Source organism: Hydra viridissima, unplaced genomic scaffold, assembly GCF_058129835.1.
Source record: "Hydra viridissima isolate aposymbiotic clone 2 unplaced genomic scaffold, HvirCarnegie_v1 scaffold_1, whole genome shotgun sequence".
Classification (NCBI taxonomy): Eukaryota; Metazoa; Cnidaria; class Hydrozoa; order Anthoathecata; family Hydridae; genus Hydra; species Hydra viridissima.
The window spans coordinates 6,188,329-6,332,507 of record NW_028324300.1 but is presented as its reverse complement, the minus strand read 5'-3'; the positions used below and the strand labels follow the sequence as shown (position 1 = coordinate 6,332,507).

Here is a 144,179-nt window from a genome sequence, read left to right as displayed (position 1 = left end):
TTTTGCTCAGCCTGACAGGATACAACAAAATATGGCCAAGGGATCCAAGAGGAGTCGGTGAAAGCCTCGAATTTGGCCACATTTGGCCCAAATTTCGACGTTTTGTATGGAAATTGAGCCAAAAACGGGGTTTTGTCGCAAAATTCGGTACTTACCACTGAATTGCTTGATGCCCTTGGGCATTTTTTTGCTCAGCCTGACAGGATACAACAAAATATGGCCAAGGGATCCAAGAGGAGTCGGTGAAAGCCTCGAATTTGGCCACATTTGGCCCAAATTTCGACGTTTTGTATGGAAATTGAGCCAAAAACGGGGTTTTGTCGCCAAATCCGGTACTTGCCAGCCTCTCTGTTGATTGTCTTTGTCATTTTCGTGCTCAGCCTGATAGGTTACAACAGAATATGTCCAAAGGCTCCAAGAAATCTCGGTGAAAGGCTCCAATTTGACGAAATAATCACAGAATTGACATTACAAGCAAATTCTAAGCATTTCTGTGCATTTTTCGCAAAATTCGGTACTTACCACTGAATTGCTTGATGCCCTTGGGCATTTTTTTGCTCAGCCTGACAGGATACAACAAAATATGGCCAAGGGATCCAAGAGGAGTCGGTGAAAGCCTCGAATTTGGCCACATTTGGCCCAAATTTCGACGTTTTGTATGGAAATTGAGCCAAAAACGGGGTTATGTCGCAAAATTCGGTACTTACCACTGAATTGCTTGATGCCCTTGGGCATTTTTTTGCTCAGCCTGACAGGATACAACAAAATATGGCCAAGGGATCCAAGAGGAGTCGGTGAAAGCCTCGAATTTGGCCACATTTGGCCCAAATTTCGACGTTTTGTATGGAAATTGAGCCAAAAACGGGGTTTTGTCGCCAAATCCGGTACTTGCCAGCCTCTCTGTTGATTGTCTTTGTCATTTTCGTGCTCAGCCTGATAGGTTACAACAGAATATGTCCAAAGGCTCCAAGAAATCTCGGTGAAAGGCTCCAATTTGACGAAATAATCACAGAATTGACATTACAAGCAAATTCTAAGCATTTCTGTGCATTTTTCGCAAAATTCGGTACTTACCACTGAATTGCTTGATGCCCTTGGGCATTTTTTTGCTCAGCCTGACAGGATACAACAAAATATGGCCAAGGGATCCAAGAGGAGTCGGTGAAAGCCTCGAATTTGGCCACATTTGGCCCAAATTTCGACGTTTTGTATGGAAATTGAGCCAAAAACGGGGTTTTGTCGCAAAATTCGGTACTTACCACTGAATTGCTTGATGCCCTTGGGCATTTTTTTGCTCAGCCTGACAGGATACAACAAAATATGGCCAAGGGATCCAAGAGGAGTCGGTGAAAGCCTCGAATTTGGCCACATTTGGCCCAAATTTCGACGTTTTGTATGGAAATTGAGCCAAAAACGGGGTTTTGTCGCCAAATCCGGTACTTGCCAGCCTCTCTGTTGATTGTCTTTGTCATTTTCGTGCTCAGCCTGATAGGTTACAACAGAATATGTCCAAAGGCTCCAAGAAATCTCGGTGAAAGGCTCCAATTTGACGAAATAATCACAGAATTGACATTACAAGCAAATTCTAAGCATTTCTGTGCATTTTTCGCAAAATTCGGTACTTACCACTGAATTGCTTGATGCCCTTGGGCATTTTTTTGCTCAGCCTGACAGGATACAACAAAATATGGCCAAGGGATCCAAGAGGAGTCGGTGAAAGCCTCGAATTTGGCCACATTTGGCCCAAATTTCGACGTTTTGTATGGAAATTGAGCCAAAAACGGGGTTTTGTCGCAAAATTCGGTACTTACCACTGAATTGCTTGATGCCCTTGGGCATTTTTTTGCTCAGCCTGACAGGATACAACAAAATATGGCCAAGGGATCCAAGAGGAGTCGGTGAAAGCCTCGAATTTGGCCACATTTGGCCCAAATTTCGACGTTTTGTATGGAAATTGAGCCAAAAACGGGGTTTTGTCGCCAAATCCGGTACTTGCCAGCCTCTCTGTTGATTGTCTTTGTCATTTTCGTGCTCAGCCTGATAGGTTACAACAGAATATGTCCAAAGGCTCCAAGAAATCTCGGTGAAAGGCTCCAATTTGACGAAATAATCACAGAATTGACATTACAAGCAAATTCTAAGCATTTCTGTGCATTTTTCGCAAAATTCGGTACTTACCACTGAATTGCTTGATGCCCTTGGGCATTTTTTTGCTCAGCCTGACAGGATACAACAAAATATGGCCAAGGGATCCAAGAGGAGTCGGTGAAAGCCTCGAATTTGGCCACATTTGGCCCAAATTTCGACGTTTTGTATGGAAATTGAGCCAAAAACGGGGTTTTGTCGCAAAATTCGGTACTTACCACTGAATTGCTTGATGCCCTTGGGCATTTTTTTGCTCAGCCTGACAGGATACAACAAAATATGGCCAAGGGATCCAAGAGGAGTCGGTGAAAGCCTCGAATTTGGCCACATTTGGCCCAAATTTCGACGTTTTGTATGGAAATTGAGCCAAAAACGGGGTTTTGTCGCCAAATCCGGTACTTGCCAGCCTCTCTGTTGATTGTCTTTGTCATTTTCGTGCTCAGCCTGATAGGTTACAACAGAATATGTCCAAAGGCTCCAAGAAATCTCGGTGAAAGGCTCCAATTTGACGAAATAATCACAGAATTGACATTACAAGCAAATTCTAAGCATTTCTGTGCATTTTTCGCAAAATTCGGTACTTACCACTGAATTGCTTGATGCCCTTGGGCATTTTTTTGCTCAGCCTGACAGGATACAACAAAATATGGCCAAGGGATCCAAGAGGAGTCGGTGAAAGCCTCGAATTTGGCCACATTTGGCCCAAATTTCGACGTTTTGTATGGAAATTGAGCCAAAAACGGGGTTTTGTCGCAAAATTCGGTACTTACCACTGAATTGCTTGATGCCCTTGGGCATTTTTTTGCTCAGCCTGACAGGATACAACAAAATATGGCCAAGGGATCCAAGAGGAGTCGGTGAAAGCCTCGAATTTGGCCACATTTGGCCCAAATTTCGACGTTTTGTATGGAAATTGAGCCAAAAACGGGGTTTTGTCGCCAAATCCGGTACTTGCCAGCCTCTCTGTTGATTGTCTTTGTCATTTTCGTGCTCAGCCTGATAGGTTACAACAGAATATGTCCAAAGGCTCCAAGAAATCTCGGTGAAAGGCTCCAATTTGACGAAATAATCACAGAATTGACATTACAAGCAAATTCTAAGCATTTCTGTGCATTTTTCGCAAAATTCGGTACTTACCACTGAATTGCTTGATGCCCTTGGGCATTTTTTTGCTCAGCCTGACAGGATACAACAAAATATGGCCAAGGGATCCAAGAGGAGTCGGTGAAAGCCTCGAATTTGGCCACATTTGGCCCAAATTTCGACGTTTTGTATGGAAATTGAGCCAAAAACGGGGTTTTGTCGCAAAATTCGGTACTTACCACTGAATTGCTTGATGCCCTTGGGCATTTTTTTGCTCAGCCTGACAGGATACAACAAAATATGGCCAAGGGATCCAAGAGGAGTCGGTGAAAGCCTCGAATTTGGCCACATTTGGCCCAAATTTCGACGTTTTGTATGGAAATTGAGCCAAAAACGGGGTTTTGTCGCCAAATCCGGTACTTGCCAGCCTCTCTGTTGATTGTCTTTGTCATTTTCGTGCTCAGCCTGATAGGTTACAACAGAATATGTCCAAAGGCTCCAAGAAATCTCGGTGAAAGGCTCCAATTTGACGAAATAATCACAGAATTGACATTACAAGCAAATTCTAAGCATTTCTGTGCATTTTTCGCAAAATTCGGTACTTACCACTGAATTGCTTGATGCCCTTGGGCATTTTTTTGCTCAGCCTGACAGGATACAACAAAATATGGCCAAGGGATCCAAGAGGAGTCGGTGAAAGCCTCGAATTTGGCCACATTTGGCCCAAATTTCGACGTTTTGTATGGAAATTGAGCCAAAAACGGGGTTTTGTCGCAAAATTCGGTACTTACCACTGAATTGCTTGATGCCCTTGGGCATTTTTTTGCTCAGCCTGACAGGATACAACAAAATATGGCCAAGGGATCCAAGAGGAGTCGGTGAAAGCCTCGAATTTGGCCACATTTGGCCCAAATTTCGACGTTTTGTATGGAAATTGAGCCAAAAACGGGGTTTTGTCGCCAAATCCGGTACTTGCCAGCCTCTCTGTTGATTGTCTTTGTCATTTTCGTGCTCAGCCTGATAGGTTACAACAGAATATGTCCAAAGGCTCCAAGAAATCTCGGTGAAAGGCTCCAATTTGACGAAATAATCACAGAATTGACATTACAAGCAAATTCTAAGCATTTCTGTGCATTTTTCGCAAAATTCGGTACTTACCACTGAATTGCTTGATGCCCTTGGGCATTTTTTTGCTCAGCCTGACAGGATACAACAAAATATGGCCAAGGGATCCAAGAGGAGTCGGTGAAAGCCTCGAATTTGGCCACATTTGGCCCAAATTTCGACGTTTTGTATGGAAATTGAGCCAAAAACGGGGTTATGTCGCAAAATTCGGTACTTACCACTGAATTGCTTGATGCCCTTGGGCATTTTTTTGCTCAGCCTGACAGGATACAACAAAATATGGCCAAGGGATCCAAGAGGAGTCGGTGAAAGCCTCGAATTTGGCCACATTTGGCCCAAATTTCGACGTTTTGTATGGAAATTGAGCCAAAAACGGGGTTTTGTCGCCAAATCCGGTACTTGCCAGCCTCTCTGTTGATTGTCTTTGTCATTTTCGTGCTCAGCCTGATAGGTTACAACAGAATATGTCCAAAGGCTCCAAGAAATCTCGGTGAAAGGCTCCAATTTGACGAAATAATCACAGAATTGACATTACAAGCAAATTCTAAGCATTTCTGTGCATTTTTCGCAAAATTCGGTACTTACCACTGAATTGCTTGATGCCCTTGGGCATTTTTTTGCTCAGCCTGACAGGATACAACAAAATATGGCCAAGGGATCCAAGAGGAGTCGGTGAAAGCCTCGAATTTGGCCACATTTGGCCCAAATTTCGACGTTTTGTATGGAAATTGAGCCAAAAACGGGGTTATGTCGCAAAATTCGGTACTTACCACTGAATTGCTTGATGCCCTTGGGCATTTTTTTGCTCAGCCTGACAGGATACAACAAAATATGGCCAAGGGATCCAAGAGGAGTCGGTGAAAGCCTCGAATTTGGCCACATTTGGCCCAAATTTCGACGTTTTGTATGGAAATTGAGCCAAAAACGGGGTTTTGTCGCCAAATCCGGTACTTGCCAGCCTCTCTGTTGATTGTCTTTGTCATTTTCGTGCTCAGCCTGATAGGTTACAACAGAATATGTCCAAAGGCTCCAAGAAATCTCGGTGAAAGGCTCCAATTTGACGAAATAATCACAGAATTGACATTACAAGCAAATTCTAAGCATTTCTGTGCATTTTTCGCAAAATTCGGTACTTACCACTGAATTGCTTGATGCCCTTGGGCATTTTTTTGCTCAGCCTGACAGGATACAACAAAATATGGCCAAGGGATCCAAGAGGAGTCGGTGAAAGCCTCGAATTTGGCCACATTTGGCCCAAATTTCGACGTTTTGTATGGAAATTGAGCCAAAAACGGGGTTTTGTCGCAAAATTCGGTACTTACCACTGAATTGCTTGATGCCCTTGGGCATTTTTTTGCTCAGCCTGACAGGATACAACAAAATATGGCCAAGGGATCCAAGAGGAGTCGGTGAAAGCCTCGAATTTGGCCACATTTGGCCCAAATTTCGACGTTTTGTATGGAAATTGAGCCAAAAACGGGGTTTTGTCGCCAAATCCGGTACTTGCCAGCCTCTCTGTTGATTGTCTTTGTCATTTTCGTGCTCAGCCTGATAGGTTACAACAGAATATGTCCAAAGGCTCCAAGAAATCTCGGTGAAAGGCTCCAATTTGACGAAATAATCACAGAATTGACATTACAAGCAAATTCTAAGCATTTCTGTGCATTTTTCGCAAAATTCGGTACTTACCACTGAATTGCTTGATGCCCTTGGGCATTTTTTTGCTCAGCCTGACAGGATACAACAAAATATGGCCAAGGGATCCAAGAGGAGTCGGTGAAAGCCTCGAATTTGGCCACATTTGGCCCAAATTTCGACGTTTTGTATGGAAATTGAGCCAAAAACGGGGTTTTGTCGCAAAATTCGGTACTTACCACTGAATTGCTTGATGCCCTTGGGCATTTTTTTGCTCAGCCTGACAGGATACAACAAAATATGGCCAAGGGATCCAAGAGGAGTCGGTGAAAGCCTCGAATTTGGCCACATTTGGCCCAAATTTCGACGTTTTGTATGGAAATTGAGCCAAAAACGGGGTTTTGTCGCCAAATCCGGTACTTGCCAGCCTCTCTGTTGATTGTCTTTGTCATTTTCGTGCTCAGCCTGATAGGTTACAACAGAATATGTCCAAAGGCTCCAAGAAATCTCGGTGAAAGGCTCCAATTTGACGAAATAATCACAGAATTGACATTACAAGCAAATTCTAAGCATTTCTGTGCATTTTTCGCAAAATTCGGTACTTACCACTGAATTGCTTGATGCCCTTGGGCATTTTTTTGCTCAGCCTGACAGGATACAACAAAATATGGCCAAGGGATCCAAGAGGAGTCGGTGAAAGCCTCGAATTTGGCCACATTTGGCCCAAATTTCGACGTTTTGTATGGAAATTGAGCCAAAAACGGGGTTTTGTTGCAAAATTCGGTACTTACCACTGAATTGCTTGATGCCCTTGGGCATTTTTTTGCTCAGCCTGACAGGATACAACAAAATATGGCCAAGGGATCCAAGAGGAGTCGGTGAAAGCCTCGAATTTGGCCACATTTGGCCCAAATTTCGACGTTTTGTATGGAAATTGAGCCAAAAACGGGGTTTTGTCGCCAAATCCGGTACTTGCCAGCCTCTCTGTTGATTGTCTTTGTCATTTTCGTGCTCAGCCTGATAGGTTACAACAGAATATGTCCAAAGGCTCCAAGAAATCTCGGTGAAAGGCTCCAATTTGACGAAATAATCACAGAATTGACATTACAAGCAAATTCTAAGCATTTCTGTGCATTTTTCGCAAAATTCGGTACTTACCACTGAATTGCTTGATGCCCTTGGGCATTTTTTTGCTCAGCCTGACAGGATACAACAAAATATGGCCAAGGGATCCAAGAGGAGTCGGTGAAAGCCTCGAATTTGGCCACATTTGGCCCAAATTTCGACGTTTTGTATGGAAATTGAGCCAAAAACGGGGTTTTGTTGCAAAATTCGGTACTTACCACTGAATTGCTTGATGCCCTTGGGCATTTTTTTGCTCAGCCTGACAGGATACAACAAAATATGGCCAAGGGATCCAAGAGGAGTCGGTGAAAGCCTCGAATTTGGCCACATTTGGCCCAAATTTCGACGTTTTGTATGGAAATTGAGCCAAAAACGGGGTTTTGTCGCCAAATCCGGTACTTGCCAGCCTCTCTGTTGATTGTCTTTGTCATTTTCGTGCTCAGCCTGATAGGTTACAACAGAATATGTCCAAAGGCTCCAAGAAATCTCGGTGAAAGGCTCCAATTTGACGAAATAATCACAGAATTGACATTACAAGCAAATTCTAAGCATTTCTGTGCATTTTTCGCAAAATTCGGTACTTACCACTGAATTGCTTGATGCCCTTGGGCATTTTTTTGCTCAGCCTGACAGGATACAACAAAATATGGCCAAGGGATCCAAGAGGAGTCGGTGAAAGCCTCGAATTTGGCCACATTTGGCCCAAATTTCGACGTTTTGTATGGAAATTGAGCCAAAAACGGGGTTTTGTCGCAAAATTCGGTACTTACCACTGAATTGCTTGATGCCCTTGGGCATTTTTTTGCTCAGCCTGACAGGATACAACAAAATATGGCCAAGGGATCCAAGAGGAGTCGGTGAAAGCCTCGAATTTGGCCACATTTGGCCCAAATTTCGACGTTTTGTATGGAAATTGAGCCAAAAACGGGGTTTTGTCGCCAAATCCGGTACTTGCCAGCCTCTCTGTTGATTGTCTTTGTCATTTTCGTGCTCAGCCTGATAGGTTACAACAGAATATGTCCAAAGGCTCCAAGAAATCTCGGTGAAAGGCTCCAATTTGACGAAATAATCACAGAATTGACATTACAAGCAAATTCTAAGCATTTCTGTGCATTTTTCGCAAAATTCGGTACTTACCACTGAATTGCTTGATGCCCTTGGGCATTTTTTTGCTCAGCCTGACAGGATACAACAAAATATGGCCAAGGGATCCAAGAGGAGTCGGTGAAAGCCTCGAATTTGGCCACATTTGGCCCAAATTTCGACGTTTTGTATGGAAATTGAGCCAAAAACGGGGTTTTGTCGCAAAATTCGGTACTTACCACTGAATTGCTTGATGCCCTTGGGCATTTTTTTGCTCAGCCTGACAGGATACAACAAAATATGGCCAAGGGATCCAAGAGGAGTCGGTGAAAGCCTCGAATTTGGCCACATTTGGCCCAAATTTCGACGTTTTGTATGGAAATTGAGCCAAAAACGGGGTTTTGTCGCCAAATCCGGTACTTGCCAGCCTCTCTGTTGATTGTCTTTGTCATTTTCGTGCTCAGCCTGATAGGTTACAACAGAATATGTCCAAAGGCTCCAAGAAATCTCGGTGAAAGGCTCCAATTTGACGAAATAATCACAGAATTGACATTACAAGCAAATTCTAAGCATTTCTGTGCATTTTTCGCAAAATTCGGTACTTACCACTGAATTGCTTGATGCCCTTGGGCATTTTTTTGCTCAGCCTGACAGGATACAACAAAATATGGCCAAGGGATCCAAGAGGAGTCGGTGAAAGCCTCGAATTTGGCCACATTTGGCCCAAATTTCGACGTTTTGTATGGAAATTGAGCCAAAAACGGGGTTTTGTCGCAAAATTCGGTACTTACCACTGAATTGCTTGATGCCCTTGGGCATTTTTTTGCTCAGCCTGACAGGATACAACAAAATATGGCCAAGGGATCCAAGAGGAGTCGGTGAAAGCCTCGAATTTGGCCACATTTGGCCCAAATTTCGACGTTTTGTATGGAAATTGAGCCAAAAACGGGGTTTTGTCGCCAAATCCGGTACTTGCCAGCCTCTCTGTTGATTGTCTTTGTCATTTTCGTGCTCAGCCTGATAGGTTACAACAGAATATGTCCAAAGGCTCCAAGAAATCTCGGTGAAAGGCTCCAATTTGACGAAATAATCACAGAATTGACATTACAAGCAAATTCTAAGCATTTCTGTGCATTTTTCGCAAAATTCGGTACTTACCACTGAATTGCTTGATGCCCTTGGGCATTTTTTTGCTCAGCCTGACAGGATACAACAAAATATGGCCAAGGGATCCAAGAGGAGTCGGTGAAAGCCTCGAATTTGGCCACATTTGGCCCAAATTTCGACGTTTTGTATGGAAATTGAGCCAAAAACGGGGTTTTGTCGCAAAATTCGGTACTTACCACTGAATTGCTTGATGCCCTTGGGCATTTTTTTGCTCAGCCTGACAGGATACAACAAAATATGGCCAAGGGATCCAAGAGGAGTCGGTGAAAGCCTCGAATTTGGCCACATTTGGCCCAAATTTCGACGTTTTGTATGGAAATTGAGCCAAAAACGGGGTTTTGTCGCCAAATCCGGTACTTGCCAGCCTCTCTGTTGATTGTCTTTGTCATTTTCGTGCTCAGCCTGATAGGTTACAACAGAATATGTCCAAAGGCTCCAAGAAATCTCGGTGAAAGGCTCCAATTTGACGAAATAATCACAGAATTGACATTACAAGCAAATTCTAAGCATTTCTGTGCATTTTTCGCAAAATTCGGTACTTACCACTGAATTGCTTGATGCCCTTGGGCATTTTTTTGCTCAGCCTGACAGGATACAACAAAATATGGCCAAGGGATCCAAGAGGAGTCGGTGAAAGCCTCGAATTTGGCCACATTTGGCCCAAATTTCGACGTTTTGTATGGAAATTGAGCCAAAAACGGGGTTTTGTCGCAAAATTCGGTACTTACCACTGAATTGCTTGATGCCCTTGGGCATTTTTTTGCTCAGCCTGACAGGATACAACAAAATATGGCCAAGGGATCCAAGAGGAGTCGGTGAAAGCCTCGAATTTGGCCACATTTGGCCCAAATTTCGACGTTTTGTATGGAAATTGAGCCAAAAACGGGGTTTTGTCGCCAAATCCGGTACTTGCCAGCCTCTCTGTTGATTGTCTTTGTCATTTTCGTGCTCAGCCTGATAGGTTACAACAGAATATGTCCAAAGGCTCCAAGAAATCTCGGTGAAAGGCTCCAATTTGACGAAATAATCACAGAATTGACATTACAAGCAAATTCTAAGCATTTCTGTGCATTTTTCGCAAAATTCGGTACTTACCACTGAATTGCTTGATGCCCTTGGGCATTTTTTTGCTCAGCCTGACAGGATACAACAAAATATGGCCAAGGGATCCAAGAGGAGTCGGTGAAAGCCTCGAATTTGGCCACATTTGGCCCAAATTTCGACGTTTTGTATGGAAATTGAGCCAAAAACGGGGTTTTGTCGCAAAATTCGGTACTTACCACTGAATTGCTTGATGCCCTTGGGCATTTTTTTGCTCAGCCTGACAGGATACAACAAAATATGGCCAAGGGATCCAAGAGGAGTCGGTGAAAGCCTCGAATTTGGCCACATTTGGCCCAAATTTCGACGTTTTGTATGGAAATTGAGCCAAAAACGGGGTTTTGTCGCCAAATCCGGTACTTGCCAGCCTCTCTGTTGATTGTCTTTGTCATTTTCGTGCTCAGCCTGATAGGTTACAACAGAATATGTCCAAAGGCTCCAAGAAATCTCGGTGAAAGGCTCCAATTTGACGAAATAATCACAGAATTGACATTACAAGCAAATTCTAAGCATTTCTGTGCATTTTTCGCAAAATTCGGTACTTACCACTGAATTGCTTGATGCCCTTGGGCATTTTTTTGCTCAGCCTGACAGGATACAACAAAATATGGCCAAGGGATCCAAGAGGAGTCGGTGAAAGCCTCGAATTTGGCCACATTTGGCCCAAATTTCGACGTTTTGTATGGAAATTGAGCCAAAAACGGGGTTTTGTCGCAAAATTCGGTACTTACCACTGAATTGCTTGATGCCCTTGGGCATTTTTTTGCTCAGCCTGACAGGATACAACAAAATATGGCCAAGGGATCCAAGAGGAGTCGGTGAAAGCCTCGAATTTGGCCACATTTGGCCCAAATTTCGACGTTTTGTATGGAAATTGAGCCAAAAACGGGGTTTTGTCGCCAAATCCGGTACTTGCCAGCCTCTCTGTTGATTGTCTTTGTCATTTTCGTGCTCAGCCTGATAGGTTACAACAGAATATGTCCAAAGGCTCCAAGAAATCTCGGTGAAAGGCTCCAATTTGACGAAATAATCACAGAATTGACATTACAAGCAAATTCTAAGCATTTCTGTGCATTTTTCGCAAAATTCGGTACTTACCACTGAATTGCTTGATGCCCTTGGGCATTTTTTTGCTCAGCCTGACAGGATACAACAAAATATGGCCAAGGGATCCAAGAGGAGTCGGTGAAAGCCTCGAATTTGGCCACATTTGGCCCAAATTTCGACGTTTTGTATGGAAATTGAGCCAAAAACGGGGTTTTGTCGCAAAATTCGGTACTTACCACTGAATTGCTTGATGCCCTTGGGCATTTTTTTGCTCAGCCTGACAGGATACAACAAAATATGGCCAAGGGATCCAAGAGGAGTCGGTGAAAGCCTCGAATTTGGCCACATTTGGCCCAAATTTCGACGTTTTGTATGGAAATTGAGCCAAAAACGGGGTTTTGTCGCCAAATCCGGTACTTGCCAGCCTCTCTGTTGATTGTCTTTGTCATTTTCGTGCTCAGCCTGATAGGTTACAACAGAATATGTCCAAAGGCTCCAAGAAATCTCGGTGAAAGGCTCCAATTTGACGAAATAATCACAGAATTGACATTACAAGCAAATTCTAAGCATTTCTGTGCATTTTTCGCAAAATTCGGTACTTACCACTGAATTGCTTGATGCCCTTGGGCATTTTTTTGCTCAGCCTGACAGGATACAACAAAATATGGCCAAGGGATCCAAGAGGAGTCGGTGAAAGCCTCGAATTTGGCCACATTTGGCCCAAATTTCGACGTTTTGTATGGAAATTGAGCCAAAAACGGGGTTTTGTCGCAAAATTCGGTACTTACCACTGAATTGCTTGATGCCCTTGGGCATTTTTTTGCTCAGCCTGACAGGATACAACAAAATATGGCCAAGGGATCCAAGAGGAGTCGGTGAAAGCCTCGAATTTGGCCACATTTGGCCCAAATTTCGACGTTTTGTATGGAAATTGAGCCAAAAACGGGGTTTTGTCGCCAAATCCGGTACTTGCCAGCCTCTCTGTTGATTGTCTTTGTCATTTTCGTGCTCAGCCTGATAGGTTACAACAGAATATGTCCAAAGGCTCCAAGAAATCTCGGTGAAAGGCTCCAATTTGACGAAATAATCACAGAATTGACATTACAAGCAAATTCTAAGCATTTCTGTGCATTTTTCGCAAAATTCGGTACTTACCACTGAATTGCTTGATGCCCTTGGGCATTTTTTTGCTCAGCCTGACAGGATACAACAAAATATGGCCAAGGGATCCAAGAGGAGTCGGTGAAAGCCTCGAATTTGGCCACATTTGGCCCAAATTTCGACGTTTTGTATGGAAATTGAGCCAAAAACGGGGTTTTGTCGCAAAATTCGGTACTTACCACTGAATTGCTTGATGCCCTTGGGCATTTTTTTGCTCAGCCTGACAGGATACAACAAAATATGGCCAAGGGATCCAAGAGGAGTCGGTGAAAGCCTCGAATTTGGCCACATTTGGCCCAAATTTCGACGTTTTGTATGGAAATTGAGCCAAAAACGGGGTTTTGTCGCCAAATCCGGTACTTGCCAGCCTCTCTGTTGATTGTCTTTGTCATTTTCGTGCTCAGCCTGATAGGTTACAACAGAATATGTCCAAAGGCTCCAAGAAATCTCGGTGAAAGGCTCCAATTTGACGAAATAATCACAGAATTGACATTACAAGCAAATTCTAAGCATTTCTGTGCATTTTTCGCAAAATTCGGTACTTACCACTGAATTGCTTGATGCCCTTGGGCATTTTTTTGCTCAGCCTGACAGGATACAACAAAATATGGCCAAGGGATCCAAGAGGAGTCGGTGAAAGCCTCGAATTTGGCCACATTTGGCCCAAATTTCGACGTTTTGTATGGAAATTGAGCCAAAAACGGGGTTTTGTCGCAAAATTCGGTACTTACCACTGAATTGCTTGATGCCCTTGGGCATTTTTTTGCTCAGCCTGACAGGATACAACAAAATATGGCCAAGGGATCCAAGAGGAGTCGGTGAAAGCCTCGAATTTGGCCACATTTGGCCCAAATTTCGACGTTTTGTATGGAAATTGAGCCAAAAACGGGGTTTTGTCGCCAAATCCGGTACTTGCCAGCCTCTCTGTTGATTGTCTTTGTCATTTTCGTGCTCAGCCTGATAGGTTACAACAGAATATGTCCAAAGGCTCCAAGAAATCTCGGTGAAAGGCTCCAATTTGACGAAATAATCACAGAATTGACATTACAAGCAAATTCTAAGCATTTCTGTGCATTTTTCGCAAAATTCGGTACTTACCACTGAATTGCTTGATGCCCTTGGGCATTTTTTTGCTCAGCCTGACAGGATACAACAAAATATGGCCAAGGGATCCAAGAGGAGTCGGTGAAAGCCTCGAATTTGGCCACATTTGGCCCAAATTTCGACGTTTTGTATGGAAATTGAGCCAAAAACGGGGTTTTGTCGCAAAATTCGGTACTTACCACTGAATTGCTTGATGCCCTTGGGCATTTTTTTGCTCAGCCTGACAGGATACAACAAAATATGGCCAAGGGATCCAAGAGGAGTCGGTGAAAGCCTCGAATTTGGCCACATTTGGCCCAAATTTCGACGTTTTGTATGGAAATTGAGCCAAAAACGGGGTTTTGTCGCCAAATCCGGTACTTGCCAGCCTCTCTGTTGATTGTCTTTGTCATTTTCGTGCTCAGCCTGATAGGTTACAACAGAATATGTCCAAAGGCTCCAAGAAATCTCGGTGAAAGGCTCCAATTTGACGAAATAATCACAGAATTGACATTACAAGCAAATTCTAAGCATTTCTGTGCATTTTTCGCAAAATTCGGTACTTACCACTGAATTGCTTGATGCCCTTGGGCATTTTTTTGCTCAGCCTGACAGGATACAACAAAATATGGCCAAGGGATCCAAGAGGAGTCGGTGAAAGCCTCGAATTTGGCCACATTTGGCCCAAATTTCGACGTTTTGTATGGAAATTGAGCCAAAAACGGGGTTTTGTCGCAAAATTCGGTACTTACCACTGAATTGCTTGATGCCCTTGGGCATTTTTTTGCTCAGCCTGACAGGATACAACAAAATATGGCCAAGGGATCCAAGAGGAGTCGGTGAAAGCCTCGAATTTGGCCACATTTGGCCCAAATTTCGACGTTTTGTATGGAAATTGAGCCAAAAACGGGGTTTTGTCGCCAAATCCGGTACTTGCCAGCCTCTCTGTTGATTGTCTTTGTCATTTTCGTGCTCAGCCTGATAGGTTACAACAGAATATGTCCAAAGGCTCCAAGAAATCTCGGTGAAAGGCTCCAATTTGACGAAATAATCACAGAATTGACATTACAAGCAAATTCTAAGCATTTCTGTGCATTTTTCGCAAAATTCGGTACTTACCACTGAATTGCTTGATGCCCTTGGGCATTTTTTTGCTCAGCCTGACAGGATACAACAAAATATGGCCAAGGGATCCAAGAGGAGTCGGTGAAAGCCTCGAATTTGGCCACATTTGGCCCAAATTTCGACGTTTTGTATGGAAATTGAGCCAAAAACGGGGTTTTGTCGCAAAATTCGGTACTTACCACTGAATTGCTTGATGCCCTTGGGCATTTTTTTGCTCAGCCTGACAGGATACAACAAAATATGGCCAAGGGATCCAAGAGGAGTCGGTGAAAGCCTCGAATTTGGCCACATTTGGCCCAAATTTCGACGTTTTGTATGGAAATTGAGCCAAAAACGGGGTTTTGTCGCCAAATCCGGTACTTGCCAGCCTCTCTGTTGATTGTCTTTGTCATTTTCGTGCTCAGCCTGATAGGTTACAACAGAATATGTCCAAAGGCTCCAAGAAATCTCGGTGAAAGGCTCCAATTTGACGAAATAATCACAGAATTGACATTACAAGCAAATTCTAAGCATTTCTGTGCATTTTTCGCAAAATTCGGTACTTACCACTGAATTGCTTGATGCCCTTGGGCATTTTTTTGCTCAGCCTGACAGGATACAACAAAATATGGCCAAGGGATCCAAGAGGAGTCGGTGAAAGCCTCGAATTTGGCCACATTTGGCCCAAATTTCGACGTTTTGTATGAAACTTCATTTTTCAATTGTAACTTAATTTTTCGTATTTAACTTATGCAGCCACTGTTAATTGTGTTAGATTTATATGGTTGACTCTCTCTTGGCTATAAAACTCTCTCTCTAGTCCTTTAAAACTTGAGACTGTTGGTCGGTTTTTTTAAGGTATTTTATAGATGTCTGTTTTATTCCTCCTTTGTGCTTTTCTTTCAATTCTTAAGTTAACCGATTTTATTTATGATATTATTTTATAACTATGACCAGCTCAATTTTAGGGAAAGAAATTTGATAAAAAACTTATTTATTATTTATCCTTCAATAATATGTGGCTAATTATAGTACTTTCATTGGATAGTATTATACGAACTGTTTGTTTTGATTTTTGTAAGATTAAAATATGCAGTTATACTGTCATATATTTGGGTGATAATAGTAAAACACATATTTATTCGTGTCATATATATATATATATATATATATATATATATATATATATATATATATATATATATATATATATATATATATATATATATATATATATATATATATATATATATATATATATATATATGTGAAATAGAAATAGTGTACACCCGCAATACATATATTATTGAAAGAGAAATTTACTATTATAACTATTCATTATTTGTTGATAATAGGTTTGACACGGAACAGTCTGTATATGTGGCTAAAATGTTAGGAGTGTCTACTAATTCAAACCACATTCGTATTAAACTCCTCAACGTCATGCATTCAACTATAGTTCATGTTCACACATTTTTTTTGAAGTCGAGTATTCTTTAGCTGAACTAATGCTCGAAATGCAATAACAACTCTTTTGATCATGGAGATCTTTACAGCATCTGCGAAAATACATGAGCACTTTTAGTAAGTAAGAAAAATTCAAACGTATAATAAGAAAAACAAAAAAGGAGCAACAACAGTTTAAAGATAATCAATGATAGCAACATTGAATAACATTAAAGTATTCTAAAACACAATAAAAACAACTAATAACAACAACTTTAATACTAAGAATTTAAAAAGTGTAAGGAAAGTGTAACAATAAAATATAATAATCAATTACAAAAATGAAATGTGATCAAAGGAATTTAATGATACAACCACATTAACTTTAAAGTATAACAAAGATAATAAACAACAACAATTACAAATACTGCAAAATATATAAGAAATCTTAACTAACATTAGCAACAACAACAAAAACCCTGCCTGAGAAACAGAATAGAAAGACAACATAGAAACATAGAAAACATTACAAAAAAAAAAACTTAAAAAAAACTTAAATAAAACTATTTTGTCTAAATGCCGGGGAGGAAGATGGTGAAAGCTCTAGACTTGCAGAAGGCATCCTTAATTATTACTTTTAAAAATTCTCTTTTATTAAATAGGCTGCACAGCATTACCGAATCAATTTCATAAAGTAAACACAAACACCGTGAGAAAATCGATAAACCATAAACAACATAAACATTGTAAAGAAATACTAGCATGTCTAAGACAGATTTTGTACCCCGGTCATTCAAGCTAGCTAAAGCAACTCTGTAAAACAGCCAAACAAAAACTCAAAGAATCAAAAACAAAACTTACTCAGTTTACTCCTGGTATTTGCAGATTTTGAAACTTGTATCACAGAAGCCCTTTTTATGTGTATTTTCAAAGCCTGCTAACGTAGGTGTATTTCCCATAAGTAGCTCATTAGGGCAGAACTATTGTTGGAGAATAGGCATTTGTGGCAGAGGCGAACTTCTAAGCTTATTGTTTGCCTTAACCAATAATACACTAGGAAACGGCCCACGTGAATGTACCAATTTCATTCTATGCACGCTGGATCCGCACAAACCTAGGAATTTTTGACATTCACGTGACCAAAGGGGGAGGGGGTTTTATCATGGAATTATTAAACCACCTCTCTCTACCCCTCTCGCTCCCTCTCACCCCTCTTACTACAGGTCTATTCGTCGTGCAACCGGAATTTTTAGTGCAGGCCTATTTTTTTACGGTTGTAGAGAATTATTTGTTTAGATTTGTTTTTAAAAGAAAATCCAATGTTGTTTATGATATATTGTGAATTATTCTTACATGATGTAATGAAAACAAACTTGCATAATTTAAGCGTGGAGTTTTAGAATTCATTTAAAGCAAATAATAGATATTTTTTAATTTTAGATAAAGTTTTTATACCGTGCCAAAAAAATGAATATATATATATATGAATGAATATATATATATATATATATATATATATATATATATATATATATATATATATATATATATATATATATATATATATATATATATATATATATATATCAATGAATATATATATATATATATATATATCAATGAACATATATATATATATATATATATATATATATATATATATATATATATATATATATATATATATATATATATATATATATATATATATATATCGGGTGAAGCTAGTAAATTATCAGTGCATCAATTTCCAAGTGATAATGTTGAGCGTGAAAGATGGATAAAAGCCATTCCAATCTCTAATTTAGTTGTTACCAATAATACTGTTATCTGTGAGTTACACTGGCCTCCATGTTTTGAAACATTTACAGTACGTGGAGGAAAGCGTTGATCAAAAAATTGCTCCATCTGTTTGACTGGGAGTACCCTTGTCTCAAATTCCAACTGCTGTTCCAACTCAAAGAACTACCATAATATCTTTAAGTGGCATTAGAAATACATTATATGATGAGTTTATAAAAATCTTAGCTTAGAAACATTTCATAATGGAATTAAGCGTAATGTTTCTATTTTAACAATCAATCTATTGATAACTGTTGACACCTGGTCTAAGTTTGATAAGATACTTGACTTTTAAGTTCCTTTAAGGTTGTTAGTTAAGGTTTCTATTTTACTTTGTAATATTTTAAATTATTGTTGTTATTTATTATCTTTGTTATACTTTTAAGCTAATGTGGTTATGTTATTAAATTCCTCTTATCACTTATCATTTTTGTAATTTATTATTACATTTCTTGTTTATTGCTTTTGTAAACTTTTTAAATTCTTTGTATTAGTGTTACTGTTATTTGTTTTTTTTATTGTGTTTTAGAATCTTTTTTTGTTATTCAATGTTGTAATTATTAATTATCTTTAAATATAGTTGTTGTTGTTGTTTTGTTTTTTTTGTTTGGATTGTGGTGCAGTAAAAAATTCCAACAGATATTTCTTGCCAATAGACATTTTAAAGTTACTTTGTTAGCATTTTTAAATTGAGCTTTCTTTTTTTTTGTAAATTTTTTTATTCAAGTTTGAGTGTTTTTCATCATAATTATAACTATCATAATAAAATCTACTTTATTGCTATTGCTTAACATTCTAAAATAATAATGTATTATTTTAATAATAGTATGCTACCATTTAACAGTTTAATTTTATTTTTTAATTTATTGATAATCTATTATGAAAAATTTTTATAATTGTTATGAGTGAATGAGGTATCAGATGGTACGAATTATATGATGCATCATGTGGTCATTTTTTTTTTTTAAAAAAAAGAAAAGTTTAGCATGTAAATAATATTTATGTTGTGACAAAGTTGCTTATAATTATTATCAAATAATATTTGTGTGCACTTTTTTCATCTTATCAAGCAATTCATGTGTATATGTTTGAAACAGAAACAAGTAAGTGAATTATTTTTTAAAAAAAGGAAATTAAAGCAAACAACATTCTCTTATAAATTTTTAAATTCATTTTAAAAAATAATTGCATTTAGCGTTTTGAGGTATCATGGGGCCCAAAAGAATATCTGTGTGTTTTGTGGTGCAGTAAAAAAATATCTAGCATCAAACTTTACATTGCCTTCACAAATATACATAGACTATAGAAATGGACATATACTGTTTATATTCATTAGCAATGATGAATCACACAACTCAATAAGCTTTATGGCTTCAAGATTTATAAAAATCATATTAAACTTCTTGTTAGAGAATCAAAATATGGGCTTGCAATTTTTTAAGAGGTTCTAAACATTTTATTGACTTTTACAATGAGCCTTTCTTGTGTCAAATAACAGTATTGTCAGCAACGCATTCATTTCAGTCAACCACAAATTCAAGTAACACTATTTCATCTTTGTCAGTTAACGCATCTCCTAAACATATAAGTGTTTTATCTTTATCTGATTCAAGACCACTATTAAGACTAAGAGCTGACCAGCTGTCTCCTAGAACAAAAGTCGTAAAATGACAGTTTAGTATTTTGGCAAATGATATTACTACCAAAATATGAAAGCATAGAGAGGATGTGAAGGTGTTAAGGGAAAATGTTAAACTAAGAGCAAGATTTAAACATCTCAATGAGGCTATTGCTCACAAAAACAAGATAATTAAAAGTTTGAGAAATAAATAAAAACTCTAACATTTAAAGTTCGTTGTAAAAACACAGTATGCTGACAATTATTTTTCTTATTTTTATTGTTGTAATGTTTTTGTATTTCCTTGTTATAATATTATTGTTATTTGTATAACTTTTGTTATAATTGTTACTCTTTTTTTATTATTATTGTTACTTTTTTATACATGATGTATATTTTTATTATTGTTTTTTGTTATTCTTATTATTATTCTTATATTTGTTCTTATTCTTATTTTTGTTAATGTTATACTTGTTTTTATTGTTATTTCTATTCTTATTGTTATTATCATTCTGTTTTTCTATTTTTAAAATTTTTCTCATTATTTGTTGTTATAATTAATTTTATTTTATTTTATTTTATTACTTATATTTGTATTTTCATTTAAAATATTCCTATTATTACTATTATTTTTCTTCTTATCATTTTTGTTAATATTCATGTTTTTACAGTTGTAATTTTTATTATTTTTGTTATTGTATTGTTATTTGTGATACTATTCCTTTTATTATTATTGTTATTTTTATTAATAGTGATTTTATATTGTCTTTATTCTTCATTTTTTAAAAATTGTAATTATAGTTAAATTTTCTTTTTGTTTTTGTTATTATTGCACTTATAATTATCACTTTTATTGTTGCTTTTTTTTTTCTTCATATCATTTTTTTTTTTTTAACTAAATTTGCTCTTCATATTGTTATTCTTTTTTATTGTTCTTCTTCTTATAATTCTCATTATTGTTATTATACTTATTATTATTCTTTTTTGGTCATATTTTGTAACTGTTATATTTTCTTTTTGTTGTTATTATGATTATTATTGTTATGATTATGTTTCTTTTTTGTTACAATTATTTTTAATTTTATTTTGTTTTTATTAAATATGTTCTTACTGTTATTCTTTTTATTTGTCCTTTTGTTTATATTCCTCTTGCTGTTAATATACTTATTGTTATTTTTGTTCCTCTTTTTTTTGTTGTATATTTTTTAATTGTTTTTTTTCTTTTTATGGTTATTATAATAATTATTGTTATAGTTGTTATTTTATATATCATCATTATTTGCGTTATCACTAATCCTGTTATTTTTGTTTTTCTTATTTTCATTATTACAATTACTATTTATATTTTCATCATTGTTTTTGTTAATATTCATTTCATTATTTTCTATTTTTCATTATCATTATTATTCTTATTGCTACTATCCTTGTTATCATTTTTTAAAATCTTTTTGTTATTAATTTTGTTATATTTGTTTTTTATTGTTTTATTATTATCATTATTTTTATAATTCTTGTTATCCTTACTACTCCTTTTATTTTTGTTGTTGTTTACATTTACATTTTGTATATTTTTATTGTTGTTTTTGGTAACAGCTAGTTTATCATGTGATTCCTAATTTCAGGTGATTTTTGATGACTATTTTTTTTTCATAGTCCATTACAATAAGTCTGTTTCATTATGATTTAGTATGCAAGTAGTTTACTCATAAAATATTTTTATTAGATAAAGTAGAAAGGATTTAAATTTTTATTAGAAAAAGTAGAAAGGATTTAAAGTAGAAAGGATTTTAATTTTTAAATAGTTTATATTTTGTTTGTTTTAGTTTTTCTTTTAGCAGTTTTATTTTTGTTACATTATTTTTTAGAAGGAAAATAGGGGTATAGATGATATTTAAAGTTATACTAATGCTATTTCCATAAAATGGTTATTACTACTTTAAAATTTCTGTGATGCTATTAACTATATTTGTTCTTTTTTAGAAAATTTAGAAAAATAAATTAAAATTTTGTGCCAACATTGTATGTAAAGGTTAAATTTTGTTATGAGGATTACAGTTCTTATGAAAAAAAAAGAAGGTAAAGAGTATTGTTTGTAAATGTATATTTTGTATCTTTTTACATTTTCTTGCGTCATTTTTAAAATTTTTGTTCGCACACGTCTATCGTTTGCATATATGCTTTTTTGATATGTATGTGTATGTGGTAATAAGTGCTTTATAGTTTTTTTATCAATGTGTTTTTATAATAATGTAAAGTGTTTTTTTATTGTTTGTGTATGTGTTAGTATGTGTTACATAATTGTTTTAAAAATGTGTTTAAATATGTATATAAGGTATATATTTAACCTTAGATACATATTTAAACACATTTATTGTGCTTATGGTTGGTACATTTGTTTATATTATATTGTTTCCATGTTTTCAAAGTGCTGTGACTTGGTAAACATCTACCTGAAAATCAATTAGTGTATTTTAGAGAAGGAGCAGAATGGCTTTAGATCATGCAGATACGCACCTAGCGGCATGATTTAAGTTAAACACTGAAAATGAAAAAGCACATTGCTATTCGTATGTAGACATTCCTTATCACTTTATATTTAATGATAAACATTGTAAATGGAAGGTTAGACAAAGGGGTGGTAATAAGGTGATAGTAAGAATGTATAAAGTTGATCCAACTGGAGAATTGTTTTTTCTTAGACTGTTACTTTTGCAAGCAAAGGGAGCAACATCTTGAGAGGATGTGCGTACTGTTAATAGTATAGTACTTGAAATGTTTTATGAAGCATGTGTTTTGAAAGGTTGGTTGCAAGATGACACTGAATGGCAAAATACACTTTCTGAGGCAGTTTTAACACATATGCCAAAGCAAATTAGACAGTTGTTTTCAATTATTTTGACCTTTTGTGAACCTGACAATCCTTTACATCTCTGGAATGCATACAAAGCTTTTATGATGGAAGATTTCAATCACTGCTCAGTCCCACTTCTAATAGCTGAACAAGCTACTCTTCATCAAATTGAAAAGATTATCAATCAAAGTGGTAAAACGCTGGCTGATTACAATCTGCCTGTTATTGATGAGTTTATAGGCTTAAATCTAGAAAATTTTGATGAAAATGTTCAACAATCTATCGATAAAGCCAATCGCATGAGACTGCTGCTTAATGTCAATCAGTTAAATGTATGTAATGCTATCCTTGCTGCACTGAATGAGCAACAAAGTGTAGAAAATCAACATTCTAGATTGTTTTTCATGGATGGAGAGCTGGTAGTGGAAATACCTTTACTTATAATTATTTGATTGCTGAAACCATAAGTAGAGGCTTTAAATCTGCTACAGCTGCATGGACTGGCATAGCAGCAACTCTTCTTACAAATGGATCTACATTGCATGGCTTATTAAAATTCCTGTTCCGAAATTGGATAATAGCACATGAAATGTAACTCCTAACTCTATACACGGGCATTTTTCAAGACAAGTTAGTTTGTTTTTGCTTGATGAAACATCCATGATACCTAAACATGCCTTAAATGCAATTGATAGGTTGTTAAAAGATATTTGCAACAACAACTTTCCGTTAAGAGGAAAAATCATTCTTTTTGGTGGTGACTTTAGGCAAATTCTTCCTGTTGTGAAAAGAGGACAACCAGCTGAAATAGTAGAATCGTGTATAAAATGTTTTTGCATTGGCAATGGGTGCAGAAGTTTGCATTAACTAAAAATGTGGGAGTACAAGATGGGGAAGGTGAATTTTCCCAATGGCTACTAAAACTTGAGAATAAAACAATACCTGTCAAAGAGGAGCATCCTTTTAAAGGATGCATTGAAATAACAAATCAGTGCATTATTAGAGAAAATGAATCGATTGTTAAAAAGATTTTTGGAGATGCTGATCAAAATGATTAAATGCGTGATTTTAACACCAACTAATGTTGATTCATTATCAATCAATGAAGAAGTGCTTGAATGTCTGCCAAGTGAGGTCAAAATTTATTTAAGTGCTGATCAAGTTGATACTGATGACCTTAATGAAAGAAAGTTTTTGAACAGCTTAACTCCTTGAGGTATGCCACCTCGTTGTTTGAAATTGAAAATTGGTTGTGTATTTATGCTACTTAGAAATTTAGATCTCAAAGCTTGGTTATGCAATAGTACTCGAATGAAAGTTTGTGCTCTTCAAAGTAGTTATATTGATACAGAGGTTTTGACAGGTGTTTCTGGTGGTAAACAGGTTTTTGTTTCTCGAATTCAAATGGCTCCATCAGATTCTAATTTACCTTTTGTTCTGAAACGTTGTCAGTTTCCTGTCAGATTGGCTTATTCAATGACAATTAATAAAAGTCAAGGTCAAACATTTGATAGAGTTGGGGTATATCTCAAAAAACCAAGTTTCTCTTATGGTCAACTGTATGTTGCATGTTCAAGAACTAGAGCATTTAATAGTTTGTTTTTTAAAATTGATAAACATCTCATTCAAGGTATGGTAGGTGAAAAGTGTTACTTAAATAATGTTACATTTTCTAATGTTCTTAATTTATAGTCTTTATATTTTCATTTCGAAAACTTACTGTTTGTAGGTTGTGAGCACATTTTGTATGTATAACTTTATTTACTATTTTAATTTTTTTTTTCATAGTTTTTGATAAATATATCTGTCATTTAATATTGTTATAAAATGTGTTTATATGTGTTATATAAAACCATATTTGTTTATAGTTGTATATATGTTTAAATTATGTTGTTTCCATGTTTTCAAAGTGGTGTGACTTGCCATTATGTTGAGCAAGATTGATAACCTTGCCAGCCAAGCTATGTACTTATAGCAGAGGTGTGACTTGGCAGCATTTAGTGCCAGGCGGTGTTACTGCTTTAGAGCTAGGTTGTGTTGTCTAGCCTTTTTTAATTATTCTGAAAACACATAATAATGTCTTTTAATGTTTAGCGTAATGTGTATGAGAGTATGCAACCTTGATCTTTAAATCTAGGGTGTTTTAATGTTCTAAATTTGAAGTGATTGAATAACTAATATTGAACATAAAAACAGATATTTTTTTATGTATTTATATGTTTAGTAAAAAGATAATCATAGTTAACTTTAAATTGGTTTTCTAATTCATATTTTAATTTGGTTTGTTATTTTCGCTGGATTTTAGGATCAAGGGTGTAAATATTCTATTTTTATGTGTTATTGTTGTGATGTCTTGTGTTGATATTCGTTTTTAACAATAGACACCTTCACATCGGTGACTATTGTTAAAAATGAATAATAGGTAGTTTCATTATTGGAACTTACTGCTTTTTCTATTTACTAAAAGCCAAGATAACATTATGCTAGAAATGTAATTTATATCTGAATTTGTTTTTTTTTTTGTTTTTTTTTCTTTTTTCTTTTTAGTATTGTTAATCCTTTTGTACTTCGAAATAGATTTTATAGTTACATTTTCGATAAATATTTGTATTAACTGCCATGTCAAAATAGGTTACTATAAATAGGTAAATCAATTTTCAGTGTTTATGTGGTGTTTTTTGTTGTTGTTGTTGTTGCTGTAATTATGGTATCATAACTCCGTTTTTTTTTTTCTTTAAGAATTATGCATGATGCATTTGTATGATTTATAAAAAGAAACCTGATTACCTTTCACTGTAAATTTTTGTCAGTTTCTTTTTAAATCTTTTTTAACGAGGGTGGTGAATATTGTAGTTTTGCGCATTTGTCAAATATCGAGTTACTTAAACTTTATAAGATGTTTGACTAATTAATTAGCTTAGTTTGCATTTGCAACACTTTTCAGGAAAGAAAAAATTATTTATGTTAAATTCTTATATATATTAAAAAAAAAAAATTATTATACATGTTTTTACATAGACCTTTTACCAGAATGATAAAATATAAAACAATCATTGTTTTATATTTTATCATTCTGGTAAAAGGTCTTCATCAAAAACTTGATTACTCTTAATAAAAATAACTCTATTCTCCTGACCACCATTAAGGCAAAAATGGAGAAGGGAGGTCCTTTATTAGTGTCAAAATACTTCAGAGAATTAAATTTCGAGTAACAAAAGGAATTTTTAGTAAATGGTAGCAAATTACGGTTTACTAAAAACTATTGAAACAAAGAGGCCATATATAAGTATGGTCAGATTAGTGTCGTATATAGTAATGGTCAAATGTTCAGTTATTTTTAATAAATTTATTTAGTTGTGTGCATTTAACGTTTTAAAGACAATTTCCTTTTTTAAAGAAACATGTATCAAGGGGATACCAAAAAATGAATAACTCATGTACAACTTACGTTCGCTTTATATTAATCTTATTAGTTAAAGATCATGTTATAAAAAATATAACAAGAATTTAGCTTAACTTTTTCGTCAATTTAAAGCATGATGAAGTGTTATTATTTTGTATCAGTAACTATAAACATATTGTTTTGAACTTACTAATGTTGAGGAAAATAGTTCTGCCTTTCACTTTTATGACCTATGTCAGTTGTAAATTACTCAAATAATGTTAAATAATTGGTAAATTATTTTACTTCCGCATACTTTTTATTTTAATTTTATAGATGGTTAAATTTTTTCAAAATGAAGGCGTTTTTCTAAAAGGGTGTTAGTTAAGGTTTTGCAACTTTAAATTGTGGAAAACTGCCACTATAAATTAAGTAACAGACTGACCATAACCAGTATTATTATTGTTATTATTATTGTTATTATTATCATTGTTATTATTATTATTATTATCTTAATATAATTAGTACAGAAATGCTTACCGTTTAATGTTCAACGTCGTTTCATCATTAGTTCCTAGGCTTTGAATTAGTTACTAGGCCTTGGTAGAGCGCGTTCTGCAAATGCACGCGGCGATTGGAGAAAGATCCTTTGAGCAAGTTAAAATTTTTTTCCTTTTGGAATTTAATTATTAGTTTAGATATATTACATAACGAATCATCTTAATCAATTATATATTTCAATTATATAATTGAAGTAAGTATATGAAATCGTTATATATACATTTTTATCAGATAAAGTAGAAAGGATTAAAATTTTTATTAGATAAAGTAGAAAGGATTTCAATTTTTTAAATCGTTTAGATTTTGTTTGTTTTAGTTTTTCTTTTAGCAGTTTTCTTTTTATTATTTTATTTTTTAGAAAGAAAATAGGGGTATGGATGTTACTTGAAGTTATACTAATGCTATTTCCATAAAAGGGTTATTAATACTTTGAAATTTCTGTGATGCTATTAACTATTTTTGTTCTTTTTTAGAAAATTTAGAAAAATAGATAAAAATTTTGTGCCAACACTGACAACGCATGTCACATGTTAATGTATGTAAAGGTTAAATTTTGTTATGAGGATTACAGTTCTTATGAAAAAAAAAAAAAAAAAACAGAAGAAGGTAGAGAGTATTGTTTGTAATATATATTTTGTTTACTTTGAATCTTTATAAATTTTCTTGCATCATTTTTAAAATTTTTTTTTGCACATGTTTATTGTTTGCATATATGCTTTTTTGATATGTATGTGTATGTGGTAAGAAGTGCTTTATAGTTGTTTTATCAATGTGTTTTTAAAATAATGTAAAGTTGTACAATAATGTAAAGTGTTTTTATGGTTTGTGTATGTGTTAATATGTGTTATGTAATTGTTTTAAAAATGTGTTTAAATATGTATATAAGGTACATATTTAAACGCATTTATTGTGTTTATAGTTGGTACATATGTTTATATTATATTGTTTCCGTGTTTTTAAAGTGCTGTGACTTGGTAAACGTGTAGAGCAAGGTTTGTCAACTTTGCCAGCCAAGTGATGTACTTTTAACAGAGGGTTACACAATAGTGTTTAGTGTCAAACTGTTACTGCTTTAGGTCTAGCTGTTTTCAAGCCTTTATTATTATAGATTATTCTAAAAATACATAATAATGTATTTTAATAACATTTTGCGTAATGTTGTTATCTATGTTTTGTTATATATGAATGTTACCTTACTTAAGTTATGTTATAGATACATATTATATTAACTTATGGTGTGTGCTATTGTTGTGTGTTGTTGCTGTGATGTTTTTTTTTTGTTATCTTTTGAGTTAATAGACATTTGGCTTATCTTCATGTTGGTGTCTATTGTTAAAAATGGTAAATAGGTAATTTTTTTAAAAATCACTGCTTTTAATCATTCACTAAAAGCCAATACAAATTATTTTGCCATATATACAATTTGTTTTATCTCAATTTAATTTTTTGTCTTTAGTGCTGTTTACTACATGATTTTGCTATGAATATTTTGGAATCATGATGTTCCAACCTAAATTATTTTGTAAAAGCTAACATGAAATAATAGTATTTTGCAACTACTACTCTGGTAAATCACTACAGCTTTTCTCTATAATTTACACTAATTTTCATTTTTGTATGTAATATTTTTCTTATTTACTTATTCGTTACATTTTTTATTTTAGATTTATCAGATGATGTATTTATGTGGAATAGAAGAATGTAATATTGTAAAGTTTTGTGAATTTTTTTAAAACGTTTACTAATAATTTTATTTGAAGAAATACTATAAGTTTGCAAAAAAGGGTTTACAACGTTTTTTTTTTTTTAATTTTTCTTTGTTAGCAGTATGTTTATTATTACAATTGCATGTTTTTAATAATTTTTTTTATTATTATTTGCTATGCTAATTTTTTTTAAAACATCTTTTAGCTGATATATATATATTTTTTAAAGTCATTAGATTATTGTATAATTTATCTTAAAGGACAGTCTGTTATATTTAAAAATAATTTGTGTGTGCTATTTAGAATAGAAAAAAAGTTATATAGGAAAGATCACAATCTTCAGGATTCTTTAAGATTTTTCTTACTACTTTCAATATCAATTAAAAGTGAATGGATGATATTAGGCTAGAAGCAGATATTAGTGTAGAAAATGTAAACGTTAATATGCAAGTTAATTGTCACAGTAATGAAAGAGATAGGCTTAGGCGAGATGAAATTAATAATCGACAAAATGCTAGAAATGCTGCTCGGCAAGCAGCAAATAATTTGAACCCAAATGAGGAGAGCTTGGTTAGGCAAGTTGAAAATAATCGTCACAGAAATGAAAGAGATAGGCTTAGGCGAGATGAAATTAATAATTGACAAAATGCTAGAAATGCTGCTCGGCAAGCAGCAAATAATTTGAACCCAAATGAGGAGAGCTTGGTTAGGCGAGCTGAAAATAATCGTTGCAGAAATGAAAGAGATAGACTTAGGCAAGATGAAATTAATAATCGACGAAATGCTAGAAATGCTGCTCGGCAAGCAGCAAATAATTTGAACCCAAATGAGGAGAGCTTGGTTAGGCGAGTTGAAAATAGTTGTCGCAGAAATGAAAGAAATAGGCTAAGGCGAGATGAAATTAATAACCAACAAAATGCTAGAAATGCTGCTAGATACCAAAGAATGCATTGTATAGCAAGAAGTAATACTATTCCAGATTATAATTATTTAGGAGAAATGAGTTATATTTGTCAGCATTGTGGTGCTAAGAAATTTCTTGATGAAACACATTTTTTATGTTGCCATAATGGAAAGGTAGTTTTGTCGCAACCTTCATCATTTCCACAAGATTTAGAAGATTTATTTAAAGGAAATTATGCAGATAGAAGTGCCAATCTGAATTTTTTAAAATATATTAGAAATTATAATGCCTGTCTTTCTTTTGCTTCATTTGAAGCTGATGTAGTTCAGCCCATGAATCATGGGCCGCCATGTTTTAGAATATGTGGTCAAGTTTTTCATCGTATAGGTAATCTAAGACCAAATCAAGATGTTCCGCTGACATATTGTCAACTATGCATCTATGATCCACTTGCAGCAGTAAATTTTAAAATGCAACAACGTGGTAATGATCTTTGCTTAAATGATTTAATGTTTCAATTACAAACTATTATTAGTGAAGAGAACCCATTTGCTATTGCGTTTAAAAACATGGCTGAAGTGGAAGATGAAGAAGTTCGTGGAGCAGCTCTAGAAGGTCGCTCAGTGTCAGTTGTAAAAATGTCATTACTTGAAGGGCAAGATAGACGTCGCTATAATCTCCCTTTACATAATGAAGTTGCAGTTGTATTTGTTGGTGAAGATGGTGCACCACCTTCTTCCAGGGAATTATTATTATTATTATTATTATTATTATTATTATTATTATTATTATTATTATTATTATTATTATTATTATTATTATTATTATTATTATTATTATTTTTATTTTTATTATTACCATTATTATTATTACTATTACTGTTATTATTACTGTTATTATTACTGTTACTTTTGTCATTGTTATTATTAGTAGTACTATTATTATTATTTTAATTATTAAAACTATTTCTATTATAAATATTTACATTTTTCTAATTGTTATCATTATTACTTTTCTTATGGTTTCTTTTAATATTAGTGTTATTATTGTTTTTATTGTTTTTTTTATTATCGTTATTTTTGTTTTTGTTATTAATTCTTTTAGTATAATTATAATTTTTCTTTTAGATAATTACTGTTATCATTAGTTCTATTATTATTATTTTTTTGTTTATTGTTATTAATGTTTTTATTAATGATAATATTATTTATTATGTTAATGTTATCATCATCATTTTAATTACTATTATTATGATTACTATGTTAAAATTCTTTTTACTATTATATTTATTGTTGTTATTATTTTTTCTATTATTTTTTTTTGTTTCTTTTATTCATATTATCATCATCAGTGTTATAAATATTGCTTATATTATTATTATTTTTTTAGAATTTTTATTATTACTATTTTAACTTTTATTATAATTATTATTGTTTTTTAACTTTTTTTTTTTTTTTTTTTTTTTTTGTTATTCCTTTTATTATTGTTAATTTTTTTTTTTTTTTTTTTTTGTTTTTTATTGTTACTATTATCATTTTTACTTTTTTTATTATTATTAATATTCATATTTTTGTTTTTATCATTTTTGTCATTATTTTTTTTGTTATTTTTAATAGTTATTTTGTTTTTTTAATCTATTTATTGTTCTTGCTAATATTATTATAATTGTGTTTTTCTTTTTTTTTTTGATATTATTTTCTTTACTTTGATTATTCTTAATGTTTTAATTTATGTTTTTGTGTTATTTGCTTTATTTTTGTTACATGTTTCTTTGTCTTTTTTTACTTCTTTTTTTTTTATTTTCATAAACTTGTTTTGTTTTAAAGTTCTTTTTGCTTTTTGCTGTGGTCAAAATTTTTATAATTATTATTATTCTTTTTATTATTGTTATATTTGTTCTTACTATCATTTTTTTTGTTACTAATTTTTTTATTACACTTTTTATTATTAGTTCTTTTCATTGTTTTTTTTTTTCGCATAAGATTTATTATTTTGGTTATTTTTATTTATATTGTTAATCTTTTTTTTGTTATTATGAATGTTACTATTTTTCTTTTTGTTTTATCAATATTATATGTTTTATTTAAGTTGAATTATCAAAATATATCTGAAATACATTTTATAAAATGAGTGAATTAAATTTACATTTTAGTTTTCAAATTTTTTCTATAGAGTTTCAAGTTTTAAATAGTTTTGTTGCTCTTGAATGCATTTTTAATATTCCAAGTCATTAAATGCTTAGATAAGTTTCAAAAAAGCCACTAATGTGTTTTAGACAGTTTAAGTTAAGCTTTTTAAAATTGTTCCCCACCCTTCCTCTGAAACTGGTCCTGTTGACACCTTTGTTTAAAGTTTAAGCAAATGAAGGAGTGTATTATGAAAAAGCATATTGTTAATTTTTTGTATTTCTATTTTCTCTAAAGAAATATATATTTGAGTTAACAATTTTAGAAATGAAATTGTAAAACATAACATTAAAATCTGTTAAGAAAATAATGTGGTAAGCAAATACGAAAGAAAAATATATTCAATAAGAATTTCATGTGGTTATCATTAGCAGCTCTATTGCAAATATTTTGAGAGAAAAATTAAAAAGTGTTGCAATCCTTTTGAAATGCAAAAGGAAAAGTAAAAAGACTTCTGTAAAATTTAATCTAACTTTTATTATAGTTACAGCAGATCTCTTATAGGAATAAAATGGAAAATGTTTTGTGAAGATTTATAATAGTTGTTAAGATTTCAGTTACTTTTAAAACTTATCTAAACTTGCTTTTTTTTTTAAGGAACTTAAAGAACTCCCTTGACTTTTGCTTTTATAAGAAAAGAATTTAAATATAACCCCGGGTTTGAATACATGCAGCAAACATTACAAAAGAGCAGTTGAAGCTGATGAAGATTTTACTTGACAGGAAGAGTGGGAGTCACAAAGTAAGAAATGTTAAAGTTTAATACTTTTATATGAATTACTTTGGATTTCACCAGCAAAACAAAATTGTGAGGATATTATCAGACAGAGTTGCTGAAAAGGTTTTGTTAGCATATAATATTGGAGATGTTTCTTTAACATCACGAATAAACAGCACAATTTCAAACAGTAAGATAAAGATCTAGACAGTTTAATGTATGAATTCAAAAAAAAATTAATTGATTGACTCCTAACACTATAAGGTGCAAATGTTAACACTTGCAACAAAATCTTGGACATATAAAAAGGTATCAAATTACTTTGAACTGTCTGATTGTCTTTTTCTAAAGTTAAAAAAGATAAACATGAGCAGAGGATTTTATCATTACCAGGAAAAAATCTAAAAAACCATATTATACCAGAAACAGTCAAATTAGTGATATTTTTTTATCAAAGAAATAAGTTTCTAAGAAGGATGCCAGGGAAAAAAAGACTTAGTATTAAAAAAACCCAACACATTCAAAAAATGTTATTTCTACCTCAATCTTAAAGAATTACATGTTGCACATTTACAAAACACATCTAAAAAAGACTATCCTAATGTCAATGTCAGTTTGTCAAACTTTGCAATCTGAAACCCAAAGTGGTGCATTTCAGCTAATGTCTCAGTTAGTCTCAATATAAGTGCATACAAAAAATCTTCAAAATGCAATACTTCTCATGGATGCAATTATTTGGAATAAAAGTTATAAGGATTCTATTTCTGTAATTGTTTGTTGTGTTAGAAATGCTGTATGCTGCACCAATTTGACCAATCCCCAGTTATTCAAGCAGGTGTTTAGTACAAGAGTTTATAGGCAATTAGCTAAGAAAAATTATTCAAAGTATTCAAGCAATGGCAGACCACTGACTATACAACACTAGTGTTGCAAATACTGCCACTCAATAATTTTAATGACTTCTTTTGCAGTAGCATCGAAAAACACAAAGTAATTCCTTAAAAAAAACTGCTAAGAAAATCTTAATCAAAAGAAATGAATAATTTTTGAAGATTTTGCTGAAAATTATCATTATATGTAGTCCAGGATGAGGTTAAAAGTTATAACTGGAGCAAAAGTTATTTGTCACATTTTTTCACTTGCACTTTACTTTATAGAGAAAACAAAAATCTTTTTGTTACTTTTCAGAAAATGTTGATCACAACACAGGGTTTTTTTAAAAAATTTAAGAATATAAAATTAGATATGTAAAAGAAAGTTTATCTGATGTATCTTGTGTAAAGTACTTTTCCCATGGCTGTTTGAAAGCAATAAGTTATAAATAACAAGCATTGATGCAATTTCTGAAGTATTCAATATTATTCCAAAAAAGATAATGGTAAAGAGTTTTTTTTAAACATTAAAAAAGTTCTTAACAACATTGAATAATATACTGTTTTTGAAACTCAAACTTATGGTCTTATCATTTAAAATGATTTTTTAGTAAAGTTTTCATAATATTTTTTCTTACAAATTATGAAGATAATCTAGAAAGCATGTTTGTTGTGTTAGCATCTTTTTAAAAAAGATGATCTGCTTTTTTTTTATTATTTTATTTTCTATATCAACATTCTATGTACATTTTGATAATAAATTAACCATAACCTATTGTTTTTTGCTCCTTGTCTTTAAAGACTCTGTGTGGGAAAAACTGGAAAGAATAAGAAACCTTAATATATTGATATAGTTCTTTTATGAAATACATTAATGGGTAATTCTTTAAAAACTTTTATAACATCATACTTTGAAAAAATACTGTAAAACATTTTTTTTCGTTAACTAGCAGTTACAGTATTTTATGACACACTTAAAAGTGCTTTTTAAGTGTCATAAAATACTGTAACTTTTTTTTTTTTTTCTGAATCTGTAGAATTATGTAAAGTTAATTTTGCCATGAGAAAGTTGTAAAAAAAATTTAGATAACATTTAAAAAATAACTTGAATGAACTTTATCTTTTTCAGTATACATTATGAAATATTGTGTCAAATTTGATATTAAGTAGTAATGTTGTGATACTCCTTTGCAAGTAATCTCCCAGAAAGTAGTAATTTTGGTACAGAATTTAAATGCCTTTTGTTGTTTTATGCCTGCATTATTACTAGGATAATACTACTGAATATGTGAACTTTAGTAATGAGATATAGTCTTTAGCACCACCAATTGTTAAACTATGAAAACTGTATTCCACTACAGAAATTAATATTCTTCTTACATAATTTTAGGCTTTGAATTTCTGCAACTGAAGTGACTATTATGCTTTAATAACTAAATGTTTCTAAATCTAACTTTTTTTAGACAGCTGGAGCTGATCTAACCAAAGAATGATCCAAAATGGTAACCATACTGTAATTAATTATTGAAATTAAGCAAAATAGTTGTGAAGATCTTAACAGTTTTTTTATCTTTCTTATAAATTTTTACTTTAATTTGTTTTTAGGTTTAAGTAGTGAGTATTTGATAAATCTGCATTTAGTTAAATTGTTTAAACAGTTTCTATCAGCTTTAAAAATTTTTTATTTGCATATTAACTTTCTTTAATGCTTGAGCTTTTTTTTTTCTTCTTCAGCATATGATATCTAGTAAGATATCTGGAACACCCTATTTTGATGAGATTCTTCATTCATCTTTTCTTAGTTGTTTGACTTAAGTGAGGGAATAACTGCCGATATTACAGACCGCGTACGGGTTCTTAAAAAAGTGACTAACTTGAGATCAATTTTTAATTGCCCAACAATTCAAAAGCACCTGGAATAAATCATTTTTATTGATCGGTTTTTCGCCTTTCAATTGATGATCGAATTATTCTCAAAGATGCTCTGATGGATTTAAATCTGAGTTTTGAGAAGGCCAGTCCGAATAAAAAAAAATCTTTTCAAATGGAAAAATTTTATAGAATTTCCCAAGTAGCAACGCTCGTATGGGCCAGTGCCGGCTACGCCAGTTCTGGAGATCCATTTACGGGACATTAAAGTTCCATGAATGGCATGCCGGAGCCGATATGAACTATTGTTGTACCGTAAAAGATTCACCAGAGCTGGTTTACCAGATAGCAACTGTCATGTGGTCCTTTTGCGGCATCCCAGTCCTGGATATTTAATAACGGGCCGATTACAGGTTGCACGCCAGAGCCAGTTAGCCACAACTGGACCACCGCTTAAAACAACTGAATAGTGTATACGGCAATTTTTTTTAAGCCGTTTTTTAGAATAAATATGATAAAATAATGTACTAGTTCTCAGTAAGACTATGTATAATTTTTATTTTTTTGGTTGGTTTAAATTTATTTTGTAAAATAGTGAAGAAAAAGTATTTAAGTTTAAAATTTAGACCAAAGAAACCTAGTTATTATATAGGTCTAAAATGATAATTGCTAACCATTTTACAACTGTTGGGAGCTGCCAACATAGTAATTTATTAATTGCTTGTGCAGAATTCTCATACAGAATGTATATTTTATTCTTAATTTGTTTAGTAACAAGTAATGTGTTGTATTCAACTACGAAGGATGATGTATATTTACAGGAGCATTAAGAAAAAATGGTCTAACCAAAGATGCATCCGAAGGTGGCATCCTAAAAGCCATTGTTCACTATTTGGCAGGAGCTACTTAGCATAACGTTGGCAGAAAACAAAGAGCCATAAAAAAGTCTGCTGAGATAAATAGCTTTGAACATTTTTAAATACCAATCGATGGTTGTATGGTTGCTATAATTGCAACCTGGCATAAATTATGTACACGGATTGACTTTACATTTTAGTTCTAAATAATTCTTAAAGGGATTTTGATGATGACACAAATGATTTATCAATAATAATAATAAAAATTGTAATTTAGGTAGCCCCTTATAAAACATTTCTGAAGAAATTTAAATGTATATAAATCACATATTTTTGGTATTTTTATTTAATAATTTATGTGATATATTATAAATGTGTCATAATTTATATCATATATATTACATTAATAATTGACATTATATATAATATAATAATTAAGTCAAAATGGTTTGTTTTTATTAACGAATTCTTCTTTGTAAGATTTATAAATAGCATTTGTTCGTTGAATTTGGTTTTATTTTGATGAAGGAATTTATATTTATTTTGTTTCAAACTTCCAAATCGAAAAGAGTGATTTAACTTAATGGTATTTTCTCTATTCCATTAATAAGGAACATTTAAATGGCAGGCTTTAATAATTTGATTAAAATAAATTAGAAATCTAAAACTTTGTTTTCATATTTGAGTGATATGTACATGCAATATGTAAAACTGATGAAGAGGAACGTTATAATATATGGATATATAACATATAAAAGATGAACGTTATAATATATATAATAACAGTTAATCGCCATTATTATAATATATAATATATTATAATAATCGCCACAGTTAATCGCCATTATTATAATATATAATATATTATAATAATGGCGATTAACTGTTATACAGTGGTTTGATGTGATAATATATATATATATATATATATATATATATATATATATATATATATATATATATATATATATATATATTTAATATATGAACTTCAATAAATACGAATTCTCTCAATACTAATTTTTTATTTTATCTAAGAAATTTTCGCTAGATTATTGATACTAGCATCTTCAGCTTTAATTACAAATTATTAACTAAATTAAATTACAAACAAACTTTAACGGTAATGTCACTTTTTAATGGCTTCTTTAAACTTCGCTTTAATTGGGCTTCTTTAATATTACGTAGGTATAAAAAGTATGGCGTCCAGAATTGCGTTTTTGCATATTGACCGTCATCTAAATTCATACCTCCATTTTTAGGTCCGCATTTGTTGAACTGAATTTCGATTGCCTCTCGAACTTTTCTTTCAAATTTTTTGGGTTCTACTTTTAGCGTCTTTACTTGATCCCATTTTATATTACATGAACATTTAATTTTATGATGGTACATGAACATTTAATTTTATCATTTTTTTGGTGTTGTTTTATTCTTGTTGCTATTTTCATTTTTGTTTCGCCGATGTATTTTTGTTAACACACGCATTCTATTAGGTATACTCCGGTATGGCTTTTTGATGGTAGTTTTGTTTTGTTGCGCGAAGTTGGCAAAGATTTAAGATTTGCACTGGATTTAAAGACTGCCCAGTAACCTGCTTTCCTAAAGATTTTTCGAAGTTTTGGTGATAATATTGGGATCCACGGTAGTGATATAGTTGGCATAGTTGCTTCGTTGTTAGATAAAACTATTTCATTATTTGAGTGTTGTTTTTTTATAACAATATTTGCAAGGTCTTGTAATTTCTTCTTTTCGTATCCATTTTCAGCAAACACATTTATTAGGAAATCGATTTCTTTATTTAAAAATTTTTCAGAGCTAATTGATAAAGCTCTATGAATAAATCCTTTAAATATTCCTTCTAAGATTTTTGGATCGTGGTTTGAATTGGGTTTAACCTGAATATTTGTTATTGCTTTTTTTCGATGTATGTTAAAATCATATTTACCTTTTTGATTATTTGTTATTTGGATGTCTAAAAAATTTAATCTTTTGTTTTCATCTTCCAATTCATTTGTGTATTTGATGGCATGATGTTGACTGTTTAATATTTGTTGAAAACGGATGGCATTATCTTTATTTGTAAATCTTGCGTGGCTATCATCTACGTACCTGAAAAACGATTTTATATCTAACGGTGGATAGAAGCGCAATGTTGATTGCTTTATTTTCAAAAAATTGCAGGAAACCTTCCGCAAGTACTACCATGAGTGAAAGTCCTATTGGACCTGAATCTAAAAGTTCGTGAATTTCTTCATTCCATAAAAAATAACATTTATATAAACACAGTTCTATTAGTGATTTTATTTCTGAAACGCTTAGTTTTGTCAGTTTATTTAAATTTGGGAAGTGCTCTAACATATCAAGAAGAATTTTTGTAGCCTCTCCCATAGGAATTGGTGGATATAAATTGACAGCGTCATAAGATACTTGTATTTCATCTTTTGATATATTCCAAAGTTTAGCTGTTTTTACAAAAGTTGACGAATTTTTTAACTTTGTTATGTTTTTATCTAAGATTGGTAAAAATATATTTACTACATATTGTGATATTCCATAACTTGGTGTCCCGATGGTTGAAACTACTAATCGCATAGGGTATGATTTTTCCGGTTAGTGCGCTTTAATTACACCATACATACGTGGCGGTACTGGGCCGCTTGGGTAAAGACTTTCATATTCTTTTTTGGTAAATCGCCCTTTTTTATTCAATTTTGATAGGTAAGTTCTAATTTTAGTAGCAAATGTAATGGTAGGGTCCTCTTTAATTATCTTTGTTTTGCCAATCTCTTGACGAATTTTGTCAATGGCTTTGTTGTGCTCTATTCTAACAAAGCCTGCTCCTTTATCAAAAGAGTATATATCAATGTTTCTGTCCTTATTTTTTTTGTTTTAATGCTTCCCTCTGTTTATAATTTAAGTTATTGTTTTTTTGTGGTTTAAGCATTTTAAGTTGCCTCAACACGTTTCTGCGTAAGTCTTGTGAGAATAGTATTGAGAGAATTCGTATTTATTGAAGTTCATATATTAAATTTATTCAACTCTCATACAAGATGTATATATATATATATATATATATATATATATATATATATATATATATATATATATATATATATATATATATATATATATACACAGTATTGGACAAAACATATGCAACCAAATAATGCTAATTTAGTTTCTTTATGTAAAAGTGCTGCATTTTTTCAATTTAGAGAAATAACTATGTAACTGTTTAGAGACAAAGTTATTCAAGTTTTATTCATCACAAAGTTCATTATTTGTACACGAAAATTAATAAATTAATCAAAAGTATTAAAAAAAGTTGATTTCCTTCTGGACAAAACAAGTGCAACTCGACAAAATGTTGACCAAGCTGTATTTCGCTATCAATATTTCGTGGCGAATCCTTTGTTGTCGATCACAGCCTTGCATCTTTGAGGCAAAGATTCGATCAGGTGATCAATCAAACTTTGTGGAATCGCTGCCAAGGCCTTTTGGGTTTGTTCAAACAGTTGATCCTTATTACGAACACCTTCACGATTAATTCTGCGGTTGACGATCTCCCACAGGTTCTCGATAGGGTTGAGATCCGGAGATTGAGGCGGCCAATCCATTACCGATAGGTGGTTGTCTTGAAAACACTGCTTGACTACTTTTGCAGTGTGTTTCGGATCGTTGTCTTGCTGAAAAACCTATTTTATTGGTATATTCCATTCAGCATGAGGTAACATAACATCTTTCAGGATATTTTTATACATGAAACGGTCCATTATTCCATTGTTTCGATGTATTGGACCTAGACCGTTAGCAGAAAAACACCCCAAGTCCATTACATTGCCTCCACCATGCTTCACGGTCTTATGGCAGTAAAGTAAATCAGGCGTTTTCCGGCCGGTCGACGTACACGGCAAATGCCATCGCTCCCAATGATGTCGAACTTCGATTCATCACTGAACAGGACAGTTCGCCATTTCTGCACATTCCAGTCAGTATTAGATGTAGCAAACAGGAGTCTTTTCTTCTGGTTTTTTAGTGAAATCAGCGGTTTCTTTGCAGGGCGTCGAGGAAACAATCCGGCTTCAACAGCACGTTGTCTGATTGTTCGGTCCGATACAGGCAGCTCTAATTGCTTTTGTATCTCGACAGGGATCCTTCTTGACGGATCTGAAGATCATAGAATCCTCTCTAGAAGTGGTGGAACGCGGTCTTCCACCTTTGTTATCTGCTGCCAACTTCCCCGTAGAACGATATTTGGAACATAGCCTTGATACGGTCCATTTTTTCACGCGATATTTATCACAAATACTTTTTTATGACATTCCACATACGTAATCGCCAATAATTTTCTTTCTTAGTTCCAATCCAAGATTGTCGGGAGCCATTTTTGCACTTGAAGTCATAAAAATATTTCTGGATGCTTCCGGATGCTTCTTCTGGAAACTTCTGGAAACTTCTGGATGCTTCCTTTAATTATTAAAAAACTTCCGTGACGTTGACACGGACCAGACTTAAGAAAATGAAACAAACTAAAAAAGTTGCATTTGTTTTGTCCGCTGCAAAATGGCACTTGTCAACGAAATTCTGCCTGTGTGCTGTCACCTGTCAGCTGATTGCTCATGTCATGGCATGCTATGACTCTAGAGTCCTGAACTGTTTGCTGTGGTAGTATAGTTCGTTTCGTTTTTAAGACATAAAATTACGAACACTTTTTAGCATTGTTCGATGTTGGTTGCAAATGTTTTGTCCAATACTGTATATATAATATTATCACATCTTTATAAGGTGTTATATAATGTTACATATATTATGTTACATTGTAAAGATGTTTTATTATGTGATATTAATAATATGAAAATTATCATCTTATATAAAATAAATATAATAATATAACATCTTAATAAGATGCTATATCATTATGGTGCAGTTATATTTTGTAAATATCTATGATTAATGTTAACCCTGACTATAACATATATAATGTACATATGTTAAGATTCCTAATAATACAGTGGTTTTCATAAATTTAGACGCACTAATTTTTTTTTACATATATGTAAAAAATTACTTAAAATAAAAATGAAATAAAAGTGCTACCGCTTTGTTTGATATATAATTCATTAGAGGAAGTGAAACTCTATTATAGAGAACCTTAATTTTTTTTACAGGATGTTTATTACTCATTCTATACCAATGAACACAAAAAAGTTAATTGATATCTATAATCTTATCTGACAAAATTAGTTTTCTACACTGTAATCAATCCTTTTTTTCATTTCTTTACCTTTTACTTTATTGTCTCAGCACATACACTTACATCTAGTAACTTCTTGTTGAACAACTCAGCTAAATTAGGATTTCAGCCTTGGATTAACTTTCACCTAATTATAAATGTAGTTGGCGTCTCACTAGCTCAAATTCTGGGGTCTGCAGGCCTTAGTGAATTACTTACAGTGTTTTTATCCTCATACTTTATCTTTGTTATTCTATGTCTTTATGTCAATTGTCATGGATATCTGGGGTAATATACCCTGAACTATTTACTATATATTAGCCTAGATATTGTTACTTTTCTTCTATTCAGTCACCACCTGTCATAAGATAAAAGAAATAGTTGGTATCAAGGATGATATAGGATTGAGAATCACATCTATTGAAATCACACCCATGCACATCACAGATCCACAGATGTTGTATAAATTCTTTCAAACTGTATGTATTGATGTCAGCTTTCTTGACCTTCCAGTTAAAAGCTGATTTAAGTCACAGTTATATTTACAAGACTGCAAAAACTGTTATAGAAAACCTGACTTCAGTAAATGACTGTCAGTGTGTCTAGGAAAAAGGAGCAGAAGCAGTTGCAAGTAGTAGAGCAACATCGTAAATGCAGCCTGCATTCAGCAACTGATATGTAGAATTTTTTTATTTCAGCATTATTTTAATGTTAGATTATCAGTCTGGTGTAGACTATAATGGTCAGATGTTCATTATCATTGCAACAAATTATGTTTTTAATTTTTTTTGTAAAAAAAAATTATTGTATGGAAAATAGGCAGAAAAATAAAACGTTGACAATATCAATACAATAACTGATCTTGTGAATGTTGAATAGTTGAAAATGTGTATATTATGTGGGGCAAAAGAAGAAATTATTTTCATTTAGCAATATAATAATCAGTTAGTATCAAACACATAATAATATAATTATTATTGACTTTAAGAAAAGGATTGCATAGGCTTTTTTTTTTTTTTTGTTAAAAGTTAAAAAATCTAATGATTTTGAAGGATCTACAATATTGTTTAATTGAGTTGAAGGTTTTTGTGGAGTATCCTAAGATTGTAGAGAAACCTTTTGAGGAGAAAGTGAACATTTTCTTAAAATATTATGGGATGATTGAATGATGATTTATGATAACTTTTGTTTACAACCAGATGAGTTGTAAGCATTTTTTATAATTATATGAGATGCTTAATTTCCTTAAATACTGTTCATTTTATAAAAAAGAATTTTTAGTTGCACATGTTTTTAAAACTCTTTCTTTAGATTCCCGACAACCTTTTATGTTTTTCTTTCGAGTCAAGTTTTATCCAACAGACCCAACAAAATTAGGAGAAGAAATTACCAGGTTTTTTTCTCTAAATTTTTTGATGACAATCAAAAGTATGAGTTCATTTTAACTGGAATAAATGTAGATTTATGTAGTTTTTTTTCTTCCAAATGTAAGTAAAGTATTTATATACGTTAGGGTGATCCTTATTTTTGAATTTTTGATTTTTTACTGTCCAATTCACTTATATTAAAAAGATATTTGTATTAATTTTTAACAGAACTAAATAAAGTATTTAGAATTAGCTCATTTTTTACATGAATTAGGAATACTTTTTAAAGTTAATACCATGTGCTTTAATGCCATAGCAAGTAAAAATACCATTGTAAATTTTTTGTTCAACCTTTTCACCATCTAAAGTGGGTTTGCACGAGTGTGAGTATGAAGTGGATTGCAATGGTCATTGTATTTGCAGAAGAAAGAAAATAAAGCATTTTGCTTGTTTTAATGTATAGTCTTTTAAAATTTTTGACATTTCAGAGCTTTAATTTCCTTTCCATTTTTTGGAATCTAGAAGAATTGAAGATATGCTCATTAATCTTCTTCTTTCCTGAAAGTCTTAATCAACTTAGTTGTATTCAGCAATATCATTAAAGTTGTAAGTTCTAGAAACAAAGTCTATGAATCTTATATAACCAGAAAAAAAAGCTGATTCAAAGGAGAGACATTCTATCTTAGTTACATTCATCTCCAGCACCTCAGAAAAGAACTAGCTTTCAGGTCCAATGAATTTGCAAATTGATAGGACCCGAAACCTTGTTTTTTCTTCTAAGCTTGCAGATTTGGGGGTTTGCTAATAGCTTATTGCTAATTTCTATTTTTTATCTCTATTCCACATCAAATTCTAATTTCTGTATTTCATCTCTATTCCACATGATTGTGAGTTGGTACTGAAACAGATTGTATATTGAATAGTATATTGCTCTGGCCATAACTCTGGCATGATGATAAACAATTAAAATTTGAAGATAGAATTTTGGTATCTCTTCACCAAATAGTATCAATCATTTTGAGAAATATATATTTATTTAGGCAGGTTTCAAGTCATAAAAAAGCTTCATTAGGCTGTGTTTACATATTAAATAAATCACATTAAAAAAATATTTAATATCAAGTCAAATATTAAATATATTTAGCAAACTAGTAATTAGTAGTAAAATAATTTGTTCAACTGGTTTTCCATAAAAGTTCCGATTTTTCTTCTTAAGCTTAGTTGCTTAATGTTAATATATTTGTTTTTCAGAATAGATTCCCAATTATTCTTCAGGCATTCTAAGAACTGTTCACTAGGCCCAACTTTAGTTTCTCCAATAATTAAAGTAAGACTGAAATTGATAGTATTTTAAAGCAAATGTAATTTTTTATAATAAATATTTTTTAAAATTAACTTAAAAGATTTGGATAATCTTTAATCTGCTGTCCTAAACTGCTCTTTTTGATCTTCTTTCTTTGCTGCTCTTTTTGATGTTTCTTGTCCTTGTCTATCAGTTTCTTGACTTGAAATTAATGTTTTTTAGCACATAGTAACACTTATTATCACAAAATAGTAGGGAGCGAATACCCGACCCGAATACCCGCGGGTACCCGTAGACGGGTAATTTTAATAACTTCAGTTACCCGATATCCAAGCCTTCGGGTCGGGTAATACCCGAATTAAGCTACCCGAATATTACCCGTAGAAGTACCCGATCATCGGGTAATTTTATTACCCGATATCTTTACCCGAAAGTCGGGTAATAAAATTACCCGTAGAAGTACCCGAAAATCGGGTAATAAAAATACCCGATAATCTGGTACATCGGGTAATAAAACTACCCGATAATTCGGGTAATAAAATTACCCGATAATTCGGGTAATAAAATTACCCGAAATTAAGTAAAAAAATTACCCGATCCTCGAACCGAAGTTTTCGCGCGATCGGGTATTTTCGTTCATTTTTTTTGTTTTTTTGTTTTTTACTGTGTTTTTTTAAATTTAACTTTATTTCAATTCTTTTAATATCATATTTATTTCTATTTGTTAGTTCCACCCTGTCCGTGTAAGTATTAATTTTTAACTAATTAAAAGTTAATACTTACGTGAAGTGGGTGGAACTAATACTCCATGTAAGTATTAATTCTACCTACTCCATGTAAGTAATAATTTTTAATTAGCTAAAAATTGATACTTATATGGAATAGGTGGAATTAATACTCAATTCTTCACAGTTTTTTTTAAACATTGTGCTATCACCTTTTAAATATAAAAGTAAGTAAAAATTTCTTTTTTTAAATTTATTTACTTTATTATTTGTCCCCATAATTATGAAAGTGGTCTAAGTCAAAATTAAAAATAAAAAGAATTTATCACTTATTTCACACGACATGATTTTAAACTAAATATATTCAATGTAATTTTTACGATATCGTCAAAAATGAACCTTTAAAAAGTAGTTGTAATTACAACGTTATACGGAATTTTTTAATTTATTCAAATGCGAATCATTAAATATCTCGAAACAAGAAATATATGACTTAGACCACATTCATAATTATGGGCACATTTAATACGCTACCCGCTTTTGTTACGCGGTCATCGTAACTACCCGTAATTCGGAACTACGCAGTAGTCGTACTTTTTCATCTCGTACTTTTTTTCAAAACAAAATATGTAAAATAGTTTTATATTTTTCTAAAATTTTTTTTATGACTACTTTAAGGTCTTCTTTTTATTAACTTAATTATGACTATTTTAAATCCTTCCTATAAAATTATATATATATATATATTTACATATTTATATATATGAATAATATTATTTGATTATTATTATTATTTGAGTATTATTTGATGTTTTTTATTAACATAACATACACTCTTATACAAGATGTCAACATTCAAGTCATATATATACTTATATATATACAAATATATATATATATATATGTATGTATGTATGTATGTATGTATGTATGTATGTATGTATGTATGTATGTATGTATGTATGTATGTATGTATGTATGTATGTATGTATGTATGTATGATAACGAGTTATTTAATGGTTATTTAATGTTAGACAATATAAAAGAAAAAGGTATGCCATGCAAAACAATAACATTTATAAGTTTTATTTCTTTTAAGATATAAATTAATGAGTTATTAAATTTCGTTTACTTTTACTTACAGTATTTTATTTACAGTAGTTATTAAGTATAACTAATTACCTTTTCTTACCTTCTGTTATTTTTAAAAGAAAAGCTTTTTTAATATTTTTTTTTTGCTTGTCATATATATTTGTGTGTGTGTATTTTTTTATATATATATTATATATATATATATATATATATATATATATATATATATATATATATATATATATATATATATATATATATATATATATATATATATATATATATATATATATATAAATGTTTTTATATATTTATTTATGCCTATTTTGACGGTTTTTATTTATTTATGACAATTTTATAAAATAAAGAGAAGCCTCAAAATGTTTTAAGGCCTTCTCTTTACTATCTTCTTATTTCATTCATACTTTTTTTTTTTTTTGCTAAGGCCTTCTCTTTTTTTACTAGTCGGGTAGTTAAATCGGGTAGTATGTTTTAATACGCGATCATCGGAACTACCCGAAATACGGAACTACCCGCTAGTCGGGTAATTTTTTAAAAAGTTCGGGTAACAATGTATTTATTTATTTTTTTTTTATAAATTTTTTTCTTTTTTTTTAGATGACTAAACCATCAAAAATATGGGAATTTTTCACTAAGGACAATGACGACAAAGCCACCTGTAAAGAGTGTCGTAAAGAATTTACAGCAACGCAAGGATGTACAAGTGTTTTGCGCAAACACCTCAAAGGAAAACATGCAGATCTGTTCACAGAATTGGAAAAAAAAGATGCAGATAGAATGAGGGCAAATGACTCTTTTGAGGTTAATTCTGATGATTCTGAATTGCAATCACTAGTTAGACCATCTGAACCACAGCAACCACCTACCAAAAAGCCAAGAGAAGAACCGGAGAAGAGGAAAGCCCAGAATAAAAAGGTCTGGGATGAGGATAATATTCATCAAGTGAGGCTGATCACAGATATCACTAGGTGGGTGGTAGAAGAGATGAAACCATTTTCAGTAGTGGAAACTAAACCATTCATTCGCATGCTTAAAAGTGCTACCTTAGGCCAATACAATGAAATTTCAGCACATACACTGAGTTGCAGAGTAATTCCAAAAATCTATAAATTTATGAAAAAAACAATTATTGACTTATTAAATGCAGAAAAAGATGGACTTGAAGGAATTGCCTTAACATCAGATATCTGGAGTGCCAGAACAAATCATTCTTACATAAGCTTGACAGGACACTACCTAGACAAAAATTTCCGCCTGAGAAGATTCCTTTTCGCAATGAAGTATTTTCCAGAGGACCATACGGCGAATAACATCAGTGCCAAGATAACAGATATGGTTCACGAAATAGAGTTGAATCCCAAAACAGTGAGGTGGATCACCATTGTTACAGACGGCGCTGCAAACATTCAAAAGGGATCAAAAACAAATAGTGACATTAATACCAACATGTGGTGCGTCGACCACAAGATCCACTTGATTGTCACGGGTTCACTAGCTGCAAAAGACAAGGAAAAGAAAATGTACATATGTCCACAATGGAATCAACTTCACAAAAAGATGACGGGTTTGGTAAATTATTTTCACAACTCAGGAAAGAGGACAATCGATCTTGTCAACAAAGCTGAGGCACTTAAAATGACAACAACTAAGTTGGTACAGAACTGTCCAACGCGCTGGAATTCAGACTTAGCCCAGCTGGAATCAATAATTGCGCTTCTACCAGCCATGGAGCAAATAGTTGGGCCTGATGGTGACACATCTGGCTCAGAATTGAAAAAATTGATGCCAGACGAATCTGAGATTAGCAATGTCAAAACCATTATTAGAATTTTGAAGTTATTTGAAGTATTTTCAAACTCTGTTTCTGCCGACAAAACAGTCACCATCCACAAGGTTGTACCCATGCTTGTTACAATAAAGTTAGGACTTGAGACAACTCATAAATTGATGAAGGATCCCTTAATCCAAGAAATTACAAACTACTTTTTGCTGGAGATCGATAGAAGATTCCCACATTGTGGAAGTGTACAAATGGAGTACACTGTGGCCCATTTCTTGGATCCCCAAGCAAAAGGAGCAATGACAGAAGGGTTAGACCGTTTTGACCTTGCGAGGAACACCCTTGTGAACACACTGAAGGACCTTGTTGACAGAGACCCCACACTGCAACCCACACCACCTGAAACCTCATCCCAAAACATAGAGGCCGCGGACTTTTTGGATGCCGACAGTTTGATGGCTAGTTTGTTGGACAATCACCACACACGAAGGTATGGAGCAACATACACGCACAAAGGAGGGAAATCAACTGCAAAAGAAAACGTAATAAAGGAGGTAGACAGATACCTTGGTGATGCACCAGCCGAGAAAACAGTGGACATTTTGGACTTTTGGAGGGTCAATTCAGGCAAATACCCTATGCTTGGAAGGCTTGCAAGACAGATTCTGGCTATCCCAGCCTCATCTGCTTCTTCTGAAAGAGTGTTTTCAAGTGCAGGGAACATTTGCACTGTAAGGAGAACAAATTTAAATGTTAGTAAAATGGAGCAGCTAGTGTTCATGAAAGAGAACAGTAAATTACTGGATGAAATTTCAGATTTAAAATGGCCAGGCTACTTTTAATTTTTTGCTAATCCTGAAACTTGAACTCTTTCAGTACAAATATACTTATATTTTAATTTTTTTTGTTATTTGTAATTCAATGTGTTAAGTGAATTGAGTTGAACTGCTTTGGGTATTTTTACTTCTTCGGGTATTTCTACGGGTATTTCTACGGGTATTTCTACGGGTATTCTACGGGTATCAAGTATCGGGTATTCTACGGGTATTCTCTACGGGTATTCTACGGGTATCAAGTATCGGGTATTAAAAACAATCGGGTATTACCCGATTTAAAAAGAAACGGGTATTTTATAACTTTCGGGTAATTACCCGAATTTAAATATTCGGGTAATACCCGAAACAACTACCCGGATCCGAGTTCGGGTCTCGGGTCCCTACAAAATAGTTCATGATTCCAATCTAACTTACAAGTCATATTTTTTTCCAAAAAGTTAGGATTTTCTTGTTTTAAAAAGAAAAGATATTAAAGAACATCTTTATTTATTGGTGACTAACTTTGTTCCATTTTTGATATTGGTTCTCCTATAAAGCAATGTTTGTTTGGTCTAGTTTTTTCTATTTCCCCTTAAATACTAACTAGTAAGCATCTGCGTCTTGACATAAATTTATTTCAATACCAAGACTACGACAAGACTTATGCTGTCTTGAAATGTTTCAAGACTTTTCAAGACTCTTTTACATTGGTCTTGAAATAAGTTTATGATTTTAAGATTAGCAAGACTTAACAAGACTTTTCAAGACCTATCTAATGGGTCTTGTAATAGGTTTATGATTTCAAGATTAACAAGACTTAACAAGACTTAACAAGACTTTTCAAGACCTTTCTAATAGATCTTATAATTGAAAAAAAATGTTTTTCATAATAATACTTTCCACGACCCAAAGTATAAAGTGGTTCATTTTATAATATTTATTTCATTTTTCAAAAGAGGAAAGACATAGAAAAAGTTTAAGTGAAAAAAAAAGTTTGCCAAAATCTAAATAATTATTTACACCTTGCTGTGACCAGAAAATGACAAAAGTTCAAATGCCTCATCTTCAAATCTTGGCAATTCATCAAACTTATCTTTAGAGACGAGTTTCCAACGTCTAATTTCAACATTGTCATAATTTCTCTGAATATAAAGAAGTTTATCTACTTTTTCTGGTTGAAGTTTGGTTCTCTTGCAAGAAACAATGCTTCCACAAGAAGAAAAAGCTCGTTCTGATGAGGCTGATGATGCAGGAATGCAAAGCCAGCGTCGAGCAAGGCCTGCCAGAAGTGGAAACTTCTTCTCATTTGCTTTCCACCAATTTAAAATGTTTCCTGCTCCATCATCTTTGGTTGGCCTTTGCATTGATTTATACTCCTCCCACTCTGTCTCAATCGGAGATTTCGACAATGCTGGTTGACGCTGAGCTTCACAAAGGTCTTGTGAGAGTGCCAATGCCATTAGGGGATCCTCCTCCTCTTCATCAGAAATCATACTGACACAACCTAAAAGTAAAAATTTCTTAACTTTAAATAAACAATAAGATCAATCATCTTATTTTGCTTTATAGTAATATCTTTTGAAATATCTTAAAATGGCTGCAAGGTGTCTCTAAAAAAGAAATTATAAGGAATCCAAATAAAAAATGTTTACAATGCAGAGGGCAAGATGAAAATATATGTAAATTAAAAAGTGCTGTTTACCTTGATTCGTTTTTGTCAGCCACATTTGGTGATTTTCGTGATTGGTGATCAACAAAGAATACATTTCCGGAAAATTTTGACTGATGCATTCCACACCCACACCACGATAGAAAGGGTTCAGCATGTTGCCAAATGCATAGGCCGCCACCATTCCACCACATTTTGGAAACCTTTTTTCAATTTCAGTGTTTAGGGCTCTGAAGAAGGACTCAGCCACCGCTGATGGATTTTGGGCCAATTCTTTCTTAATAGTGGATTGAAGTTCAAACAACAGAGACATTACCCGGTTGATAGTTGGATGATTTTCAGCAGAAAATGCTTTTGAGATTTCTGCTACACGAACCATTACATCCAAACACTCTTCAAACAGATCAAAATCTTCTTCAGTTGGAATAACATCTGATAGGTTTCCATCCTCACGACCTGGATTGTCCCGAATGTTTGAGAGCGCCCTGCGCATTTTCAACACACTTTTGAGCATCATGGTCACCGAATTCCACCTTGTAGCAACAGGCGATATGATTTGAGCATAGTTTTCACTCTCCTCTAAAGAAAAAACAATTCATTTTGGGGTATAACAAAACATTACCAAGTATTAATATAAATACATTACACATTTTTTTATGCATTAAATAATTGACTTAATGCAAACTGCAATTGTTGGAGACAATCAATCTTTTATTACCTATTCAATAGAGTCTTCCTCACAAGCTACTGGCTTATTTATTCTCAAAAAGTATGCAGGCAATTTGATTCAAAGGATTATTTTTACCTGAAGTAACATCCAATTCATCTTTTTCAATTTCAAATTCCAACTGAATCCTTTCCTTTGCCAGAGTTGACTTGTGGGATTTGGAGGCCAAGGCAGTACAGCACTTTACCGCCTCACTCATCTTAAGACAGTCTGCAACAGCACCAGAAATTGCAAGTTGCAACAAGTGATCAGAGCAGGGGAGGGAAATGTCGATGATCTGGCTTCGCTTCATGGCATTCTTCATATTGGCTGCTGAATCGTGAACTGCAACAATGGGAAGATCTTCAGCACATGGGACATCCTTCATCAGCAGCTCAATTTTCTTTGATATAGCCTCTCCAGTGTGACGACCTAAACAAATTTTTATCAATTTTATTTGAATAAATGAAAAGTAGACTACCTTTTTTGGTTAAAACCTTTAAGTCAGGTAAAATTAAAAGTTTGCTAGACTCAATAACCACATTAATTTTGGGCAAAAAAAAGTCTTAATGCATGTATGAAATAAAAGCTGATTGAAACTAAAATCAATTTGAATTTTAAATGATGGAATCAATGGAGTTGAAAATGCATGCCATGTAAATGGAATGAAAATATAAACTAGCCAATTCAAATATAATAAGATAAAAATTTGTCAAAGGCTTAAACTGCATCAGTCTTTGTAGGATAAGGAAAAAGCAGTATTGTACATGGCCTACTATATAACACGGCCGGATTTGTTGCCTTGAACGCAAAAAATTAGTGGGCCGAAAAAACACGAGTTTGAAGTTTACAATGAACCGATTTAACAATCTTAAATTAAACTTTTTTTAATTCAAGTAATACTTTATTTTGCAATGCCAAAAAAGTGTTGTGTTGTTGGTTGTAGAAGTAATTATAAGCGAAAGATTGAAGAGTGTTCCAGTAACAGCAACCACGTAACATACAAAACTGTGTTTAGTTTTCCTGATAGCAATCAGTTAGATCTTCGAAATTGTTGGATTAAGTTTGTCAACCGAGCTGATTGGAGCCCCACAGAAAACTCAGTTATATGTATCGATCATTTCGAAGATAAATATTTGAAAAGAGGTAAACGTATAACATTGAATTATTGCGAAAATCCTATACCAACAATTATTACCAACCAAAACATCCTATCAAAGCCATCTTTAATTCAATCAACCTCAGCTTTACGTAAGCCCCCTGCAGTTCGTATATATTCTCATCCTTTTCTCGATGAAACATACGATTTTAGAAAACATGATACAATTAAAAGCATTATAGATCTTAATGAAAGTTTTTGTCCAGCAGGATTTTCATTTAAACTAGTTGATAACCGTGTGTTATTTCTTCGAATTTATTTCGACAACGGGGATGTTACTCCTAACATTGACAGTATTACTATTGATAAAGACTTACATGTAAAGCTACATATGAAAGGTATCCCAGTTCCATTGCCTAAATGGTTTAGAGAAGGCAGTGTTTGTAAATTGACCAGTGCCAGTATGCTTGTTAATTTTGTTTCTTATATGCATGAAGTTGCAAAGAACGTATCAAAAAGTGTATTATCAGATTTATATAAATTATCTCTTTATAAACCACAAGGACGTCCAATCTACACAAATGAAATCATTAGATTTTCTCTAATGCACAGATATACATCAAAACAGGCTTATACTTTGCTATTAGAAGAGTTTCCACTTCCTTCGTTGTCTTATTTAAAATCACTTTCAAAGGGTGGCATTGATCCATTATCAGGATTATTATTACTTTTGGAAAATGGTAGTATTAGTGCTGACTGTGTTGTTTTAATTGATGAGATGTATTTACAAAAAGGTGTCCAATATCATGGAGGAAGTTTAATTGGTGCTGATGATGATGGTAATTTCTATTCTGGTATAGTTGTGTTCATGGTGGTTAGCTTGAAAGAATCTATCCCCTTTGTAATTAAGGCCTGTCCAGAATTTCAAATTTCTGGTTCTATGATTAGTTCACATATAGAAGAAACGTTAGATACTTTATATAAAGCATCTTTTAATGTACGAGCTATAATAACTGACAATCATGCAACAAATGTTTCAGCATTTAAAATTCTACGTTTAAAGTTTGGTGAACAAGATAATGAAATATATTTTACTTTTATGGGACACCGGGTTTACAATTTATATGACAGTGTTCATTTACTGAAAAACATTAGAAATAATTTATTAAATTCAAACGGTTTGTATTTCCACCTTTTGATTTTATTGAGTTTGATGATATTATTCATGTTGAAGCTGGAGAAATTTCTTGGAGTTTATTGCATAATGTTTATGAGAAAGATGAATTGTTACCTGCTAACTTAAAAAAAGCTTTCAAATTGTCTGCCCAAACTTTACATCCAGGAAACAACAAACAAAGTGTTCCTTTAGCTTTAAATATTTTTGATGAAACCACCTCTGCTGCAATCATCAACTATTTTCCAAACCAAGCTGCAGCTGCTGGATTTCTAAGGCTTATTAATATTTGGTGGACTATTTCTAATTCAAAGGTAATGTTTAATACAAACAATAGGATTGGTAATGCAGCTATTCCAGGTGACAAAAAGTCACAATTTTTTCGAGTTTTTGCAACATGGATTAATGAATGGAAAAACTTGCAGTTTCAAAGATGTAATAAGTATACTTTATCTGCTCAAACAACTAATGCATTAATTACAACACTGAAGGGTACTGCAAGTCTGATTGAAGATTTATTTTCAGAAGGATATAAATATGTTTTAACTAGCAGGTTTCAAACTGATCCATTAGAAAGACATTTCAGTAAATATCGACAAATGAGCGGTGGAAGATTTTTAGTCAGTTTACGTGAAGTTCAAAGCTCTGAAAAGATATTATGCATGAAATCCTTAATTAAAGCCAATATCAATTGTTGGACGAGCAATCTTAAACTTGATACAAAAATTGACAAAAATGAACTTTTAATAAAATTGGAAAAATATAGCAATGAAATTCAAGAGAATGAGCTTTGTCATGACTCTTACAAAGTTGCAATCAATATATCTGGTTACATCACGAAAAAGATTGGGGATAAATATAACAGTTCTAACTGTCTGAAATCATTAAGTTTCAATAAAGTCTCAACAGAATATCTGGAAATTCTTTCACGTGGTGGTTTAACAAAACCTTCCAAAGAATTAGCTAACTATGTTTGTAATGGGTTTATAATTCTGGACACTGTAAAGAAAATGTTATTAAAGTATTCCCATGATATAAAAAATGCATCCTTGCTAGCGCTAGAAAAATATCAACCAAGCGATAGTGATTTTATGTGTATAGAACATGAGGAATGAGGAAGGCATTTGGTAAACACAATTATTACCAACATATATTTTAACAATGAGCAACAAATTAAAAATGGAAACATTAGAAAAAATGAAGTTGCTGCCTTTAAAGTTCGACAAACCAAAAAAGACAAATGAATAAACCCATAACAACATAGTATATGTATATTGTTTTTTTGAGAAACAAAAGAAACTTGACTTGATTAATCTTTTTGTAATATATGTAAATGCTTTCAGTAAATGTGTACATTTAAAAATTATGCTAGTTTTACTAACATTTTTGTTAATTTTAGTTGTTTGAACCAATAATTTTAAGACTAAGATTTTGTAGATTAAAATTGATGGCTAAAATAGATAGTTCATTCGGCTTAATGCAATCATGATTTATTATTAGCTAACTGTTTTAGTGTTTGAAGGTTAAGAATTTTGGTAATAGTAATAATTATAGCTAAGAGCAAATTATTTAAATATTATTAATGTCTTTATAGAATTACCTTCAGGTTTTGATTCAAAAGCTAAAAACCTAAAATCGGCCCACTAATTTTTTGCGTTCAAGGCAACAAATCCGGCCGTGTTATATAGTAGGCCATGGTATTGTAATAGATATTTTATTGTATTTTGTATAATGAAAACCATAGAGAAATACAGGAAATATATACCTTTGATTTGAGATGCATTGAGAACGAAGTTTTGAAGTTTCCATGATGTGTTGATGAAGTGGATGGTCAATGACTGGTAATTATCATTTGCCCTTGAAGTCCAGAGATCAGTTGACACTGCCATGCCACCAGAGCCAGGTAGTTCTTCTAAGAGAACCTTGTCAACAGCAAACTTCACATTTTCATACAACAAAGGTAGTTTGAACCAGCTGAATGTTGTTGCTGACTTTAGTGTGAGCTTGGGGTCTGCAAAGTGAAAGAGGTCCTTGGTTGCTTGTGTGTTCACAACGTTGAAGGGAAGATTGTTCCTTGCGATGAATTTCATGATTTCCAGATCCCATCTGAGTTGTTTGGTGTCATAAGTCATATACTTTGTGTAAGAACTGAAAAAAGAAAATTTGGAAAAGGTCAATTTTAAATTTTTACTTACAAAGTTTACATTGAATTTTTTATAATTTTGGTAAAAAAATAAAGCTTGTTTTAAAAATGTAATGCAATATTTTGAGGGGAAAAGTCAAAGATATGTTAAGAGTATAGTTATTAAATTACTTAAATAAGAATAGAAATATAACCTAACTGTTTGTTGACCTTCTCGGTTGTTGAAAGTGCTTGGCTTGTCAAGGCACTGCTTTTTGTGTCCTTGAACTTTTGTTACATTCTGCGGTGGCTCCTCCTCCTCCTCCTCCTCCTCATCCATTTCTTCAGCAGGCCTTTTCTGTTGGTCTTTGGACTTTTGTACTTCTTTGAAAATTTGGGGATGAATATTTTTTAAGTGTTTCAGCAAACCGGATGTATTGGAATTTTTTATTGCAAAAGTTTTGAAACACTTCTGGGTAATTCCATGTAAAAGTGGGACAAAAAATTGAAATTTTTCAGTCACCCTCTCAGATTTTTTTCAAATTTTAACCAGTGGTACCTATTAATGAAACATGAAAAAATGCAAAATTTGAACTCCCAAATCCAAACGGTTCAAAAGTTATGACATTTTGAAATTCAGCCTAAAACGTTCATTTTTTTACGAAGTCTGCCATTATGGATTTTGTAGTTGTACTTTTAATTGAATAATTTAAGATCTAGTGGAAGAATGTGGCTAAAAATTGGTGCCTGACCATTTTTGAGGGTGCTGAATTCAAAAATGTAGATAAAATAGAGAAGCTTAAATTTTTTGATAGTTTTTTTTTTATTTTAAAATGACCAGTCAAATTTTTTGTTTTGTTACCATGGGTTGCGCTTTCATTAATTCCCGCAGTTGCCCAAGTCTCATGGATTCGATTTTTTTTTCAAATGAATTAGGTGATCCTAGGCTATCTTTATAAAAAAGATGGTTTTGGTTTCTTAAAGTATAATAAAGATATGTCATTTTGAAATTTAGACAAAAAATTTCTTTATTTGGCCGCTATTCTCTATTATAGATTTTATAGCGATACTTTTTGTGTGAATAATTTAAGTTCTAGTACAGAAATATGACTGAAAATTGGTACCTGACCATTTTTAAAGACGTTGAATACAAAGATGAAGAGAAATTAACCCAATTCCTAATATTTTGGAACAATTTTTGAATTTTAAAATGTCAACAGTCCTTTTTTTTTCTTGTGACCTTAATTTGCATTTCACTTATTTCTGGAGTTGCCTTACTCTCATTGTAAAATAAGATGTTTTTGAAAAGTTTAGGTCTCTGACAGAAAATAAAAAATTCTATTGCTTGGCATAACTTGCATATTTATGATCAATATTTTCAAAAGTATACATGAAAATATAATTTACTATGCAGCAAATTGAAAAAATGATTTCTTTTTTTATTATTTTGATAACTAGGTATTATTTCAAAATATTGGTTGCATGCTAAAATTTCAGGTTACATGTTCAAATGTTGTGTTAAAAAATAAGAAACTAAAATGCAAACTTTTTTGAAAAATATTAAAAACCTGCTTTATTGAAAAAAGCTCAAAAATAAAAATGAAAAGGAATAACCAAATATTACTAAAATTGAAGTTTATATCATTTAAGTAATGAAAGTAAAATATTAATCAACTTTCACTGAAAAGATAAAACTTGTTCAAATAGAGTTTCATCTTCTTTTGAGATATGGTACTGACGCCCAGAAGATGTTGAAGGTGTTTTAACAAGAGAAATTACATTCATTCTTGGCACCCAGCAATTATCATCCCGCTTTGGCCAGTAGTACGACCGACTTGGATAATGTGGATGCATAAACTTTACCATAAAATCATCATTCTCTTTATCAACTTCAGAAACCATACCAAGCCAGTAAAAATCGTCGTATTTGCAAAATAGGTATTGTGACATCATAATAATGTCAATTTTAATAATTTCATATTTTTGTTTTTTGAGGAAGTCAATGTAAGAGCAAAATCATCATCATCGGATACCCTTTTCATTTTTATTATTGAATGAGAAGATGGTATAAATTGATGGAAACTTCTTGTCCCAGGAATAGTGGTTGCTATTAAAAGTCTCTGAGTAAGTTTGTTTCTTACTAGCTCCATTTCTTCAGCAGTGAAGTACACAAACGTAATCCCACTGATTGACTTTTGACAGTATTCAAACATTGCTTGAGAAGACAGTATATGACCTGTGGTTGGACTCTGCAAGCTAGCTGTTGCAACAAGCCTTTTAACAGTGCCACCTATTCCATCGCATGGAGATTTGCCATGGCTTGTTGCAAAGAAATTCCAGATGCAACGAACAGAAAAATCTTGAGCGTGGTGACATAAATTGTAAAAATGTTTGCAGTTCTTATACTGCCCTGCACAGCCATCAGAAAAATAATGAATTTTTGTAATTGTGGGACAAATATGAGTTTTTATATGATTAATGGTTTTATGCATAACTTCATTGATAAATCCAACATCATGGTTCAAATCATCTGAAATTACACAAAAAGAAGATATTTCCAAGTTCATTGTACACACACAAACAGAATGTGTACCTTTTGGACCAGCAAGGATGCACCATTTAGGCCGAAGACTGCAAAATTTAGAAAAACCAATTTTATGGCCTGGGCACTTTGTCTTATATGCCACATAGAGCTCCTTTAAGTTACACAAAATCAATTTTTTTGACATGTATTTTTTTTCCCCAACACTTACACAGTCTTTTTTACCTGGCATTTGCCTTGAATACTCATCGTCACAATAAAAAAGCTTTACAAGTTCTATAACATCTTTACTGATTCGATGCCGTTCAACCACATCAGGGTATGCTATGATGCCTTTTTGGTCGCGTAAAAACATTGCATTTTGAATTTTGTGTTTTGAAACTGAAAACTCTTTTGCTGCTTTTCTGATAGACCAAGATTTTGGGGTTAATGTCAAAATTTGAAGTTGCTGCCTTCTGTTAGAAACCTTAAGTTTTTCTTTCATGCATTCTACAAGGAAGTCTAGATCGCCAGCTTTGGTTTGATTTTCCTTTAGAACTTCATTTTTTGGTGCAACAAGATCGGATTCGGTTACATCCAGAGCAGTTGCAAGCTTCTTAATAACTGCTTCTTCAACTTGCTTTATCTTTCTCTTTCCAATTGAAGGCTTGTTAGAGGTTTTGGGAAAATGAACTTTTAGAGGAGACACTTCAAGTTCGCATAAAGTACTGTTGAGTAATGATCTTGTTGATTCCATTATAATTTCTTTTTCCATATTATCTTCAGTTAATTTTATCTCCAACTTGTTCTCTTCTGATTCTTCACTTGATGCTAATTTATGTCTGCATTGTGGACAAAGTTTTTCACCTGGAACTACGAATTTGCCTTTACTGCATAGGTACTTTGCTGTATCCAAGTTGATTTCACGAAGACTACCTAAAAAAAGAGAAGAGCTCTTTTAATATGTATAAAAATTTTAATAAAACCTTAAAAAGTTTAAAGTTGCAAGGAATTTAATAGTGCACTTTCAGAAGTCAGCTAAAAGGTTAAATATAACTAAAATAGAATTTGGCTGCCAATAATTTCATTATTGTAACTCACAACATTTTCAGAAAACTGAAAGTTATGATTACTGTAAATACCTTTTATTACTTTGTTATGCGTATTAAATGGATTGCAGCACCGTGTTAATTTAGTTGTATAACGGTTCAAATAAACATGTTTAATATTTCTCTTTCATATTTAGGAATATCTTCAAAAGGTTCAATACCCAGCAACGATGTATATGTTGTGATATGACATTCACTTTCTAGGTTGATTCCAATGGAGCACTGTTGGCTGTTTGCCATGACTAAGAAACTGAATTACCAAACAAGATTTAACAATTATTTAATCTAAAATTAAAATAATTTTTTTTATTGAAATTTGTTATTGTTAACTGTTGTTTCAAAACTATATTTAGACGACATAACTGACGTCCCAAAACTATATTTATACATCACAGAAGGCGTTGCAAAACTATATTTTTCTTTATAATTCACATCACAAAACTTTATTTATATCAAAACCAACCTTAATAAACTGTTTTTACACACCACAATTGAACCCACGAGAGTCAGGCAGTTTGTGAAAATATTACCCCGTTTTATGGTTAAGTAATATTATACCATTTTAAAATTCAAAAATTGTTCCAAAATATTAGGAATTGGGTTAATTTCTCTTCATCTTTGTATTCAACGTCTTTAAAAATGGTCAGGTACCAATTTTCAGTCATATTTCTGTACTAGAACTTAAATTATTCACACAAAAAGTATCGCTATAAAATCTATAATAGAGAATAGCGGCCAAATAAAGAAATTTTTTGTCTAAATTTCAAAATGACATATCTTTATTATACTTTAAGAAACCAAAACCATCTTTTTTATAAAGATAGCCTAGGATCACCTAATTCATTTGAAAAAAAAATCGAATCCATGAGACTTGGGCAACTGCGGGAATTAATGAAAGCGCAACCCATGGTAACAAAACAAAAAATTTGACTGGTCATTTTAAAATAAAAAAAAAACTATCAAAAAATTTAAGCTTCTCTATTTTATCTACATTTTTGAATTCAGCACCCTCAAAAATGGTCAGGCACCAATTTTTAGCTACATTCTTCCACTAGATCTTAAATTATTCAATTAAAAGTACAACTACAAAATCCATAATGGCAGACTTCGTAAAAAAATGAACGTTTTAGGCTGAATTTCAAAATGTCATAACTTTTGAACCGTTTGGATTTGGGAGTTCAAATTTTGCATTTTTTCATGTTTCATTAATAGGTACCACTGGTTAAAATTTGAAAAAAATCTGAGAGGGTGACTGAAAAATTTCAATTTTTTGTCCCATTTTTACATGGAATTACCCTTCTTGCACTTTGCAGTAGCAGCTCCATCAGCTCCTTTGATGTGCTCAAAGTGCTCCCACAATAGTCCACGGGGCCGAGGCATTTTCAAAATCACAAAATTCAAGTTTTTAAAACTAAAGATGATCCAAACAAAGGTTTTTCACCGTTTATTTACAGTTCACCGGAAATAGGCCTGAAGCCTTATTGACATATTATAGTACAAGTTTAAAATTTTGCACTCATCTATACCATCTAATAGTTTCATTAACACTTTGCAAGGTGGCTAAGATTGCTTATATAGGTAAAAAAGAATTCACCATGAAAGTCTTGTTAAAAATCATTAACAAGAAAAGTCTTGTTAAAAATTATAAACAAGAAAAGTCTTGTTAAAATTTATTTTTTTTGAAGTCTTGTTATTTCTTGATAAAGTAATTTTTTTAAAAAGTTAGTCTTGATTGATTCAAGACTTAACAAGACAAGACCATTATGGTCTTGTCTTGTTAAGTCTTGAAAAGTCTTCCTAAAAATTTTCATAACAATACTTTTTGATTCAAGACGCAGATGCTTACTAAGTATTACCGAGTTCTCGACACTTCATTGTACGTCGTTGAAAGAAATTATTAAATGTCGGATTTTCTACCCTACCTTCTGAATCAAAGTATGAAAAAACAATATAATTCAATATCGATGTCTTTTAGCTTGTAGATAACTAGAAAAGTTGTGCTAAACAACTTAAACCCTTATTTTTTGAAACATTCATCTTTAAGTTTAAGGACAATATGCGTCATCCACCATATTTTTGTCAATAATATTTTTTTTCAACTTAGCTCAACTTTTGCTAAGTATTATTCAGCTTAGACAACAAATTTTCAAAAACAGTTTTTTTAAAAAGGAGTTGTAGAAGGTAGGACGAACTACCATAAAAATTTGGACTGGCCTTAAATCACCTGAGTACTTAATAACTAATAAAATTTATTAAGTAGGCCTACTTAATAAAAAATAAAAAAAAAATTGTTGTTTTCAATGACGTATTACGAATAAAAAAAGTTCGTGATTTTAGTGACGTATACGTCTTATGCTTTATAGAAAAGGCCGAAAAAAATACAAACAGTGATAAATTCTTCGAGTTTACGAACTTTTTTTCGTAAAAAAAATTTATGTGAAAAATTGCGTTTTTAGGAAAGATTTTTTTTCTCGAAAAAAACTTCGAATTGTTTATAGCATCGGCCCCTGATTACCTTTTATTGTAAATTTTTGTCAGTTGAAATGATATATATATATATATGCAATTAGTTCAATTTTTTTTTAATTTTCTCTATTTCATGTCTCTATTAATTTGTTGTACTTGACATAGGGGATCTTTTTAAACGGGGGGCTGGGGGGGGGGCGGTGAATATTGTAGTTTTGCGCATTTGTCAAATATCGAGTTACTTAAATCTTTTAAGGTGTTTAACTAATTAATTAGCTTAGTAAGCATTTACAACACTTTTGAGGAAAGAAAAAATTCTTTTATATGTTAAATTCTTGTATATATTAAAAAGAAAAAGTTATTATACATGTAAATCATTGTTTTACATTTTATTATTCTGGTAAAAGGTCTCCATCAAAAACTTGATTACTCTTAGTAAAGATAATTCTATTCTCCTGACCACCATTAAGGCAAAAACGGGTAAGGGAGGTCCTTTACTAAAAACTATTGAAACAAAGAGGGCATATATAAAAATAGTCAGATTAGTGCCATATATAATGGTCAAATGATCAGTTATTTTTAATAAATTTATTTATTTGTGTATTTGTGTGCATTTAACGTTTTAAAGAAAATTTCCTTTTTTAAAGAAACATGTATCAAGGGGATACCAAAAAATTAATAACTAATCTATAATTTACGTTCACTTTATACTAATCTTATCAATTAAAGTTCATGTTATAAATATTACAAGAATTCAGCTTTACTTTTTTGTCAATTTAAAGCATGACGATGTGTTATTATTTTGTGTCAGTAACTAAAAACGTATTGTTTTGAACTAAGCAATGTCGAGGAAAATGGTTCTGCCTTACACTGATATGACCTACGTCAGTTGTAAATTACTCAATGTTACATAATTGGTAAATTATATTACCTCCGCATATAATTTTTTCATTTTGAAGGCGTTTTTCTAATTGGGTATTAGTTAAGGATTTGCAACTTTAAATTGTGGAAAACAGCCACTATTAACTAACAGACCGACCATAACCTGTATTACGGGTTGCTTTCTGCTAGTTACTATTATTAGTATTTGTATTATTATTATTATATTATTTATATTTATTATTATTTTTATTATTATTATTATTATTATTATTATTATTATCATTATTGTATTTATATTATTATTATTTTTATTGTCATTATTGTAATTATTATTATTATTATTTTTATTATTATTATTGTTATTATTATAATTGTTGTTGTTTTTATTATTTTTATTATTATTTTTATTAATATTATTATCATTAATATTATTATTATTATTATTATCATTTACTTTATTGTTATTATTATTATTAATATTATTATTATTATTAATATTATTATTATTATTATTATTGTTATTATTATTATTATTAATATTATTTTTATTATTATTAATACTATTATTATTGTTATTATTGTTGTTGTTATTATTATTATTATTATTATTATCATTATTATTATTATTATTATTATTATTATTACTATTATCATTATTATTTATTTTATTGCTATTATTATTATTACTGTTATTATTTTTATTATTACTATTATTATTAATATTATTATTATTATTATCACCATTATTATTATTATTATTATTATTATTATTATTATTATTATTATTATTATTATTATTATTATTATTATTATTATCATTATTATTATTATTATTATTATTATTGCTATTATTATTATTATTATTATTATTATTATTATTATTATTATTATTATTATTATTATTATTATCATTATTATTATTATTATTATTATTATTATTGTTACTATTATTATTATTATTATTATTATTATTATTATTATTATTATTATTATTATTATTATCATTATTATTATTATTATTATTATTATTATTGTTACTATTATTATTATTATTATTATTATTATTATTATTATTATTATTATTATTATTATTATTATTATTATTATTATTATCATTATTATTATTGTTATTATTATTATTATTAATATTATTTTTATTATTATTAATACTTTTATTAATGTTATTATTTTTGTTGTTATTATTATTATTATTATTGTTATCATCATTATTATTATTATTATTATTACTATTATCATTATTATTTATTTTATTGCTATTATTATTATTACTGTTAGTAGTATAGTAGTAGTATATATTTGTTACAACAAAAGTAAAAATAATTGACAAAATACAAATAATAGATTGTCAGATTACAGTTAGTTTTTGTGAAGCTCATATTGCAACTTTCACAAAGGAAAGCTGCGAGCTGTAGTAACATTAGAGCTTATCGAGGTTCGCTTTAAAACTGTTGACAGTTGGAGAACTGATTACTTTATCTGGTAACATGTTCCATGCCTTGGCAATGCAATTGTTAAAAAAGTGGAAACGAGATAAATTGTTGCTGTACTTCTCACGGTGAAGTCTTTCTCTGTGATTTGCTCTTGGTGGAATTGTGATGAGGGGAAAGTGCCAGTTGACTGTGTCGATGTTATTAATAATTTTATATTTTTGGATGAGGTCACCTCTTTTACGACGCTCAACGAGAGAAGATAGGCCAAGTTGTAAACATCTGGACTTGTAGTCTAGCTTTTTCAGTTTGTCTGGTATTTTTGTGGTTCTGCGCTGTATTAATTCTATAGTTTGTTCATCTTTCACCAAATGAGGGTTCCAAGCCGGAATCGCAAACTCATGTAAAGGACGAATGTAGGTGCAATAGAGTTGTTTCCATAAAAAAGCATCATGAGATTGGAAAGTGTGTTTTAGGATGCCTAGCATTTGATTTGCTTTACATGAGGCAATTATGGATTGGGTTTCTACTTTAAGATCATTGGTAATTTGAACTCCCAAGTCACGCTCAGAAGTGGTTGCTTCCAATGTAGTTCGAGTCGTAATTGAACAAGGGCCTAATTCCTCCATTGAGTACTTGAAAAGAGTTAATTTTTTTTGACCAAAGTGCATGACCTTGCATTTCTTTGCGTTTAACTCCATGAGCCAAGATTTAGTCCAGTGAACAATTTGGTCAATATCTGATTGGAGTTGAAGTTGAGCAGCAAGTGAGTTGACAATGCTTAGGATTTTAGTGTCATCAGCATAGATCTTACAACTGTTTTCTTTGCTTATTACATCCGGCAGATCATTGATGAAAATGACAAATAAAATTGGACCTAAGACTGATCCTTGCGGAACTCCACTTGTCACAGGTAACCAATTCGATTGAGTGTCACCAAGGATGACTCTTTGAGACCTGTTGAGTAGGAAAGCTTTTATCCAATTGAGAAGATTGCCGTCAATTCCGTACATTTTTAATTTGTGAAGCATTCGTTGATGTGGGACTTTGTCAAAAGCTTTAGCAAAATCCAGAAATATGACATCAACTGGTAGTTTTCTGGCTATATTTCCAGTCAAGAAGTCCATTGTTTCAAGGAGATTTGTAACGCATGCTTTTTTTTCTAAAAATCCATGTTGACTATTTGATAAAAGATTGTTTGATATTAGGTGCTGCATAATTGCCTTCTTAACTAGTTTCTCCATTATTTTACATGGAATTGAGGTGAGGGATATTGGTCTGTAGTTTGATGGGTCAATTCTAGAGCCCTTCTTAAATAAAGGTGTTACATTTGCTTTGGACCATGAGCTTGGAATTTCACCATTGTCAAATGACTTTTGGAAGATGAGAGTAAGTGGAGAAGACATTGAGGTAGAACAAAAGCGTAAAACGTGAGGACTGACATTGTCTACACCAAGTGATTTAGATATATCTAGTGCTGAGAGTTCCATAAGAATGGCCAGAGTATCGAAAGATATGTTATTGAGGATTGTGTTAGTTCTACGATCAAAACGGGGAAGATTGTCATTGGATGGCTCTTTGCTGAAAACTGATTGAAATTGATTGTTAAGTGAATTGGCTATTGTAATTTTGTCAGAGCTAATGATCTCGCTGGTACTGGTGATTCGCATAGATGAGATCTGATTTATTACAGAGCGTTTACTATTTATGTATGAAAACAGTCTTTTAGGGTTACGCTTATCATTGGCAAGGGCAATTTCGAAGGATTTCAGAGAAGAACGACTTAATTTTTTAACGAGCTTTCTAGTTTCTCTATATTCCCCAACCAGGTATGTGATTTTCCATTTTGAACTGACGTTACGAGCCCAGAGCGATTTTTTAAGTCGAATAAGAGATAATAGTTCTTTTGTTATCCATGGTTGTTTTTTGGGGGATGGTTTGTTCGGCATACGAGGGATGAATTGATGACACATTCATTGTATTTGTTGAGCCAAAGTTGGTAACATTGTTCTACGTTTAAGTTTTTAAAAATAGATGACCAGTTAATCTTATTGAATTCTTCGTTGATTTTTTCGTAGTTACCAAGCTTGTATATAAATTTAGAGCTGTTGAAATGTGATAACTTTACGCTGGAAGCCAGTTTGTAATGCCAGGTGATAGAACAATGATATTGATCAGACAAACTGAGTGGAGGACCGATGTTAATTTCACTAGCACGATCAGGAGAGTCACATATTATTAGATCAAGAGTGTTTTATTATTATTATTATTATTATTATTATTGCTATTATTATTATTATTATTATTATTATCATTATTATTATTATTATTATTATTATTATTATTATTATTATTATTGTTATTATTATTATTATTATTATTATTATTATTATTATTATTATTATTATTATTATTATTATTATTATTATTATTATTATTATTGTTATTATTATTATTATTATTATTGTTGTTATTATTATTATTATTTTTATTATTATTATTATTATTATTATTATTATTATTATTATTATTATTATTATTATTATTATTATTATTATTTCTACTTTTATTTTTTTGTTAATAGTTATATTATTTTTTAATTTTTTGTATTAATTTTGTTAATTTTCTTATAACTGTATTTTTCTTTATTTTTGTTGTTATTGTTTTCTTTATTATGATTATTTATGTTGTTTTTATATATTATTTTGGTGTTATTTGCCTTGTTTATGGTAATTTTTTCTTTTTCTATTTTCCTTTATATATATATATATATACACTACCGGCAATTAATTTGAGACCAGCGGTTAAAAACGGTATTTACATTTCAAAAATAAATATATCTGATTATCATATTTGCACTTCTTTATTTTAGGATCAAAAATAAATAGAGCACAATAAATAAGTGGATAGAATAGGATATGGGCATTTTTGCACCCAAAAATTTGCTTATGTACAAAAGTATACAAAAGTGTAAGTGCTGAGTTCTTCCAGCATAAAAGACAATAGAAGTATTATTTTTAACTGTTACTTAATTTTGATTAATGACTTGTAATTGATATTGAAAATATAATTTTTCTCATTGGTAGCTTCCTGTAGATACTTTATGTAGATCCAATATAGTATATAATGACTTGCAAATAAATATACAAATATTGCATTATTTGAACTGTTTATTTTTTTTTAGTTTCTATTTTGTCGTACTAAAATGGCTCCAGTTCGAGAATTAAGCTTTGAACAGAGAGTTCGTATTGTTTTACTTGATGAAGAAGGTGTTTCAGAAAGAAAAATTGCCGAAAGAATGAAAATATCAAAGACTGGAGTTCACAATACAATCAAGCGTTTCAAGGAAACTGGTCAATATTGTGACTTACCACGACCTGGACAGCCTAGAAAGATAGATGAACATGTTGATCGTCGTATTACGAGATTATCTATGTCAAACAGAAAATTAACAGCTCCACAAATAATGAGAGAATACAATGAAACTGCTAAAAAACTTGTTTGTGTCCGGACAATTAGAAACCGTTTGATGAAAGCTGGACTTAGAGGGCGTGTAGTTGCCAAAAAACCGTTGCTAAGGAAAGCAAACAAGGTGAAACGACTACAATGGGCTCGCAAACATGCCAATGGAAAACAGTAGTATGGAGCGATGAGTCCAAGTTTGAATTATTTGGCAACAAGAGAAGAATATTTGTACGCCGGCACCAGAATGAACGTTACATTCCGCAGTGCATTGTGCCTACTGTTAAGCATGGAGGAGGTTCAATAATGTTATGGGGTTGTTTTGCAGGTCACAAAATAGGAGATTTGATCAGAGTTCGTGGAATTATGAAAAAGGAGCAATACAGAGAAATTTTGGAGAATCATGCCATTCCATCTGCTCATCGAATGGTGGTTCGACGTCAGCCTGTTTTTATGCAAGATAATGACCCAAAGCACAAATCTAAACCTTGTACAAATTATCTGAATCAACTAGCACAAGAAAAAACCCTTACTTTAATGGACTGGCCTGCGCAGTCACCAGACCTCAATCCCATTGAGCTTCTTTGGGACGAAATAGACCGATATGTGAGGAAATTCCAAGTAAAATCTGAGGAACATTTATGGGAGTTACTGCAAAAGGCTTGGAAAGCTGTAACCATGGAAACTTTAAACAAATTAATCTTTCGTATGCCAAGAAAATGTGAAGCAGTAATGAAGAAACGTGGTGGTTATTTTGATGAACACAAAGTTTGAAACTTGTGCAAAATAATAAAGACTTTATAATTTAACTTTTTAATGTTTGTTAAGTTTTCTATTTGTTTAGAAATATTTGTGAAGAAAACTAAATAAAGTATATTTTATGAACTAATTTATAGTTTCTTCATTCACTGAGATCGAAAAAAAAACGTAAACGAAAATATAACTGATAGATTTAATTGATTTTTAATAGAATTACTGTTTTCTCATCACTGGTCTCAAATTAATTGCCGGTAGTGTATATATATATACATATATTTATATATATATATATATATATATATATATATATATATATATATATATATATATACATATATATATATATAAATATATATATATATATATATATATATATATATATATATATATATATATATATATATATATTGGTTATGTAGTAAATCAAAATAATACAAAGCTCTTGTGCGTAAAAGAGTGCTCAATATTATAAAAATTTTTTCTCCATTTAAATAATAGATATATATGTATATATATATATATATATATATATATATATATATATATATATATATATATATATATATATATATATATATATATATATATATATGTATATATATATATTGATTGGTTATGTAGTAAATCAAAATAATACAAAGCTCTTGTGCGTAAAAGAGTGCTCAATATTATAATAATGAGCTTTTCTCCATTTAAATAACAGATATATATGTATATATATATATATATATATATATATATATATATATATATATGTATATATATATATATATATATATATATATATATATATATATATATATATATATGTGTGTGTGTGTGTGTGTATATATATATATATATATATATATATATATATATATATATATATATATATATATATATATAATATAATTTTAATTTCATCTTTTTGTTTTGTCACTGAACGTTGAACATTTTTTTTTTTATGACTGCCTTATTGCCAAATAAATAAATTACAACAAAAAAATCTAATTAGTCTTGCAAGAATTAAAATTTCAGCGAAAACTCCATTTAAAAGTATGCTGATAAAAAAACACTTTTTTCCGCGTTGCGTCACTGAACTCATGTTTTAATTTTTGTTATGTAGCAGTGTTATGTAAGGGTCTGCGTATCGTTATCGGTATATCGATATGAACCGATATTTTGAACCGATAACGAAAAGAAATGATAACGATATCAAACGATATGAGTTTGTCTATGAAACGATAACTTATCGTTTGAACCGATAACTAAACGATATTTTATCGGTTGAAACGATAATATCGGCTTTTTTTTATCGGTTTATCGGAATACATAAATATAACGAGAATACCGATATTTATCGGTATAATAACGATATTTTTTACAATATTCAAATTTTTGTTTTTTAAAATGCCACATTTTAGTTCAAATATATTATAAATCTTCAAGTCGAGTCAAGATGTCGTTTCTCTTTTTTGATTAACGTTAATATCATTTGTGATACAAATGTATTTACATTATGGTTTTTTTGTAAATGAAATAATTAAATATAAATGGGTTATTTTGATTACCATAATGGCTGACTGTTAAAACTTTGGAAGAAAAAAAGCCAAAAATTATGCGTTTTAATTTTGAAAATATACATATTTAGCACTTAGTTCAGATTTTTCTGACAACATATATTGTGTTTACTAATGCATATGATTGATTAAATGTAAAAAAATCAGGAGTGGGGAGAGTTTCAACCTGGCGGTCTATTTGGAGAACAGTGTTGCTTCACTTTTTCAAACGAGAGTAACCAATTAATACCGATATGAAACGATATGAAACAGTACATTGTTCTATTTCATAATTTATTTAAATTAAGGAAATATAAATCCATAATAAATTTCTGAATTTTTGCTTCTGTTTAAAGTTCCAAACTAATAATTGTCTTCAATTGTTAGATCAACCATATTTGGAGTACTGGCACGAGAGGCAGCAGGAGACGGAGAGGCAGGTCCTTCAACGGCAGCAGCTTCATCGGCTTGTTCTTTAGCAGAAGTGAGCAACGATTTCTTGATCTTAACTTTGACATAGTTTTGCTGGAGTTTCTCTACTTGTTCTGGTTGCAACTTGGTTAGTTTGTAGGAGACAATAGCACCTCCAGCACTAAAAGCTCTCTCTGAAGAAGCACTAGATGCAGGCACACAAAGCCATTTTCTTGCAGATTCTGCCAACAATGGAAACTTGTGTTTGTTGGTCCTCCAGAAGTCCAAGACATCCAATCCAGTTACTGCAGGTAACTTGAGGTACATTTCCCATTCAATAGTAATGGAAGACTAATCAGCTGGGGCGGAGGTAACTCTAACTAGGACGTGACTAGCCAAATCAAAGAAAGGGTCGTCATCAGGTAGGGAACCTTGAGATCTTGCCTCTTCTAGCTGCCTGGCTTCCATCTCTTGTGATGTCTGGATCCATTCTTGATGGTTCTGAGATTTTGTAATAAGAGCATCATAGGCCTCATCAAATCCACCAATCTTTTTCAAAGCCTGGCCCTTGTACAGAGGATTCAGTAAGTTGGCGACTGAATAGTGCAAGTTGGTTGCTCCAGATTCTGGAAACCGGAAATCAATGGCTTTAACTAGTTTTCAATAAAACATCTCAGCAGTAGGAGACAGGCCACCACGAATAGCTTGCAGAAGTCGGTATTTCAATCCATACAGATGAGAGATAACTCTGTGAATGGAGACTTTCTTGTCAGCAGAGAAGCTTTCCTAAATGTCCGAGATTTTCCTTAAAATTGGCAAAATTTCGTCAAAGAGGTCAAACTCATCGTCACTGAGAATAGCGGGTGCAAATTTGTTAGGGTCAGAACCTGGATTATCCCTGATTGAGCTCAAAGGTCTTCTCATCCTTACAATACTGTCAATCATCATTAATGTGGAGTTCCAGCGGGTTTTGACAGGCGAGATAATTTTCACATACTTTAATTCCTTCTTGTCAACTGTGTCGTTGTCATCCAACATGTTTCGAATCTCCTTCTTGATTCGCTGTTCTGACAAAGAGGACTTTTGGCATAGAGATGACAGTTCTGTGGCTTTTTTAATGGCTGACTCCAGATCCAAACCTTCAACTGACTTGGCTTCTTTAATTGCACAACTAAGTTCAAAAGGTGATCAGCACAGAGCAGAGACTCGTCAACAAACTTGCATTTAGGGATGGCTGCCCTCAGGATGGAAGCTGAGCCATGAACACAAACAACATAGCTGTGTCCGACATTTCCGGGAATCTCTGAGACATTTCTAAAAAATAAAAAAAAATTAATAAGTATAAATATTATGTAAATTAAAATTTACATATAACAATTTTATACCTTTAGTTATAATATTATATTATAAAATTATAATTAAAGATATAAAAAATATTACATGTAACGGGTAATATCGCTAATATGTTAAATTTTATAAAAATTTGTACAACAACAAATCAACAAGTACTACGTAATTAGCTTACTTAGTAATAGTAAGTTAAAGTATTAGTATAAGTACTACTATACTAAGTTAAAAAAACTTCTATAAAAAGTTATTTACTGATCCAGTCTGTTTGCAATAGCTTCTGCAGTATGGCGTCCAGAAAAGGGTGACACACCAATTACAAAGATCCGGTGGTTGAAGTCTTCATTGATGAAGTGGAGGGTGATGGCTTGATAGGCGTCATTATTCCGACTTTGCCACATGTCAGAAGAAATGGCGAATCCAGGACTTTTTGGCAAATCTTTCTCCAGAACTTCATCCACTGCTGCTTTCACGTTTTTGTAAACTAATGGCAACCTAAAAGAAGAAAAAACAAATAAAAAAACTGTTGTTTATACTAATTTATAGTTATTAAAAAAAACCAACAAAATAAATTGGCGCGGACAGGTCTAGAAACTAACAACTTTAAAATTAAAAAGGGAGGTACTAACTTACTAAAAAATAACAATAATGTAATAATGGCGTCATGGGACTTACGGCGTTATTTTTATTGCAATTAAGATTAAGGGGTTTGGAATTTTAAGTTTGATAAAAAACTCAAACAAATTCTTTAAATTTGTTTCCCTCTTAAACCCAATGAAACCATACCAAAATTATTTATTTAACCAAAAGTACAATAAACTATATATCTTACTTATAACGTGAGCATGTTGTGGCAGATTTGATCAGCATCTTTGGGTTGAAATAAGCAATCAGATCCTGGAAGCCTTTATGCCCAACAAGACTAAATGGTAAGTTGCATCTGGCTAAGAACTTTGCAATTTCCAAATCACCTCGGAGTTGATCTCTATCTTGTGGTTTGTATTTTAACCAAGCATCAATCTTTTTGTTCTGATTGCCCTTTGATGGACTGCCCAGTTTTCTTGATTTTACTCTTCTGTCCATGACCAGAGGAACTTTGTCTCCATGATCCTTTTCATAGGGCTCATCCTCGTCGTATATCTGTAAAACTAAAAAAAAGTTGTAAAATTTTTACATTACAATGTACACACTGTAAAGCGACTAAAGCCTGCAATACATTGTAGTATTTCAACTTTGAACATTATAAATGTAGAAATACTCAATTTAAAACTTTTTTTTCACAACTGTCATATAATACCTGTTCTAACTCATTAAAAGCAACATTAGCCTTCCTCTTCTTCTCTGACTTGTCTAGTTCAATCTGTGCAAACTCAAATGGATGCTTTCTAAAAAGATGGGACCTCATCCCAGAAGTGTTATGATCTGCAACCTTGACAACTGCCGGACTGAGCTTGCACTTTGCTTGGACGACTCTTTCACCAGCCTCACTTTGAGTCACCTCTTCTTCAAAGAAGTTCCAGATTTCCGTTCTTGGACGCGGCATGATGCTGGCAATTTCTAAACTAAATAAGAAAAAGAATCTTTTACTTCACAAAAAAAACAATTTTATGTGGACAATAATGCTGTCCAACTAGTCACTTTGACTCCCTCTCGAAAACTAGCCTTTTCCCAAAAAATGAGAAAGCTTTTAACAATAAAATTTCTATCGGACATTTTAAATAACTGTTATTTCAAATTTTACAACAATATCAAGTTATTAAAATAATATTTCAAAAATTTATCTTTTCTTTTACTACTTTGAACAACCTGTAGCAATAATAATTTTTGTTATCTAAGTTTAACCATATTTCACTTAAAAAGTTTAATAACAAAGTAAAAATAGACATTTCATACATACTGCTATATTGTAACAAATAAAATAAAACAAAATTTATCATATCTTACCTTCAAAATTGATTAAATTTCAATGTTTTTTGTGACTTCCCTGACACTTAAGAGTCACTGTTTTCTTTTTGAACTTGATATTATCTTTCCCATCTGACTGCGAATAATACAGTTTACAAACTACAATCCGTTTTTATACAGTCTTTCAACCGCGCCATTTCGACACATTAAATACATTAAGACATTACATGCGTTAACACCGACACACTTTATTACCTTAAATACATTAACACGTTAATTGCATCTTAAAGACGATATTCCCGACATTTTTGACTTTAGTTGATCAACAAAGTTTTTACCTGACATCCTACTTAATTGGTCTGGAAGGATCAATGATGTCTAACTTGCGCTTCCGCAGTGAAGCAAATTTTTTGCCAACCAGATTTGTTTTGCCAGAAAGAAATGACCCAATGATAAATCAAAGCAAAACAAAACTGAAGTATTGCCAGTTTAAATAAAATGGATACTGGCATTAAAAACTTTAAAAACTTGCTTCACTTTTTCTTACGGAATTTTTGTGAAGTTAGACATCTAGATAATATATGCAATTGGGAAGGATTAACTTTTAAAACCGGTAAAGATAGGCAAAACGACATCTTGACTCGACTTGAAGATTTATAATATATTTGAACTAAAATGTGGCATTTAAAAAAAAAAAAAATTTGAATATTGTAAAAAATATCGTTATTTTACCGATAAATATCGGTATTCTCGTTATTTTTATGTATTCCGATAAACCGATAAAAAAAAAGCCGATTTTATCGTTTCAACCGATAAAATATCGTTTAGTTATCGGTTAAAACGATAACTAAACCGATATTATCGTTTCATTGACAAACTCATATCTTTTGATATCGTTATCGTTTCATATCGTTATCGGTTCAAAATAATAACGATACGCAGACCCTTAGCTCGGACCAATTTTTTCAGAAAAAAATTATCCGGGCGGATATTTTTTTTAAAGAAATTTAGTCCGGTGTCAACTTTATCGACGGACCAATATTTTCGTGACAGATATCGTTGATTTTCCGTAAAATTTTTACATACGCACAAATTACACAGCGCTTCTAAATGACCGTGATAATAGTAATAAAATATGATAATAGTAATATAACATTTTTTTGTCGAAATGTCGAAAACCAACTATTTATCTTATCAACTGTTTAGTTATTATGATTATCAATTTTAAGTGTATACTTAAAATTATCATCAAACTACTTTAAATTAAATCTTATGTAAGTTAGCTGCTTTTTATTTAGTATTTATTAATAGATTAATTTTGAATTCAGTTCGAAATGAAAAGTGTCATAATGAAAAAGTTTAGCAAGGGTTCTTCTTCTAAAGATGAATGGCGAACTTCAACAGGAAGTTTTATTAAAAAACCGTCGAAAGGATGGTTGCATTCAAATCAAGCTTTAAATGATGGAGTCCATTTTAAAGTGAAGGTATTTAGCCAATCTTTAAATATTTCGCTATAAAAATAATGTAATTAAATATTAAAGTAATAAAGTTTAAAAATATCTTGTTTAACAAAATTTATGAAAGCTATTCTATAGATTTTAAGTAAATTTTTATCAAATCTGATAACTAAAAAAAAAAATTTATGAAAATGCTTCTTTTTTTTTTCTCTCAAATTTTTAAAAATGAAAAATGTCCGAAAATGAAATTTTACCAATGGGAAAATTAATGGATTTTTCTAATTCATGACAATATACACCAATAGAGGTAGAAAAAATAGATATTTGCTACATAACTTCTTATTTCTCAAGCATGTTACTCTTTCTGCTTTTTGATTTACCATTATTACTTTTATGTATTTTTATTTAAACTTGAACTCTTATTATTTTATTATTAAAAGATATTATACTGATTACTTATAAAAACAGTAAGATTGTTTTATCTAGTAACAACTTTAAATATATAAAATCATAACTTACTAAATTTACTAAACTTACTAAAAAAGTTGGATGGCAACTGTTATTTTTTATTTACTTATACCTAAAAAGTATAAAGATTGGCTTATATTTTACTTAAGCTATTTTAGTTAGAATTATTGTATATGAAGTTTACAATTTTCTATTGCAAAACTTCATTGAAATGACAGATTTTCACAGTAAATATTTACTGTAAAATAACACAAGAGTCAACGACAGCAAAAAAAAAAAGGAGGTGTTTTTTACAATTTATGTTTTCGCTATAAATAATTTTCATTGATGCTCATTTTGTCATAGTTTACCAACTTTGATTTTTGCCTCAAAAAGCATAGAGAGTTTCAAATTAGCTTGAAGGTGGCCTATTTTATAAGTTGGAGAGAAAACAATGTTTTCTTTAACTTCCACAAAATTTTCTGGGATTCCTAAAATGTCAATTCTTACTTGTGCTAATATGTAGTATACCATCTATTAGGAGTTAAGTATAAAAATGTTTTTTTTAATTTTTCTAGTATGTTGGTGCAGTAAACATTTTGGAATCATTGAGAATGGTTGCTTTTGATCAAAGAGGGTCTATTGTCAGGTAAGAGTGATTGCTAATTTTAGTTAAAGTAAAAGTTAAATTATGATTACCAACCTTGGCATAGTTTGTTTGTGGGGCAAGTTCAGCATTTTATTGGTAAGTGAGGAAGTTCCAAATGCTACAAATTGCCTATATTTAAACCTCTATTTTTGAATATTGACCAAATATTTCACTTGCAGACATTTATACATATCTGATATATGTTAGAAGCTAAATTTAAGGACATAATTTGTTAGCATAATACAAGTAGTTTTTTAGTCAGATAGTGTTTGATATTTTTGCTAAAAGTTCTTAATCAGCATGAACTACCTTGTAATATCTAAAGTAAAATATGGCTAAAGTATATTTGCTTTTATATTTTACCTTGTGGTACCTACCAAACTTACCTTTTATATTTTTGTATTGCATATTAGAGAATGTGTTTCTCATTTTAGACTCTGAAGTTCATTTTAAATGAATTCAAAAGCAAAACTACTTGATCAACAATCCTATAATACATAGTCTTTAGTATACCCCTTAGAGCTAATTAATTAAAAATTATGTGCTTTAAAACTATTTGTAAATTTTATGCTATCTTGCTTCTTCTGTATATAGTAGTTGTTACATATCACATAATTAAAAATCAAAAATTGAAATAGCCCTAGAAAAAAATCTCTTTCATTCTTTAAATAATAGATGCAAAAAGAGTTAAATAGTTTCAATCTCTAAATAATAGATGCAAAAAGAGTTTAAACATTATTTTTTGTATTTATGTCATTGAAGTAAAGAAATTTTAATGAAAAAAAAAATTAAAAAGAACAATCTCTAATTTTAATTGAGTTGGTTTGATAATCACATGTATGACTAAATTTACTGCAAGTAATATTAAATGTCATTCTGATGTATCAATCCCCTCAATGTCATTAGTAATTACTGTTTGCTATCTTGGAAATATACGATTTGTTATAAATAAATTTACTTATTTGATTTAAGCCTCCTTCCTCTTTAATCCACAATCCAATGTAAACCTCAATCCAAAGTAAGCCAAAGTAATCCAATTAAAAGCATAAAAAAGAAGAGTAAGTTTATGTTATCATAGGAATTCAAGTATATCATTTTTTAACTGCAATGAACTAGAAACCTCTCTTCAAGAAATTAGTTCTGTTTTTTAAATAGTCTTACAGTTTTTTAAAAATACAAAAAAGGGTTTGTATAAATATGTAAACTCTATTCAGATTAAATGTGATGTGCAATTATTGCTTTTTTTATTATACATTTAGTATAAATGCCTATTTTCACTTATCATGTAATTGTAACTGTAATAGCAGATCAAGCAGCAGTTTTATATTTTGAAGTTTGTGCTATTTCCAAAGAAAAGCAAGAAAGTTAGACTTTTCTTGTTTTTGTTAATATTTATTTTTATTTATCATGGTGTGTCTAATTAGTATTGCATTTCTCTTTTTTTCAGTTCCAATTTTAAAAAATTTTTTTTAGTTCCAATTTTTTTTTAGTTCCTTTTTCTTTCCTTTTTTTCAGTTCCAATTTTAAAAATTTTTGTTTACTATATAAACTAAATAAAGAATTGTTAACTATTAAGTGAATTATATTTTAAAAAAATTAGATAACTACATGAAAAAAAAATATTTTACTAGAATATTTTATTTCAGGGAGGCAATATGTAAATGTTGTTTAGAATCACAAATGTACAATTTCAAGAGAAGTAAAGTAAGAAACTTTCTTTTGAATTTTGCTTTCTGTCTATAAATATATTTAAAGTGTTAAACTCATTTTTTAATTTTTAAAATAAATTTTTAATAAATTTTTAATTTTTTATTTTATTGAATGATATTATAGATTACACTGACATACAGCATTATAGGAGGTTAGTCACACTAATGAATTTAACATTGACTAATTTGTATTTGTATTTTTGCTATATATAGCTTTTTGGTTCTATCTTTACCTCTCTCACTGCATTTTTCCTACACTTAAGAGCACTCATGCCAAAATATTTTTATAAGTTTAATTTTAACAAAGTTAATAAGAATATCACAAAAAGTATTTACCAAAATAACTTTTTTTTTGTATAAAATTGTTTTTGATAATAAATGGTATGCATGCATCTGGATTATAGAAAACTGCTAATGTCTCTTTAGTTGAAGAGCACATCACACATTTTAAAAGTTGCAATATTTAAGATTAATCCCTTCTTAAGAGAATTTAATTTACCGGAAAAAAACAAAACAAGTTCTGCAATAATTTAACATTACATGTTGGATCTTTTGATATTTAAAAAATATATATTTGAGTCTTGAGGATGTTAATTAAAAAATGTTTATTTTAATTACACATATTCCGAATTAAGCAAATGGAAAAAAAGGAGGAAAGAGGATATTTTGAAAAATTATTTAACAAAGAAGGTGGAGTTTTGCCTGTTGGAAGGACAGTTAAGCTGTCACTTTTCCAACAAACTTCAGTGATGTTTTTCGCCAAAAAATGTAAAAAAGTTTAAAAAAAACAGCAATATTTCCATACCATGCCTCCTTTGTTTTCTGAAGTATGGAGGTGTTGATTTACTGGATAAGCAGATAAGTTTATATGAAATAAGGATTAGGTCAAAAAAGTGGTGGTGGTCTTTATTTACTCAATTTTTAGACAGCAGTTTTAAATAGCTGGAGATTGTATCAGATATTTCCCATAGAGAAAATATCAGTACTTAATGAGCAATTCTACGACCGTCACAGCGTGACAACCGTCTTTTTTTTTGCCTTTAGCCTTCAATATTTTATTATTAAATAGATATAAAAAGAATTTTTTTTTGCTATTTTGTTAGCTCATAAAAGGTGCTACAAAAAACAAGAAGAAAAATTAGGGTGGATATATTAGCCTCTTATTCATGCGAGAAAATATAAAACGTCACAGCGTGACCAAAATTCTCTCACTGTTTTTTAGTTTTTAGATCAACATCGCGATTCAGCTAATATAGATGAACTGAATTATTAACTTGGCATTAAACAAAAAGTTTAGACATTACTCTTACAAGTTTTATAGCTAAATAACATTTAATTAAATTTCAAACAGGTGCACCTTTAATTAACTAGTGGTAAACGTCACAGCGTGACCAGACACATCTGGGTAATTATAAACCAGGTAAATAGGCTGTTTTTAATAAATTTAAAACTAAGTAGAGAAGTATTAGACAAATATATAGTTATATCTTCATAAAAATAGTTTTTACATAGCAATCTGCCAAACACGCCCATACTATATCAGTGTCAAATCGCGTCCATATTATATTGCTGTCATATGTACAATGTTTTAAAGTTTTTTGGTGATTTCGTCTGAAGACGTAATTTGTTTCACTAAATACTTGGTACTTGAATATGGTTGCATTTCTATTTTACCATTATTGTTTTGAATTAGGTGCGCTGCAAATATTCCTGGTTTTGCTGGTGCTTTTGTAAATAACTCATCAACTTTAAATTTTTTTATTGTATTTATAATATCTTCCATAGAAACAAAATAGACATTGAAATTAGTCTCATTTTTAACAGCTTCATGAAAAGTTATGGCATCAGTTATCATACATTTTCTCTGGATTATTTTTTGCGTTGCTATTCTTTTAACGGTCCCTCCAATAGCATCTACTGGTCCTTTCCCATGAGAAGCAGCGAAAAAGTTCCAGAATAATTTTAAACCATGCTGTTCTTCCAACCAGGGTGATGCTGATGCAATAAAACGATTTTTAAATTGATTGCTTGGGCCGTCTGTCCAAACCTGTAGTATTTTAACACTTAATTCAATATGCTTAGATAATAAACTATGAACAAATACAAGAATAGATTCTTTTGAATGGCTTAAATCATCTGAAACTATGACAGCTGATGAGCATGAATTTTGGTACCAAAGTACAGCAGTAAAAACAGTAACTTGCTTCTTGTGCCAATGTGCTGACTGCACTTCATCTTGCCACAATGTTGAAAAATTTTCAGCAAAATCCACTTGAAGAACGGCTGTGTCTTGATTACTTTGAAGTTGGATCTTATGATCACGATATGTAATTGATTGTTTCTGTTTAATAAAATAATGCCAAAGAAATGAAGGTAAAGATTTTGAAAAGCTGCTGTAAAGATCATCAACTCTTCCCTTTTTTTCAATTTTTTTAATATATTCCTTTCCATTACCTTCTGCAACTTTTTCCCATTGGCACCATGTAATGCATTTATTCTTGTCAATTTCATTCAAAACAAATAGATTATGAAACTTTGCAGCATCTTTACATGTGGTACACATATTATTATAACAAATGTCTTTTTCACTATCACATTTAATGCTTAGAGGAAATTTATGTGAATACAATAGAAAATTTGAATCAAACTTGTGCAAGGCTTCAAGGATAAGAATTATATTTTGATGCTGTTGACAGCAACAAACGTTTCTTGACATTGAACTAGACAAAAGCACATGTGGTGGGCGTAAACTAGCAAACTTTGATTTTCCGACTGATTTTTCAGGATAATCACTTTTAAAAACAGCATAAGCTTCATTAACATTCATATACAAATGACGTTTTTGCACAGTTTCTTTCTTATTCTTTAATCTCACCACAATGGTGTCTCTTTTACCGGGTGCTTGGCGGGATATATCATCACGCTGGTAAAAATCAAGAACCAATTTTACAGTTAAAGCATCTAATGCATTTTTACTAAGTATTTTTTCTGGGCTTGGGATTTCATTCATTTTTGTTAAAAGTTTTTGTACAACTTTAGCCCTCTTTCTGGGTGATTTTGGTAGTGCTGACTCGGCTCTCTTAACAGCTTTTCCAAGAGTGCAAGCAGATTTGTAAGGGGGTGATGTAACGGCTACAGATTTTGATTCTGCTATTTTTTGTCTGCTCTTTCTCTTTCGCTGCCTTTCTTTTTCTCGTTCAGCCTCCAAATTAGCGAGCCTTCTTTTCTTTTTTTTTATTCTTTTTCTTAAACTACTTTTTTGCCTATCTTTTTTAACTATCTTTCAAACTTTTTTAACTATCTTTCACGATATTTCTTTTGACGCTCAGCATGAGTAAGAGACATGTTAAACCCTTGAAAGATTAAAAAAAAGGCAACACATTAGTTATGGCGATGCACGTATTACATCTAAGGCTCAATGGAGTTACAGTTATCCCTTAGAGAGGCTCTATGTATCTCAAAAGAGAGCCTCAAGGATAGCTGAGCATTCATCCTCCAAATGTTGCCTATGCAAAACATACCTATAATTTGTAGTTTTTGTAGATGATGTAAAAGAAAGTAGGCTGCTCAGTAATCTGGGTCCTTAAAGTTGATAAAAACTCAATTGTGGTTTCAGTTTAGCAGTTTTAAATTTTGCTTTAAATGTTAAAAAATTGTCATGGCGTGACGTCACAGTGTGACATAAAAAGATTCTAAAAATAACTTGAGCTAAATACTTTTTTAAACATGTTAGTATTTTTTTAGATGTACTAGATTGAGTTCTCATTGCGCTGGATTTTTGAAACCCTAAGTTTTACTGGTTGTCTAAGAAATAAAACGATTGGTACCCTAATTGTCACAGCGTGACAATAGTGGTAATAGCATTTGATTAAAACAAATGGTATTCTGAATTCGTCTGGCAATAAGTATGTTTTTATCATAAGTAGGAATGATTAGTGCAGCTAAAAACCTGATTGCAATCAGCAAGACAGTTTTTGAATTTTTTACAGGTTCAATTTAACTTTGGTGATTAAAAATGAATTAAATTATTGCAAAAACGCCTACTTTTACCTTCTGTTTCAGTCCATGTTATTTTTTATAATAGCGGCATACTATAATAAGCTATATATTTTCTGAAAGAGGAGAAGTAGAGCTTTCTACTGATATATAATATTATATATATTGGGTTGGTTTAATTTTATCATTTTTTGTGAGACGGTCGTGGAATTGCTCTAATGTAAAATGTAAAATACTTCTTGAATATTTATCAGATACAAAAACTTATTTTACAAAACCAGGACCACAAAAATCAAAAATTGTTGGGTGAAGAGTATGTGTAGAAGTAAATATGATAGAAATGATCATCTTATAATTCCTATTGATACAAAAAGATGCGCAACTTGTGGCAAAAAAAAGGACCAGAATTTGAGTAATTTGTGACATTCCTCTACATGATAAGTGCTTTCAAGTTTTCCACACTTTATCGTTTTTTTAGGTCTATTATTTGTACCTGTTTATAACATCATTAAATAAAAAAAGTTATATAATACAAAGTGTAAATTTTTAGTTAGATCTTGCCAATGTTCCAAAAATAGGAAGGTCAATTTTTCCTGATTCTTCAAAAAAATTCTTGAAAAAAAAAATTTTGAAACTAGTTACATTTAGACAAAATAAAGTTATTTATAAAAAGATTTTTTTATTTTTTATAATTTTTGAGTTATGGCAGGTATTGGTTTAAATAATCAATTCATTTAAACTTAAGTTAATATGCACCTGTATCTTTAAATTAGAGTTTTGATTAAAATCATAATAATGTAATCAATCTCAGTATTTCATGATCAAAAGATGATTAAAAAGTGTTAGCCTTTTTTATTTACAAACATAGCTAACATAACAGGTTAGCCTTGTTTAATTTAAAAAGTAAAAGATAGATAAGAAAAGGAGAGAAAAATAATAAAAGTTATAAAAAGATTACACTGTTCAACAACCTTATTAGATTAAGGGAATAGTATTTTAAAAACTAATTTTAAATGCATGTCTAGTTTCTAAAATAAGATTGACTATGTTTTTGCAGGATTTTGATTGTTTTATACATGTAATATACTGTTGATAATATAATAATACTAATATTTTCTGTTTCAGATGTTGTTATTATATGGATTTAGGTTGCTTTATATACACAAATCCTAATGTTAATATAAAGATATTTTCATGTTTTGGATTTTATGAAGTTGTTCTTATTACAGATTTCTTAAAATATTAAAATGTATCATGCCCATCTATCCTGACATGTGATAAGCTCTTAGAGCTGTAGGACATGATGATAAATTTCCTGAATCTGTTCTTCCACAAGATAGAATGGAGTATATACAACATTAAATGAAGATAGAAACTACATCTGGCAGAAAGTAAAACCATTCAGTAGATCCAGATCTTGATGATGGAGCTAACAACTTGCAGGTGTTTAGTTAAGTAGAGCTCAATTGTTTAATAAGAGATTTGACTTAGGTAAAGATAAAGCATAGTTTTGAGAGGCATTTTACAGGTCTATTTAGCATGATTATGATATATGTTCTTTGAGTCTTTGAGCAGATGTTTTAAGGCATTCTGACAACGGCAACTCAAAGACATTTGTTCCATTAGTCCACACTGTGAGAGTAGGATCATTTTATCCCAAACAGACTGATGACCCTACCACCTTTGATGAAATTTGTTGGAGCGGTGTGTATCAATTATATAAGCAAATGCTGTTTTTTCTTCATATTTAGAGGTTATTAACTTTAAATATGAAGAAAAAACAGTATTTGCTCAAGGGGGTGGATTTGAACAAATTGTTTATATACCATATCACTTGCCCTTAGTTAGTAAGTAATTGGTGGATAGTTTCAGGTGAGCAAAAAATTAAAAATCTGACTTTGGATATTTTTCCAAATTGGTGAGCTAATCTTAAATGTTTTCTGGTTAGATTTTTGTTTTTCTATATATCTCTTTCTTAAAAACTAGATATAAAAATGCTACAAATCAAATTGGATTTTGATCTAAACATGTTGGATTAATATTTTGGGTAAAATCAGCTAACTAGAACTTTTTATTAAAATACTATGAGTCATCAAAAAGTTTTTTAAAGTTATGTCTCTTGTTCAAAAGGTCTCTACCTACTATCATGCAGTGTGTCCAGAAATTTTGTACCAGGGCAAATTTTTTTATGATATTCATCTTGTTTTTTGATGATAAATTTGTAAAAACAAAAGATTTTTCAATATTTTTTATTGAATAACATTTAGTAAACTTTAATTACCAATATAAAAAATTTTGCAGTTGAATTTTATAAATTCATATTTGTAAAAATACAAGAGCAAGAAATTTGATAAAACAACATTTAAACTAAAGCATTGCAAATTATCAAATTCAGAATTTAATCATGACTCAAGAACAAGAAAAAAAAGCATATCAAATCTTTTTGAATATACAGGTCATAGAAAAGAACTTTTTGTGATGGAGTTATCTAAGCTAAGTGATCACCACAGATATGGTCTGTTTTTACAAGAATCAAAAGAAACAATGCAATAAAATACTTAATTAGTAATGTGGACTCAAAGTTGATTGATAAGTGGAGTCACATCAGTATCTTATTTATGTACTCTGTAGTTCATATAGAGCATTATATTAATGGAGCATTGGACATTGAGCTGAAGTAGGAACTACCGGTCCACATCAAATTGGATTAGCTGATTTAAAGGAACACAGAAAACAAGTTAAAATTAAAGGAAGAAGATGTAATTTATAAGTAAGACAATATTTTTAATTAGTTGTATTTTCGATTATATTAGACTTTTTCAATTTGCAATTGCCAAAATCTCATAATTAATTTTGACAAAAATGTCTCTATTCTACTAAAAGGTTGCAACTAAAAAATGAGACCATTTTTTGAGGCTTCCTAATTATCCTACAGGACATCATGACCATTCATGTGTCACATGACCATTCATGCATTATTAAGCACATTTAATCTAAATAGTTAAAAAAAAAAACAATTTAAAAGTTCATTAAAAATGATCAAGTCATTTTTAATGAATGCTAAGTCTAATCAAGAAGCTCTTTGAGAGCGTGTGTACAAATTTTATTCAAAAAATCAGTCAAGAGGAAAACACTTCACATTTTTGCATTTTAAAGCAGAAAAGATGTCAAAAACCACCATTTTATAGAATAATTCAATGTGCAGGAGAAAGAATCAAAAAGAAGGTTAGGAAGTGGAAGAAAACTAAAGATAATGAATAGCAAAGGAAATTGAAAATTAAAAGTTATGTTTGATCAATTAGAAAAGGTTTCACAAATAGGGGAGACTTGTACTGAATGGACCACAAAATAAGACTTTTTTATAAATTCGATTAATATTTATTTTGTGAATAACTATGGTGGGTTTTTTAGTTCAGAAGACAAGATTCATATCTTAACTAACTATCCTTGAAAGGTGTAAACCATTGAGCAATTGAAACATTGTTAAAAAATGCGATAAACATGACCTGTACTAAATTGTTTAATGGTCCATTCAGTACAGTTGATTGTACTGAATGGACCAGCAGTAAACTCGTAATAAATAAAATGTTGAATTATGCACAGCAATGAGGGTATATTGATGTTCCAATATTGAATGATAATATTGTTATCCTAGTGAAAATTAACCTATAATGAATCATGATAAACCATGAGCTTTATAGTTTTTTATGCCCAAGATTTTTTTTTTTTTTTTAGTATATTTTATTAGTCACACTTTCACAACTTGTTTATATTAAAAAGACACGATTATTTTGTTTTAGTAAGTAACAAACTGAAACACAATAAATGTTCTAATCGGAAAATGGTCCAGTCCATGCAGTACAATCAATGGTGGTTCATTCAGTACACATACCAATATCCACATGTTACCCAAACAATTACAACAATCTGTACCCTAGATAACTTTCCTTCTGTTTTTATCTGAAGTCCAAAATATATATCTGTAATATTATTAATATTAAGAGTTCACTTCTTCTTGAAAAAACTTTGTAAATTGAAAACTCAGAAAAGTTAAAAAATTACATTTGCCTTGAAAAAACAGAAAACTTCCATAACTACTGCTTTTCTTCGAATAAATTTAACTCAGACATACTGAAGAGACATTGTGTAAAGGTGAATTATTTGTGACAACAAAAATACATCTAAATGGTCTCTAAGTTCTTTTTTTTGACAAGGTCCATTCAGTACAAGTTCCATTCAGTACAAGTCTCCCCTACAAGTAGCCAAATCATTCAAATCTTTTCAGTAATAAATATGCAAAGCACTTAAGAAGTACAAAAAGACAAAAAAGTTTAATCTTAATGCAATCTGGGAGCAAAAAGCTGAAGCAAGGAAGAGATGTGGAAGACTGTATCAAAATTTTAAAAACTTCAGCTTGATTATCGGTGATGAACCTATTTTCACATTAAGTAATATTACTTGTAATGGAAACAGCAAGCTCTATACAACAAAATTAGACTAGCACCAGAAGATGTTAAGTCAAAAAAAAAAGGAGTTAGAAGTCCAAAAAAAATGGAGTTAGTTCATAATGCTTTAGTTATGCTTCTTAGAAACTGTTTTTTCAAAACCTTATTTTTTGAATGAAACAATTTCAATGAATCTGTACTTAAAGGAATGAGTGCTAATATTTAATTTCTTTTTCGAAGAGACAATTAGCAATTCCCTGATAACAGTTTTAAGCTAAAGTGTTGTGAGTTTTCTTAAATTTTTATATTTTCAAATATTTTTGCATACTATTGCATGTTAAAAAGCTTGAGAACTAAAAATAATTAGCATAAACTAAATTCTTTATTAGATATTGGGCTTTTATTTTCAGGTATTTTTTGTTTTCTATTTTCAAAATTTATCTTTTTTTTACTTTCAAGTAAATTTTATAAAATATGAACTTACTAGTAAAAACTATTTTTTTAGAAATTCTTGTTAGTGATAGCAGTGAATGCTGAATGATTCTTGATAGCTTATACATTTTGGATTTTTAAACTTTTTAAACTAAATTATGGATATTTACAAGTTTTTATAACGTAGAGTTTTTAACTTGCAAGTAATAAATTGTTATTTTACACTCAACTTATTATATTTACTGACTCTAAGAAAAATTAAAGTTTTAAAGAACTGTCTCAACACAATGAAGAACTTTTGTGTTTTAAAAGTGAGTTTAATCCAATTCATCTTTTCTGTAACCATCATTCAAAGTATAATTAGCACAGTGCAAGAGTGAACATGGTAGACAGTGTTGTAATCCTTTTAACAAGCATGAAAAAATGTCTTAAATTTTTAAATTATTAACTTAAGCTACAAAAGTTTAAGTAAATAATGTTTTTTTTAAGTCTCTAAAAGTTTTTAGTCTTTCAAGTACAAAAGAGTTTGGTTTTTTACCTAGGAAAGTCTGCACTGATTGTAGAAGGACAGACTTTAATTTTTATCTGTATTCTAAAAAAAATGTAAAAATTGTGCCATTATTTTTTGAATGCAGATGAAAATAATGAAATCAGTAAAAATGTACCTCAAGAATATGACAGTTTTGTAGTCAGCCTCATATCAAAGGAACATATGAATTCAAATATTTTCAGTTATAATAACTTCAAAATCTAAAAAATTCACCCTGCTTAGTCTAGCTATTGGTAGATCTGTAAAACAAGCCAGGAGGATGTGAAAACAAACTGGGACATTGTCAATAATCTGGTAGAAAATAAATCAAATAATAAGAAAGGTTTTTAAGTTCTATTGAGACCAAAAATGAAGAAAAAACAGTTTTAGCTCAAAGGATAAAGTTTCACATCTAATTGACTTTTTTTAATTAGCCATTTCTCAAGAACAATGTAAGATAAAATTTTCAGGATTTAGTTATCTCATTGATAAACACCACCCCGACAAGTTTCAGCAAAATCTGAATTGTTTCATATGGGATCTGATATGGAATGACCCAATATGCAAGTGCTACTTTAGGTGCTACTTTCAAAATCATTAGCTTGTCAAAGGATATGGAAGGTTGACTTACAAAACACTTCTTCCTTTGTCTTTGAAAAGTTGGACTGGTTATATTATTATGTGACTTGTGTACTTTTTGTCACTTAGTGGCCTTTAAGGACAATTCATGAACTCTGCAAAACTATGTTTCCAATTATCAAGTTAGCTTAGTTAAATGAAGTTATTATTTATAAGACATGTAAGATGAGATAAATAATGAAAAATAACAGATTAAATGAAAGCTTAGATGTATTGGAACTTAGATGTATTGGAACTGGATACAACGTAATTGATTTACATAAACCCATTAGAACTTACTGGTTAACTATAAATCTCCTGTGTATACTAATGTTGATCAGAAGTTACTTTACACATATCACAATCTTGGCTGCCATTTTTCATAGAAATTTAATTCACTTTTATGTATTCTCATCAAATTTTTCTCAAAATATTTGAGCACAGTTTACAATGAACAAGGTAAATGTTTTAGATTTTAATTTCATGGAAAAGTGTTACCATAACGTTTGGAGCAACTTTTTGGGAAACTCATGCTTGATGTTCTATTTTGATAATTCAGACCAAGAGTATATTCCAAAGTCTCCTTCATAGGAATTTTAATGAATTTAATGAATTGTATTTATATGACATTGTAAATATACTTCATTAAAAATGCTAAATAAAGAGCATAATGTAGCATGGTCTTTTGTCAGGTTGGATAAAAAATCTAAAATGATTTGTTTATTTGTATTAAAAGTAGCAGAAGAAAAATCACAGCATCTCAATAAACATATTTTTGTTTCAAAAGTATCAAAAAAATTTTAATTTAATTTTTTGCATACAATTGAAACAAGTCAGCTTTCTAAATTACTTAGTGTTTTATGTTTTGTCTTGCAGGTTGGAAGCTGAGTCTTCATAAACTTATTTATTGAATATTTATACAGTATGGTCTTTCAGTTTGAAATAAGAAATTAGAAGAAAACTGCATTAATTCGTATTCTGAGAAATTTTAATCTATAAAACATGTAAAAAGGTAGCAAATGCCATATAAGCCAAATAAATTAATGTTTTTTGTGAAAAGTTTCCTTAAGCCTTGTATCTAAGTCATTTGAAATAGCAATTTTAATTTTGCAACTGCAGTTTTATGCCAATTATCAATATTTACATGTTTTTATTTACATACTTTTTACCTTTAGTACCTCAATATTTGAAGTAATATCCACATCTATTTATAACAAAAATTATAAATGGATTACTTAAATTTGAAAACTAAATGATTCCCATCCAAATAACATAAAAATGCAAATATTTTCAAATTTTATTTTTGTATTATAGGAGTTTAAAACAAAACAAAGAAAAAAACATACGTCACTTATGTGTAATTTTTTTTGTACTTTAAAAGTTTTTGTGCATGATTTTAAGTTTTAAATGTGTGCTTAAGTTTTTTTGTGTGTATTCTTTTAAGTTTTTAAGTTTTAACTATTTATATTCTAAAAAAAGGTTTTAGTTCTTTTTTTAAAATAGGAGGGCCCAAGTGATGTATTTAACATTCAAGTAATGTTTTATTTGTTGTAGTGCATTTTTTGGAAAAATGGCAAACATTTGTGATAAATTTCCTGCCTATGTCTCAAAATGAATAAAAAAAAGGAAACTAATATTGATAAATATTTACCTCAAGTTTAGAAGAATTCTCTTGCTTACACACTTAAGTGTTTTTGTTTTTTTTATTTTTTTTTTATTAAAAAGTTATGGAGTTTTTACAGTTAGGTATTTTTGTTACTAGTTGTTTTATTTTTTTATTATGGTGTTTCACAACTTTTAAAAACATTTCAGAAAAAATTATACAGATCATTACAGTGCAACCATCACATATTAGCACATTAAAAACATTTTTTTCCTGTGCTGAAATGTATTTTTTGTCTATATCTTTATGGGCCATCTCAAACAATTATCTTAATTAGATAACTAGTTAGTTGGGTATCCTTTTGTATTAGGAACAGATCATCAATGTTGGTTTGAGGAAAATAAAATTAATGTTATAGAACAGCCACTTCGAAATCCTAATCTGAATCTGATTGAGAACTTATGGAACAATATTAGGGCTTTATGAGGTTAGCAAACCTCTAATTTTAATGTTTTGAGGGAAAATTCAAAAATCTGTAATATCACTATTGTCAAATGATGTCAAAGGCTTGTTAACAGCATGTCATCAAGATGTGCTAATGTAACAAAGATTAAGGGCTACCCAAAAGTTTATTGATGGTAACTTAAATGTTTTGATGTAGACTTTGACAGTGCTATATTTGTGTTTGATGTGCTATTTCTATGATCACAACTTATTCTGTTTTGTAAATTTTTCAATAATTTTAGTTATAGTTCAGTTGAAAATGATTTTTTTTTTTTTTTTTTTTTTAATGGTTTATAGATAATAAATGGAAATTAATGATGCTTTTTTTTTGTTTTTTTTTTTATTTCCCTAATAAAGAAAAACAGAAATATTAACTTTAACTATTTTTGTTTACACCACTTTATATTTCTGTTTAAATGCTATATTACCTCGTTTTTATCAATAACAAGAAGGCCTGATGACAAAAGCAAATCTAAAATTATTTTATTGAATCAGAATAGTCTAAGAATTATAAGTGTTACATGTTTTGTTTCCAAAATAAATCTGTCAAAAAGTGTTTAAAATCTGCATTAATGTTTGAGAAGGCTTTCTAAAATTTAATATTTGAAGTTGTATTTTAACTTGCATTTAATTTTTACTTTTTTAGGTTTTTAAAAATTTTAGTTTGTTAATAAATAATCTTTTTATTTTTGTATTATAGACACATATTTATATTACATAGATAGATTTACATATAAATAACTTTACATATACAAAACTTTAAATCATTGTTAAAGGATTGATAGTTCTGCTATGTGATGTATGCTGGCATAATAAAACCAAATGCATTTTCCAATAACAAACTGTATATATTCACTAATAACTAAACTTATATATACTTTTTGTATGTATTGTTACTTATTATTTTTATATAAAAGTCTCCTCAAAGTTTCTCAAGGCTCAATATGTTGAAATGCTGTTAGGGTTTTATTTTAATAAGCTTTTCATAAATTTGATTTTACAAGTTACTTTTGCTTTAAACATTAAAATTTTTCTTGTGTGTAACACTCCATTACAGTAAATCCACATAAATTCAGTGAATTGTCATAATTGTAGATTATATTCTCTAAAAACTCATCTCTAAATACCTTTGTTTATTTCTAAATATTTTTCTTTTGTTTATTTCTAAATATTTTACTTTTGCTTATTTCTAAATATTTTACCTTTGGTTATTTTTTGTGGAATAGATAATTGAATATTGCACAACTTAAAACACTTTAAGAATTTGAATTTAAAAGTTTATCATAGTTTCACTTAGCTAAAATAGAATAATGCCAATATTTCGTGGTGTGACCTAACAAAGTCCTATGCTTTAAGAAAGTCCTAATTAAAGAAATGACAAATTTCGTATATATAAAAGAAACGTTTGTGGAAAATAACTTTGTTGTATTAACTAGCTATCTAGTTTGATAAAATAACTAAATTTTTTTCTCTAAATGTTTATTTTATGTATACGAAATTTGTCATTTCTTAAATTAGGAATTTCTTAAAGCATAGGACCTTGTTAGGTCACACCACGGTAGCTCTTTTTGTTTCTTTTTTTTTTTTTTTTTTTTTCTAATTTTGAAGGAGTTTTTTTTATTATTGAATAATCTCATTAAAAATATTTTGAGAGGTGTTTCTTTGTATTACATAATTATGTAACAGAATATATACTAAAGAAATTCTGCATAAATAACTGTGATTTTTTTATATTGAGAAAAAAGTAAAAGTTTTGCCAAAAAACAGCAACATTAATGTACATACAAGAAATTTCAATTTGTATGAGTAATTAAATAAAGGATATCCTTCTTCAACATAAAAAGTGTATGTTAGAAGTTATGAAAGTTATACACATAGATGTGAAAATTATAATTGCTTATTTCCACTTTAATTGTTCTAGGTGTAATTCTAATAAATAGTGGAGAAAATGTAACCACAACTATATCAACCAATTCAGTAAAGTCTATTAATTCAAGTGGTAGATCTATACTTGAACATGCTGTTGAAAATATTTCATTTTGTGCTCTTGGAGAAGAGGTACTTAAACTATAAAATAAAGTATTTATAAAGAATTTCATTTTATTTTCTTACAGTTTACTAATTTGTTGCTTGCAAATGTTTTAGCGTTACAAAAATTTCATAGGATACATTTCAAAAGATGAAGAATATGATAGAGGTCTTTTTTTTTAATTAAGATATTTTAATTTTCCTGTTAAAAAGTTTTGATTTTAACAAAATAAAGATTTTTATAAGAAACATAATTATTATAAACATTATTATAAAATGATAAACAACTGGTATTACTATTTTAGCATGCTTTGTTTTTGAGTGCGCAAATAGTTTGGGCGATAATATTATTTTATCAATTGGTCAAGCATTTGAGTTGAAGTATAAGGCTTTTCTTCAATCACATCAAAAAATTCAACCTGTAGTAGGAAGGTTAGAAAAAATTTAAATTTACTTAATTGTTTTTTTAACAAACATGTTGCACAAGGACTAGGCTGTAAAAATGCAGACCCAGACAAAAATTTAAGTCTTAAAATGTCAATTAATTTTTAAAATGTTTAAAATTATCAAATAAATTAAGGTGAAGGAGATTTTAAAAATTTTTTTGAGTATGCAATTTGGGGCTTTTGAAGACATTTTTTTACAGGCTTTTTATTAAAACTTAAGTTTAATCTTTCAGGTTTACAGATCTTCTTCAAGAGCCTCCACAAAAAAACATTTGTGAAAACCATCAAAATTTAGTTAACAATTTTGATAAGACAAGTCAATACATTTTATTGGACAATGATTCTGAAAAAAATGACAATGTAAATAATCTTTATTTTAGTTTTTTAAATTTGTTTTGTTTTCTTTAAAGTAGGAATTTGATTTCATTTTTACATCTTTTAGCATTACACAGACTTAAAAAGTAATAAAAGTTTTGACGATCCAACTTTATATCTTACTCTTGGCACTACTTGTGGTATAGATTGTGCAACAATCTATGACAATCCAATTGCATCCATAGGTGGTAATTGCATTATTTTTGAGCAAATAAGTCATAAAGTTATTGATCAAATACCTAATGAAAGAAATGATAGTAATGACTATGACAGCCTTTCAGAAAGCATAGTATTCTACAACAACCCTTTAGAGAAAAATGCTGACAATGATAACCCTTTAGAGAAAAATACTGACTATGATAACCCTTTAGAGAAAAATGCTGACTATGATTATCCTTCAGAGAAAAAAAGTAACTGTGATATTTTACCTAATAATGAAAGATATCAGGAATCAAGTAGCTCTGGTAAATTATTTTTCAGATTTTTTCTGGTTGATATATTGTTGTCAATAGCCTCAACTTTTTTAAACAAAATGTTTATCTCTAAAAATATTTGGAAAAAGATGATTCATAAAATTTATTAAAATTAACAACTCATGAATGAAACTTAAACTCATTTTTAAGTAAACTGGTTTAGTCTTTGCATATTGCACCCTAAATTGACTGATGTAGTTAGTCAATGATTGTTATAATGAGTATTTCAGTGACTGTATTAATGCTTTTCTTCGGTGAATGTATTTTTCCTAAGATTACAAAATTATTCTCTGACAGTTTAGTTTAGATAGTAACAGGTAAAATAGCAAAAACAATAACAATAATAATGATAATAATAATAGTAATAATAATAACAATAATAATAGCATTAACAATAATGATAGTAGTAGTAGCAGTAGCAGTAGTAGCAATAGCAATAGTAATAGTAGCAGTAGCAGTAGCAGCAACAGTAGCAGTAGCAGTAGTTAGTAACAACTATCATGATAATAGTTTGAATAGTTAATAATAAGGATAAAGGTTATTGAGTGTCATTATTCGCAATAGGAAAAATGGAAATGGTATTTTAAATTGAGACAGAGAGAATGATCTATTTTGAGTGTATTTTAAGAGTATATCTAAGCATATGCATTTGGTTTTTTGGGTTTTAATGAATAGTAACCAACTTCAGCTTGTTCTTCATGTTATGGAGTAAAATTTCTATCATTTCCAACTCAAACAAATATGGTATACAGGATCTGGTCATTAAGAAACGCAAGAGCCTTGAAAACTGTGTTATAGTTGTTTTCTTATCTCCCACCTTTACTTTCATTTCAAAGCCTACCTGGATGATGTAGTATCAATAGCAGAATAGAAAGTAGTCATTTTCAATAAACTCAGTCTGTACATCATGTAAAGCTATTCATATTTGTGTATATACATAGTCTTACATTTATTGTAAATTGTATGCAAAAATAGTTTTGTATAATTGTTTTGTGATATTTTCTAGCTTCTTGGTTATATACAATACTGCTCAAAAATTTAGCCTACATTAGATTTAAGTTGCGCTTTTTTCATTAAAAATAAAATAAAAGTAAAAAATAAGAAATTTAAGGTTTTTTAAAAAACCAAAACATTTTTTTGGCTTTTTTAATTACATTAAGAGAAAAAAAACTAAAAAAACAAATGTCTATGATTAAAAATCTTTATTCAAAGTTAGTATACAAAAAAAAAGTTCGAAAAAAGCTGCTCATAAGTTTAGCACAGCTGGATTTAAGTTTGCTTTAATAGCAAGATCATATAGGGATATGTCCACCTTTGTTCTTCATGCATAGTTCACATCTTTTAATCGAGTTAAAAAGTTTTCGGTAATAATCAGTTGATAAGCTGTAGAACGAATCTTTCAAACTTTCCTTAAGATGTTCAGCTGATGTTACGGGTTTGCGGTCCAGTACAGTCCATACATTTTCGATTGGATAAGGTCAGGTGATCTAGCTGGCCACAGAAGTACCTTAATGTTGTTTTCTTGAAACCAAAGAGTCGCCGTTTTCACCTTGTGACAAGGAGCGTTGTCTTGTTGAAACTGCCACTCATTGCTAAAAAAGATGTCTCTAGTCGGGATTAAATGATTTTCAAGCGTTTCGATATATTTATGTTGATCCATACGACCATCGTATAAGTAGCAGAGACCTGGGCCGTCATAAGTGATGCAACCCCATATGCCTACTGAACCTCCACCACCTTGTAGTCGCGGCACAATGAAGCGACTATCAAACATCTCATTATAGTGCCTTCGGATAATTACTCTGTTCTTTCGGTTAACAACTGTAAAGTTGGATTTGTCACTAAATATTTTTCTCCTTAGTTCATAATTAGTCATTTTCAAAATAGCTCTACAAAATTTGATGTTTTACCGATCAGTTGGTTTAAGCAGTGGTTTTCTGGCAGCAACGTAGTAACAAAGTTTTCGATCAATCAATCTTCTATTTACAGTTTGTCTTGAGATATGATTTTTTAGAGCCAAGTTCACTTCTTGCGCAATCTCTTTGGCTGAGTATTTAGGGTTTTTTCCTGCAATTCTATGGATACTACTATCATCGGTGATACTTTTAATTCCTGGTCGTCCAGATCGGTTTTTGTGTGCAGTAGTACCGGTTTTTTCAAATTTCTGAATTGTTCTGAGTACACATGAACGAGATACAGACTTAAGAGTTCGAGCTATTTCAGAACTGTTGGAACCACCAAGATGTAGTCCTACAATACTCTGTTTTATTTCAGAGCTAATTGATTTTTTTCCCATTTCATTGGTCAAATTATGGACAAAATTTAAGCGAAAAATACCAAGTTTATTTCAAATGAGGTAATACATACTATGGATATCTTAGAAACTTTTGTTCAGTTATTATGTAAAAAAGGAAAGTTAAATTTACTTTTTAGTAAAAATTTGACGTCAAAAAGTAAAAAACGGCAGTTAAAAGACAATACGAGTGCAAGTGTGCTAAACTTATGAGCGGCTTTTTTACACCGCTTTAAGTAGCGGTCTCTGCTTAAGTTAAAAATAGATGGTTAAAATAAAGTAATTTTTTTTCTATTTTTTTTTTTCTATATAAGGTTTGTTTTAATTAACTGTATATAAAAAAAATAGAAAAGGCATAAGAATTTTACCGCCTAAAAATTCAATTAAAAGAAGAAAAATGAAACTTAAATCAAATGTGTGCTAAATTTTTGAGCAGCATTGTATAGGCGACTTTTAATGTTTATGTTATTAAGTTGAAGGTGACAATAGTGATGAGTGCCAACACTTGTACTTTGTTTCTGAGCAAGAAAATGAAATGATCCCTGAGCCAATGAAGGAAACGATAATACATGACCAGTGCTCAGAAATCTTTTTCCGCCCCAACCCTACTCTTTCTATAAGTGTTAAGCCAGAGAGTTGGTATCACGGTGTGCTTACACGTGATGAGGCAAAAAGCTTGGTTCAGAAAAACGGACAATTTCTTGTGAGAGAAAGCCCTACAAAAAAAGGCCAGTACGTTTTAACAGGAATGCGTGATGGTATACTGAGGCATATTTTGTTAGTAGATCCTAAAGGAAAGGTGAGGTTTTAACTTCTAACATTTTTAAAAATTAATCAGTTTTTGCTTTTTAAAGTTTATAAAAATGAATAAGCTATAATATCAAAGATTTATTTTTCTAAACTACAATCGTTATTTTTAAAGGTTCGCACGCGCGAGTATGTATTCAATACAGTCGCTGAGCTAATTAAATTTCACGTTGATAATAACATTCCGATATCTAGTGGCTCAAATTCTCTTTTCTTAATAAACGAAGTTCCATTTTCCTGAAACTGATTTCTTAGAAAAGATTATATCTGATACAAAGTCATTTAAAGTTTTTACCACATAACAACGGTCAACATTTTTCGTTAAGTTTTGTAACCTCTTTTACTGGTTTTATAAGTAATATAAAAATACAACTTTGTATAATAAGATGACAAAGAAATAAAATTGAATGGTATGTTTTGCACCTCATTTAAGAATATTTTTATAGTTTTATAGTCTTATATTCAGAAAGAGGTTTTGTAAATGTTTTACGAGCACTTTATTTAATCGAGATTTCAGTCCTTAATTAGTCTAATATGAAATTCATTCATCAGTCTCTATTAATTCAACTTGTTTTTAAGTATTTGTTTATTACCTTATTGTTGCAATAATTCGCAACCAGATGTGTAAATTCTCCCTTAAAATGCTATATATATTTGTAATGACTTGTATTTTTATATTTTACATCAGTTCACTACCGAAAGTGCTCTCTAAAAATAAATATGTTGCTTACAACGGAATTGGATTTATCCGTCGTTATTTCATCAACGGTTTTTCCGTTACGTTAACGAATTAAAGTTTTAACGGATTGAAGTCCGTTGATATTTGTCTGTACAATCCTTTTAAGTAAATGAGTTATTACGATAATGCATCAAATTATCCGCTGTTGCTATTCAGTTAAAATACGTTACTGAAGAGAATAAAGAAGAGAATTAGGCCACACAGAATTGTAATTTGATAATAAAATAATCCTTACACTTTTTCAATATATGGATTATTTCATTATGACATTCTACAGTAATACACATTGGTTCTTTCCATTACAAAAGTAATAATTACCACCCATCTGATACAAGCAGTACTAATTATACAAACTAACATGGTTGGGAGAAATATAGTGCTCAATTTGTTAACAAGCTTCAAAAACTCTTTAACTGGACATTTAAAACTAATCAAGTATATGTAATAATGTAATTCAATACACAAACTTTTAATTACGATCAAAATAGTTTTTAAGTATATACATTTGATAGTCATATTCAAGGTTATAAAACATCTATATAAAACACGCATGCACACATATAGGGGAGATGTGGGGCACCTTGATCTTATATACACTTTTTTTTATAAAATCAATAAAAAGTTGGCAATAAAGCATAATTAAAAACATAGTTCTTCAAATTTCTGCCAAGAGATTCACATTTAAAGTTTAGTGAACAAGTTTTTTCATCAGAAGTTTTAAGAAATGATTGCAAAAACTGAAAAATCAAAATCGAAAATCAAATATCAGCATTAGTTAACTAAATATGAAGAAAAACAACGTAAAACTAAATGACCGAGGAACAGCGACATGAATTTAGCAGCTGTTTACAAATACAAACGCTCAGAATAAATTGACCAAGCGTCTGCTACGCACGGGTATCGAACCCCGGCACCAAGCGTGCACCACTGCTTAACAGCCCCGTGTAAGAGAGATCAAGGAACCCTTATAGGTATACATCATGTAATAATGGCTGTATCTCGCTGAAAAGTAACATTCAACGGTGAAATCATACCATGAAATATACGTCGATAAAATACCTAGTGACTGCAGTTGATATTTTACAAATATTTAACATAGTAATAAAAGTATATGAATAATTCTCATGTTTATCAAGTTTTCTTTTTATCGTGAAATCAAACTTTTATTTCTTAGAATTCGTAAAATCGATTTTTTGACAAAGCAACAACGAAAATAAATAGTCGAAAGTATATGCTGATAATAACTTATGACGTCACGCAGACACAATTATAAATAGATGATGTAGCGCTAAAAGATCAAGCTGCCCCACAGATCAAAGAGCCCCCAACTCCCCTACGCAACAGATGTTTAAAGTAAACCAATTTTTTAGAAACTAGTTTTTAGGTTTTAACGCTGCTGTTCTTAGTACATGTTTCACGCTTCAATTCCAGTAACATGTTAATTCCTTAAAGATAACATAAAATACAAAAGAAAAAATGGAACCTAAATGATATAAATAATATGAAATAAAAATAAAATTTTACTTGATAACCCTTTAAGAAATATTGTTAATTCCTTATTTATAAATTGATAACAGAAACTTTTTTATTTTATTAATTACCGACACCATTTTCTAAAGATAAAGTGTAACCCAACAACTAAACAATCTTTAATAAAAATTAGTTTACAAAAATATGTAACAAAGGATAATATTATCTGATAACTGAAAGGTTCTATAATTTCCACATACATCTGAACCTGTCAGTAACAAAATAAAAAAAAAAAGGTCTCTAAATTAAATAACAACGAATCAAAACAAGAATAAAATGCGTGTCAAAAGAAATGTAAGTTACAAAATTAGAATTTTAATTTGATACCACATGCCTCGTGTCTAAAGTAGTAAATTCTAAACGAATATAAATAAGGCATACATAAGCTTAGCTGTAACTAACCTAAATAAATATTCCTATCAAAAGAAACGCAAATCAAAATTCAAAATTCAAAATTTTACAACCTAAACTTATCTAAACTTACCGTGTGATATTGCATGCCATGTGTCAAAAATCGCAAATCATAAGAATATAAACAAACCATATAAATGTAATTGTGTTACTTAACCATTTAGTTTATACTACAGCTGTGTAACTGAAAAAACTGCCTAATAAAATGTAAATGTGGTTTAAGGATCCTGTAAACAAAAAGTATTGTTAACAACTCATTTTTTATAATTTGTCTGATGTAACTGACATTTACTTTTTTAAAAATGCAATAACAAGGAACAAATAACTGTAATACTTGAACATGATTAAACTGATAAAACCACTGTAAACTGATGTCAATTTAAGTCCTTAACTTGCTTAAACAACATATTAAAGCTAAAAACGTATAAGGCTATGATAAAAATATAAAAAACTATAAAACAACTCAGGCGCGGATCCAGGAATTTGTAACTGTGGCCAAATTTAATTTTCTCGGTTAAAACAAAAATGGTATAAAGCTGAAATTTTGCGTAAATAAAAGCCTCATTGATTGCGCTACGGGAACATCCCTTTTGGGGCAATTTGGGGTACAAAAAAGGGGCAATTTTGACAGCACCAAAATATCATAAACTTTATATCGTTGGATCGAAAATTTTATGCTGATCAATATTTATTTAAAAACTATTACATGAAAACAAAACGAAAATTTTATGCTGATCAATATTTATTTAAAAACTATTACATGAAAACAATTATTTTTTAAGTAATTTATGTTTGAAAAGTGTAAAATCGTTAAAATGTTATATTTTTTGTTTTCAAAACATAATAATATAACTTTTGTCTGTGCGCAATTTTAAATGGGAAAAAATTAGTAAATAATATATTCTTTTAAAATAACTTTAAGACTTGAATGCAAATTTCTTTAAAATTAGATGTCCGATATCTTACTTTTCTCAAAACAAATCATCAAATAAATTTCTCTCGTTTTCAATTTCATCACTTGAATCTTCTTCAATTTCAAAATCCTAAAAAGGCAAAATATTTGTATTCCAAAAAAAACAAAAATATTTAAAGAAGATTATGTGTATATTTAAAAAATAAAATTTACCGTTTTATTACTGCAGTCGTGCCCATGACAGCCACCGCATGCAGTCATGCATTTTAATCCGTTTTTCCTGCAAGAACACATTAGTTCCGCACATATTTCTTGATGAAGTTTTACAATCGCAGCGAATCACTTTTAATATATTGGGTGGTGCCACATCTTTGTCTGTTGGAATTGGAAGAAAACAACCATTATCTAACTTCCATCCCCATTCTTTAGGATCCAAGTTGAAAGATTCATCTAGCATTTTCCATTCAACAACTTGTAGGTGAATTTGTAGGTGAACTCTAAGACCATGAAAATAAGCAGCACGGTCTGTGAGTGGTAACTTTTCTGGCTTAATAATTCCTTCACAAACCGTTTGTTTATATTTTAAATACCTAAGAAAAATACTATGAAAATATGACACTTTCTAAATCTAAATGAGTGACTTAAATCCACAAAATTATAAATAAACTTTCAAATACCAACCGCATTTTCCTTAACGAAGATTCTGCATTTCCACCAAAAAGTTCAATGAAAGCCCTTACTGCAGATTCTCCAACTTCTTTTTTGGTTGCCCAATAATCCGAAATAATTTCAGATACTGATTGAATATTATTGGATTTTTGCAGTAATTTTAAAAAACTAGGTTTTCCTTTTCCCAGTATTGAAGATGTCGAGTCACATCCTGACCATACGTGAACAAATAACAGATGTTCTTGAAAATCCATTACTCGAGATTGAGCGTCTTTAATACTCCAGAGTTTTTCCTTTCTTTCTTGATAAAAAAAAATCTCATTTAATTCATCTTTCCAATGATACATTAGCATAACTACTATATCAGTATCATCAGCAACAATGCATGGTGAAATTTCCTTTGCAACTTCCAACAATTTAGAGACAATTTTCTTGTCAGCATCCCCTTTGCAAATATATACTTCATATCCATCTCGTTTAAGGTAATCTGACAAAAGTAAAATTAATTGTGCCTTGTTGTGTGAATTCGATGGAAAACGCTCCCTTGAGTACGGAACCTGATTATTTTCTCTTAAAACTAGATTTTGAGAAGAACCTTTGCATTTTCTTCTGATGTGTTCATTAGATTTAATTGAAGATTTCTTACCATAACCATCAAATATAATATAAGTGGTGGGATAATTTTTTCTTATATAGCTGATGTAGGTCTCAACAATTTCTACAAACCTCATACCTTTGTTCCAAAGAACTCTGTGGAGTAAGGAACCTCCATCAAGGACATATTTGCACAAACTGACATTTGTACTTACTTTAATTTCGTCGTCAGGAAGAATCACTTTGCGCGAAGATGATATGTTTGCTTTCAGCATTAGGTTATTTTTAAATAATGATTGTAGGAGAATGAGTAAGCTCATAATCAAAATATAGTTCAACGTCATCCTCTCTTTCTGCAATTGCTGCAAGTCTATTAAAAAGGAGGGTTGGATCGACACAACAATCAGTTTGTTTGTCTATTTTTACGCTATTGGTCAAAACATCTAAAGAAAAAAATGTATTCTTCTTTTTAAACTTTGCTTCATTGAACTTAAGGCCGTTGAGAAATGTTTGTAGACGAACACCTATGCTCTCAGCCTCGTCACAATTGACAAGATCTTCACCATTGACTGACACAAGACCCGTAGATAATGAATATAGATTTCTATCGACAGTATTGAATGGATTTCTTACAGAAAACCAGTCATAAAACAACTCCAATGTTCATAATCACATACTAATCTTTTAATACCCATTTCTTTATTGCTTTCCGTAACTCCGATGTCAAATCCAGATAATTTATGCATTGCTTCATGAACACTTGCAGAATGACAGAGGCTCATTGTCCATAGGTTGCGTACATTTTCATCAAATCCTCTACCTCTAATTAAACCACCATTGCATTTTAAAGACCGCATCAGGGTCTGCTCTATTACAAGATCAGAAGATAGGCCAGCCCAATATCTTTCAGATCGGCGCACTGCGTGACGACCATCTAAAAATTGTTGATATAACCATGAATTCGTTTCTGAAAGGTATTGCATTTCTTGCAAATATAACCTGGAGCACTTGGCATAGTTTGAATGCCCTGATGCGGCAAATAAGTTTAGCATTTTTGAGATTGTTTGAAGATGCAAGTACCAGTTACAAGTTTTCTCTGCAACTAAAAATTCCTTTATGATACTAATATAGTATATGTACAAGATCCAAAGTTTTGCAGTGCGTGGTTCATATGACTTCTTTTCCGTATAGGTTAATATGGCTCATTTAATATTTTTGAAAGCATCTGTATTACCAAGTCTGATTAACTCTTCCTCATTCATACCATTTTGCATTGCGATTTTATAAGTGCATTCAAGTCCGGATATATCTAGTTTTGATTCGTCAACTAAAATATCTATAATATAATTCGTGATATAGCTTGATCCAGGATAAGGTTTCAAACGTGTTATGCTTTCATAATTGCATTTAGAAGACAAACATATTGATATTAAACCAATTCCGTGAAACGATCCCTTTCCGGTCAATGTTCGAATGTTGTGATCTACATTATCAGCGACCTAATGTAGGAATTTCGGCTCTTGTTCTTGCGCGGCATTTACTCTACAAACTGCAGCAGATAACTTGAACAACTTAACTTCATCGGAGGAAATTGAAAATCCAAATTTGTAAAGGTGATGCACAAGCCATTTTGTTCCAAAAGATTTATCGATATCTACTCCAATTCCAAATGGTATTGGTGCTATCATAGATCTTGGTCGCGAAGCTTGAGCAATGCATTGTCCTAAACTAATTTGTCGAAGCTTAACTGAAATTAAATGGCTTAGAAATAGCTGTAAACTCTTTGGAACCCATTTGAGTCCATATTCAATATCACCCATATCCTTTTGTGACGGATATACAGATTTATCGACATTCATTTCTCTGATTTCGCTTTTAATTATATTTGCAGCGGCAGAAATAATATCATTTTTAGTGTGATCTTTCTTCTTTTGAAATTTCGATATAACAAAAGAAGCCATATCTCTGAAACAAACTAAATTAGATTGACCAGAGAGTTCTCCAAAAAAAATATGATCACGATAATGCTCAAGTAATTTTCGTTTTAAAGATTTCGTCGAGTAACACGGATAACCATTACTAAGTTCTTTCATTTTAATGTGCACTTCTGAAAGAGTATAAAGTTCCCAGTCAGTTTCTTCTTCTAACCAGAAACATAGTTTCTCAAAATTTTCAAACATAATGAGATCTAATGGGCGTCCACGTTGGTTGTCGCTTTTAGTTTTAAGCCTGAAGTTGTTCATACACGAAATATGATAAATAGCTTCTTCCGCTACAAGATCATAACAAGACATCAAACGAGAATGTACAGCATTTCCCCAATCATCCTCTCGATTCAATGAACGTTCAATCATTTTTTTAATCAATGGTATGGTCTCAATGGTGATCAACCTTTTTAGTACAAAGAAAACATTTTGATTTCCAATCAAATACCTCTTCAAATGAGGATCGTAGTTTCTTTCTTGGAACAGATAATGATTGATCTTTACGACTATCCACAAACTTTCTTCTACAGCTATGATGGATTAGTACTGTTGTACTATTATGCGTGTTCTGTCGGAACTGGTCTCTAAGAAAACTAAAAATATGCAAAAAAACTTTCTCAAATTATAGCTACGTTACAACTGAGTTTAGAATTAAAACTTAACCTAATTTTATGTTGTTTGAGTAATAAAATTGAAAAAAAAACCAAAAAAAAACATTGTTGATGTCAACTTTACTTGAACTCCCCCTCCCCAGTGTCACAATTGTCAAAAAAGTTCAGACCCACTTCCTCCCTATTTTGTTGACGTAAATAATGGGCAGCCCCTAATTTGAAATGATTCGAAAAATTAATGAACTATTAATTTAACTTAATTAGTTTAACAAACTGCGCGAAAAATCTTTTTTTATAAGATTGTATATTTAAACAAATTTTAACCTGCATAGTTCATTCCTACTCCGTTCTTCGCTTAATCGAATCAATGTTTTGAGACCTTTTCCATATACTTTGACATGACTTTCTTTGTCAAACCCAAGCTTGCACAATACAAAAACAGCATTCTTTTTTTTTTTTTAAATGTAAAAACTTTTACTACACGTAACGTTTAACTTGTAAGTTTTACTTTTCCATATAACAGTTTCAATATAATAAGATGCAACCTTTTTTCGGAGTAAAACTTAATTATCCACTCATACAAAATGTTTCATTGAAAACTTTTGTTATGAATACAAAAGAAATGATAAAGTTTTTCGCAGTAAAAATTTTCTTTTGAAAACAAAAAATCGAATGAAGTTTTGCGCGGCATTCAATTTTAACACTTTTACACTTTTCAAACGTAAATAAATTTAAAAATAATTTTTTTCAAGTCATAGTTCTTATAGAAATACTGATCAGCATAAAATTCTCGATTCAACGATATATAATTAATCATATTTTGGTGTTGTCAAAATTAGCCTACTTTTTGCCCCAAATTGCCCCAAAAGGGATGTTCCCTTAGCGCAATCAACGGGGCTTTTTTTTACGCTCATCCAGAGATTGTCTACTTCCTCTGTGCAAAGTTTCAGCTTTATACTATTTTTGTCCGAGTCAACTGGCAATTCTCTCCTACTATTCGATAAAAGATCGATACTTTAATATTTTTTCACAGCATTCATTGATTGAATAAAACGTCGGTAACGTATAGTAAGAACCGTTGTGGTCATGGCAGGAATCTCTATAGCCAAAATCCGTAAATTACGGCAGACAAGTTAAAACTTTTAGGGAAATTCCTTAAGCGAAAAAACCTATAGCTAACGTGGCTGCCGTTAAATTTAAACTATGTGGTCATTGCCATAATGGCCACACCTTAGATCCGCGCCTTCATCTATATATTCTTTAATCGTTGTATGATTATAGAAAAAACAATTCAAAACTTTATTATTTTTTATGTAAAGAACTTCAATATGCTGACAAACAAAACTCTAACAAACAAGATTTTAAATTATATTAATATTAAATTATTATAAAAACAAAAAAGATTTAAAAATAATTCATCAAAAGAATATCTTCCTCAATAAAACGAGTTGCGTGTCATCTCACAAGTTCACAAATAGTTTATTGTTATCAACAAAATCATCTTTTATACTTGCAGAACTGCAAACTTGAGGTGTACACGCAACCTGTGTAATGTGGTATTCACATCTTTATTATACAAAAACAAAAACAACTCAACAATTATATAAATCAAAACAAAAATCACAAATTGTTTTCAAAACTGTTTTATATAAACATAAAAAGTATTTTAAAGCAGTATTTGCTTAAAAAAAACAACACCTTCATAAAATAAATATTAAAAAGTAAGAAAAAGAGTACTAGTTACAATCTACTACTCTGTAAGCAATCGGCAATATAAAGTTATTCTCAATAAGTGATGAATTTAACTGTTAGTAAAATTATAACTGCTAACAGTAACAATTAAAAAGTTATGTAGCGTATGCCTAGAAACATTTGATCACTTAAGTTAGTAATCTTATAAGGGTGATAATCTTTACAATTATCTGCATTGATAACAATATTTTTAAACAAATTTTTATTTCTTTTTGCCACATAAGCATGAAAATGTTCGTTGAAATTAACTGTTTCTATATGATATGAACAGTGCAGAGCAACTCTCCTAATTGTGGATAACTTTCAACGATATCATGACATAAAATGCTCGCGTAGGACTCATGATCGCCGTAGTTAACAAATATAAACATAACCACAAAAGGGGGTTTAGAGAAAAGAAAAGTTATATTGAGAAAATGGTTGTTAACGGGGAAACCTCTAATATAGACCCAGTGGAAAACGTCAGTATATCCATAAAACCCTGTACTGAGGGTATAGATGTTACACTCCCAGGATTGACGAAGAGACCGCCTAACGGTAGCGACGATAGTTATCTTAAGGAAGGTAAACACTAATATACTACACCCAATTTTACTGAAAAATTTGTGTATAAACCAACTTCACCGCTTCCAAAATTCATCTTGGAAATAAGAGATTTAAAATTGACGGATGAGGCACCCATACTTACAAACGGTATTTCACGGTGTTTGATAACGATTTCTAATATTGAGACATCATCGGTCTACATTAAAGCTGGTTTCTCGTTTAGACCGATGTGTAGGAATGTCATTCTAACCTATTACTTCAATAACTTATTTCACCTGTGCAGGTGGATAGACTCCTCTGAATCTCTTATTCATACAACCGTGATAAATTTCGCGGTAAGCATGGCCTCGGCTGCATGTGGAGTCCTAACGGCTAATCTATATTCCAGCGATCCATTCATGAGAGTCTTATACATGTTCCACATTTATTATACGAGGATTCTCTGGCGTTTGAGTGTTTTGCTGCCTAATTCTAAAAACTTCAATCATTGTAAAACTGATATTGATACTTCGGCGCTTGAGGAGATAAAAAAGAATATGGAGTTCCAGCAGGGATGGAGGTACAATCAAGGGCATGGTGCTTCAATAAAAGGCGCTTCGTCCAGGATGGAAAAGCTGACTACTTTTTTATTATTAAAATGGTTGCTGAATACATCCCAGTATTAACAAATGCCCTATCTAAAGACTTTTTCAAAGCTATCTTACATAGTATAAGAGCTTATACAATATGTGTTCTGTCAGCTCAGTTAGCGGCTCGTGGACTCATTGTAGGCTCTTCAGCCAGCGCCTTGGACGCTTAGGTGGGGTTCGTATACGCGCTTGAAGTCTATATAAAACGCCTTAAAGACTTTTGTGCCGACATCACACAGTACCAGACAATTTTATCGAACCCCAGTCCTCTTTGTTACACCCTTGGCCCAGCAACCTTGATTCGGAGCAACCTTGGATTAAAAACCAACCCAATGTGAGAGAACAACAAAGAGCTCCTTCAAGTGCCGCCGTCTGCTTTTGGTCTGACGACATGTATCACTTGTCGGTAATAATTTGTATAGACGGTAAAAATCTGACTAAGTGAGACTCCCAGACTCTAGCGATAAAAAGACCGATATCTATGTTAAAAAGCCAGATATTGAGCTACCCAAAGGTATGTCACCAGACGAACATCGGGAAGAATTAAACGCCTTAATCATGGGTGGTTCGGCGGTTGCCTTGTTGGGTGTCGTTATTTGGTACTTCGTGTGCTGAATCACCAAAAAAAATTTTATCCATCCTTGACCGCGGCCCTAAAGTTCGCAAGTCTCGAACACGAGTGTAGCTTTTCTGAGGATTGTGAGGATAACCGGATTATTATCTACCTCATGAAATTTAAAGTTTATTTGCAACTTTCAGGCCGCATTTTCCGCCACGGTTTATCGCTTGAACTCCACAATTAAAAAAGGACTACCCTGGAACCTTGAACCATTCGTGTCAACAGCGTCAAACTAGACTAGCAACATTATAGTATTTGGAGGTACTAATATAATTTTGGATAACCATATCCGTGAGCAATCTGAAGTCAGTATTGGCGAGGCAAGCGTGCAAGTGGCGCTAGATGGTGCATTATCAGACCAATAGTTAGTGTGGATCTGATGGTTTCTCACGGCTTGGATGTAATATGCCGGATACCACTAATCTAATTGAAGGTGAATCACATCCTTCACATAAGGCTCACACACAATGTCCGAATTAAGGCACTACCCAGCATTGACCTGGGTAGTGCCTCAATTCGGACATTGTGTGTGAACTGATTGCTGGGCTGTCCTACTGATACGAGGGCTGCGTTAATCAGTCCGAGGCGTGTGTTTAAAGCTGACTTTCACACAACTTTGTCGTGGTGCTGAAACTCAGCCGACGCAATATTCAAGAAGCGGTTCTGAAGATTTATCACAGCTGTTTCTATCATATTTATGATAGCAACAGCTGTGATAAATCTTCAGAACAGCCACATGTATAAGAGACCCTACGGGCGTCTAATAGGATGAATATCCCCTACGAGAGCAATTAGGAACCTGGGTTTGGGTCTTTTTCACGCGCCAAAATAATAATCGAGCTGACTTGGTCTGACAGTGGGCTCACGCAAGGACTATCGCCAGATGCCGGAGTGTCAGGATGTTACTCGGTTTTTTCTTCTATCATTGCTGCAATTTATGCCGAAGGACAAGATCACACTTCTTGCTAAAATCCGTGATTTCCTGGCTTACATCTAGCTCAGCCAGGTGTTAACGATACATATTCAAAGCATTGGTACAGGTGTGAACGTTTTTAAAGTACCCGACTATGGTATCGCTCACTGCTTTTACATCATCAATGTAGTATTCTATGTCATCATGAAAATCTATGCCTGAAGTGTCCTTTTAAGGGGATCATTGAGAAATTATGATCTACGGATCTAGCGGCTTTCTCCCTTTTTGAGTTTTGGCGCATACTCTTATATTTGTTCAGGTAATAGGACTTTAGACAGAAGTTTTTTCAGTTGGCTTCGCTTAGCCCTTGCAATTCGACCACATATGTGTCCAACACTGGAGTGCACTACCTCTCGGCAGTTACCTGAGTATGCGACCCAATAATCCGCCTCACATTGCAAAGGCTCTGCGTCATTTCAGTTTTTTAAAGTTTCATCCAGCTTAGCACATAGCCTCTATGAACAAGAAGCTATCTTCAGTATACAATAACCCCAAAGGATCCTGCTGTGGGATGCCAGCCATCAAGAAACTTGCGACAGCCACGAAAGTTTCTAGGTATACCTAGGTATATAGTGTTGGGCTAGCAAGTAAATCTGCTAAATGGCCCGCTTCCCTAGCCATTCACCTGCAACCTTTTTAGAAACTTTCGTGGCTGCCGCGAGTTTCTTGATCGCAGGTTAATGAGGGAAAAACCTAATATGGTTCACCAAGCGGACTTACAATACCTATCACGTTGCAGAGTAGGCCGGCGAACGTATAAATATGCTTTTGTGGTTATTAGGTGGCGGGTTGCTATAAAGAAGCGGAGTCACTCACTAGCAAGACTGCTGTAGAAATCGCAGATGCTCTAGTTTGCATATAAAAACGAGACCCACTGGCATGGCCACATCAACTTCAGATAGATTCCAGTCATGAATTTATGGGGACTACTACCCAGATCCTCAAGAAACACAGTCTACAGGTTCGGATAGTTGCAGCGGGAACCATCGAGAGCAAGGGATTCTCGAGCATTTCAATCCCACTCTTGTTGAAAGACTATTCGGTCAACCATTCCGAAGAGCCGTGCGCCGTCAATAGTATCCTTTAGCGTACTACGCGCCGAATAGTACACTGTACACTGTGCTTCTTGAGGAATTCGGATGCTCACCCTCTCGGTTAACCGTTAATGTTAGTCGCCCTAAATAATGAGCCGACCAGATTGTTAGGCGTGAAACCTAAAGACTGTGAAGGTCTCTCAGACAACGTCACGACCAGCCAGGAGGGTTGTAGGTTTTGAGGAACGACAGGTATGGACCTTCATGATGACATAGAATGGGACATTAGTAATGTAAAAGCAGTGATCGGTACCATAGTCGGTTACTATAAAAACGTTCACACATGTAACAATTCTAGGAGGGCTGTAGGTTTTGATAGCATAAAATCTTCTGGAGCTCTCGTTCTTTATCTGAATACGTCGGGCGAGTTGGAAAGAGGATGCTGTCACGCTAGAGATCCTATCTGGTCTATTACTACGCATTCTACTGACTCAGTCATGAGACGGGAGGGTCAACCTGCCCTTTATAGTCTTACTGATGGGCCCGCCAGACTCTTCGTCCGTGAGGAGCTATCCATCGTTTCGGACGAAACAAAGTTACTGCCGGAGTGGATCATTTGACGCACGCTAATGACCGTAGGCCAGGGTCCTGACAGCGTCCGACTCTATCCATTTTTTGTATTTTTCCATCGTGTTGGGAATGCAGCTAATATTTTGCTCATCCATGGCTTTAACTTAGAGCCTGCATGCTGAGATGCCCATCGTAGCCCCTCAGATTGTGAAAGATAACCGGTACCTTTGTTTTGCTTGGTGAATACACAGCTTGAGGTTGCATTTGTTTTGGGCGGCGCCTCGGTACTTTCCAGTGATGTTAAAGTGATCACGAACTTTGCCATTACCTAAGGGTGAACCGCAGATTTAACAGTCTGCCGCTCCTGTAAATGAGATTTGATCTTCGCTCAAAATAATAATTAGCTCAGCCTTTAGGCTACCAAAGAGGTGCTCTACTACGTCCTCACCACGGTATATGAAGAGACCCTTATTTTGCCCATCGCTCTGCACTCACATACAACAATGTTGTAAGGGACCTGCTACAAAATCAAACAGGTAAAGCTCTTTTCTCGGCCAGCTTTAGCGCACGGGCACGTTTAGGCACTCGAAGTCGGGGTAGATGATGAAAGGCACCAGTGCCTGCCTATGCTCGTTCACAAATTTTAGTGTATTTTTGCCAGCCTCAAGCATCACGGTCCTCTGGGGTTTTCCAAAATGTCTTGGCAACCTCTACGGTGAGCTTCCAGAAGGTCACCTCTCGAGAAGATATGCTGGCAGCGACGGCAAGGGTGATTCCGACCTTTATGCCTGCTCGTTCAGTGTAGAATCCTTGCCAGGTCTTTTATCCAGACGTAGTGTTTCTTTTCTGGATTAGTCTCATCAACTAAGAGTAGGAGGTCGATTGCTGTGCCTTCCAGCTTGCTGAGGCTGATCGGGTCCAACCCTCTCCTCTATCTGAGAACGTTCACCGAGAGCTCAAAGTAAGACGCTTAAATTTTTCAATAACGCTGTCCTTCACCGGGATATGAATATCCGCTAAGTCGAGCTCTCCCAGATGCTGTACATACCTGCTCGTCTGATCAGTGTTGGAGCTCACTGGATATTTTACGGAGAGAATGGTCCACTCAAAACATCTTTTACCCCTATTTTTTATTTTGATGACTTGGGATGTAGATAGGTATCTCACGTACCGCGGAAAGGCCAACACTTAACAGAGTCAGTCACAACGATTACACTGCCTCATTGTCATTTTTATTGAGGGCATAGTCTCAGTCCTCAGAAAGGTGGTATTTTTAACATTTTTTATCTAATCATCGCCATATACTTTGCCATCGTCATAGCCTTCCTTTTTCATTTCAGCAACAAGTATAAGCGAAACTTTTGCCCATCCTCCTCGATCTCCTTTTCCAACACTTCAACAATGCTGGGTGTTATCTCACTAAGTAGAGCCAGTGGGTCAGACTCAACCTGGTGGGGTGATAACTCTGTATTTCTTGAGCAGGTCGGTACTCTTGTAAACAATAAACACCGGCAGCTCTCCAGCTTCCTCCACCGCAGGCTCATTCCCAGCCAACCACAAAAGTATCAAGAAGTCTCGATCTTCATTTTTAAGCGTCTGAGCCGTAGAACCGTCGATAAATCCTGTGGTTCGTCAGCCCATAGGTCTCGGCCCAACCGTTTAGCCTACCTCAGCTAGCCAAAAAAGTCTAACCATTCACTCTAACCCTAACTGCAGGCCTTTGGAATAAACCCTTTGATTTCCCTAACCGTTCGTCCTAAATCTTCTAAGTTCAACCCTAACCGCTAACTTTAACTCTATCCATCTAAAATCCCCATTTTGCATCTACGACATTGTTTCATATGTATTTTTGTTGTTTATACATTTATATTGAGAACTAATTTACTAGGACGCTTCTGAAGTAGTAAAATATAAAATGACTTCAGAAAACTTTATGTTTATACTACAGGGAGAAATCTCTTGAAACTTTTATAGAATGACAAATGGTGCAAGAGATTGTTTGCGGATAGTAAAATACAAAGTTTCGACAATTATTTATGCATAGAAAATATCCAGTTAGTGCTAAACTTGGTAAAGCAACGTAGTTTAGAATTTTTATCCAGATTTCAATGGATAATGAAGGTTCACTCTTTAAAGCTGTAGGTATCTTTTTTTTTTTTAAATGTGATGAGAAGAATGATTCAGAGTTTTGATATTAGGTATGTTCCAACTTTTATCAAAAGTTGAAAATTAAATCAAATTTTATCTTGTGGCAAATTATAATTGAAGTTGAATTTGCAGGACCTCAAATATTATGTTACTTTTGATTTGAAAGGTGAAGAGCGCTAGCTAGAATGCGCTATTGAGCGTTATATGAGTGAATTTTGGAATAAGGTTTTGCTTATGGTGTGAAGGAACTTCTTAGTTAGAATTATAAATAAAAAGAACTTTTTTCAGCTTTGATTGTAAGTTTAGATAAATCACTAACATCATCTCTGATAGATTATATAAACTGTATAAACCCAGAATTTTGTATTTTAATCTGGATCTGGATATATTAAATGAGCATGTTATTCGTCAACCAGAATCTCATTTGATAACTAGTGTGCTTTGCTGGTAGGAAACATTTTTTAGATACGTGGCAAAGTTTTGATGATTGGCAAAAGTTGAACTGTTTTTCAGCAGTGCTTTAAGTTAGCGAAAAAACAAAAATTTTTGACAATTCCGTTTTTTTTAATTAAAATGACGTACATAAAATTCGAAACTTTTCCATGTTTAAAGTAAATTAGAACGTTTTTTCCCCTTTTTTAACACATATTTCATATAGAATATTAATATATTTTATTGATGAAGATCTCAGAATGTTGATAAAAAATCAATTTCTTTATATGATATCATGTTACATAAAACAGCACATTAGCGTCACAATTACTTTAAAAAATCAATGTGTTGAAAGATAACATTAGGAAAGAACGCTAGCAATTTTTAATTGATATGAAAATAGTAACTGAAAAACTGTTGTATTTTTTACAAAAGTTTAACTAATTTGATAGAACAATATAAAAGGAATTTAAAATGCTGTTTTTTAGTGCTCAAACTCTTTTTTTTATAATTGGATTAACAACGTTATTGGAATTAGTAAACCACTCACTTGCCATAAAACACAAGAATAGAAGGAATAAAAAGCATAAAAGCCCGCCAAAAAGTATATTTTTAAATACTTGGGCTGTCATTGTGCATGGAGACGAAACAATGGCAATAAAAGTAGCAGGTGAAAATGGATTTATAAACATGGGGAAAGTAGGTTCTTATTTGTATCTAGCAATTGTGTGTGCTTATTTCTTTAAATATATTTGCAAATAATTAAAGTTATTTTTACCCATCACATATAATTCAGACATAAGGTTTTTCATGCAATAGTCATATCTCTTGTTAAAGTGGTGCACACGTTGTTTGCTTAAAAAGACCACAGATGATAAAAGGCGCAATGATTGCTTTATTTATTTTATAATCAAATACAGTGTTTGCTGAAAATATTCATGGAAAGTCTTTGCGCCGCAAAAGAAAAGCTAAGGAAAATTCGGATGAATTATCAAGGCTTTTTTTAAAAGTCTTGACAATAAAACAAACAAAAATTAGAGCATTTTTAATTTTAAGAGAATTTTTTACATTTTAAGTCTAAAATGATCTAAAAAGCATATTAATTAGTTAGTTATGAAGTTATAACTGCTGTTGTAGGTGTACCAAAAAAGTACAATTAAAAAAAAGAAAGAAAAGTAAAAGAAAAAGGGATTTAACAGGGCATATTTCCATTGCCACTAATAAATGAGCAGTATCCTTTTTTTTTTAAACCAGACCGAATGTAAAACTAAAAAAAAAAAACTAAAGAAAAAAACAAATGCACAAAACTTGGCATTTGCCGCCACTATTCTTCTTACAAGTGTTTTTTAAGTTTTACAAACGTTTTTCTCTGTTATCTGTGTTTATTTTTTAATTTTGTTTACTTTGAAGCCGTTCCTTTCCATGAATTAAACCTCAATTCCTAATATCAAGTTGTGAGTTTTTACATGTTTTTTTTTCTTCGAAAAGATGTTTAAACAATTATACGAAAAAAGAGCAACGTCACTTTTAAACTTCTTAAGTGCCGTTTTGATACTTGTCAAAAATTCTTGACTGCTAAAAGTAAATAAGAATAAAAAAAAAAAAAGGTATGAATGAAGCACCCTACTAATAATATAATTTTATCAGAAACAAAATTCAAACTGATCAAATGAATTTGAGAAGTAAGAAGTCATTAACAAATTCAATAAAAATTTTCATTGAAAATATTGGCTTTAAACAAATAGCCATAATAGAGGCTGTTTTCATTCAAATATTCAGTACTTAAGAATGTTTTATTATTAGCATCTTGTGATCAGTGGCGCCCATAACACCCAAAATATTTTGTTTTTCAAAAATTTTACAGATTGCGTCACAAAGAATGAAAAAATGTTTTGAAGAAGGTTTTATACCGAAGAAAAAATATTGTTCTAAATTTTTTTTTTTTTGTTGCTTTAAATGAAAAACTTGATAAAAACCAACGAAAAATGATTTTTATTTCCTGATGTAATCTTAGTTTAGACTATGTAAGCTTAACATGATAGCTGTTTTGCTCCACGAGGCAATGTCATATCCACAAAAAATGTCACACCCAGGCTAGTCAGTACCATCAAAATACGGATTGAAAGAAACCTCATCATGTTAATGATAAAGGATGGCAAAAATTTGTTTGAAGCAAATGTGAGAATGGGTGTCAAAAATAAAGTTGGTGCCAGAAATGGTGAGAACCATTAGACGGTCAATGAGAAGAATCTTTTTTGACTGAGAAGTCTGAAACGTTCCAAAAAACTCCTTCAAATGTCAAAGAAGAAAATGCTAATTTTCTTTAGCTTTTAAAGTGATTGAATAATTCAACTTCAAACAAATTCTCAGATTTATTATCAGGATATCTGGGAGAAAGATAATCATAATCTAAAAAAAGACTCTATTATGTTCTATAAAATGTGAGCTGAGCCTTTTCCCCTTTATTTACACTTTTTAAAAAATCATTTTTGTTTCCGAAATCTGGACTGGTAATAGAAACAGTAATTCTATGATTATAAATCCTCAGTAGGCTCCTCTGTTCAATTTCTTTAACTATTCTTTCTTCCAAATCAATTTCAAGGTAATTTCTAGTCATTATGTATGTTTTTACATTCAAGCTGTAAAACTTGAAATCTCTAAAAGTTTTAGAAATGCTCACGGAAACTCTTGTTTTTACATTTTTAGTCAGAGGTTAAACCAAAAATAATAATTGCATAAGCTTTGAGTATTGTTAGGGTCTAATTAAGGCATCGTCTTGAATTAGGTGTATTTCCCAAAAACCCTAACTATTTTCTTTACTAAACATTTGATCTTAATTTAGGTATTTGAAAATGTTTACCAGTTCATTCATCGAGGAATCCCAAAGAGAAGGAAGCGTGAATCATTTATAAAAACAATGCATCTAAACAAAGATACCAGAGTGAGTATAAAATATCATATTTTTGATTGACACAAAGATTGAGTTTTTTAAATTTCATACTATTCACATTTGTTGCAGCAAATTTTATGCTTACATCACATTAAAACCCTTAAAGAAAAATTATCAAGTTATTTCATCAAGCATACTAAACACAATCGCCTCCTATTATGAAAAATTTATTTATGAAGACCAAGTGGTCTTGTCAACTGAGTTCAAGTTAGATAGCACTAAATATTTCTTACATTAAAAAGCTAACTAAAAAATAACAAATTAAGACTACTAAAAAAAGCATATTAATCAAATAGTATATTTGAAATAAATAAATTTGGTTTTTTGTTCCGCTGCTAAGTTTCTTTATTGTTTTCCGAGTACAAAAAGGAGACAAGAAACGAGATAATTTGATTTTTATTTGAGAGGAGGAAAAAGTGGATTATTTGCAGGGCCGCCGAGAGCCTTCAAGCCGCCCGGGACAAAACCTTTTTTGGCGCCCTTATAGATTTCGCTTCATATATATACTTAGCATAGAAGCAAAAAAGTACATTATGCCTTTATAGCTACTTTAACTTTATTTCATTTTTTGCTAACTAACCGCAGCATAAACAATTCCTAACTTAAATAAAATTTTTGAGCTTTTTTCGAGGCAAAATTATAAATTACTTCATTATATGACAATGATTTCGTGAGATCATTTTCAATAGACAAGATCATAAGATTTGAAAGTCGCTCTCGTCCCATGGTGGCTCTGAAATGGTTTTTATAATCTTAAGTCTACTAAAAGATCTTTCACCCTCTGCAACGGATATTGGCATTGTGTGAAAAATGATTAATTTCGAAAATATTCGTAAATTGCTTCGAAAATAACATTGTGTGAAAAATGATTAATTTCGAAAATATTCGTAAATTGCTTCGAAAATAACATATATATATATATATATATATATATATATATATATATATATATATATATATATATATATATAGACCTATATGTTTCTACTAAATCACCTTCAAACCAACGTAATTCTTGGAGCGTTTGTTTATTTTTTTCACATTCTTTTACCCTTTTGGAAGCCAATGCCCTATTTTGGGCACCAGAAAGTTTTTTACGATTCATTATTAACAGTTACTGTAAATAACCGTACGCATCAATAAAATAATAGCATTGTCAACTACGCAAACTCATCAAAAAATTATAAACTCAATCTCAAAAAGCTAATGTCATAAATCAATATTTCAATAGTTAAATATAAATCTTAAACATGAATTACCATAAATAAGTTGATCGTAAAGAGATGAAAAATATTTACTATTACTTTCTAAATTCTGAATAGAATTATTTTTAAATTTTATTCACAGTTTGTTATTTTTTCGAGGAATTAAAAATAATGATATAACGCGAGTAATATATACATTTCAATTATGGCATTTTAAGATTAAAAAAACTATTTTTATTTTACTTTGGCATCTGGCGCCCCATCGACATCTGCCGCCCGGGACAAGCTGTCCATTTGGCCCCCCCCCCCTATCGGCGGCCCTGATTATTTGTCTTCTCAAAGAAATTAAATTCACTTTTGCTTTGAGAAGAGAAAACAAAAACCGTTGTCACTGCGTAGAGAATGTCTGTTCACTTTTCTGATGGAGTTATATAGTGAAAAAAAATGACTGTCAAAAAAAATTGTGGGTTTAATAATGTTATTATTTTTTAATTCAATTTTCTAAGTTAAACACTTTTTAAATGTTAGGGTTTTCAAACTTGCTACGAAATAACTTTCTCACCAAAATACCCCTGCTGTCTCAAATATACCCAGTTGGCAGTAGATCGTTTTAGAATTTTACTTTTTTTTAATTTTTAAAAAACAAAATTTTGAGAAAAGTTCATAAAATAACTAAAATTTTAAAAAGATGAGATGTGGTTATTTTACGATTTTAAAATTCTGATTAACTGTTACGATAACAACGCAGATACAAGATAAACGTTTCAATCGTAAAGTCTTAAACAGAAATGTTACAATTATAAACCACAAACTATTTTTGCTTTTTAAAAATTGTGCTTTTCAGCTAGGCAATTTTGGTTGTTTTGTGACCAATTTTTAATCGGAGTGTATGAAATAATATACTGTATATGAGAAATTGAGCAAAAAGAAAATAAGACTAAGTTTTTTTTATCATTTTCCTCTAGGCCAACAAAATCTTTTCTGGGGTAAACCAACTCTAAGCTATATGATTAATTCTGATTCAGGGCGTACTAAAATAACAGGCCTCCTAATCGCGCAACGGCTCGAAAAATGTGGAGGCCGATGTTTTTTGTTTTGATGCGCTTAACTATTAGATTTAACTATTAGATTATTGTTAACTATTAGATTTCTTAAGTTTAAATATCTATTTAAAATTCATGTAACGACATTGCTTATTTAAGTCTTACTTAAAAAGTACAACCTGATTAAATAAAAGACAAAGGATAAGAAGAATTAATTTAAGGCCTAGTCTAAGCCTAATTTTTTGTGGTCTAATAAAGAAGTCGATATTTTTATTACAAAAACGTTTATAAAACAGAAATGATAGTTTTGAAAAAATTAGTTCAAAAACAACTGTTATTAATAAATGGAAATTGTTGACTTTAGCATTCCAGAAAACTCAATTAAATCATTAAGCTGTAAATCGTCAACTGATGATATAGGATCTCGTAAGTGGTCTTTCAAGTGGATTCCTTCAGATGGACTTTTTACGTTGACTATTTTCCAAAACTGAACCACCTTAGTTAAGAAAATAATAGTTCCATCAATATCATCATCTTTCATACCTTGATGACACTTTAATGCATTTATAGTCTCTTCACAAAATACTTTCAAACATGTATTAACATTTTGTCTCTCAATTGGTCTTGGGTTAGCAGCAACATAAGTCAGCTTAGACACTTTAACCAGCTCACCATCTTCCAACTTTTGAAGTTTTTTAATGTGATCCCATTTAGCAGTATAGGTTTTTCCACTATAACTAAACTCAATTTCACCAGACTTCTCAGTTATCCAATTATTTCTATACACTTCAATAAATGCACAAAATCAAAAAGTAAAAAAATGCCATCAGTTGTTGACCATGGATATAAGCAATCAAATCGTTTGAAAAATGCTTGATTTACTGTCATTATCATTAATTATAGCAATAACTTTTCCATTAGCCTTCTTAACTTGGTCGATTAGGATAATAGTTTGATCATATAGAAAATCTGAGTCTAAATTGTTTACTGGTAACATTTTAATTAAAAATTTTGGTCCCCCATAAAAACATATAATCATGAAAGCCAATACAGTTTTTGCAAGATTTGATTCATCATTTACTGCTTTACCAAACAACTGTCCTCCATGATAAGTGAGCATAGGTTTAACATAAACTTCATCTATTAATAGTATACATTGTTTTTGACCATTGTTGAGTTTTGAAAAAATACTACAAATAAAAGCATTATCATCAATGTTTGAAACTTTTGAAGTTATATGAGTTAGGGTAGCAATACTAGGAAGTTGAAAATCATTTCTCAATTGATTATATAAGCTGCATGACAGTGCAAAGTACTCAAAAGCTCGAATAATAACTTCAGGTCTTTTTGCTCAAGAATATTACTTGAGTTCATATTACTCATGCATTCAACTTGTTGAAGTAAAATGGTTTTCTTTTCTGACTTTTCAAAAGATGTCAAATATTGTAATGCCTCGTGAACTTGTGACCAACATTTGAATTTATGAATACGATTTTTAACTAACAAGGTAACAGTGCATCTAACTCCAGCATGATAGGCTTCATATGATAGGTCATTAAATACTATTAGACAAAATTTATTAATACCAGATTTGTTTTCATGCTCTTTTGATTGAATGCAACATCTATTCAAACAAGTATAATAAAATATTGAATCATTAAGTATTCCTTGAGATAACGAATTGCAAAAAATTTCAAATGAGTCAATATTGTCAAGCTCTACGAATTTTGAAAGTTCATCTTCTTTAACTGATCTTACAGAGCTTTCAGCTTTCGCTGTTCTTCTTTTTGCTGGTGGAGGAGTTGGCACTAAACTCTTTGGTAATAATTCAAATACACTAGGCGGATCTCGAGGTCTTTCTCTTCCTTTTACTTTAATAACTTGGAAGTTTGATGGAAAATGTTTTACACAAACTACTGTGTCATAACTGTCTGGTATATTCTCTCTTGGTATTGCTTTAATCCATCTCTGGCGCTCTTCAGGATCCCTAGGTAATCTGAAAGTTGTTGTCTTATTCTTTACTGAGTCATAGTTAGAATTACAACCAGTAACACAACATTTTCTGGGCATTTTTAAGTCTTGATATGGATACAACTTATTCTTATTCTTAGCAACTTTTGCCGCTACATCAGCCTCCACATTTTTCGAGCCGTTGCGCGATTAGGAGGCCTGTTATTTTAGTACGCCCTGTTCTGATTTAAACGGGAGTTGCTCAGCTAAACTTCACACTCAGCAAAAAACATGGAAAACAAAAAGCTTTAGGAAACGGTCTATTTGAGCGAAAGAAGCGTCGGATGAAATATAAAAAGTTTCAAGAAAAAGCTCCATATTATTGTCCCATATCACACTGTTCCTAATTATTGGAGTCGACCTAATCTGGCAGACCCGAAAAAACCCTTTGTTGGAGTTTCCACAGAATGAAATTCACAGAAGAATTTGAGCTTTTTTCTGAAAGAAACTCATGGATGTGTTTTAATTTTTTACAATGAACAATAGTACGAAAAGATCTTTGCTCTTGATAAAAACAAGAGCAAAGATCATTGATGTTGCACAGAAAAATTGTTGCAACAAATTCATCTGAGAGTTTTTTCCTGAGATTTTGAAACTTAGTTGCAAAGTTAGCTTGTAACAAAACTCAGAGTTGGTCCCAGCTTTATTATTTTACTGTTTGACAACCCTGTATTTAGCTGAACTTGAGCTAAGTCTTGTGCTGTTAGGCAAGTTGATGTTGTTGGTATTTGCAAAGCTTGGATGATCCTGTAAATGATTTTATAAAAAGTTACAAAATTACATTGTAGTTAGTTATAAAATAAAACAGCTAACATATATCATTTTGTATACATTACCTAATAAAACTGGAAAGTACTTCCTTTCAGGTTCAGTGTATATTGTTAGCGAAGGCTATATGTAAACAACAATTATGCAGTTTGCTTAATTTAAACTAAAACTTTTTGAGGATGAATGAAGATAAAAGTTGTAATCTGTGGAAAATACACCTTTAATTTTTGCATTGGTTATCAAAGTATAGAATAATTAAAAATAGGTGATCAACTTGTATGCCAGTTTATATGATAATTTTTATGGTTCTTTTAAAATTCATTTTAAAACGAAAATTCAAATATTACTTAGAGATAGACTAAAGAGTTAATGATTTAAAAAAAAAAAAAAAAAAAAAAAAATATTACCTTAGAAAGAGGTTATCTGGAGATCTAATTTTGTTAAAAGATAACAGGTTATAAGTAAAATTTTGAACAACAATTGATTTTATATTTTTTTCATAATTGTGTTTCTAATAAACACTTTGAGACTATTAGGCCAAAACAGTGTTCTGAATATATATTTTGAACAAACCATACGAGTGTTCTGAACAATCATTTTGTTGTGTGGAAACAACAAAATGACTTTTTTACAGTTGGTCACTTTTCTAAATGCCATTGGTGATTTGGCATTCACAAGTGGCATAAAAATACTGGAAAGGGAAAAAAATTTTTTCAACACAGAAGTATTCAGAAAAAGCCCACTGTTTCTTTAATGAGTTAATAATTCAAAAAAACAACAAGCTGCTTTAACTTCCAATATGGATCTATAATCAAGCTTGCAGGGTCTGGATTAGTATAATGTATGATCACTATAGTTTTACACAGAGTTCGAAAGGTCATCTTTGCTCTTTATCAAAAAAAAGACAAGATTAGTTTTTCTTTATTATGATAAAATCTTAAATCTCATGAACAAAAATGATAAAGTAAAATTTAATCAACAGTATTTTTTAGAGAGTTAAGTTTTTAAAAGGGGTTGGCTACTATTTACTCAAGTTAATAGTTGTCAACTTCTTTTACAAATCCTTGTGTTAAAATGATGTTTATTTGCTGAGTATTAGTCCTGAAAACCTTTTTATTTTTTCAAAATTTAAACAAACTTGAGAAAACAAATAAATTTCAGATAATAAATTTCACCTATACAATTTTTGTCCAGAGTTTTAAAATATGAAAACAAAAAAGAATTAAATAATTTCATTAATGTTTAAATTTCATTTTCATTTCTTTATTAAATTTCACATTTAATCAAAATTTTTTGGTTTTATTAATCTGCTGGTAACTTAAATGTAAGAAAGTAACTAGACTTTTTTTTAGGTTGCATGGGCTCAACAGCAAGAGTTAAAGATACGAGTCAAAAGATCTTATAATGATGTTTGGTGGGCAAAACAATGGTATTTGGTAAAACATTTCACTTTCTTGGTTTAAGATGAAATAATAACCATGCTAAAGCTGTTGAAAAATTTACTTTATTTACTGTTTTTTATTCTTTATCTCAACGAGAAGTGAAATGAGTTTAAATAACCAAAACTTATAAGCGTGAGGGTCTTCATTTACATTATTGTCTATAAATATTTGAATGACTATTGTTTAACAATTCCAATGTTTTACTTACAAATCAACAGAAAATTAAAAAAGAAATTCACTTGAAATATATGCTCTATTATTGTTAACTAAAGTTACATGAAAAAATTTTTTATTAATTTAACTTATAGCTTACTCTTAGCGATGTAGCCACCTTTAGCAACAATAACTACTTTACATATTCATGGCATTCTGCATAACAAACTCTCCAATGTTTTAATTTTTTGTCTATTTTATGCCACTCACATATGTCTTTCCCAAATCTTTTTCAGTCTTGGGCATTAAATTATTGACATTTCTAATTTATCCCATAAAAAGCATTAGGAGAAAGACTAGGTAGTTGAGGAGGCCAAATCATTCTTTCAATTTTTTATGACTTTGTGATTCACTTAAATGATTCCTACAAAGTTTTGAGGAATGCTTTGGTTTATTATCTTCTTAAAAAATGAATGATTTTTCAAGTATCTGATTTCCTGAAGGAATTTCATGATTTTTTAAAATGTCCAAATACATTTTCATCATTAGTTTGACTATTTTAACAACATCATTAGTATTATTACCACCAAAACTACTCCTAACCATGGCAATACATCCACCATGTTTTATTTTTACACCTATATTCCAAAGAAACGAAGTTACAAAATATTTTCTATTATTGTAGCTTATTTGGCATCTGCAATTAGATTATCTTTTTATAGTTGAAAATTCCAGAATAGCCATTGTAATTGTATTACTATATTGAATTTTTTATCAAAGTACCTACTGCAATGAGATAGGTACTTTGATAAAAAATTCAATATAGTAATACAATTACAAAACTTATACTGTTACATAGAGCTTAATGAGAGCTATCCTATGACGCCTCATTTGTCTGTCTATGTTAATTATGACGGAAGTTATGATTTTTTTTCCGCGTGTAAAAGTGGTAATTTCTGCTATAGAAAATTAAGAAAAACCGTGACCAATATTTTGTTACTGGCACTAAAAACTGCATAACTAAAAAACAGATTGAGATAATGTAATAAAATTTTAAACAATGATTCATCATTATTAGATCTTTATTTCATTACATTTTTTATAGATCAAATAGCTTACATCTTATCAGATAAGAAAAAAAAACGGGGTAGGGGTGGATTTTGACGAGGGTGAATTTTAAAAATTAATAGTTCACAAACTAAGTGCAAAGAAGACTAATTTTTCTAAGGTATATGACTCATTACATAAACTTTATGTTTAAGGTACAAATTACTTGTCTGCTCAAAGGAGGCTCATATAAATAATAATTATTAATATAATACTGAAAATCTTTTAAAATGGAGTAAAACTGACAACAACAAAGTTAAACACATTTAATCATAAAAAATAATACGTTCAAAAGAACAAAAAAATTAAAATGCATAACTAAAATAAAATGCTATTGTAAACATTTGTCTAATATTTAAATACCGGTAACTAAATGCAGAACCTGAATCAATAGAAAACTAAATCACCAAGAGCAACGTCAGCCAAGAGGCTATCTACTGGTATTTTAAAGTCTTCTGCCTTTTTCATTATTTTCTCCATGTCACAAAAACTAGTTATTGTAAAAAACTGAAATAAAAAAAGTGATTTTATATATTTAATAATTAACAAGGCAACTTAATAAAAACAAAGAAAAACTACTAAGTATTAATTTTTAAATAAATCTTTGAATTAGCAACTAATGTACGATAAATAAGACATTGCTATTTCAATTATAGTATTATTGATTTATTAATTATTATGCCATTTAAGCTAAGCACAAATTACTACACTTTATTATCATTATAACTAAGTAAAAAAAAAGTCAAATTTCATGAAATTAGTATTCAACCATATTTTGAAAAAATAACAATAGTAGTTTAAGAAACTTGTGTTTAAAACATTTATTCTAAATTGGATTGTGCAACACCACAAATGCCCATTATCGGTATTAATAATAGGTTACTTGTGGGTAAATTCGTTGGGAAGCTTTTATTTTTAAAATTGGGTAATTTATTTACATAAAAAATACATAAAAGTAAATTAAATACATATATGCTCATGCATATTTAATAAAAAAATTACTATCTAGCACAAAAAGCAAAAAATTTCGAAAATAAAAACTTACCTTGTTTTAAAAATCAAATTTTTCACTAACAACACGCTGGATGAAGATATTCCAAGTTATTTATAAAAAGATTAAGTATTCAATGTTGAAATACAAACAAGCCTATTTTAAAATCTAGAGAATTTAAAGAGCAGTCTGGTTTTAAAAAAACACACTATCCAGACATGACTAAAAATCGGGTTTATATAGTATATGAAAAACCAAGGGCGATTTCCGACTCAAGTTACGGCCGATATTAAAGTACCTAAATGAGAGTTTGAAAAAAGTAACTAATAATTTGTTTAATTTATAAGTAAAGTTTAGTATCTTATTATTTTTCTATCCCTATAATATATAAGTATGCAACATTATATGGATACAGATTTTGAAAATAAACGTAAAAATAAGATTTCTTGTGTTAATTATGAAAACAAAAATTGGTGGGCAAAACTTATGAAGATAAGAGTATATTTTGCATTGTGCACTACTTAATCTTATGAGGATTATAGTATATATCTAAATACTTATGAGGATTAGAGCAAATTTTTTATCATTCAATAGTTAATTTCAATTAAATTTGGAATTACTGTATTACGCTAGTTATATTTATCTTAGTTATATTTATCTCTAACTTATCTTAGTATAGGCAAAATGATGGGTTTGAAGGCCATGATTTAAACTTGCTTCCTGTTTGGAAAAGGGGAATCACAGGAAAAGGTGTTGTCATATCTATTTTAGATGATGGTAAGAGAATACTTTTAGTTGGGTAAATATAACAACACTATTTATAAAAATTATTTTAAAAATTTAACATAAATTTAAAAAATAAATAGTATTTTAAGCATTAAATTCTCTGTTATACTTTTTAAGGATGTTATTTTTTTTTTGCTTCAGGAATTGAGCATACACACCCAGAACTTAAAGAAAACTATGTACGTGCATTTGGTTTTTTGTTTGTTTTTTCTTTAAATTTAAGTACAACTTTAGTTGACAAATAAAACTTAATTTGGTTTCTTATTTTATATGTCCTCAATCTTGAGATACAGTTGTGAAAAAGTCATAGTCAATAACATATTGTTCTTCAAATTTATTTAGAGTAACATTTAAATTCCTTTACTTTTTATCAAAGTTTGACACAAGACAACATTTGCAGTAAGGTTTCTGAATATAGGCCAGTAGTAACTTTATTGAATGTTTACATCTAGACTAAAAAGTACTTGATAAAAGTATTATTGGATTTTACAGATCTTTAAACAATTTACAGATAGCTACACAAAATAGTTAAAAAAGATCTTACTGTCAAAATTTTTGAATTTGAGCTGAACAAAACACTTAAGTGCATCCATATAAGTAAAAATTGAGTGCTAAAGTTTATTGAAGTTTTATAATTGTGCCAATTATATTTAAAAAATTTTGTGCAAATTTTGACCTTGCACCTAAATTTCCATCAGTTTTGATTTTATTTAAGCAAATGGATGCAGAAAATTTTAACAATTAGCTTAAGTAGTTGGTAGACTAACCTAACAAGTGAACTTGTGTTGCATTTTCTTTTCTTTAAAATAGCAATTACTATATAATTATTATAAAGCGCTGTTTCACCGAGTTCTGGCATTTTTAATTCAACTTTTATTATAAATAGTATTTTATCATCTACTATTTTATTATAAATAGTAATTATAATAAAAGTTGAATAAGAAATGTTAGAACCTGATGAAACAGCTTAATCTATGTATAAATTTTACTTTACACCTGAAAAGATGCATATAATTCATCACTTTACTGATCTTTACAATAATACTTTAAGTGATCACAATTTACTTAATAGCTAAATATACATTATTCAAATGTCTACAAAAAATCATATAAATTTTTTTTAAATGAATTTTTCACAAGGTTAATCATGATTAATTTTGAATTTTTTGGTTTTACTTCAAAATACTGTGCTGAAATTTTGCAACAACTGCTTTTAGTTTTTGCAAAACTTCAGCACAGTATTTCAGAGTGCATTGGAACATGCTTTAAGATCTTGCAACATGCTCCCAGAAACTTTTTTTAGTGGTGACTTGGGGAGAAATTACGTATTTTAGGGGAGTGCCCAGGAATTTTTTTGTTTAAGAGAGATAACTTAGAGGCCTGTGGCATAATCAAATTTCTGGTATGTTGATACTGGGGGTGAAATTAGGGCAATTGGAGCGAAACTAACTCTGCCCTGACCCCTAACTGCCTCCTTCCTAGAACTACGTCTCCTTTAATCATGAAATTTTTCTTCTTGTTCTACTATAGACTAGATCAAAATTCATTAACAGATTTCAAGTTTCATCAAAAAATCTCTTTTTGTTTAAAATTTATAACCATGCAAAGCTTAAAACTATCCTCAATTATCCCCTGAAATAACTTTAAATGGTCTTAAATTTGAAACAAGAAAAAATTTTTTAAATGTAATTTAAAATCTGTCAATTAATTTTGATCTTGTTTAGCGTAAAACAAAAAAAAAAAAACTTTTAGGAACCATACACTAGGAGAGGGCTATTAGGGGTCGAGTAGGGTTTGCTACAATCACTTATTATCATAAAAAACAAAATTTATGGTTAGAATATGGTTGATATTTACATTTCAAAATCATACTAAAAGTTTGTTTATAGGAGGTTTAATATTTTAATTTTTACAAACTACATTCCTGCAAATAGAAAGCTACTTTAAAATTGCTTGTAGTTGAAACCTGATGAATGGATTCAAGAGCTTGTTTGGTCCAGTAATCTAAGCCTATAGAATATAAGAAGTACAAAAGAAATGCAGGTTAATTTAATAAATATTTGTCGCATTTTGTGCAAATTTTTCAATTTAACTGTTAAAATAGAGTATTTAATTATTAACATTACAAATAATTTTTTATCAAATTTAAAAATTATTTATCATGCTGAAGACTCCACCTTTCATGTCGATGAATTCAATAATATGTTGCTCAACTATGTATACCTTCAAAGATATTGTAGGATTTCTATAGTTCGTAGAGAACTCCTCTAAATCTTTGACAAATGTGGAGCTTAGTGATTTTCTAAAACAACCATAGCATATTTTTTCAAAATCACTAAGTGCCTTACTGTATTTGACAGCGAAAACTCCTAGACAGATAACAGTTAACAAACTGTAACTAACACTCCTTTTTTTTAAACGAATTTTTTCCAATCTCTTTTAAAATATTGTCTACAACACCTAGCAGTATATGGAGACCAGGAGTATTTACAAGATCTAGTTTTTTTTTTGTTTGTTTTTGTCACCTGTTGATATAGGGGGATTAACAACATTTGTGTACTTTTTTGCTTTTTTTAAATTTACACCATCAGCCATCCATCAGTACAATCTACACAAAGATCCTAAGGTATAACAATCAGCTTTTTTATTCTAAGGTATAATGATCAGCTTTGACAAGTCAGGAGATGATGTCATGCAATAAGGACTAGGGTGCTTTGATGTTGCAGTTTGTTTTCCAACCATTTTAAGCAAAACCTTTAGATCTTCAGATACTATGTAATCTAAGGAAGAAATGTTCAACTCATCCAAAATTAACCGCAAATTATGGTATCTTTTGTTCAATGAAGGCAAAATGGCTAATATAATAGTTTTTTGGACACCTGAATCTTTAAAATCTTTGCATGCATATCCGTCACACTTGCTCAGTTTCTCTGAAATTTCAATATTTTCTAACCCTGATTTTAGGGTGATTGGCAGAGAAATTTTAAGGAATCCCTGCCCTCCATCTACACCTAATTTGATATCAACATCATTTGTTCCTTAACTTCTGTAATGAAGTGACATTGCTCTTCAATGTCATTGCAATACACAATAGGAGTGTATTGCAATCTTTTTCTACCAACTACATATCCATAAAAAAACAAAATGAATGATACAGATTGCAATAATTTTGGTAATAGTTTACTTACCTCTTTGCTTTCATTTAATTCTAATAGCAATGGGAGTTTATCACCATTGAATAATTTTTTATTCATCTAGTTGTTCTCAATTAGTTTAATATTAAAGCCAGATTCCACACTTTTCTGTCCTGTCTCACTTCTAATAAATTGTGCAACTTCAATCATGCTGCGATTACTTAGAAATTGTGATGAATTTATTACAAAAATTGGCAATAACAAAATTATTTTTAAAAGTACTTTTAAGTAAGAAAACCTTACCTAATATGTAGTTTTAATTGAAGATTGTTCAATTTATCTAAAGAAAAAAAATGTTTCTTAACCTCAGTCTTTCTGAAAGAGACAGTGAGTTGCTTTGGACTAAAAGTTTTCAAAGCTAAGGTGTTCCCTGCATCATTTATGCTTAAATCTTAGATGGAACTGGACAGAACTTTTCCTTGCATTGTTGGGGATGTTGATTTTACAATGGCAGTCGAATTCTATTGTCTTTTTAACTTCAAAATCTTGACAAATAAGTCTTTCATTTTTGATTTGTGCCCATTTATATCAGCCATATCAATATGGCTGATATATCATGCCTATATTATAAATCCATATAAGAAGTTTTTATTTGAAGCATTCATTTAAAATACCTAAAGATGTAAAAAATTGATCACATTTGGTTGATCAAATGTCAATATAATAGCCACAAATATGCTTTCAGTTTCTATGTCAATGCGTGTGAGGAGTTTTTATGTAGTTAAGGAGTTGGTTTAGTTCCAATTACTTTAATTTTTAAGTCATTTAACACCAGTATCAACATACTAAAAATTTGAGTATGCCCCATGCCTCTTAGTTACCTATCTTTAACAATTAAATTCCTGGGTACTCCCAAAAAAGTGTGGTTGCTCCCCAGGTCACCACTAAAAAATTTATCTTAAAAATTTTTTAAATGAGGAAATTTTTTCTGATGATAATAAAAAAAAATTCTGTGGATATGTTGCAAGGTCTCAAGCATGTTTCTATGCATCATGATTTTAAAGTACTAGTTCTGCACTTCACTTGTTCCATAAAATCACACATTATTTAAAAAATATTTGCAAAGTTATTTAGACTCTTGTGAATGCATACTGATTGCATGATAAAATCTTCTATCTTCTAAATGACAGCTACTATTGGCATAAACACTTTTGTTTCTTACTAGGAATGTGAAAAATTATTTCTTGAATTATAATCAAGTAATCAGTTTTAGAATATTTACTTAAGTTTTTTTTTTAAATGTAGGATTCTAAAGCAAGTTTTGATTACAATAGCAATGACACTGATCCATCTCCTAGAAGTAACTGGAGGGAGGACAACAGGTTTCTCTTAACTTATTTCTTATTTTAATGCTGCTAATAATATAAAACAAGTTTATCATATATATGTATATATAGATGTAATAAGATTTAAAAAATTTATCATAAGAAATAAAAAGTTTGTCATTTTTCTTCACAAGCTTTCTTCTCAAAATGTTTCTTTAAACATTGTAATCAGCTCACCCTAATTTTTTTTTAAAAAAAGATTTCAAAAAGAGCCAGAAGCTTAACACTATTTGAAAATATGATTTTTTCACTATTAAAGATAAATATGAAAAAAGTAGAAAGTTTCTTTCAAGTTACTTCTAAAAAGGTTGGATTAGGTAAAATTATGCTTAAGTTAATTTGATCCATCAAATAAGAAAATTGAGATATGCTCTTCAATCTCAAGTTCAGACCTTTTGATATCTAATACAGTAAAAGTTATTACCAACTTTCAAGGTACCAAATATTTTGTTTGAAATAGCATTTTATAAATATCATATAAATTGGGTAATAAAAAAGAAAGAAAAGTGTTTTTATATTCATTGCCATTTATAGCAAGCAAAGAAAAATGTTGAATCAACTCAAATACTATTAATAGTTTAGCTTTTTCTGGTAGACTCTTAGGAATGTGTATACACATACAAGGTAATTAACAATATACACATATAAAGTAATTAACATTTAAATGTTTAATAGAATTTCAAATGCCTAATTTAGATATTTGAAATTTTATAAAACATTTAAATTTGTTTAAACTATTTAAAGTTTTATAAAATATCAGTCAATCAATTTTAAGTTAAAGTTTTTAACTTTATTTGTTATTTTTATTCATTTGCTCTCAAAGTTCAAGTTAAAGGATGGAATTTTTATCATATGACTAGAAAAAATATTCAAAATAAAGACATTTTTGAAACATTAGAGTTTGAAATAAGCAGTGTAATTTATAAGATTTTCTTAAGGCAAATTTTAGGCACTTAAAATTTTTTCAAAATAAAGTGCATTCTAAATAACAGACTTATACTTTATATTGCAAGTTAGTTGGAATCATAAAATTTAGAGAGGCTAGCTCTGCTATACATAAGTTTTTAGCCATAGAGTTTTCAATACATGTTTTATAATTTATATGTTGTTGATCAAGCATGTTGTATTAAAGTTTAGAAGAAAAATAGAAATCCAGTTAGCAATCATTTTATCCTTAACTTAAGATTCAAAAAATTTTGTTCTAAAACAACTTCATTTTCTTTGCTCTTTTATTTTCACTTTTCTTAGGTAAAACAATGTAGATACAGCATGATGCTCTTTATTGAAGAATTGCAAAAAAGCAACAAATATAAATTGTACCCAAACTTATTAAATAAATATTTTTCTGATATAGAATTTTCTTTATTATTTTATGATACAAAATTTTTTTTTTGTTTTACTTCTTAGTTGTAAATGTTTGTTTGTTTTTTTTTCTATTAATTTGGTTTTCTTATTCATTTCAAAATATCAAACTAGTAAAATTTTAAAAATTCCATTATTTCCTTTTAATATTTTGTTGAAATTTAAATCAGCTTCAAGATGAACATAAATTAAACAAATTTAAACATTTTTTAAACTATAGGCATGGTACACGATGTGCTGGTGTGGCAGCAGCTGTTGCAAATAATTCTAACTGCATTGTTGGAGTTGCTTATGGTGCTAGGATTGGTGGTAAAGCTAAGATATATTTATATGATAATTTCTATTTAATAACTTGCAGTAAATAGCCTTGTTTTTATAATTTTAGTCCTATTTCTTTTTATTATGCTTATTATGTTCTTTTTAGCTTGATGATCTGATGTTAGTTTGAAATAGATTCTTAGAAAGCTTTACACAATATAGCAAACAAAAAATGAAAGTTTTTGAAAGATAGTTAAAACTTAAAACATTATATATAACTAATGTAGAAAAATCTAAACAAGGTATTTCTACAGAAAAGTTGTTTCATAATATTTTTGTTGTTGGATTACCTTATATTACTTAATATGTCCTCATATTTTGTTAAAAGGTTTTATTAAGTTATGGATTGATCAGGAGGGTGAAAAGCACGCATTTTGTCTGCCATTTTTCTTTCTGCTATAATGTCACTGCTGGATAAAATACAGTTCATCAAATTTAATCTCAAAGATATTTTTTAATTTCTTGTGAAGAAATTTAACAAATTTATAGTTAATTTAGTGTAATAAATGTGAATTGTTCATTTCTTTTAAAATGATTTAAATTGCAATATTTTTATTAATAAGATAATATATTATAATTATGTTTATATTAATAGACCATAAAAAACCTAAATATTTAATCATTTCTTCGTTGGTCAACTTTTAATTTTAGTTAATATAGTTGACCCTAATATGACTTTTAACTAAATCTTTAAAATAACATCTATTACTTTTAAAATAGTTTTTAAATACAATTTAGATTTTTTTAAATACCATATTACATTAGATTACTTGATAGGGCTCATACTGGTAGTAAATTTTCACTTAATATTTGGATTTGATTTTATATACCACATGCACTGTTTATATTTTGTAAATAATTTACTGATATGATATTTTATATTGGAAATTTATTAAAAATTTACAAATGACATTACTTTTAGCTTTAAAATGGGAGGTAATAGATGTGCATCTCCCAAAGACAATGATAGTTCCTACCAGAGAGATTTAAGCTAGTCATTACAAAGATGAAGTTAACTTTATTTTGAAAAATGTTTGCTCATCAATTTCTTCTTTCAGATTTTAAATGAGATTTAATGAACTATTGTGTGATAAAATTTAAAAAAAACAAAACATTAAAAGAAGATGTAGTTCATAGCCAAAATTTACCTCTAAGTTCAAGCCAAAAATTGATAAATGTTCCATTAGTCACAAATGCTACTAGTAGATCTAGTAGAATGATGAAAAGATCTAGATCTTTTCCTAGAAAAGTTTTGGTAGGAACCATGCCGGTGATGTAAATCTAGATGATCCTCTGTCAAAGAAGGTACATTTGTGTGTTCTATAATAAGATTTAGATAAACCAGTATTGTTGGCACTTGTAATCAATCAATAATTCTTTGATGATCCTTCTGGAAAAGTCAAGTAGTTGGTGATCTTAAGTGGGAATAAGAAATCCTAATTTTATCAGGTTATTATCAAAGTATGTAACAGGATTTTTATTCTTTTTATTCACGTAAGATCTCTGCTCTATTGAATTTTCCAAGACAATTTTTGTATACTGAAGTGATGACTAAAATAAAATACAAATTCAAGATGTTCAGCCAGATGTAGAGTATGAAACTACTAGTAAGAAACTTTGTGGAGATATTTTAAGGTTGCAAAAATATTATTATGTCTTTTAAATAGCTATTTTTCACTTTTTACTATAAGTGATGAAAGTATCTGCTAAAGCAAATCAACATCTCAAAAACTGCAATGTGTGATTAGCTTTGATAAAAAGAAAATGTTTGAAGATACGGCATATCTCTAAAAACATGATAGATTATATGGGCCTAATAAATAAAAAAGATGGGTTTTAAAGTTTTTTGCACAGTGAGTGACATGGGGTCTTCAAATATGGGTTTGTGGAAACAGTTGTCAGATAATGAAAAAAAAAAGTAACCTTTTTGATGACAGTAGAAAAGTACTTCTTCTGCATTTATCAAAACTGTTACAAATTCACATTCTAAATAATAAGTTTACTCTTCAAAATGGAATAAATGTAGATAAAGATATGCTGAAAACTATTTTAAAACTTGATAACAAGGTATTGAAATTGTATCCTGGACTTAAAGAAGGACCACAATGGTTTCATAGATTCAAAACTACATCAAGATGTTCCAGAACTTGGTTGTTATCCAAAAGATTCTACAAGACTATCTAAATGGTTTTTTCTTTCTTATGGTGAATTGACTAATACTTCAGAATAGATACTGAACAATCTGAGAAAATTAAACAATCTGAGAAAAAATTTGATTCCAGTTATGGAAGTCATATTTCTTGTTTAAAAAAATGTAATAAAAGACTTAGGTGATAAGTTAAAAGATGAGTTTTCACCTGTAAGTTCAAAAGTGTTAATGAGATATTCACACCTTAGAACTTTCATAAGAACAAAAAATATCAATATTTAAAATAGGTAACAAAAGTTATATGTGATGTAAATTTAATTAGTCTATTTTATTTAAATTGAATTACCATGTTTTATATGACTATTTGATTTTTATATGGTTTTTTTGTTTTTTTTTATTTTGTTTGTTTTATAATTTTGAGCTACGAGCATAACTTTTAAATTACATGCTCTTAATTCAACCGTGATGTCACCCTCCCTTTAGCACTATTTGGATACAAAATTTCTGAATGTGTACAACCTAGGTTTTTTTTTAGTGGCTTTGATATATATGATATGATTTAAGAGACCAAAAGTCATAGTAGTGTTAAAAGTAGAAATGTTTCAGGTTTTTTCTTGTATTATAGGAATACGAATGTTAGATGGTGAAATTACAGATTTAGTTGAAGCTCAATCATTGAGTCATGCTCGTGATTATATTGATATTTACAGCTCTTCTTGGGGACCGCAAGATGATGGCGAAACTGTAGAAGGTCCTGGTTTTCTTACCCAAACGGCTTTGGAATATGGAGCTAAATATGCAAGTTTTATTATGTCTAAAGTTTTAAAAAATTTCATTTTTAGTTCTAGCTCTACATGTTTCTCATTAAATCTTTTTTTTTAACTTCAATTTTTATTTTACAAATGTAAAAATGTTTTGGGTTTTTCTGGAAAACAAAACCTCTCTTTAATGATACTCTTTTACATTTCTTAATTTTGCATATTTAGAAAAAAATGTTATAAATGCATTTACTTTCTCAGAATGAAAGAAGTTTTATGAGAAAGTTATTATATTTTTAAGAAGTTTTAATTTTAAGTTAGGAAAATAGTTTTATTTACATTACATTAAAGATCTTAATACTCCAAACTAGAATTTAAAAAAAAAGTAGTTTTAGTAAATTGTCTGTATATATAAATATTTCAGTATTTAATATTTCACACAACCTTAGTTTGGCTTGGCATTATAATCTTAACTTCATATGTTGTTTGCTGTTACTTTGTCTTGCTAACTTTGTCTGCTGTTATGTTAATTTCTAAATGTAAAATATTTCCATTGAAGAATACAGCAGACAACATGGTAATGATAATTGGCATCAATCTTGAAAAGAATAATGATAGAATAACAGAAAAGAATAACAATATTAAAGTAAATTAAATAAATATTTAGGGCAGGCAAGGTAAAGGAAGTGTTGTGGTTTGGGCTTCTGGAAATGGTGGCAAATACCATGATAATTGTAATTGTGACGGTTATACAAATAGTATTTACACTATATCAGTAAGTGCAGTGAGTTCTATAGGTGTTCAACCATCTTACTCTGAGAGTTGCGCATCAACACTTGTTTCAGCTTACAGCAGTGGGACTACTAAGCTAGATCGTAGAGTAGTAAGAATGTTTTTTTATGAAATTGTATGCTCCTTTTAGTGATTTCAAATTTTGTATGAATAAACATTTTGTTAAATGTTTGAAAAGTTTTTTAAAAGTGTTTTCTTTTTTTAGATAACTACTGACTTAAATCAAGGATGTACTGATAGTCACTCAGGTACTTCAGTATCTCCACCAATTGTTGCTGGACTTATTGCTCTTGCATTACAAGTAAAGTAAATAACATTGTAAAACTTATTGAAGCAAATCTACCTCCTTTATCTTAAAGAGAAAACATTTTACAGTACTGATGTAGCACTTTAGCTTACTTTGAAAAAATTATTGTTATTTTTTTTAATATGTCAAATTTTAGTTTGATGATAACTTAATTCTATTGTAAGTGTTGGATGTGTTTTATAAATGGCTTTAGTAAACATTTTTTATGTAGTGTAATTTTTTAATAATTTACAGCAACAAACTTTAATTAACAAATGTGATTTCTGTTTGACAATGGAATGAAACTTTATTTGTAAATTTTTTAATCATTTGAAAGGATAAAGAAAGTGAAATAAACTAATTTAAGTAAGTTATATGATAATATTTAAGTTAACTTGCTAAAATAATTATGTAAAAAAGCTATAGTAAAATTTCCATTCAGTCAATAATAATTCAGCTTTGTTAATAATAACTTGTTGATAACAATTCTTAAACTATGAAATTTGATCAATAGTTCAGTCTGAGATTCCTTAGCTTTTTCATAGCATTTAAGTAAATTTATTATACAGTTGATACAATAATAACAAAAGTTTTCATTTAGTCCAAGACTAACATGGCGTGATGTTCAACATATACTGGTTGAGTCTTCAAAACTGGATAAACTTCTGGGAGATGATTTTCAGTTTAATGGTGCTGGAAAACAGTTTAGTCATCGTTTTGGCTTTGGAATAGTGGATGCTGAGAACCTTGTGAATATTGCAGAAAATTGGATTACTGTGGGGGAGCAGCATTTATGTCATCTTAAAAAGCAAATTAAGCGCTTCCCGTGAGTTTTTTCTGTTAGTTATTATTTATAAGTTCTTTCTTTTCTTTCATAATCCAACTTTTTTATTTTTAGTCACAACCGCTTTAATAATAGCATCCCATTAGTTCTGCAGTTTAACACAACAGGATGTACAAAAGTTGCTCAAGTTGTCAATTACATTGAACATGTGCATGTTGCTGCAACATTTTATCATTACAGGCGTGGAGCAGCAGAGATATTGATTGTTTCTCCAAGTGGTACAGAAAGCTGGATTTTAAAAGAAAGAAAAATGGACATACGTGGAGGAGAATTTAAAAACTGGAAGTTTTTGACAAATCATTTTTGGGGAGAGAGTGCAGTTGGTTTATGGAAAATCAAGTTTATAAGTAAAGGTATTATTTTTTGTTCATGGACTGGACTTTATGATGAATAGTTTTACAAATAATTGAACTAAAACTTGTTATAAAAATAAAGATTAGTCTATTCAAATTAGTTTTTTCAAATTAAACAATTGCACATAAGAAAAAAGAAAAACTAAAAAAATTTCTGACTAAAAAAATATTTCAACTTACATAGTTTTTACAAAATTAAAGCTCAGTGGATATAAAACTCAATTAAATGCTTGCTAAATTGTAGCATTAAAGATAGTTAAATAGATTTACTATTTTATATTAGACTTTAAAGTTATGTCTACAGCCATGCAACACTAGGAAAATACTGAGGTCAATTACTTAAGCTCTGTGGTCAAGGCCAGGGGTAGCACTTGCTAAGGCTTCAAAAAATTTGCCTAACTAACAAGATTACCAAACATGTAGTTTATCAATAGTATATTTTATATTATACTATTGATAAACTACATGTTTGGTAATCTTGTTAGATTAACTTGCAATTATATATTAACTCGCAATTAATATGATAAAAATTAAATTAATTTTTTTTTTTTTCTTTTTAAAGCGAAGATCAATTTTTTATAAATATTTAATTTTTTATTGTTGTAAAATAATTAATATAAAATACTAGAAGAAAGATAAACAATAGATTTCTGACAAAATTTTTTACTAGACAAGATTTAGTGCTTTTTTTACAAGGTTTTTAGTTCTAAACTGTGGTCTACTATACAGCGCTCCACTATACAGAGCTCAAAATGTTTTTTTAAACTTTTAAGGCACTGTCCTTGGCCTTGACCATTTAGGTTAAGTATTTGACTTCAGCATTTACCCAGTGTTGCATGACTGTAGAGATAATTTTAATTTTAAACTAGTTGGTTTCTTTATTTTATTTGTTATTCTGATTGATTAAATAAAAAGTCAGAGATTTAATTTTTTATTTTACTGCTTTTAATATGTTGTTTTTTTTTGTTTGTAAGTTTTCAAAGAACAGGTGCAGCAATTATGATGCACTTGCACTGCAGTAGTGTTTTTGCTAATAAGTTGATCTCAATTAAAATTGAAATAGATTTAAAGCAATAACTTTTTTTAATATTGTGATAGAACTTGATGATTATGGTCAAGGATTCTTAGAAGATGTAGAGCTTATTATCTATGGTACTGAACATCAGCCTGGCAATCAGAAATTTTTAAACAAATCAATAAAGACATCTTATGTATGTCATGCACTATGTGATCAGGGATGTATTGGATCTGGTCCTCATAATTGCATTAGTTGTAAAGGATATTTTTACAAAACTGCTAATATCAAAGTACATTTTTATTAGTTTATTAATTAAATATCTTCCATTAAATTTTTAAAAAATTTCCTTCACTTATATAAATTGCCTCTCAAAAGTTATAGTTCTGATTGTGTGCAATATGTTGATGAAGATTTTTTTGTGTATGCATGTAATATATACTTAAAATCATTTTTATGTTTAGTATTGTGTAGAATCATGTCCTGTACACATGTATACAGATGAAGTATGTTGCGAATGCTTGCCATGTCATAGTTCTTGTTCATCTTGTGAAAATGGAAGCCATTCTGGTTGTTTATCTTGCCCTTCATCAGCAGTTCTGCTTCATGGAAGATGTGTCCAGCAATGTCCGAAATGTAATTATTTGTTTTATTGGTAAAGTAGTGAAACACTATAACTAGCTAAGCAAGTTGCAACATTGAAGTCAAAGGATAGTACTATACCTAAAACAATTTTGATGTGATTCTTTAAATGATTGACCTTTTCTTTAAAAAGATAATCTTTTCTTTTTAAAACAAGATTTGTTGTTTCAATTGTAGATATGTTTAAATACAAAGACATAAAAGACAATTTTATCTGTCGACCTTGTGGATCATCATGTAGATCTTGTCAAAGTCATGCTGAATTTTGCACATCTTGCGAAAAATCATCTATCCTAATTGATGGTAACTGCATTCCGAAATGTAAAGAAGCTGAATGGTTAAACGGAGAAACGTGTCAACCTTGCCATAATTCATGTAAGACATGCAATGGAGGTAGTTCTTTTAACTGCACAATGTGTCCCAAAAAGTCTTTAAATAGTAAGGAAAATAGGTATATTTATAAACCTACATTCATACACATATAAACAAAAATAATACATGCATTCAAAGGGGTTTTATTCGCGATGATATTTTTTAATGATTATGTTACTCGCATAAAGGAGTAAATAATGGGTTAATTTCAACTACAGTTCGCAATCCTTAAAAATTAGGCTTACTAAAAATTATACTTTTTTCGATTTTAAACTTAGATAACTTAAAAATTAATGTAAATACTTAGAAGAAAATTTGCTAAAATTTCCAGAAAAATAGGTTATTTTTTGCGAGAAACCAAACTTTTTTAGCATAAAAAAATTTTAATTTAGAAAAAAAATTATTGACATTACTGGACTTACAATAAACAAAACAGCACAAAAATTACTAGAAAAAAAAAATTAGGAACAAAAAGGAAAATCGAACCTTCGAAAGCAAATCGGTTGGTAGTGCCGTGCTCGAAGTCTTTTTCGTGCTTCAGGCTTCGGGCACGGCGCCTAAAACGATAAATGGAGTAAAAAAACTTCATTTGACTTTGGCTTAATTAAAATTAATTTACCAAGTTTTATGTCTTTTTTCTGATATGTAGTAGAGTTATCTAACTGTTATTAAAATTTGAATATCTTCATAATTCATGATAGTTTATTTTTTATTTGCAATTAATGTACTCCTAATTTTTTACTTTAAAAATTTATCTCCGATACTTTTGTGTTCTAAACGCGATTTTAAAAGAGAGCTCATCGAGAGCATCGTCATTTAAAGAGAGCATCAACTTTGCTAAATAGGATCTATCGTTCAACCAATTAGTTGTTGACCGTTGAATCATAAATAAAAACCTAAAAACAAAAACAGCTGTTACGAACAGCGTCTCTTTTAGGTCCGTTCTTTAGTTAGATTTTTTGCAACCAATTGTTGCATCAACTATCGTTTTATGCTGTTTGTATGCTAATGCCAACACTAAAGTTAATCTTAATTTAAACAATGCTTGAATACCTTAACTAAGATTTAAAAGTTTATAAAATATTGTTTTTGATAATAAAAAAGAAGTATTGTTTATCCTATCGTTCAAAGTGTATCGAATGGACAATCGTTGGTTTTTCCCGTTTTTTCCGATATTTTTCACACTTGAACTCGTAAAAAAATTGTCCTTTGGGTCCAATACCCAAAAGCCCGTTTTTCCCCGTCCTGTTATTGACCGATACCAATTCCGTATTGGTATCGATAGCGTAGGACGGGTATCGTTAAAAATGACCGATCCAGTGACCACACGATTATTTCCGTACCGAGACATAACAGTTGATTTTTATTATCTAAATTTAGATTAGAAAAAAGTGTAAAAAACGCTACTTCTTCAAAATGACGACTTCTGAGGTAATATCAAACTTTGAAAAAGTTACAGGCATGTTATTTACCCGTTAATTCATTCGTTATGTGAGTACCGTAAACATTTTTTAAAAATCGTCGGGATTAAAACACTCTAATATGTTTTGTTGCGCCTAAATGCTTAACAAATACTTATATTAAATTCTAGATATCTTTATAAAGGACATCAATGCGTTCTAAATTGTCCTGTAAGAACCTTTCAAGCTGATACAATTTCTGGAGACTGTTTAGAATGTCCTGAGAACTGTTTACAGTGTAGTAACGAAGGTCGTAAATGTGATACTTGTGCATTCGAATATTTTCGAGTTTCTGGTGAAGGACAATGTGTCAAGTTTTGCCCAAAAGGTACTTTTTAACCTATCTAATATTTTGAGAGGAAACCAGCTTTAAAGGTTTGTTTCAAAATGATTTAATGAATTATGGCTTAAACTTTTTAGGGTATTATGCAGATTTAGTGGCAAGAATGTGTGAGAATTGCGGTCATAATTGCAAAACATGTGTCCCTGGTAATCCAGCTGCGTGCACTTCCTGCTTTAACGGTTATTTTTTAAAGGATCACGAATGTGTATCAAAGTTTGAGTGTCAAGCAAGATACTATGTTAATACTACCACTGGAAAATGCGAATTTTGTCCCGCAAGTTGTTCTCTCTGCGAAACAGTCGACGTTTGCACAACTTGCTTCTTAAATTATTTCCTTACAGCAGATAAAAGATGCGTAGAAAGATGTCCTAGTGGAACTTATGCTGTGGAAAGTACAACAAGGTTGGTATTTGTTTTTAAGTTATAAAGTAATTAATATTGTCCTAATAACATCGCACAAGGTCTACAGTTTAGAAAAGTATTTGATTTTAGTTGCGGCGAATGTTCTAAAAGTTGTCAGGAATGTGATGGTCCAGCATCTTATGACTGCACTGTATGTAGCCAGGGTAAGCATCTATTAAATGGACGTTGTGTTGAAAAGATTCCTCGCGGGTATTTTGCAAACCATAATGGAATTAATAGTGTATGTGAGTTATGTCACCATACTTGTCGTGAGTGTTTAGGCCCAAAGCCTGAAAATTGCATTTCATGCATAGGTTAGTCTTAGTTAACTTTTTTATAATTTAATTTTGGGCATATTGTTGTGATGTGTCTAACCAAGATATGATTTGATGATGATTTGTTTAGGTTTTCTTTCTTTAGGCGAATTAGACAATCGTGTCGAGGGATGCATTAATCCATGCCTGAAGCAATACCTTTCACACAATAATTGTCAAAATTGTCATCCGAGCTGTAGCTCTTGTTTTGGACCAAACCATGATCAATGTTTAGAATGCAGTGGGAATTTCTCTCTTCACGCAAATACTTACACTTGTCACAAGGTTTGTCAAAAAAAGTTTTACAAGGATGATAAAACGTCAACATGTAAACCATGCCATTATTCTTGTGCTTCGTGTTTTGGAGCTGGCTCAAATCAATGCCTTACGTGCCCTAATAAACTTCTTTTCCTCAATAATTCGTGTATTATGCGATGTCCAACAGGTTGGTTCAAAACTTTTGGTCACATGTGTGCTCGCTGCAGTTCACGTTGTAGACATTGTATCTATAAGTTCGATTTGTGTACAAACTGCCCACCTAATGAAGTTTGGCATGATTTCAAGTGCTTTTCTACCTGTGCGCCTCGAATGTTTAAAGATAAAAGTAATCGTTGCTATCCCTGCCATGAGAGTTGTAGCACTTGTGATGGAGCTTCTCCTAACCAATGCTTGTCTTGTCCTCACGGATTTAGTTTGTATAATGGAATGTGCATTGAAGGGTGTTTACCTGGTTTCTTCTATAGCTCTGCAGAACACAAATGTCTTTCATGTATTGAAAATTGTTTGCGTTGTAACGGTAAGATATTGTAAATTACAAATAAATTTAATCTCAGTTTCTTTTTCAATCTCAGTCTTAACCTTTGATGTAACCATTTGTATAAGTAATATTTACGAAGCTTACTTTTTCTATAGATCTATCAAATGGAAAAATTAATTGTATTAAATGCAATAACGCAAGTTACTTACAACCTAGTGGATATTGCTCTAGTAAATGTCCATTATCTTATTATCGATATCCAACAGACAACATATGCATGAAATGTCCTGACAAAAATTGCGTAAAATGTGATGATTTTGGATCTTGCTTGTTATGTCAATCGAGGTATGATCTAGTAAACAGTGTTTGCAAGTTTAACTGTTCTGTAGGTACATTTCATAACGATATCAATGATACATGCATATCATGTGATTCATTTTGTCAATCATGCACTGAGTTTGATCAATGTAATAATTGCAAAGAGAAATCTCTAATGTTGGTTACAAATGAACAAAAACTTAAATGTTTTCAAACTTGCCCAGAAGGATACTACGAAATAAACCAGAAGTGTCAACCTTGCAATAGGTTTTGTCGGAAATGTGATAACCCATTTACATGTTTTTCCTGTATGAATTTATCAGTTTTGTTCAATTCGACGTGTATAAATGCTTGTCCTCTTACATATGTATGGAATGAGCGAAAAAATATTTGCGAAGCATGTGATCAGTGGTTCATTGGATGTGCGAATTGCAGCGAAACAACATGCTTTCAATGTCACACTGAATTTCATATGTTTAATAGCTCTTGTCTAAAGGTTTGTCCGTTTGGCTTCGTTTCGTCATCTGGTGTGTGTGAACCCTGTAACAAGTTTCATAAAAACTGTGTGTCATGCAGCCTTAGTACTTGTTTTACATGCAAAGCCTCATTCCAACAAAAAGGGAGTATTTGCGAACTTATGTGTCCAAGCGGTTTCAAAGCAGTTAATGGTACATGTCTCTGTAAAAATTGCACTGACAAAAAACCTATTGCCATAAATAACACAACTACACTTGGTTTAAATAATCTAAGAGTTTTGAGTAAACAATTTCTTAGAAATGAAAATTTTTCTGATAAAAAATTTCCTTCTTATAATTCTGATGACCCAATTACTTCTAAAGTTTTCTTAGTTTTTAATAAAACATCAACGAAGTCATCCATTTTAACTAAGACTAATGTAGATGATGAAAGTCATTTAATAATTACAGGTGTAAAAAGCAATCCCTTTGCTCTTTATTCCCCGCCTAGCTATACTCCGGTATTACTTCCGAATGAATTATCCTCTGTTAATGGTCAAAAAGTAGAAATTGGTGTTGGATCAACGCGTCAACCATTGGAGCATGTAAATCCTTACCCAATAAGTACTAGTTTTAATAAAGATATTTTTGATAAAGATATATCACCGAATTTGGTAATTCAAATAGAACCTGGTATGCAATCTTTTAAACGTTCCAAACGAAGCACAGACCAGAATTGGTCTGTCAATAGAACGATCCTTATTTTTTATAGTGGTTGTTGTGTTATTTTTGTCTGTATCTTACTTTTATTTGGTCGGTACGTAAGTTGGTTTTTCAAAATCTCTCGTTTTATCAAGAGTCTGTTTTAGGTAAAAGGAACAACTTAATAAGGTCTGGAATAGATTTTGTATTTAGCAGGAAGGTATGCATGTAACGAAAATTGTAAACTGTTTAGCAGTTTCGAAAAGTTTCGGTGATTTGGCGCCGATAGTTTTTTTCTCACTCCATAGATAAATTTTTTTTTTTTTTTTATCAATGTACTTTATATTTATAAAACAGTTTTAAAAATATAGTTTTTGTTTGTTGTTTTGTTAGTTTGTTCTTTTTATTTTTTTTGTTTTTCTTTTGTTTTTTTTTCAGAACCAGTGTTTTGAAGTTACGTTTTTTTTTATGAATAATCTAATAGTGTGAGTTGCTTCTTTCTAGACTTAATTGCTTTGTTAATAAAAAAAAAAAAAAAAAATTGCCTGATATGACAAGCATAATGACGAGGGGAGAAATCTAACTGATATTCTAAAACAAAACACAAAATATTATACAATATAACCTAATAATCAAGAGACAGGCATATTTTTGATAATTTAACTTTACAGCTTTACAACCTATACATGGAGCAAAAATTTTCATTTATTTAAAAAGGCAATTAATTCACTTCTTTTCGGATCACAAACCCGTTCGAGTATAGACCCGTTAAATACGTTATAGCCCGAGAACCCGAAACAATGGCTGAACGGGTTAACAGGCAAAGACAGTTGAGAAATTGAAACCAATAAATTAGCGGGTAACTGTTCAAGTATTGAATTTTTTATATTGTTGTTATCGACTTCGACTAAATCGACTAAAAGTTGACTAGTCGAAAGTCGAAATTAGACGACTTTGAAAAATCGAATAGTCGGTTTAATTGACTTTGGGTTTCCTACTAATCGACTAAAAGTCGATTTAGTCGGAAAAACATTCTAATATCTTTATTTCTATTTTTTTTTAAATTTTATAAATCTTTATAAATAATTTATCTTGTAAAGAAAAATTATTTGTAAAGATTGAACCATGCGTTAGAGTATCATTCAAATTTTTTAAATTCAACCAAAATATCTGAACATTGAACCTAATTTGCTGTACCACATAAATTTAACTCTTAGCTTTCTGTATGTAGCACCGCTTCATTAATGTTTCTTTATTCTCATTATAGTAATTAGTTAATGCTTTTTAAAACAAAATGTTAAATAATGTGTTATGGTTAAGAATGTTAAGAATGTTAAGAATGGGAAAAAGTTTTATTAATCTGCCTTCACAAAAAATCTTTATCCGCCCCATCTGCCCCCACCTATCTACGCCAATGTTTTTTGTTAATTAAATTTTTTGTTAATTTTTTGCTTTAATTGTTATGAAAAATGATACAAAATGCCCATCCGTATTTTTTTATTATTATTATTCTTTTCTTTGTGATTTCCGTTTTAATTTGTTTGTTTATTCAAATAAATAAACTATCAAGCAACATTAAAGTATATGGTTACTATGAAATTTTTTATTCAAATATTTCGACTAAATCGATTTTTAGTCGACTTAGTAGATTTTAAAAATTTATTAGTCGATTTTAGTCGACTTTGAAAAATACATTAATCGATTTAGTCGACAGTCGAATAATTTCAAAGTCGTAACAACACTAAACTTACTTAAGCGGGGAGTCCATTAAAGAAGTAGTTAATCAAACAGACTGAGTGCACAGTTAATTAAACAACCAGAGTAAATGAAACAGGTTTAAAGAAGTAAAAATAAATGCAGTTTTAGTACCATAAATTAATTTTCTAACTACATTAGTTACCTTAGTCATCATAGAAATAAAACACGAACAAATATAGCATTTTCACCTTAGAACTTTTACCTAACACTG

General features: G+C 30.9%; 5 protein-coding genes, 3 long non-coding RNA genes and 5 pseudogenes across 22 annotated transcripts; 9 read left to right on the top strand and 4 right to left on the bottom strand.

The window, feature by feature from the left end:
• Positions 1–16,143: 16,143 nt before the first annotated feature.
• On the bottom strand, positions 16,144–17,310 carry LOC149893077 (uncharacterized). Its single transcript, XR_016446484.1, has 2 exons — positions 17,167–17,310; positions 16,144–16,418 (listed from the first exon to the last, which is right to left on the bottom strand). It is a non-coding gene; the product is annotated as an uncharacterized LOC149893077 (long non-coding RNA).
• A 5,113-nt stretch (positions 17,311–22,423) lies between these two features.
• Positions 22,424–23,068, top strand: LOC149893076 (uncharacterized; annotated as a pseudogene).
• Positions 23,069–23,834: 766 nt separating this feature from the next.
• Positions 23,835–25,416, top strand: LOC149893075 (ATP-dependent DNA helicase PIF1-like). The gene has a single exon (XM_090095816.1). The coding sequence runs from the start codon at positions 23,835–23,837 to the stop codon at positions 24,306–24,308; it is 474 nt and encodes a 157-aa protein (XP_089951942.1). The 3' UTR covers positions 24,309–25,416.
• A 272-nt stretch (positions 25,417–25,688) lies between these two features.
• Positions 25,689–30,257, top strand: LOC149893074 (uncharacterized; annotated as a pseudogene). The gene is made up of 3 exons (XR_016454946.1): positions 25,689–27,900; positions 28,016–28,126; positions 28,224–30,257. The product of XR_016454946.1 is annotated as an uncharacterized LOC149893074 (transcript).
• A 379-nt stretch (positions 30,258–30,636) lies between these two features.
• Positions 30,637–35,450, top strand: LOC149893073 (uncharacterized). The gene is made up of 3 exons (XR_016454953.1): positions 30,637–32,097; positions 34,409–34,447; positions 34,680–35,450. It is a non-coding gene; the product is annotated as an uncharacterized LOC149893073 (long non-coding RNA).
• A 4,313-nt stretch (positions 35,451–39,763) lies between these two features.
• On the top strand, positions 39,764–42,523 carry LOC149893072 (uncharacterized). Its single transcript, XR_016449341.1, has 2 exons — positions 39,764–40,336; positions 42,216–42,523. It is a non-coding gene; the product is annotated as an uncharacterized LOC149893072 (long non-coding RNA).
• A 3,486-nt stretch (positions 42,524–46,009) lies between these two features.
• On the top strand, positions 46,010–48,034 carry LOC149893071 (E3 SUMO-protein ligase ZBED1-like). Its single transcript, XM_090090258.1, has one exon. It carries the CDS (start codon positions 46,010–46,012, stop codon positions 48,032–48,034), a length of 2,025 nt encoding a protein of 674 aa, XP_089946384.1.
• Positions 48,035–51,153: 3,119 nt separating this feature from the next.
• On the top strand, positions 51,154–54,817 carry LOC145186479 (uncharacterized; annotated as a pseudogene). Its single transcript, XR_016444759.1, has one exon. The product of XR_016444759.1 is annotated as an uncharacterized LOC145186479 (transcript).
• Positions 54,818–56,424: 1,607 nt separating this feature from the next.
• LOC149893070 (uncharacterized) lies at positions 56,425–58,647 on the bottom strand (annotated as a pseudogene). Its single transcript, XR_016453286.1, has 2 exons — positions 58,441–58,647; positions 56,425–58,234 (listed from the first exon to the last, which is right to left on the bottom strand). The product of XR_016453286.1 is annotated as an uncharacterized LOC149893070 (transcript).
• Positions 58,648–73,888: 15,241 nt separating this feature from the next.
• On the top strand, positions 73,889–99,202 carry LOC145187370 (SHC-transforming protein 1-like). Of its 3 annotated transcripts, none has more exons than XM_090082375.1 (11): positions 73,889–74,112; positions 75,111–75,181; positions 76,828–76,885; positions 77,015–77,042; positions 90,939–91,075; positions 91,163–91,214; positions 91,351–91,477; positions 91,725–91,851; positions 91,934–92,330; positions 95,106–95,431; positions 97,353–99,202. In XM_090082375.1, the coding sequence occupies exons 1-11, from the start codon at positions 73,963–73,965 to the stop codon at positions 97,359–97,361; spliced, it is 1,482 nt and encodes a 493-aa protein (XP_089938501.1). In that variant the 5' UTR covers positions 73,889–73,962; the 3' UTR covers positions 97,362–99,202. The 3 variants fall into 3 exon arrangements, with proteins under 3 accessions (XP_089938501.1, XP_089938510.1, XP_089938494.1); XM_090082384.1 differs by lacking the exon at positions 97,353–99,202 and adding an exon at positions 95,555–96,173 and having other exon boundaries at positions 91,934–92,054; XM_090082368.1 differs by lacking the exon at positions 97,353–99,202 and adding an exon at positions 95,555–96,173.
• LOC149893069 (uncharacterized) lies at positions 98,338–100,054 on the bottom strand (annotated as a pseudogene).
• Positions 100,055–100,683: 629 nt separating this feature from the next.
• LOC149893068 (uncharacterized) lies at positions 100,684–102,813 on the bottom strand. The gene has a single exon (XM_090082394.1). It carries the CDS (start codon positions 102,647–102,649, stop codon positions 101,795–101,797), a length of 855 nt encoding a protein of 284 aa, XP_089938520.1. The 5' UTR covers positions 102,650–102,813; the 3' UTR covers positions 100,684–101,794.
• Positions 102,814–111,942: 9,129 nt separating this feature from the next.
• Positions 111,943–142,600, top strand: LOC145187251 (proprotein convertase subtilisin/kexin type 5-like). 10 transcript variants are annotated; one of them, XR_016450867.1, is made up of 20 exons: positions 111,943–112,293; positions 114,437–114,535; positions 120,923–121,006; positions 123,938–124,040; positions 124,191–124,228; positions 128,489–128,565; positions 130,151–130,239; positions 133,023–133,195; positions 133,823–134,038; positions 134,153–134,253; positions 134,835–135,059; positions 135,132–135,430; positions 136,529–136,737; positions 136,910–137,081; positions 137,265–137,525; positions 139,051–139,247; positions 139,340–139,664; positions 139,755–139,978; positions 140,085–140,774; positions 140,891–141,880. XR_016450867.1 is itself a non-coding variant. In XM_090082320.1 (20 exons), the coding sequence occupies exons 1-20, from the start codon at positions 112,069–112,071 to the stop codon at positions 142,375–142,377; spliced, it is 5,295 nt and encodes a 1,764-aa protein (XP_089938446.1). In that variant the 5' UTR covers positions 111,943–112,068; the 3' UTR covers positions 142,378–142,600. The 10 variants fall into 10 exon arrangements, 8 of the variants coding, with proteins under 8 accessions (XP_089938446.1, XP_089938455.1, XP_089938438.1 ...); XM_090082320.1 differs by having other exon boundaries at positions 120,923–120,999; positions 123,943–124,040; positions 137,265–137,538; positions 140,891–142,600; XM_090082329.1 differs by having other exon boundaries at positions 135,258–135,430; positions 137,265–137,538; positions 140,891–142,600.
• The last annotated feature ends 1,579 nt before the right edge of the window (positions 142,601–144,179 follow it).

What these genes read in the sequence shown, in the direction of transcription:
- LOC149893075 (XM_090095816.1), top strand. Translation starts at nt 23,835, where the DNA reads ATGCCACCTCGTTGTTTGAAATTGAAAATTGGTTGTGTATTTATGCTA.
- LOC145187251 (XM_090082312.1), top strand. Translation starts at nt 112,069, where the DNA reads ATGCTGTTTTTTAGTGCTCAAACTCTTTTTTTTATAATTGGATTAACA. An exon ending in GGGCAAAACAATGGTATTTG is followed by an intron (nt 121,007 to 123,937) that starts GTAAAACATTTC and finishes AACTTATCTTAG; the next exon opens with TATAGGCAAAATGATGGGTT. An exon ending in AAGCAAATTAAGCGCTTCCC is followed by an intron (nt 135,060 to 135,131) that starts GTGAGTTTTTTC and finishes TTTTATTTTTAG; the next exon opens with TCACAACCGCTTTAATAATA.
- LOC145187370 (XM_090082368.1), top strand. Translation starts at nt 73,963, where the DNA reads ATGAAAAGTGTCATAATGAAAAAGTTTAGCAAGGGTTCTTCTTCTAAA. An exon ending in AGATGAAGAATATGATAGAG is followed by an intron (nt 91,215 to 91,350) that starts GTCTTTTTTTTT and finishes TTACTATTTTAG; the next exon opens with CATGCTTTGTTTTTGAGTGC. An exon ending in TCAGGAATCAAGTAGCTCTG is followed by an intron (nt 92,331 to 95,105) that starts GTAAATTATTTT and finishes TATGTTATTAAG; the next exon opens with TTGAAGGTGACAATAGTGAT.
- LOC149893068 (XM_090082394.1), bottom strand. Translation starts at nt 102,649, where the DNA reads ATGATTGAACGTTCATTGAATCGAGAGGATGATTGGGGAAATGCTGTA.
- LOC149893071 (XM_090090258.1), top strand. Translation starts at nt 46,010, where the DNA reads ATGACTAAACCATCAAAAATATGGGAATTTTTCACTAAGGACAATGAC.